Source organism: Rhineura floridana, chromosome 15 (genome assembly GCF_030035675.1).
Source record: "Rhineura floridana isolate rRhiFlo1 chromosome 15, rRhiFlo1.hap2, whole genome shotgun sequence".
Classification (NCBI taxonomy): domain Eukaryota; kingdom Metazoa; phylum Chordata; class Lepidosauria; order Squamata; family Rhineuridae; genus Rhineura; species Rhineura floridana.
Window position 1 is genome coordinate 27930435 of NC_084494.1, and position 128377 is coordinate 28058811.

Genomic DNA, 128377 nt, shown 5'->3' on the forward strand with positions numbered 1-128377 from the left:
GTTCATATACCTCTCTTTTGACTCCTAGGTGTTTGTGCCATGATTGCAATGGCCACCTTCACAGGAGGTGTTCAGGCAATAATGTCTTATGGATGGTCTTTTGGCTTGGGCTGGGCCTCCTTCCCTCTGTTCCTTGTAACTGGTGAGTATTTGCAGAATAGGAAATGCTGGGAACATGCTCCTTTTATTGAAATGGACTGCCTTCCCATAGGAATGCCAATCGTATTATTTCATTACAGAACACCTCATTTTATAGAGGCTTCCTGGCACTGTATTGCTTTCAGGTGCAGAGGAAGGCTACAGCGGGAGGTTCACATTAGGATGGCACTAAAAGTGGAAATGCATCCCTGCTCCCTCTAAGAAGAATCTCTAGGGGTGCTGGTAACACCCTTATCTTCTCAGAGCCCAACGACTCAGCTCTGTGACTCACAGACCTAGCTTATCACCTTGGGCCAGTCACTGTCTCTCAGCCTAAACTACCTCACAGGGTTGTTGTGAGTGTAAAATTGGGAGGAAGAGAACTATGTTTGTATGTTACCTTGAGGTTCTTAGAGGAGAGATGGAATATAAATAAATAAATAAATAAATAATGATATGTACTGCTTGATTGTAACCAAACCTCTAAGCCAGGTGTGGGGAACCTTTGGCCCTCCACAGGTTTGCTGAACTACAACTTCCATCATCCCTGGCCATTGGCCATGCTTGCTAGGGCTTATGGGCGTTGTAGTTCAGGAACTTCTGGAGGGCCAAAGGCTCCCCACTCCCGCTCTAAGCGGTCATATTCTGAACTTCCCCCAATTTAGGCGTTTGTTTCCAGTGTCCAGGCTCTGAGTTCTGTTGCTTTTGTAGCCAAAAGGGTACCACTCATGCTCAAAAGGGAGATATCAGCTCATGTAAATCCCACGGTTTAAAAGAAATGCAAAAAAAGGGGGGAACTTCCTAAAGTGGGGAGAAGCCAAAACAACCTAAGGAGGATTGAGCATGCTTATTGGGCATGGAATGTTGACTGACTATCTTGGAGAGAAGGAATTTTTTTTAAAAAATAGGAGGGGGAACAGAATAGTATGGCAGAATCCTATAGTGTAGCACTCTGCACTGCAACATTTTGTTGCAGTTCCCATATGGAGATCCTATGTCAATTCTCACTACCCCTGCTTCAGAGGACCTGGGACCATAACCTCCTCCACTCGGCATTTTTTTCTTTGTTGCAGAAGTCTGAAAATACCCCAGCCAAACTACTACATTTTGACCATCAGAACGATAGGGCTTTGTGAATGAGTGCGTGCAAAGGAGATAACACTGGGGGGGGGGGGCAGTGGTCCAGATATCTCTGATCGTGTTTTATTCTGATTCACTTTTGTCCTAATCAATCATTTTTCTCTCCTGACAGCTGGCCTTGCTTACGCAATACAAATTGCTGCACTGGAATCACAATGAGCATGGGGGGGCGAAAGATTGCACTGCCTTTTGAAAAGACGCCTGGAGCTATACTGATAGGGTGGGACACAGATAGAGCCTGAACTGGGGCAAGTTGGATCTGGATCAAATACCTATACCTAAAGGCAGCCTGATTAAGAGGGCTGAAGAAGGTATTTGGAGCCCTGGTTCTGCTTCCACAAGCATCTGTGCATCTCTCTTCCGCCTCCCTTTCCTCCCGTTTGCTCTCTAAATCACGTGACTCTGATGAAGAAGGAAGGCTTTCTTGATGAGTTTATTTCTGGCGTTTGAATGAGACCCAAATGCAATTCTTTTTTCCTTTTTTAAAAATTAAATTTGTCTCCAGTTTAACAAATATAACGGCCAGTCCATTTTGTATTATTTGTCTGTCCTTCACTTTACAAGGAACCTGTTTGACTTACTGGGCAAAGAAGTTTGCAACTTAAGGGCCATTTCAGAGCTTGGAAAAGTTACTTTTTAAAACTACAACTCCCATCAGCCCCAGCCAGCATGGGCACTGGATTGGGCTGATGGGAGTTGTAGTTCAAAAAAGTAACTTTTCCAAGCTCTGCACTAACCTTAACATTATTGCCCTCTTCAATTACTTTTCCTTCCTGACAGGTGCTCTTGCTTACAAAGTACAATCTAGTAAACTGATATGAGCCCCAAGGAAAAGACTGTCATCATTTTTTGCTATGCAGTCGAAAGCACTGGGGACAACTGAGGTTGGACTCTGGAGCAAACTTGATTACCTTGAAAAGGCAGTTTGATTACATGGACAATAATGGATTTCTATTTAGAAGGGGCAGTTGCGGGCAAGGAAGGGGCTGGCTTGTGCAGCTGTGGCAAGCTGAGCAGGCCCTAGCCAGCTGGGGAGGACTAGCCTCAGTGGGAGGCAATGGTAAACCCCCTCTGAATACCGCTTACCATGAAATCCCTATTCATAGGGTCACCATAAGTCGGAATCAACTTGAAGGCAGTCCATTTCCATTTATGGGTCCATGCTGTTAGCCCTGCCCTCAGGGTCTCATGAATCCTTGACCCCAGTCCAACAATGGGAATGGGTGTCTTTAAGGGAAAGCCGATGTACAACTGTTTTCCACATCCTCTGGAATTCTAACTGTATGGCAGAGGTTGCCGACGTAGTGCCCATGGACACCAGTATAACTGTCAGTGCCTTCTACTTTGCTCACCAAAGGTCTCAGTAAATGTCACCTCAAAAACCCACAGTGCAGGAGAACCTATTTGCCCTTTCTGCTCAGTTTCTTGTTTGCACTAGCTTACACGCTCCTACATTAAGTGTGTGCCCCTTAAATGTGCTCATACATTGTTGGATGCCACCAGGTTTGGTCACCTATCCTCCAATTCTGAACAAAGGAGAGGTGCACCGAACTTCTGTCTGTGACCCAGCACAGTGGTGGCTAATGTAGGTGCCTTTCCCCCCATTGACTGGGGGGGGCATTCCCACCCCATTTCATGGTCTTTTTTCTGTTCTTTTAGACGGGGCAACCATGTTGTGTTATGCCACACACAGCCACAGCAACCATTTTGTGATTTGCATGCCCCCACAGAGGTTAAGCTCCCTGATGTGTGCCCTTGTACGATCATTATATATGTGTTTGCTTGTCACACTGCTTGTCACATTCACACTTTTAAAACATCAGAGTGATGATAAAAAGGTGTCTTATTGCCTATAAACCTTGGGATAAGTTAAAAGCATATCTCACATCTGCTGATGAGTGCAGCTTCTTTCTCCAATAAAGGTTAACCGATTTTGCACAATGCTGTCACATGTTGGTCTTCTTTTACACCTTGTGTACCCTTAAAGCATAATGGATGTGCACTACAACTGCCATCTGTGAAATGGGCTTAAGATCTCCATATAAATAACAACTGCATCTCAAAACTCTTTCAGGACTCAGAACCAACCATTTCTGAAGTCCTATTCTGGTGTTCAGTGCCCGTGGGTCCCAGACATGTGAAGGGCCTGTCACTGGGCTAACCCTGGCCATTAGACCCTGTTATATGTGCAAATACCCTTCTCCCACCCAAGATGTGACTAGAATCAGTCTGAAGTTGGCTATAAGTACGCACATGCAGAATTCCTTCAGTGGGAATGGGGACCTTGACTGAGCAACGTTGCTACCCCTGGTGGTGGAAGTCCTATGCACATACATCTAGGATAAGCATTGTTAGGTATTTTTATATATATATGTGCTTTTAACGTCTTTTATGCTGTAAACTGCTTTGGGACACTTTTTGTGTAGCCCCCACCTGCAGTATATATTTAAAACAGTATTATACCTTTTAAACAGTCATGGATATCCCCTAAGAATCCTGGGAACTGTACTTTGTTGAAAGCTCTGAGCATTGTTAGGAGATCTCCTATTTCCCTCACAAAGCTACAATTCCCAGAGTTCCCTAGGAAGAGGGATGGATAGTTAAATTACTCTGGGAATTGTGGTTCTGCGAGGGAAATTGGGGCTCTCAGCACTGTTAACAAATGAATTTGAAATCTTTTTAAAACCCAAATTACGCATGGAATTTCTTATTTGATAAATCACCCTGCCACATTGTTCTCTGATTCTGGGAACCAATCGTGGCCTGTGGCATGCTCAAGATGATATTTAGCAAGATGCTTGTGGATAGCTCACCTGCCATCTTATGGGGTGGTCCTTCTATTTGAAACAATGTTCAATTCCCTTCTCTAAGAGCATAAGAACAAACAGGAAGAGCCCAGTTGCTGGATCAGGCCAGTTGTCCATCTAGCCCAGCATCCTGTTCTCACAGTGGCCAACCAGATGCCCGTAGGAAGCCTACAAGCAGGACCTGAGCACAGCAGAATTCTCCCCACTTGGGATTCCCTCCAACTGGTATTCAGAAGCATACTGTCCCTGACAATGGAGGGAGAATATAGCTGTCATTCTCTAAGTGTTTTCTGATTGATTAATTGTACTCAGGAAGACTTGACTTTCTTATGGAAGGTAGCCAGCTTACATCTGAGAGTGACACATTAATGTGATTGTTATGATTTTGAGGGTAGAGCATGGTTTCTTGCAAACATTTCTAACACAGCTCTTTGAGCCAGAAAGGACTTACTAAACATTCTGTCATGATTTACACACACACCCACGCACGTATGCACAGAGAGAGAGAGAGAAGTTGAAACAGGATATGGACTTAATATTGGTTGCATAACTATAGGCATGTACCTGATCAAGGCAGTCCCCTTTCCCTATTGTAAGCTTCCTTAGGTAAACCTGCTTCTGTATTCAAAATGCCAATCAAGTCAATAGGATCTAAACACACCTAATTCTGTGCTGCTGGGAGTGGCCAATGTATTTCCACTGAGCGACTTTCCCAGGTTTATGTAACACAGTTAACTGTTGACTTTTCCCTCGATTCAGAAGCTTTGTTTCAGTCTGACGTACATGCCATGTGTCCCTATGCTGTGCATTCTGATAAGTTTCATAGGCAAATAATTTCAGTGGTTAAACTCTCAGAGTGGGGAGTTCTCTCCAGCCAGAATTACTAGATGACTCATTTCTAAGAGAAGAGAAGTGTTAACGTTTGGGCTTGCCCCTACAATAGGGGTAGCCAATGGGGTGCCCTCCAGATGTAGGTACATAACCACTCCCATCATATCTGACCATTTTTGTGGCAATGACCATTTCCCTCCACAATGCCAAGCCAACTCTTTTTCATGCAGACCATCTAGGGGAAAGAAAATGGCAGCCAGGTCACTGAGAAAGAAGCTGTGCTGGTGTCACTGCTTGTGATGGTGGCAAAATAAAGTTTCAAAGAGATGAAAGATCCTGCCCCCATTGTTAAAGGTGGTGTAGTGGTTAGAGAGTTGGACTAGGACCTGAGAGATCTGGGTTCAAATCCCCATGCAGCCATGAAGCGCACTGGGTGACCAGCGCCAGTCACCAACTATCAGCCTAGCCTACCTCAGTGATTTGCTATGAGAAGAAAATATAGAGGGGAGAGAATAATAAAATAAAATAAAATGGGGCTGCGGGAGGACTGTAGCTGAGTGACAGAGGAACTGGTTTGCATGTAGGAGTTCTCAGGCTTAATCCCCAGCATCACTAGGTAGGGCTGGGAATGTCCCCTGTCTGAAACCCTGGAGAGACACTACCAATCAATGTAGCCAGCACTGAACGAGATGGAACAAGGGTCTGACTCAGTATAAGACCACTTCCTGTGTTCCTAATCATGTGCAGTTCCTTGAACCCCTTGGTATATTATTATTATTATTATTATTGGTAGTAGTAGTAGTAGTAGTACTAATAATAATACCTCTCAATATGTTGATGAATTTCAGCATCAACACAACCTTGAAATTGGAGAAATCTCTCTCCCACCCCTGCAATTTTGCCACCCACAAAGGAAGCTGCAAAATTTAGAGTTATCTGGAACGGCCTAATCTATATAAGGAAAAAAAACATGCATAAGCATCCTCAAGCATAATATGTAGTTAAGCCTCAGTGCTTTCCCTTATGTTAATGAGCTTCTTGCAGCCAACCCAAGCTCCTCTGGGCTGTGGTCAACTGTATCCACCCCCATTGGTGGTTTGAGCCTTGGCTGGAGGAAACTGAGAACAACTGTTGACATTCTAAAACACAGATGAAAAAAGCACCCAACCCCCAAACTTCCAAACCTCCATGGACTGCAAGGGGTGTGTGTCTGAGGGCACCACAGATTCTACTTTGCAAACCCCCAAAACTGAGGATATCTTCAAACAGAGGGTTGTCCTATATCCTATAATCCATAATTCTTGAAAAGGTAGCTGAACCATGGTAAACAGGTAGCCTGAGACAGTTTCATCCAAGCCAACAAACTTGTTTTGCAAAAACCAAAATCAAATACCAGTGTTATTGAAGACTAAAATGTGAAGGGCATCCTACCCTGATTTTCCAGGAACTGCATGCTGAAACTTTAAGGATAGGAAATCATTCAAATTAGAAACTGCCGAATTGTATTGAGGAGATATCAATCTTTACATCAGATATAAGTGGGGAGTTCCCCTGTCAGATGACCATGACCAGTGTTGGGGAACTTTTACAGTATATATACAGTATATATACAGCTCACCATTTGAGAGAGAGTTTGCCGGTGTCGATCAAGGCTGGTCTTTAAACAAAGATCAAATAATAATACAGATTGTTTGACATCCTGAAGTAGTTGAGGAATTTCCTGGAGAAGAACATTTGACTGGCTAAGCAACAAATTCGAAAGAACAGCAAAGTGGAAAAGGAGACCTGTGTGTTAGACCCAGCCGACAAAATGGTAAGGGAAACAGTGGATAGACTTATGGGAAAAATGCTAAACATGCTAATTGAGATTACCCTGGGAAGTGTGAAACAAATGCTATGTATTTCTAATAGGGATGGGGGAGAAATTCAATTCAGTTCTCATTTAAAGCCGAATCTTATCATATTCACTTTCCGAAGCAATATGAGAACTGAAAGACAGCCATCCTTCAAAGTTCGCAATTACCCAAATTTTGCAAGGCAGTTCTCCAACTAATGTTTTGAAAATGCATATATTAGGGGAAGGCGTGCATTACAATGAATACATAGTAGTGAAAATGACATCGGAAAATGCATCACTGGATGAAAAAAAGTTAACTGTAATTGTGTTTTAGAATGTTTTAAACTGTTTTTGGATTGCTTTTCTTTTGGTTGTTGTTTGTTTTGTTGATGTGTTTGCCATCCTGGGCCTGGAGGAAGGATGGAATATAAGTTTAATAACAATAACAATAACACTTGCAAAAATGTGTACATTAGTCAACATTGCATACAAAAATATGTTTATCAGGAGAAATTTGCACTGTAATGCTAAAGTATTTTCATTAGGATTTTTTTTAAAAAAGAAAATTGTTGCAGAAATGTGGAATGTAAGGTTAGAAAAATGAGAAACAGAGAACCGAAATTGTCAGATTTCTCCATCCCTAACAGCGTCCCAGCTCCACATTATTCTTCCTGTGAGTCTGGCTGATGAAAATCCTTGTTCTTTGTAGCCGGCTATTGACTGGTTGCTTTCCGGGGATACTCCAAGAAGTAACAGTTTTGCTTCCTTCTGTTCCTCTTTTTTCCTCCCTCCACCTTTCTAGGTGAAGGAGTACCCCAGTTGCAGACCAAGACCTCTGTCAATGTGGCAGTCTCTTCCTCTCAAGCTCATCAGCCTGATCCTCTTTCTGCTCGGCTCCTCCCTGACAATCTCTGCAGTCTATACCAATCACTGGGTCACAAGACCGACTTTTTTGGGTCCTTCCAATGAAAGCCTGTGGGAAATCTGTGCACCGTGGGGATGCAGATTCCTGCCCCGAGGATGGGGTAAGTGGTTCATTGTTACCCTAACCCCAAACGCCCAGTATAATACCACTCTTTGCTAGGATTGCCAACTGTTTTTACCAGCTTTTGCTCCTCTGTAATTGGTTCTCCTTTCTCTTCTGCAGTCTTCAACATCTTCGTTGTAGGACTCCTAATGGTGGGGGCCGTGTACGGGTTCACCTGTGCTGCTATTTTTATGCTCCTCTTCATCTGCAGGAAAAGCAAAGGGTTACACAAGTGGGTTAGCAGGACATTCCTCCTCCCAGGTATCTCAGACACAATTTATCTCCTCTCCAATTTTCCCAGTTTGCTCTGGACTTCTTTTTTGAGGAGAGGTAGCAAAACTCAGTCTTGGCCAAAAAAAGTCCCCAGAACATCCTATTTTGTCATGGTCTGGCAGATGCAACAGACCCAATTTGATGGATGGCATGGTCAATGGGGAAGGGTCGTAGCTCAGTGGTAGAGGATCTGCTCTGCACGCAGAAAGTCCCAGGTTCAACCGCCATCATCTGCAGGAAGGGTTGGGAGAGACTCCTGCCTGAAAACCCGAAGAACCACTGCCAGTCAGTGCAGACAACACTGAGACGGATGGACCAATGGTCTGACTCTGTATAAGGCAGCTTTCTATGTTCCCATACCTCTTATTATGCCTTGACATTTTTCACAATTTTAGGTAGAAAACATCCATTAGTCTGCATGATCTCATGCCAAAGGTTGATACCTAACCCAGGCTCCAATGGGTTGTATCCAATTTTAGTCATACCCAGAGAAGACCCATTGAAATTCATGAGCATGACTAACTTGGATCCATTAATTTCAGTGGGTCTTCTCTGAGTAAACCTTAGTTGGGTACAACCCAATGAATCCATCACTTCCAATAAAGAGACACAGCCGAAATACTGGCATTCAGAGGTAACCTTCTGTCGACTCTCTGTGCAAGCCAATGCTATGTGTTTTCTCCTTCCGATCAGGAGATGTGTGCAGAACAATGACTCATGAAAAAACAGAGGGAGGTGATCTCTGAGGGCATCTAACTCTGCCTCTTGGATAACGGAAGCACATAAGAAAGACCTTGCTGGATCAGAACAAAGGCTTTAGTCCAGCACCCTCTTTCTCGCAGTGGTCAACCAGGCTGCTTTCACACTACACTTTATTCTGTTATTTCAAAGATTTCTTACCTGGTAATTTGCACATTATTTTTGACCTTTCACATGACACAAAAGCTAGTCCCAGAAATCTAGCAGAATATAGTGGAAATTTAGCACTAATTTTTGTGATAAATAATACCAGAAACAATCTATTTGCAAGCGTGGAATCCTGAAAGATCATGGGAGAATTGCCCTAGCTGCAGCTGCTCACACGCATCCTGGCATGCAGTGAATTCCCACCCTTTAGTTGCACATCAATTCTTTTTGTCTAACAAAAATTGGATCGGTATTCCAGCACAGATGCAATAGTAGCATTCCCTTCCTCCTTTTCTCACCACCCCCCCGTGTTCAGACACTAACTCACACAGTGAATTATGGGGAAACTGCAGTGCGCATATGTATAATGGATGAGGGATAGAAACAAGGCACTGTTTATTGCAGCAGTGTGAAAGACAGTTGCATGAAACGCTGGTATATTGGCCAAAAAAGCCATGGTTCCTTAATGCAACAGGTACTTCACTGTGAAAGGAATTTTAAAAATCGGGACAGAAGTGCTACCATTTTCTGGCACATTTGTAAGGAGCACCTGTACTATTGACATTAGGCAGGCACCACCATCACTGTACTCTTTTAGATGCCTGCTGAAAAATGTTCTGTTTCGACGGGCCTATCTAGACACATGATTTGGTTACATCTGTTTTTACATTTGTTTTTGATGTGTTGTATTGTGTTTAGATTTTTAAATAGTTTATAAATATGCTTTTTATTTTCTTTTAATTGTATTTTTTAATCACAGAAATATTTGCTGCCCCGGACTCCTTTGGGAGGCAAGGAAGGTTATAAATTGAATGAATGAATGAATGAATGAATGAATGAATGAATGAATACCTTGGCTGGGCTGGAACAGAAGGACAGTCATGTACTGCATATAAGGGGCATTAATTCTTGCTCACCTGCTTCTTCCTAGCACTCACTACAATGATTGGAATGTCTGTGTATACAGGGAAATACACTAGTGACGTTCCTCTAGAATTCCGCGGATGGTCCTTCTACTTTGCCTGGTCCAGTTTCCCCCTTTTTCTCAGTGCTGGTGAGTTAAAATCACAGAAAGTGGATTTCTTCCTGGTAACCTGGATAACATCTTCCTGTCAATATTTGGGCTAGATCAGGAATGGGGAACCTGTGGCTCTCCTGATGTTTTTGGACTACAACACCCATCACTCTTGACCATTGGCCATGCTGGCTGGAGATGGTGGGAGTTGGAGTCCAGGGATGGATGGGTCATTCCATGTCAGTTTTGCAGATTTTCATTCTGCGTCACTTTTGCAGTTCTATCGCATTCTTTCCAGATTTTTTTAAAATGCATGAAACAATTGTACACATTCTGAGTGCATTTTGTACACATTCTCCTCATAAAATAAGTGTTTGTATATGCTTTTCAAGAAATTACCCCCAAAAGATGCATTCTGTACATATTTTGGACAGGAGCAATTAAGAGACAAGTGAGACTAATTTCATCTCCAGCACACTCATCCCTGCTGTCCACAGATCCTTATCTCTCCTACCCCTCATGGTACAAATTTGAGAGGTGGGTGGGGTCACCCACCTGTCAATCACTTGACATCACAGTGACATCAGGTGAAGACTGTCGGGACTTCAAAGCACCATGCATGGCTTGTCAGGAGCCCTGTACAGTGCTTTGAAGCCCCACTAATCACCAGACTTGAAATGACTTCCTATCAGCTGATAGGGGGTGATTTCAGTCCTGCTTCCTGCAGGGATTGGCTGTGCAATCAGGTTCCCCATGGGGAACTCAGTCACATAGCCTATCCAGCAAGATTGAAATCACTTCCCATCAGTGGATCCAGCCATGTCTGTACCTGCTACACTCCTGATGTTGCATGAAATATCCAGTGTAGGGCAGGGAGGTTTCAGTCTGGTGAAAACAGACTTGTGGATAAAACTGGGGCCAGCGCTGGGCCAAATTTGGCTTGTGGGCTGGAGGTCCCCTACCACTGGTGTAAATGCTTTCCTATATTTTGGGATAGGCTCTAATCTCCAGCAGGTCCCTGAAATTCTGCTACATTTCATGCATTCATTCTCTCTTTCTCTCCTCCCAGCAATTGTGACAACGTTATACCAGGTATTACACAAAAGTGAAGAAGGAGAGTGAGCCTTGGGGTAAACTCCATCAGAAACCTAGCAGGAACTATTTTGAAATGGATGAGAAGGAACATGATAGAGAACCTGATCTCATGGACTGCAAATGCTTCCCACATTCTCCACATCTGAATTTCTCCACAGATTTTGAAGTTCTAAGTTACTTGGTATTGTTTCCAAAGTGAGATTGAGGCGCTGGGAGCGTTACAGAGAAGAATGTATATGCATATTCAGCCACTTTAGATCATTTGTGTCTTCTCTTGCTTCTGCATTACCACTGTACAAGTTTGCATTGATGAAACACTCTGAAAAATAAATGGTGGATTTATTTCATTGAAGATCTTTCTACTCCACATTTTCTAACGGAGGCCCAAGATGGCTTACAGGGTAATAAGCATTAAAAAATGTAGGGTTGTATCCCATGCTAGTTCTACATAGAGTCTACCTATTGAAATTAATGAACCTAAGTTAGTAATATCCATTAATTTTAATGGATCTGCTCTTAGAAGGACATTGGATATAATCCAGAACATCCATTCATTCATTCACTTTATATACCACTCTTTGCATGTACCACAGGGCAGTTTACAACAAAAACAAGGAGATATATCCCAGCTTTCTATAGAAACGACTTAAGATAGTTTGTAATATAACTCCAACACCAACAATAAAACAATGGGCTGAACTTTCCTTCCAAGCTTCCTCAAACATTTCCCCCTGTAAAAATGCTTTCCCAATTTTTGATCACAGCTTTCTGGAGGTGGGGTGGGGGGTGGGGGGGGAGGGAAAATTCTCCAAAAATGTTGGGAGGGGGTTGCTGCTTACCTTGCTGGATCTTTCTGGCAGGAAGCTGTGGAAACAGCCTTGCACAGCTTCCTGCCACTCATCCTTTCTGGAATACTTCGAGAGTGATGCAGTGTGACATGTTGTAGTGTCTCCCGCAAACCGCACCAGTGAGCGTACATAGGAACATAGGAACCATTGGTCTATCGAGCTCAGTATTGTCTACACTGACTGGCAGAGGCTCTCCAGGGTTTCAAACTAGGGATATTCCCAATCCTACCTGGAGATGCCAGGGATTGAACCTCGGACCTTCTGCACGCAAAGCAGATGTTCTCCCACTGAGCTACAGCCCAGCTTCTAAGGTAGGGCCATAGCTGGTGAGATGATGCTGAGAGAGCCTTGCAATACTTTTGGTTTTTTCTGTGTTAAAAGGGTACAACAACAGTAAAAGGAAACACTCCTTTTAAGTAAGATAAGAGGCAACCCCCCTGCCCAAAGTCACAGATCAGTCCGGAAACCAGATGGCACAGACGTACAAATGAACATTTGCAAAAGTGACCCAGATTGGAAGAGAAACTGATTCCATTTTATTTCTTTATATAGCGATGATTGCCAAAATAGGATTCTAAGCGATTTGCAAAGAACCTATTACACAAACCTTAAAACATAAATATGTAATACACAATAAAACAATCCCATTAAACCTTTAACATATAAGCATCCGTCATTAAAATACACAATAAAATGATTTCATTAAAGCAACACAGCAATTAAAATAGGAGAGTCACACTGAGAAATCAAGGGAATGCCTGTGTAAACAAGGGCATCTTGATGAGACCCTGGTCCAACTGGGCACCTGTCAGTAGTTTTGTAAGAACTGATCTTTTTTAAAAAAGGCATGTACAAATATTCAAAAATATAAGTGAAATAAAAGGACAGAACAACAACAAAGGCATAAAATGCAATGTTTCATTGAAAAAAACAGTAATGCGGCAGAATAACTATGCACATAATTAATATTGTTCCTTGCTTCAGTCGTGGACAATGGTGACAGGTAGCTGGCAAAAATCTTTTTCAACTTAATCCTCTTCATAATTTGTCTATTATTAATACAAACATGAAGAGTATAATCATCCAAAGTTCACGTAGGAAGAAACAATCACAATTTCCACACCAATGGAACAACAGTTATCATTATTTATTTATTAAGCACAATGCCTATATGCCCCTGAACGACAATTTTAAAAAATCTTTAAGCAGTTTACAGAAAATAGTATAAATTATTCATTAAAAAGCAATTAAAACAGCAGACAAAATAAAATGATCAAAATATAGATAAAATCAACATTTTTATCAAGAAATAAACATAATGTAATTGCACATCTGAGTAGGCTTCCATAAACAAAAACGTTTTTGGTAGGCATCGAAAACAGTACAAGGAAGGCAGCTACCTGATATCAACAGGCAAGGAGTTTCAGAGCGTAGGTGATCCCCCACCAGAAGATCAATTTCTCACAAATGCATAATCAGCATTCTGTGAATATACAATTATTTTGTAACATTGTGTTTTTTTCAGTAATAAAAGAATAATTCTGTGTTATCAACCATTATTGTTTCTCACTCTTGGGACTTCTTTCAGTTATATATTACTCTTGCACATTTATAATGGACTTTTCCCCCTCCCACTGGGGTTATTTTCTGTTGTTTGCAAGAGGTCTGTCTCTTACCCTTTTTTTTGTTCTGCATTTAAAAAGTCAAAACATTCAGAGTGAAGCTGGAAAGAGAGGAAACCATTTCAGACATGACAGTGTCTACTTTTGTTATTGTTACGTGCCTTCAAGCCGATTACGACTTGTGGCGACCCTATGAATCAGCAACCTCCAATAGCATTTTGTTGCAAACCATTATTGCCTTTTCTAGTGAATCATGTCTTCTCATGATGCGTCCAAAGAAGAAGGTATTTGTTAAGAGAATCTCTGGAAGATCCAGGGCAAAAAAAAATAAGCAGACTGGTTGCTCACAATATACAACATCTCAGCATTTCTTTCAAGCCTAGCACGCTCCTGAGTCCTTGAGGTGATGACGCAGCAACTAATACTGCTTGGAAACAACGTGTATGTTTCAGAGTCCAGGTTAGAGGTGGAAAGATCTGTCAGTTTTCGTTCCCTCAGCTTCTCATTTTTCCAGTCTTAAATTCAGTGCTCCACATTTCTGCAGCAATTTGCATTTTTTAAAAAAAAATCCTCGTGAAAATTCTGCATTTTAATGTGAATTTCTCCTTATGAACACAATTTAGTAGGCAGTTTTGACTCATGTACACACTTTTGCAAGCAATTTCTCATCATATAATGCATTTTTCTGTTATTTTCACTCATGTTCATTTTTATGCACCCTTTCCCCTAACATATAGATTTTTGTAAACATTTTTTGGTTGGACAACTGCACTGCAAAATTTGGATAAGTGCGAATTTCGAAGGATGGCTGTTTTTCAGTTCACATATTGTTTCAGAAAGTGCTCATTTGATAGATTTGGCTTGACATGTGAACTGAATCAAATTTCTCATCCCTACATTGGATACAACCTTATATATATATATATAAACAGTTTAAAACAACAACTGCCCATACATGAAACCAATTCAAATCCAATACAGGTACCAATGAGACTAAAGATCTACACTTAGAAGGCTTGTTGAAAAAGGAACATCTTTAGCAGGAACTGAAAAGAAAATAGAGAAGGTGTCTGATGTTTAATGGGAGGGAATTCCAAAGGGTAAGGTGCCACCCACTAGAGGCCTGATTCTGACATCATGCAGAACTTTCCATTGCTCACCCACTGTGCCATTGCTCCTTAACCTGGTTAATGAAAACCTTGCACTTTGCACCCAGATAATGGTGGCTTGCTTCCCAGGGCCACTCTTTAATAATACCTTTGCATCTGTCTGAACATTATTTGTCCCTGGGCATTCCTGCATGATCATAACAAAGAGCTTTGCTCAAGATCCCAGCTCAGCTTCCTGAAGATTCAGGTAGAGACTTCTGGCAATGCAGCGGGTCCTTCTCACTGTCATCAGTCTGGGCCTCTCTCTGCTCAGTTCCACGCTGCTCCTCACTGCCATGTGCACCAATAACTGGATCGTTCGGCCCACTGTTTGGGGCAATTACTATGAAGGACTGCAGAAGTTCTGTCTACTGTCGAAATGTGAATCCTTGCAACGAGATTGGGGTGAGTGGGACTTTGGTGATTAGTACGCTAAGCTCCTGAGGTTTTACTGACCATTGATCCTGTGCTTTTGACAGCAACTGGATCTACAGGTACTGGCAGGCATGAATGCTTATCTGCATGCTGTGACAAAACATTGCTTGATAATTCAGGTGTGGGGAACCTGTGGCCCTGCAGTTGTTGTTGGACTCCAATTCCCATCAACCCCAGCCAGCATGGCCAATGGTCAGTGATTATGAGAGTTGGAGTCCATTGACACCTGGAGGGCCACAGGTTCCCCATCCCTGTACAAATTCTTGCACATCAAGCTTCTTTCAAAGCCATAGAAGGAGGCAAAACCAGTTTCTGCCTTGGGAGTTGGCAACTCTACTTGCTAGCCCTCCTCTCAGGCCTGAATAGAAAGTAGTGCCTAATCTTACTGCCCCCATCCAGAGTTATACCTAGAGAAACCTTTCACAACCCAGTGCCTTCCGTATGTTTTGGACTCCAACTCCCATCAGCCACCAGCCACCAGAGTCAGTGGTGAGAAATGGTGGGCGTTATAGTCCAACAATGTCTGGAGGGCACCAGATTGGGGAACATCGAGGTAAATGAAGCATGGGGAACCTCTCACCACCCAAGCACCTCACTCAGAGGGGACACACAAAGAAGGACATATTAAGTGGATTTTCAGTGTTATGGCATTTACCCTTTGGAATTCCCTCCCCTTAAATATTAGACATGCACCATCTCTGTTATCTTTTTGGCTCCTACTGAAGACCTTTCTCTTTCAACAAGCCTTTTAAGTACAGACCTTATCCTAGCCTGCGTCTGTGTTGGAACTGCTTTTAAAGATGTTTTTAAAGTTGTTTTTTTAAAAAATATGTTTTTAAGATGTTTTGTTTTAATATGTTTTAAAGTCTTCTGTTTTTAAGATGTTTTAAAGTACTTTTAGTGTTTTTGTTTGCCGCCCTAGATCTCTTCTGGCAGGAAGGGCGGGATATAAATTTAATAAACAAACAAACAACAGACTTCCTTTTTTTAAATGCCTCATTCCTGAAGAATATGGAGGGGAAGAGGGCCACAGCCACAGAGAACAACAAAAAGCCCAGTTGCTGCTACCTTGTAAAGGGCTGGGCATGAGACAGGTACAGCAGCTGCTGTTGCCATCATCTCCCTCATTACCAGGACCCTGGATCCTGATACCAACTAGGGAGGTCAGAGATTTCAGATGGAAATGGGGATGGACATTGCCGATGTTTGCTTATTTGTTCCATGTCCAGAATGAAAACCAGTCCACTGAATACGAATTTGTTCTTGTTTTCACTCTGCAAATGATGTGTATCCCCCCCCTTCATGTTGCATTGAACCTAAGAACCTATGAAGAGCCTGCTGGATCAGGCCAATGGCCTATCTAGCCCAGCATCCCGATCTCACAAGGGCCAAACAGGTGCCTATTAGTTATGTAGTTAATTATGTAAAATTCCTCCACAGTCGACAAGGTGAATCATGTTTCTTCCAGCAGCTGAAGTGCAGCAGAATGTAAACAGCGCTGCCTGTGACGAACATGGGCTGGAACAGAAATGGATGCTTTCTTACATCCCTAACCCCACCATTTCTCCCCCATCCCTACATAGAAGGCAGTGGTAGAAGGCAAGAAGCCTTTTTCAGTGTTACCAAATAACGCTTTTTTTCTCTTTTGCAGTGTATAATGTGTTTGTTTTAGGATTCCTAAGTTTGGGGGCAGTGGCTGGATTTACGTGCAATATTCTTTCATTGCTCGTACAGATATGCGGAAAGAAGGAGCTGATGCACAGATTTGTGCGCAATGCAGGTTTACTATCAGGTATCACAGACACAGAATATCCCCTCTCCCCAACTCTAGCATGGTGCAACCTCTTCCAGTTCCTCCAATACAGTTCTTTAAGTAGCAAAAATGCCAGCCCTGTGGACTTCAAATGGCCATACAACAAAATCAACATGTAAGAAATAAAAGCAGCAATACAAATACAATTAAAATAATAAGCATCTAGCACAGCGCATTATAATTGCTACAACAGGCAGAAAAATCATTAAGTGGTCCAACAAGAGCCTCAGCAATTTTCAAGTGATCTGGAGGGGAGGAAGGTTTAGGAACCATTGCAATAGGATTTCTTGGACCTTTATATTCTTTCTTTCTTTCTTTCTTTCTTCCTTCCTTTCTTTCTTTCTTTCTTTCTTTCTTCCTTTCTTTCTTTCTTTCTTTCTTTCTTTCTTTCTTTCTTTCTTCCTTTCTTTCTTTCTTTCTTTCTTTCTTTCTTTCTTTCTTTCTTTCTTTCTTTCTTTCTTTCTTTCTTTCATTCATTCATTCATTCATTCATTCATTATAGACATTTTTAGGTCAAGTTGCTTTTAACTTCTGACTTTTATCAATAATTTTAGTGTGTATTTTATATTTCATGTTGACCGCTTCAAGGTTTCTACGATGAAACGGTGTGTTTGTTTCACAGAATTTGTATTCTGCTTAACAGTAAATAAAATCTTTAAGCAGTTTACAAAGAACATAGAATACACATTCAAATGGTAAAAATCAATGTTAAAAATAAGTGTACAAAAAAGTAAAATGAATAAAATCAGCAGTTAAAAAGATCCATTTTAAGCTAATATTGCAAATTAAAATACCCATCAGCAACATTTTTAACAGGTGCTGAAAAGCATACAGGGAAAGTGCCTGACTCATGTCAATGGGAGAAGAGTTCCAGAGGTGTGGAGCTGCCACACCAAAACATTGGTTCCTTACAAGTGTGGAACACGCATGAGGTGGCACTTGTATACAAAGCCTGTTAAATAAATAATTTAAAATAAATATTTCTACCCAACGTTTCTGCCACTTTTGGCTCAACAGGGCCATGGGGCTCTGGTAGGTAAGAATGTGCCTGCTGGCCAGCTCTGGTAGGAGTCACTATTAATACATTTCCACTTGCTCCTTTCTAGTGATGGGTACAATGATTGGCATGAGCGTGTACACAGGGAGATACACTCGCAATTTTCCTCTAGCGTTCCATGGCTGGTCCTTTTTCTTGGCCTGGTGCTGCTTTCCCCTTTCCCTTGCTGCAGGTGAGTGAAAAAGAGGCAGAAATATTCCAAGCAGTCCTTAGGCTTGCATCCATTTTGATAACAAGAGCAGCTTCTTTCAGGATTGCATCTCCTTGCATTTCCTGGAGTGTTTGATCACTATAAACCAGTGTGGCATCCTTCATACAGTTATAGGATTGGGGTGGTGGTGGGTATGGATGATGACTTTGGGTACAGTCCTCCAAGCCTGAAATTCTGTGTCTGTATAGATGGAGTCTGCAGTAAAGGAATCCACTGAACTGGTCACAGTGTCTTTGTTAAGTTGATGGACCCAGGGCCGGCTCCAGGCATGCAGGGGCCCTTGGGCTTCAGCTTGCCCTGGCCTCCCGGTGGGTGGGTGGGTGGGTGTGTGCATACACACGTGTGCGCGCAGCTCCCCCCCCCCGCTCACCCTCCATGGCCCCCCTGCCTGTCTAATCTTTACCATTGCCCTTAATGAAGATGGCAGCCGCGGTTTTCCTAAGGGGAATGAAGCCTCCGCCGCCATCTTTGTTGATGGCACACGTGCGTGCTATGCACACACATCTCTGCCATCAACTAAGATGGTGGCAGCGGCTTCAGTACATTAGGGAAGCAGCGGCCACCATCTTCATTAAGGGCAATGCTAAAAAGCCAGCTGACAGGTAAGTGGGGGCGTGGGGGGGTACGGATCGTGGAAAGGGAGAGGAGGGCCCCTCAGGGGCCCCTCAGGGGCTCCTGTAGCTCTGGGGCCCTCAGGCCAGTGCCCAACCTGGCTGCCCTTTAGAACCAGCCCTGGATGGACCTGTTAAGTACCTGGTTTAACATGTCTAAAGATTGGTCAAGAGGAGATGTGCTGCCATAGGAACATCTGGCAAATGATGCTCTTCTAAGAAGGGTAGGCCTCCCCACCCATCCTGGGGCCAGGAGGTAGCCTGTGTGTGAGTGAATTTGACGTGGGAGTGGGAAAGAGAGACAGTCTTGCTCTCTGTGCTGAATCCAAGGCCATGCCTTTGGGACACCTCCCTGGAAGCGTAATGGGGAAGCAAGATCTGTTGGACTGTTGATGCTGAGAACCCTTCCATCTTGTGCTTAGGTTGCATATATGTGTAAATAAAACCATATATCCTAAAGACACCACAGTATCCAGTATCATTCCAAAGAAACAGAACTCTGGGTAAATGCTGGAACCTCTGGAGGTCTCTTAACACTTGAGGATTGGGATGCACACAACAATATGTTGTGGGCTACAACTCCCATCATCCCTGACCACTGGGGATGCTGGCTGGGGCTGATGAGAGTTGCAGTCCAAACCATCTGAAGGGCACCACATTGGCTAGTTCTGCTATAAGCAATCTTGGTTCTCTTGGTTGGTTGTAATATGGAGTTACTAGAGACACTCTGCAGTGTGAGAAGGAAGCCAGGTCCCCATTCCCCTCACAGAGCTGCAATTCCTGGAGTGGCTTAACAGTCAGTGCCTCTTCTCAGGGAACTCTGGAAACTGTAGCTCTGTGAGGGGGATAGGGCTATACTAACAACTCTCAGCACCCTAAAAAAAATACAGTTCCCAGGGTCTTTGGGGAAAGCCATGATTTTTATAATGGTATTATACTGCTTTAAATGTATAGTGCAGATGGGGCCTGAGTGATGTGCAAAAGACATAGGGCAGAGACACACTTGCAGTTGTGCTGGCATATCCATTTCTGTTTTCTGAAGTCAGAGACACATGATACTAGTCAAACTCTGCCCCTTGTAACTCCAAGCCGCAGGGAAATGCACCTCAAGTGTGTTTCTCCAGGAAATCAGCTTGAAGCTGAAATCAAAACTGTTTGGTAGATCAACTCGCTGCCACTCAGTGATGTGCCTAATGAAAATGCTTTGCTGTAGGTTGGGCAGAGACAATGATTGCCTCAACACTTTGCTGTGGGTGGTCCTAAGTGATCTGAGATCAGCAGCGGGGAAGGGAGATGTGTCCAGCCATGGGCAAATGCATTTTAAACATGTTTTAAACAGAAGGCAGAGAAAACGGTCTGACTACTTCTGAAGCAGCTAATGTGTCTGTAGTGGGGTTGCCAGGTTCACGGCCTGAGACTGATCCTGTATCTTTAGGAGAAGAGAAAGTCAGCCAAGTGCAGGTGTTCTTGCAACTCTGGGCCTGGCAACCAAGAGGTCTTCTGTATCTTTAAAAGTTGTGCAGGGGGAAGGGAGAATTCCACCTTGTGGTTTTTCCCATTACAGTGTTGCAAGAACACCTGCACTTGGCTGACTTTCTGTTCTCCTAAAGATACAGGATCAGTCTCAGGCCAAGAACCTGGCAACCCTGGTCTGTAGCCAGAGAGTTAGAACCAAAGAGAAGGGTATCTCACAGCACATTGTGAACCCAGGAATTTGTTTTTAGTGTCAGCACTGAACCGAGCTCAGTCCTTTCCTACGGAAGTCCCACTCTTGATTAGCATTCTTCATTTCTGCTGCCTAATGTCATCTTGTTGTTGCAAGAAAACTTGCTGATCTAGTGCAGGTCCTTTGGAAGTCCACCAGTAGATCCCAGTCTTCCTTTGCCCTCCCTTAGGGTAGATAAGCCTACTGACCATTGCCTTAATGAACCATCACTGAACCAGGACAGAAAGGCGTTTGAGTGAAGTTTTCAACCAGCTGCCAGAACTTTGCTGAATTCAGGTTGGGGATCATGGGCACTATTTGCATGCCGCATTGAAGGGTTGTCTCCAGCAAACAGGTCTGTGAGGTGCTGATACACTTTCCTGTTCTCTCTTGTCCACAGCTACAATAGCAATGGTTAATGAGATATTCCACAAAAGAGAAGAAGCTTCATGACATCATTGGCAAACTTCATCAGAAACCTAGCAGGAACTCCTCTGAAATGGATGGGAAGGAATGAGATGGAGCCTGAGCTCTTGCAGACGGACTAGGAATCACTGGAGACTGGTCCATCTGGGTGAATGGGGCACTACCCCACCAAGCTTAGTCTACCTTCAGCCCTTCCCTGCCTGCTTTACTTACAACCAGCCCAGGGAGGTGGCCCTGGCTGTCTGCTTCCTCCTCTTTAGTATCCGTTTTGCCCTTGGAGAACTCATCAAGGAAGGGAATGGGGACAAAACTAGAATTAGTTGGCTCTGCCTGTCATTGGCTCTGGCTCTTCCCATTATAGACTCTGGTTCCACTTACAATTGGCCCCCACACTTTCCACCCAACCAGTACCAAATATATATATCTTTGAACTTTGCAAATCCCAGATATATATATATCTGAACTTTGCACAACACATAGTGCATGGGCACCTGACCTTCAGTTCCTTCACATCTTCCCACCCCATATCATTGATGCACATGCTTTCATTGATAAAACCTTATGAAATGAGTCTTGATAGATTGGTTGATTCATTATTTCTACCCACCACCCTGTACAGTACACCTCTAGTTAAGTGTGCTGGTGTCAGGCACTGGCATTTTCAGGCACATGCCAAGGCCCATTCCCCAGCTGGGCCCCACTCTTGTTTACTACAGCCCGACTAGTCCTGTTTCAGCTCCTTTTGCCATTGCCACCATGTCTCTCTGGCCCAGAAAGCAAAGAGAGTGAACACAAATAACAGAAGACACCATTGCATGCCAGCTCATTTGCTTTTCTCTCTTTCTGGAGGGAAACAAATAGGAAATTGCAGGAAGAAAGAGCGGGGCTTATTGGGAGCATCCTGCTGGAGGGTCCCCCAAAGACCTGGAACCAGCCCTGTCAGTTAATAAACTGGCTGCTGTGTTTTACACCTCTTGAAGTTTTTGACACTTTTCAAAGGTTACCACACAATCACACACACACATTACAGTTGTTTCACCTCAACGTTACTAGAAACCAGCTGTTGCCAGGTCATCTCTCTCCAGGAAGAGATTGATTCAGTTGCTTAGGGGGAATGCCTGTGGCTCAGGGTAGAGCCTCTGGTTTGCATGCAGAAGGCACCAGGTTCAATCCCTGGCATCTCTAGGTAGGGCCAGAGATGTCCTCTCTGTGGAACCCTGGAGACCCAGTGCCAGTCAGAGTAGACACGTCTGAGCTAGATGGACCAGCAATCTGAGTCAGTATAAGAGAGCTTCTTATGTTCCTATGCAGTAGTCTGACTGATGTTGGGGAAAGGCATGAGAAGTTATAGGTGGCAACTATGCACCACCCCAGAGCTACGATTGACGCAAGGCACCCCTAAGCTGCAACACTGCTCCTTAAAGAGGAACAGCCCTGTCAAGAGGAAGTTGGAAGAATACCATTCCCTTGCTTTGGGAAGTCATTAATCAAGGGCACCTCAGTCTTATCTAGATGGAGCTTCACTTTCTTCACCATCATCCGGTCCATTTATGACTGCAAGCAGTCAGTTTCTGTGCCTGGATTGGATGAAGAGGAGAGGTGGAGCAAGGGGTCATTGGGATATGGATGCAAACCGACTCAAAACTCTCAGATGACATCTCCCAGCACTTTCTTCTAGATCGGGGATGGGAAACCTTTTTGGGCTGGAGGGCCTCATTACTTTCTGGGCAATGTTCTGGGAGCCACATGCATGCCAGCAATGGGCTGGGCTAGAGGCAAAAGTGGGTGGAGCAACAAATGTTAATTTTACCTTTGTACAGTGGAGCTGTTTCTACTCTCTCTCTCTCTCTCTCTCTCTCTCTCTCTCCAGCCAGGCAAAAAGGAGGGGGCAAACCAGGGCTGGAGAGAGAGGTGACCTGGAGAGATTCCTGATTCATTCTGACCAGAGCAGAGAATTCCATGTGCTGAGCATTTACCAACATCATTTATTTGTCTAATGATGAATATCAGGACCGAAGGGAATAGTGGCATTTGTCAACTTGGAACACAGTTTCATAAATGAGGTCAATGAGATAACGATAGCTATTAACGCCAGACTGAGACAGGTTGTCACTGTTGGCCACACTGAGCAGTGCACAGGTAGTTGCCATTGCAGGTAGGCAGCCTTGCCAAGTAGAGCCAGTTCCATGCTGCAGAGAACTTCAACCTCCAACATGTGAGGGGCGGCAGGAACAGAGACAGGGGTGTGCAGGTGGAGGTGAGGCCAACAGGCTCACCTGGTGCCCATCAAATGCATGTTTGTGTGTGTGGGAGTGGCGAAACAAGTGGACAGGGCATCACAACGGCCTGAAAGCTGTATGTATATTAGTAAATCCAGGTGCTATACACCCTGCAGTCAAACTGTTTGAACTCAGGCTGCGTATACACACCATACATTTAAAGCACATGTTTTTCATTCCAACAATCCTGGGAACTGTAGTTTACCCTTCACAGAGCTACAGTTCCAGCACCCTTAACAAAGTATAGTATCCAGGATTCTTTTAGGGGTGGGAAATATGCGTTAAATGTGTTTCAGATCTATCAAATATATGGTGTGTATGCAGCCTCAGTTATGTTGGCAATACGCATGCTGCCGTAAAACTCTGATACAGGGGTGGGGAACCTTCTCTGGCCAGCAGGCCAGCTCGAACTCCCCCACCCCACCCCTGAAATTTCTCACCCATCCCTAGTCCCACAAGGCAAAATACCTTAACCGTCAAAGGCCAGGGTAAAGAGGTGTGTCTTCAGCAGATGGCGGAAGCTGAATAATGATGGTGTGAGTAGACACCCCTCTGTGAGGAGGGAGTTCCACAATTTAGCCCTCTTCTGGGCTGCCATTCTCCACATGTTGGAGAGTGCCACATCTACCAAGAGAGTCCGCTCTGCAGATTTAAGGTGGGATTCAATGCTACTCCTACTCAGAGTACACCCACAGATGTTATTAGACATGACTAACTTTAGTGTATTGATTTCAATGCGTCTAGTCTGACTTGGTTGGCTACAACCCTTGATAAGGATGGAGACGGTTTTTCAGATATTTGGGGCTTAAGTTGTTTTGGGTTTTAAACAGTCATGTGAGCACCTTGAATTGGCCCTGGAATGGTGACTAGTGTGCTGGAATTCAAGATAGCAGCTGAAAGCTGCAATTCTGGGCTCACCCACTAAGAACAACAGGGTTTACTTTAAATGCAGATATGCTTAGACGTTAGTGGTCATGTCTAAATTCTGCCAGCAGCTCCAGTTTTGTGTGAACCCTTAGCATGTCCCTCATGTCCATGGGCCTCTCCATTATAATGGGTGACCTCAGCTCCTCTCTATTGACCCTCACATACCAGTGTCCTCTAAAACAATCCCATTACTGGCAGGTGAGCGGATGGGTCTCTCTGGATATAACAGGGAAAGAGGAGGCAGTGGTGACAATAGTCATAGTTGATTTTCTACAAAAACATCTCTGCTCAAAGCATTTCACATTTTTAAAGAAGTCTAAATACTAGGGCTGAGTACAGCCCCCTCCCCAACTGAATGGGGCCCTGGATTTTTGCAAAGCAATTTCCCCTAATATAATGTGTTTTGGATGTTATTTTTTACCAATACAAGCCTTTATATGCACAATTTACCCTAATATATGCATTTTTGTACTCATTATTTGTACAGAACTGCATTGCAATATTCAGAGAAGCACACATTTGGAAGGATGAATGGTTGCCAGGATCAGTCAGTCTCAGGCCCTGAACCTGGCAACCCTTTCTGGTAGTCTTCCCTGAAGTCATGCATGCAGAGATCCACTCAAAGTCACAAAACCACATTCTGTGTTTTAAAACCAGAGGATATTTATGAAACACACAGACACAAACAACAAGCACTAAGTTTTTTCTTTTTAAAAGAAGCTGGATATCAACATTTGTGCTCCATGTTGCCTATTATTATTATTATTATTATTATTATTATTATTATTATTTGATTTATATCTTGCCCTTCCTCCCAGCAAGGAGCCCAGGGAGTCAAACAAAAGCACTAAAAACATTAAAACATCATAAAAACAAACTTTAAGACATTAAAACAAAACACCTTCAAAAATGTTACTTAAAAAAAGCTATGAAAACATCTTCTAAGATTAAAAACATTTTTAAAAAAGAAAGTTTAAGAAAATATTAAAAAGCAATTCCAACACAGATGCAGACTGGGATAGGTCTCAAAAGGCTTGTTGAAAGAGGAAAGTCTTCAATAGGCGCCGAAAAGATAACAGAGATGGTGTCAGTCTCATATTTAAGGATGTGTTTGATGAAATAGGAAATCTAGGGTAAAAATAGATTTGGTCAATCTTACAGTTTAACAGTCAGCCCCTCTTCCCAGAGAATTCTGGGGATTGCAGTTCTGTGAGGGGAATAGGGCATCTCCTGGCAACTGTCAGCACCCTTCACAAACTACACTTCCCAGGATTCTTTGAAGAAAGCCAGAAGCCATGACTGATTAAAGTGGAATAAATGTCTGGTGTGGATGTGGCCTAGGCCACACCTCTTACTGTCCTGTTCTGTGTTGTCCTTTAGAGCATTCCGCTGGCTAGAATGTGTCATTGAACTGTGATAATGCCTTTAGCTTGCCTGGATGGGGTGTGTGTGTAAGCTGGAAAGTACCCAGTTATACAAAGGCAAGAGTCACATCCATTGTATTGCCTACCTTTGCCCCACTCACCCATGTTTGCCCATGGAAGAACGTGTCCCTCAGGTTACAAAAGATTCCCCATCCCTGCTATAAAGGAAGCAGTTAAGTCAACAGCATGTTCACTAGCAAACTCTCACACACTCATTCTCTCTGAATGGAAGAGCTGTATAGGTACTTTTGAGTAGACATGGTTAGGATTGCGCTGTAATTTAATGGGACTTTTGAGTGAAAACAGCAAATCCCTTGAAAAATATGCTCCAATGGTTTTGCAATGACCTCCTCTTCGCCCTTGCCTTTAATTCTGTTCCAAGTTCCGTGGCAGTTGGAGTTCTAGAATGAAGGCGGTGACACTTGGCAACGACTGGATATGAATATTCACCTGATGTCTTTCCTGCTCCGAAACTTCCTGCCACCCCTCTCTGTTGTTTTAGGGTGGCGTTAAGGCGAAGCAAGGATTGGGTTAAAAGGAAATAAAGGGAAAGCTGATCCCATCACTGGACCCAATGAATCTCTACAGGGCCATAGGTTGTTTCATTTCCCTCATTAATATCATGCTGCTCATGTTATGTCAGGTATCTTATGGCTGGACAATAGCTACTACTGATTCAGGTGTTTTTAATGCTGGCCTGTGGATTCTCTGTTCGCAAAAATATGGCTGCAGGCCCCTGCGAGTGGATAATGGTATGGTATATAGGGGGGAAATGAAAATCGGTATTATTATTTTACTAACACATGAAATGAGAATTTGAATTTAGTATTGTCTGAAATACTCTTTTTAAAAGAGAGCAACTCATTCTGTTGCAGAGTAGGCAATGATCTACAGCAGGGATGAGGAAGCTTTCACCCTCCAGGTTTTGTTGGACTACAACTCCTATCAGCGCTGACCATTGGCCGTGCTGGCTGGGAGTGATGGTCCAACAATGCCTGAACCTACAGGGCCAGGAGAAAACATTTTGCTGCTCCAACTGGCTGCAGTGCGTGATCCGATAGGCGGGTCTCCTGAAATCCACTGCAATATTGTGGAAGAGGGTGGGGCACCACTCTTTGGATTGGATACCATGGAAGTTCACTGACGTTCCTAAAAGTATTCTTGCCCCAAACAGTCCCTAACAACAATTCCTACTTTATTTTTAAAACTCAGGTAGAAAAATTACCCATGTTTAACTGCAAAGCATATATGTGACAAACGCTAATTGTGAACAGCATATTCAAATAGCATGATTTAATATTATGGTTGAATACCAACCAGTATTCATTTATTCATTCAATCAATGTGCTTGTAAACTGCTTTCCGGGGTCGTGTATGTATAGAGGAAAAGGGGACGGGAGTCCTGCTTTCTTGATCGTCAATTCTGTGTTTAATGCTGGGAAACCTGACTGGCGATGAGACTTCTCTGAATTTCGTGATGAAGTTCTCATATATATATATATATATATATACACGCATTATATTAGGGGAAATTGCTTTCAAAAATGTATACATTACTCAAACCTGTATAGGAAAATGTGCATTTGCATTGAAATGCTGATGAATATTCATGAGGATTTATTTTTTTTAAAAAAATAACTCTGCTGCAGATATGTGGAGAACCAAATTTAGGATTGGAAAAATGAGAAATGAAGAGAAGCGAATCTGACAGTTCGTCTGTCTCAAAATGGGACCCCAAATCTACCTGTACCACTCACCACACGGGTGGTGCCACAATATGCTATTTGCCATTCATAGGCTAATCCTTTTTGGGCCTGAGTTCTAGTCCCCATCTGTACCACACATTTAGAGCAGAATTAAACCATTTTCACAGTCATGGCTTCCCACAAAGGATCATGGGAACTGTAGTTTATTATGGGTTCTTAGTATTTTGGGGGGACCCCTATTCCCCTCACAGAGCTACAGTTCCCTGAATGGCTTAACAATCTATCCCTCTTCCCAGGGAACTCCAGGATCTGTAGCTCTGTGAGGGGAATAGAGGTCTCGTAACAATTTTCAGAACCCTTAACAAACTACAGTTCCCACGATCCTTTGGGAGGAGCAATGACTGTTTAAAGTGGAATAATAGTGGGAAGAGAGATTGACTGTTAAACCACTGTGATGATTGAGCAACTACAGATCTTGGAGATGTATGTTCATTATTTGAACATGGGCATCCAGGGGATTTTTTTTCAGGAGGGGAGGGCAAAGTAAACACTGAAAGACAAGACCAGGCTAATCTCTCTCTCTCTTTCTCTCTCTCTCTCTCTCTCTCTCTCTCACACACACACACACACACGAGAAGAATGTGCCTGTACATTTTGTCTCATATCTTAGGTTCTACAAATGCTAGAAATGTATTCTTTTCTTTAAAGTGAAAGCTGGCAATCTGGAGATGATGATTCATTGGGAAGAGGACAGCTCCCCTTACCCCACTGTGATAGGGTTGCCAGGCTCAGGGCCTGAGAATGATTCTGTATCTTTAAGAGAAGAAAAAATTCAGCCAAGTGCAGGTGTTCTTGCAACACTGTAATGGGAAAAACCACAAGGTGGAATTCTCCCTTCCCCTGCACAACTTTTAAAGATACAGAAGACCTCTTGGTTGCCAGGCCCAGCCTCCAAGGAGATGTCCGTATCTTTAAAAGTTGTGCAGGGGGAAGGAAGAATTTTACCTTGTGGTTTTTCCCATTACAGTGTTGCAAAGAAACCTGCACTTGGCTGAATTTTCTCTTCTCTTAAAGATACAGAATCATTCTCAGGCCCTGAGCTTGACAACCCTAACCTGTGGACACCCATGCATCTAAATCAGTGATTCCCAAATGTTTTTTCCTCCATAGAGCACTTGAAAATTACTGGGTCTTGGTGAATCACTTCATGATTTTTCTGCTATCATTATTAATTAAATTCCTTCCTCCCAGAAGGAGCCCAGGTCAACAAATAAGGGACAAAACACTACAAAAACTTAAAAATAAAACATCTTAAAATATCTTTCTAAAATATTTTAAAACATCTCAAAAAGCAGTGCCAAAACAGATGCAGACTGGGATATGGTCTCTATTTAAAAGGCTTGTAGCAATTGTAATGCACAAGTTTTCTCTTATGTCACATGATTGCAGATTACACCACAGCATGAAAACTGGAATGTTTTAAACCTCATTTTGGGTGCTGCAGTTCTGAATTCAGTAGCAAAGGAAGTTAAAATATAAGCCCCCCCAGGGTTGAATAATATTGGCTTGGTTAAGCTGAGTGATGCCCCTCACCAAATTGGGAAATATCTTGGCTTAATCTGAGCCATTATGAATTAATTCAAGACAGTCACGCCCCCAGATGGGAAGCAATAGGATCTAATCTTTACTGGACCATCTCAGCCTCCCAACTCTTACACTGCTTCCCATTCATGGGAGATGGGAAAGAAGAGTCTATATCTGATAATTTTTACCCCTCTTTCCCCCTTTTAAATGCTTAGAGTTAGCCTTCATTGTTCTGTACAGAACAGGGTCAGATGACTTTTATTTCATCATCACTTTTTTTCTTTCCTATAGTTGATGACTTTCCAAGTGATTTCAGACAGCTATTCGAAACAGAAGAAATTCTAGATTCCTTATCCTTAGGTGTTTTATTAGGATAATTTCTATACTGCTTACATTTAAACAAAATAAGTGGTTTATAACGAAACATCTTAAACTAACAGCAAATTAAAAAATACCAAAGAATTTCTACAGTCTATAAAAGTTGAACAGAACATCCTCTTTAGTATCAAAATAATCATTGCACATAAAAATCAGCTACAACAATACAAGACAAATTCATAATAAACATAGTAAACAACTGAACAAAATACCTTCTGACATCAGAAAACAAAATTACTAATAAAAGTCAAGTAAAAAAACAAATTCAGCATTTTTAAACAACATGATAGATGATTAGACGAAAGAAAATCAACTCACTTCCCAACCAATAAACATCATGTCATTAAACAAAGCAAAGCAATTAAACGGCTAGCCCCTTTTATAGTAATAAACAGAATTTCATCGAACTACAGTTGGAAATAGACAGCATTCAGCTTACTCAAGCATGGTGGTTTATTTTGATTTCATAATACAGTTTAACTTGAGTGAGTAAAGAAGTGAAGGAATTGAAGGTAACAGGACAGTCCTGAGAGTTAAATGGGGCAGAATATGTTATAAGGAGGGATATTATCTGCTGTTTTACTCATTCAGGTGGTTGATAAAAAGAGCCCATCTCTCAATGCACTGATCATTTTTGTTGATTGCTAAGTGCTCTTCTCTGGTAGGTTATTTTAGTCAAAATAGAAACTCCTCGTTTTCTCTGGCCATTCAGTCATAGCTGGAGATCTCCTGCTTTGCCATAACTGGGCAATGTACTTGTAAAGTATGTCCAATAATTTTCAAATTATATATACATATATTTTCTTTTAGCGTATCTGGACACCACTCGAAGCTTCATGGTATTAGCTACCCTTGCATCCATTGTAGCTATGCTATGGTCAGTGGAATGGGATCACGTCATCCATTGCAACTTCATCTTTGTTCCAAAAGCCTTGGCTACTTCCATGTTCAACTTCTTTGCAGGTACCACTGGGAATTTAATAAACATAGGCGGGAATCATTTGGTTGTTTTTAATGCCATATTTCAAAATTGTTGTAACTCGCCCTGGAACTTCGGGGTGAAGGGCAGGTAATAAATGTTAATACAGTAATACCTCAGTTCAGGAATCCTCCAGGAAGGAAGCTCCTTTTATGGAAACTTTTTTGAAGGTGAAACTGACCAGCTTTGCTTTGCTATGGATAAACTTTCAAGTCTGTGCCTTTGCTTGAAGGTGAAACTGACCAGACTGTGCCTTTGCTTTGCTATCAATAGACTGAAAAGCCTGTGCCTTTGCTTTGCTAGGGTGAAACTGTCAAGCCTGTATGTTCACTTTGCATTAAAGAGATATCGAGAGCTTGGAAAAGTTACTTTTTTGAACTACAACTTCCATCAGCCCAATCCAGTGGCCATGCTGGCTGGGGCTGATGGGAGTTGTAGTTCAAAAAAGTAACTTTTCCAAGCTCTGGAGATATCTTGCTTTCTCCCAGGGCTGGGGAGGGAAGAATCCAAGACAATTCAAAGGAGGAGGAGGAGCGGAGTGAGAAGGGGGGAGTGGAGGTGCTGGTTAGCCTGTTGAAGGCCAGGTAGCCTGTTGAAGCGGCCCCCACCATCTATGAGCGGATGTAGGAACCTATCCCTACTTTTTCCATGTTATTCTTACCTCTGGTACCAAAGTTTCTGTTAAAGAATTAATGTCCAGGAATGCATCTACTTTGTTAACTGAGGTATTACTGTAATAATAATGATGATATTAATATTAATAATGATGAAAATAATGTGTGTCATGTTAAGAATGCTGCTGCTGTGGTTATTGTCTTGGTCATTTACTTGAATTCATGTTCATTTTTTATTGTTATATATGACGTTTGTTTAAATTATTTTTAAAAAGAATATTGTCTTAGAAGTATCACCTACAAATGATTTCTGTATTACTTTTTTTTTTTTAAATGGCAGTTAACTTGTGGTTTCCAAATTGGCTCCAAAGGATAAATTGTTAAGATACATTTCTTAAAAAATATATATGTTTAAAAAGAACACTGCAACCTTTCACAGAGAGCGGAAAAACAGGATTGCACACATATGCTTATGTTATCCATCCCTGTAAGAGGAGGAGAGTATTGGGATGGGTGTGAAATCAGGAAGCTGAAGCAGAACTGGGAACCCAAATTGTAAAGAGAGAGGAGACAGTTTCAGGTGAAGCTGAAATCTGCATCTGAAACTGACCAGAATCTCAACAATTGGCCATTTAAAGGGTATTTTGTTATGCATGCACATTACGCTATTCATTATGTTAGGGTATTGTGGCCTGTGTGATGAAGGGTAGTATGCACCCTTAAATAAATACATTTTGTTTCCATAGGAATTTTTGTGCTGATTGCTGTGTTGGTGTTTGAAATCAGGATTAACCAGAAAGCACTATCTGTGCCTCCTTCTAAGAAGTGGGCTTTTTACTTAAGCTGCGTTACCTGTGTCCTTTGCTTCTTGTCAGGTGGGTATGAAGTGGTGAACATCATTCATGAGAGGCTGAAACCTTCAGTGTTGGCCTGTCAGTCCCTGGAGGACCAAAAAAAGAAAGGAAAGGAAAAGCATTTGGGGCCAGGCCTCCTCTGTCGGCTGCCAACTGTCTACCCCCTCTTAAAAGGATTAGAGGAATTCATGGAGGATAAAACTATCCATGGCTACTAGCCTGATGGCTATGCTCTGTCTCTGTAGTGAGAGGCAATGTGCTTCTGAATACCAATTGCTGGAAACCACAGGAAGAGAGAGCGCCCTTTGCACTCAAGTGCTGCTTGCAGGCTTCCCATGGGCATCTGGTTGGACACTGTAAGAACAGGATGCTGGACAAGATGGACCCCTGGCCTGATCCAGCCAGGCTCTTCTTCTGTTCTTACATCAGCTCATTAACTGAAGTGGTAGCCTGTGAACTGTGCAAAGGGCAGGAGGGATCTCCCTCAGCAAGAATGAATTTCAGAAATTTCCCACAAATTAGAAGATTCACAAAACGGATTTGTGTGTGTGTGAGAGAGAGCATTTAACTTCTCTATGAAACTACTGAGTGAGGTCAAATGAGGATTTGGGGCAAGATACCTCCTCATTAGGCAGATAACACCCACCTCTTGATCTTCTATTTGTCAGAGTCAGGACCTAACGAGACGTTTGCTTAATACAGGGGTGGGGAATGTCAGGCCTAGGGCCCAAATGCAGCCCCTCCCCCCAGGCAGTGGAGGCTGGCCCAGGAGAGCAAATGGGGCGCTGCCCCACCAACCTCAGTCTGCCCTCAGCCAATCCCCGCCTGCCGTCCTTCTCACTGACGACCACTCCAGGTGATGGCCCCGGCTGTCAACTTTCTCCTCCTTAGTCTTAGCATTGCCCTTGTAGAACACAGCAGGGAGGAAGATGGGGACAAAACGTTAATTGGTTTTCTCTGCCTGCCGTTGGCTCCGGCTCTGTCACTGGCTCTTTCTCCACTTACCATTAGCCTCCCTGCCTTCTGCCCCACCAGTACCAAATGGGCACCAGGCCCTGCTTTCTCCAGTCTCTCTGTCTGGCCCTTGGGACTCTTCTTAGGCCACACCTCCTCCTCGGCCACACCACTCTCCCATGGCCACACCCTTCACTGGCGCTGCTTTGCACCCCGAGTGTTTTTGCCTAGCTGGCATGTGTCCTTGAACTCTGATCATGCCTCTTGCTCGCCTGGATGGATGACAGGGAGCAGTGTGTATCTGTGTGACACTAGCCTAATTTACAAAAGTAAAATTTACATTAGTTGCCACACCCACTATTGCCTCTGGCCCCACTCACCGCTGGTATGTGGCCCCTGGAAGGTGGCCCAGAAGGAAATGTGGCTCTCTTTCTGAACAACGTTCCCCATCCCTGGTGTAATGTGCAGCAGGGAGCTATGTTGGGGTTCCCCTCTGTCTGGACTCTGCCACCCTTAAGGCACCTCAGGTTGGCCAACAGACAGGGAGCTTCACCATGATGGGGGCTGCCTCTGCTTGCTGGCATGAAACAGCTGCTGAATGTTCCTCACAATTTCTAACTTTTTTCATTGCTTTGTCTGCTAGGCACTTACAACTTCTTGAGCTACAAGTTCTCACTTTGGGGGACAGGAATGTCAACCACTCATGTAGGTCCAGATATCCACTGTACTGAAAAGTTTCCAGAAACAACCAAAGATACGCTACCTTCTCTGCTCTGAACAAACCAGGCTCATAATACCAGAATCTGTTTTAACTGTTGGGCATGCTAACTGGAGCAGACCACCTTCACGCAGGGCAAATTCACTATCTGCATCAGCCTCTTTGAGATGGCTTCCACCACCCAGTTGGGATGACTTTTGGGGTTTTGCAGCACTTTGGGGACTACTGAATAACCCCTGCTTTGCCTCATGCCACTCAGCAATATTGGAGAGCATGTTACTTTGGGAGCGCTTTTCCTGGTTAATAAATATTTGTCTCTTACTGTGATTCTCTTCCCCTTCACTCAATGTATTTCTGTTGACAGCACTTAATATATAGGCATGGCCTCCCCCTCCTCCATTTATTCCTATTAAATATCCTTTTACTGACAAAGATCCTTTGGTCTTGCTGTTTTTATGCCATGGGGATCTCCTCCATTTACCCTCTGTGCAGTTTACTATATGTTTGTGTTGGATGCGGGTGTATATATTTGTATCTATAGATAGCTAGGAAAGCCAGTGTGGTGTAGTGGTTAAGGTGCTGGACTACGACCTGGAAGACCAGGGTTCGAATCCCCACACAGCCATGAAGCTCCCTGGGTGACCTTGGGCCAGTCACTGCCTCTCAGCCTCAGAGGACGGCAATGGTAAACCCCCTCCGAACACCGCTTACCATGCAAACCCTCTTCATAGGGTCGCCATAAGTCAGAATCGACTTGAAGGCAGCCCATTTCCATTTTATAGATAGCTAGACAGATAAATAGATCTCTCCTAACATCAGACTCAGGTGAAGAGTGCTGATAGGTTTGTGGACAAAAAGAGACCACCGAGGAATAAGATGAAGGTTTTGGCAGTAGCAGATGGTGGCTCCATGTTAGTAGAGCAGTGGAATCCGCTCCGGGTTTCAGTCCAAGCTCCGCACCTTGGACAGCTCCTGGAAAGTTTGGACTAAAACTCAGGGTGGATTCTACTGCCCTACTGACATGGAGCCACCCACTGCCACTGGGCGCAGAAGCGTGCATGGGGTAAGGGGGAAGGAACCCTTCAGTTTTCAGAAGCATGAAAAATAATATTCTTGATGTGAATGCAAAACAGCTTGCATAATAAAACATAATTTAAATATTTTAAAATATGTTGTTGCCCAAATTTTGTTGTTTTTACTCTTAACTCGAGTTCTTTGCATGGTTAAGCATTGGGGGAGAGCTGGGCTCTTGTACTTTAACAGCTGTGTAACAGGTAGAAATTAAACAGAAATTAAATTAAGCCTTTTCTAGTATGGAAACACAACGATGAGAAAAGCTTCATCTGTTGACATTCTGTCTGTTAGACATATTGTTATTATTGTCATACAGAGCTTCCTGAGCTGAGTGCTGAACAGGTGGAACACTTAAAGCCAGAGTGTACATGTCCTGGCATTAACCAGGCTCTGTTCATCACTCTGGGTAGTTTACTTTTATCTCCTTCATGCTATTTCTTTCAAAATGTGTTAAAAGTTGTGTATATTGCTATAACCTGCCCTGGGAACGTCTGGTGAAGAGCAGGTAATAAATATCACCATTACCATATTTGTTTTTGTGATGAATAAAAAGTGACATTAATTAAGGCTTCATTATGGTTTTTTTCAGTTAACAGAGACTAAAATTACAACAATCAGCATGTCGGGGGTCATGAAATTTTTTGAAGTTACAGAGGGGTCCCATACTCATAAAGGCTGGAAACCCCTGTATTAGAGGAAATTGCCTGCAAAAATGTGTACATTAGTCAAAACCGCATACAAAAATGTTTTTGTTAGGAGAAATTCACACTAAAATGCTGGTTAATTTTCATGCTTTTTAAAAAAAATAAATCACAAATTGCTATGAAATTTGTGGAGAATGGAATTTAAGATAGGGAAAAAATAAGAAATGGAGAGACCTGGAACTCAGAAGCTTCCATCCATAGGTATAAGGCAGATTCCTTTGTCCCTAAGCAATGGCCTAGCATCTTTTAATGTGGTTTGGTAATAACCTCTCAGGAGTCATTCCTTAAGATTCTGTTTCAGTAGCAGAATGGAAATTCTACGACAGTTGGAGGCCAGAGCGAAGGAAGTCATATGAAACTGCCACCCTTGGCAAGACCTGGACATAGCTGTTCTGCTGGGTCTTCCCTGCTCGAAACGTTCCTCGCTATTCCCTTCTCTCTATTAAGGCTGCTGTTAAGGCAAAGGACAGATTGGCTTAAAAGGACACAGAAGAGATGCCATTCCCATTAATGGTCCCAAGTCGTCTCCACAGGATCATCAGCGTTGTCTTTTCCACCCTTAATTTTCTGCTACTCGCTATTGCCCATGCCTCTCCCATGTGGACTGGGTATAATGCTGATTTAGATAACTTTGTTATGGGTCTCTGGATCCTCTGCTCAGAAAAATATGGATGCCAATTCATAAGTGCTGTTGATGGTATGGTATATGGGGTAAAATGACAGCCAACACTGTGGTTTTATTAATGTTTGAAAAGTAGACTTTGAACTTTGAGTATGCAGTTGAAAAAGTTATTTTTTAAAAAAAGGGATGTTGCTGAACTACACAACTCCCATCAGCCCCAGTCTGCCTGGCCAATGACCAGGGATTATGGGAGTTGTAGTTCAGCAACATCTGAAGGGCCAAATGTTCTCCACACCTGGTCTCGAGATCTGTCCTCAAATATTTTGCCACTCCTCTTGGCTACAGCATAGGATATATAATTAAATTGTCCTCCCAGCATCCTCTGCAGTGTCCCAAAGGAAATGACTCATTTTGTCGATGCACCTAAAAAATATTGCAACCCCAAGCAACCTCTAACAGAGGATTCCTACTTAACTTTTGAAACTCGGGTACAATTTGGGAGCCAAGTTGTTTAGGGCTTTATACATTCATGCAGGGGCAGCCAATGTAGTCCCCTTCAAATGCATGTAAGCACCTTGAAGTGCGCTCAGCAGAGAAGAGGCAACCAGTGTAGATGCTTTAGGACAGGCATAATATGAGTCCTTGCAGCCATCCTTGGCAGCATCCTGGCTGCTGCATTCTGCAACAGTTGCAGCCTCAGAACCATCTTCAAGGGCAGTTCCACATAGACTGCATTGCAACAGTCCAGTCTGGAAGTTACCAGAGTATGGAGTACAGTGACCAAGTCATTTCTGTCCATACATACATTTGAACCATACGCGTCTGTGCAGGGGAAAGATGATCATTATAGCACAGGTATGAAAACTGGACAATTTTTAGGCTCCTTTTTGGGGCTGCAGCCAGGGTCAGAGAGATGACAGGTCTGGAGAAAATGTAATCTTGAGGCCCTTCTCGTATGTGCACGCACGCACACACACACACACTCACACAGATCAAGCAAAGAAATGCTGTCAATAGATAACAGCATACATAGAATATCATAATTATAAACGTATATAGTTGAGCAGGCAGGATTTAACGATGATAAGCTCAGTAATAATTATGAAGAGTGTTTCATAACAGGCAAATGGTTTGCCTGTTGAGTGAATCGGCATTCGCGGTTACTTTATCTAACCCACTTTAATGGAATGCAAATGCAACCTTGACCAGAGAGGAACGGAGACGAAGGAAATGGCCTAGGGAGCTGCCACTCTCTAGCTCCCCGTGTTGGCCCCTCTCTCCGCCTGACTGCCACCACTGGGGCTTCTGAAGATCTAACTGACCCTGACCTCAACAAAGATACTGTAGGGTTGGAAAAGGTTCAGAAAAGGGCAACCAAAACGTTCAAGAGGGTGGAGCGACTCCACTGCGAGGAAAGGTTGCAGCGTTTGGGGCTTTTTAGGTGAGAGAAAAGGTGAGTCAGAGGCAGCATGATAGAAATGTATAAAATTATGCAGGGCATGGAGAAGGCGGAGAGAGAAAAGCCCCCCCCCTCATAACACTAGAACTCTTAGACATTCAGCAAAGCCGAACGTTGGAAGATTCAGGAGTTGGACAGACAAAAGAAAGTACTTCTTCAGGCTGCACATAGTTAAACTATGGGATTCAGTCCCACAAAAGGCAGTGCTGGCTATCAACTTGGTTGGCTTTAAAACAGGATTAGACAAATACATGGAGGATGAGCTATCAATGGCCACTACCCATGATGGCTGTGCTGTGCCACCCTAGTTAGAGGCAGGATGCTTCTGAACATCAGGTGCTGGACACCACAGGAGGGGAGAGTGCTCTTGCATTCAGTGTCTGCTTTTGGGCTTCCTCATAGGTGTGGGGTTGACCACTGCAAGAACAGGGTGCTGGACTGAATGGGCCATTGCCGTGATCCAGCAGGGCTTTCTTTATTCTGTTATGTTCTCACAGTAATTTGTCAATCATTCAATACATTATTTATGTATTTATTATTTGGTTTCTATCCCGCCCTTCCTCCCAGCAGGAGCCCAGAGCGGCAAACGAAAGCACTAAAAACACTTTAAAACATCATAAAAACAGACATTAAAATACATTAAAACAAAACAACCCTAAAAACATTTTTTTTAAAAAAAAAATCCAAAGCAGGCAACTGACCAATTATCTGAACTCGGGAACCACCAACCCACGATGCCTCCGTCTTGCTAGGATTCAGACTTAGTTTATTGGCCCTCATCCAGCCCACCACCTAGTCCAGGCAGCGATCCAGGGTTTGTCTCCTGGCCCAGCTTTTCTTCCATAGCACTAAGCAGAGAGAGACCATATCTTCAACATTTCCCTTTTCCTTTGGAGCCATGGAGACCACAACTGAGTTATTCTATCGTTGCCTTTAAAGAAGAAAAGAATGCTGAGATAGTTTTGATTTTGTCATAACTGGCACTTAGGGTGCACTTGTAGCTATGTACGTTTCTAGCCCTCTTGAAAAAAGGGGGGATTCTGTGTGAAGTTGCTGAACGTCTTCTAATTTAAGAGTGTAGGACTGCAAAAACAAATGCAAAGGCAGAAGGATGGATCTGATTCCATGAATACAAACTGATGAGGCTGTGGATACTGTGGCTTGTGTGTGTGTTTGGCATGGGGAAGAAGAGACTGGGCATTATCCTAATGTTTCATAATATTTCCCTTTTTTCTTATAGCGTCCCTGAAAATCATCCGGATCTTCATGGTATTTGCTCTCATTATATCCTTCTTAGCTATGACATCTTCATTGCCATGGGAGAGGCTCATTTACGACGACTGCCCCTTTCTTCCCAAAGCCCTGCTGATTTCCACCTTCAGCTTCATTACAGGTAAATCTTGGAAAGTTCATAAATCCACGTAGGCATCATTTATATCACCCTGGGGACGCAGCTGCTTCTGGGGAGGAGCCAGGAAACACATTTTTTTTTAAAATCGTGATGTATTTATTTAAGTATTTTTATGTAGCTTTCCCCCCACATATGCACACACTCCTGGACTCAGCTGCAACCTGCCACTTCCAGAGCAGGGCTTTAGCCAGAAGTACTTGCAGACTGTGAATAGGATGTTTCAGCAGGAGTGCTACTGCCTTCCAGCTAACTCCACATTCCCAGAATGGCTTTCATATTGACCAAGGAACAAACCAGAACTATCACTATAGCTGAAGTTTGAGGCTATCATACTTTGGACACATCACAAGAAGACATGATTCACTAGAAAAGACAATAATGCTAGGAAAAACAGAAGGGAGTAGAAAAAGAGGAAGGCCAAACAAGAGATGGATTGATTCCATAAAGGAAGCCACAGACCTGGACTTACAAGATCTGAACAGGGTGGTTCATGACAGATGCTCTTGGAGGTCACTGATTCATAGGGTCGCCGTAAGTCGTAGTCGACTTGAAGGCACGTAACAACAACAAAGGCCCCATCTGAGCTATCCATTTGAAGCAGTGTCATACCACTTTAAACAGTCATGGCTTCCTGGGAGCTGTAGTTTGTGAAGGGTGCTGAGAGTTGTGTAGAGATCCCTGGTTCCCTCCCAGAGCTACACTTTCTAGAGTGGTTTAACAATCAATCCCTGGGTGGGGATGAAATGCAGGGGAAAGGGCCAACGGACGTCTCCCATATTCCACTTGGCTATCAGAGCTGCAGCTTGCTATCTTACCCTGATGCCCAAGATATATTTTCCCCCTTGACCAGGATGGGATGACAAGGAATGGCAATCAAGGATCAGAATGGGATGGCAGGTGGGGAGGGGGGGGATGGAGGGATTGATCGATAGAATGGGCCCCCTCAAGTGTTCTGTTGAATATCAAACTCTCACTGCAGGAGGTTTTGATGGCTGATTGGGGTGTTCAAGCCCTCTCCTCCCACTTCATTCAACCTTACAAATGGCTTCTCCCAGGGTTTTCATGAAACTCATGAGCAGTGGTGTAGTGGCAAATTCAGAAGTGCAGGATCCCTTCATGATTGTCACAACCATGCCTTTCCCTCTTTTTTTGCTGTGGGGTTGAGAATGAGTTCTTTGTTAATACTTTCTCCCACAACAACAGACATCTCTAGGAGCCAATCAGCATGAAAATGGGGTATGTTACTTACTACGAGTCTTCTTAGAGGCTGACTCACCTCCTTTCACTCTGATTGGCTCCATTCAGGAAGAAAGGACAAGAAGTTAGAAGATTCTTCTGTGGCTAACACACTTCCCTTTCATGCTGGCTCATAGGATGATGGAGACATAAGGACCCTGCTGGGACCCTGGTCCCAAGAAAGTAAGGGGTCTAAGATCCCCTGAGACCTTGGACAGCTACACCACTGCTCATAAGGGACAAGACGGAATACTGTGGTATCTAACCCCCAGGGAGTAACAGGAGTGCATCATGCTAGGATAGCATGTATATGTACAGTGCTGTGAGAACATAGGTAATTTGATGAAACCATTATTCAAGACTGAGAGTTTTGAACCTGATGCCTATACCATTATCACCTGAACACCAGTGGTGGGGATCTGCAGCCCTCCAGATGTTGCTGGACTCCAACTCCCACCAGCACTGGCCAGCATGGCAGATGGTTAAGGGATGATGGGAGATGGAGTCCAACAGCCTCTGGAGGGGTGCAGGTTTCCCCATCCCTGATCCAGATGGAATCCCAAGTCTCACCTTTGTGTTTCATAGGAATCTGTTTACTGGTTGCTCTGGTGCTATTTGAAGTCCAAGTTTATCAGAAGTCAGACTCCACACATCCTTCTCAGAAATTTGGTTTTTACTTAACCTGGGTCACCTTGGTTTTCTCCTTCTTGGCAGGTGAGTATGCAAGGGTGAACTTAATTCATAGACAACCCCTTCCCACTTCTCTTCATTGCACCTTGTAGAAATCTGCACTGGTTGCTCTGGTGGTATTTTGATGTCAGAGTGAATGCAGCTACAGAGGCTGTAAAAATCATTCAATGTTGTGGGTTGCCAATACAAGACATTGCAGTTTACTTGCTATCCAGTGAATATGAGTTGCACTGATTATGACTGTGGCGAAGAAAAATTAAGTGAGAGTTTTGAACCAAATGTCAGTGCCTTGTAAAAGTGACATTAATTTGAGCTAAATGTAAGAGTAACCCCAGGAAGTTTTAAGGTTTAGCTTAATTTTGATTGCATTTTAAGATGAGACTGTTTCGTGTCTGTGTTAATAGGCATTTTATTGTTTTTGTGATGGCCTATGCTATAAGCAATAAATATTTATTGGACTAGTAATCATTCTAAGAAATGGGTTGTTGACTTAATCTATGCTATCTCTTCCTTGTGCTTCTGGATTTGTTGACCTCCAGGCAGTAGCTAGCACCCACTGCAAGGCCAGAAAACTGTTGTTTTTGCCTGTTTGTCTGAAAATCTCTAAGTAAATTTATAGCTTTTAGCAGTAGCAAAAGTCTTTTTCTCTTGTGTGCAGGAGTCAAACAAGTTTAAATTTTCCTGGGCTATTGAAGAGGGCAGTGTTTTGAAAACCTTCCCAGTACTAATATTCCATTTTCTGGGAGTAAAGCTGCAATGCTAATCCTACATGCCGAGTAAACCCCATTGAATTCAATAGGACTTACTTTTGAGTAGACATGGTTAAGACTGTGCTGTAAATTAATGGGACTTTTGAATGAACATAGCAAAGGATTGTGTTTGTATTGTAAATCTTTCTCTTCTCCTCCAATCCTATTTTTAATACAATTAGGCAGGGCTTGCTTAGGTATCACTGCTTATATTATGTAGGAAACTTATATTGATTTTATTTCTTAAAAAATGTTCTGCAATGACCAAATGGTTTTGACAATAAACTGTTACATGGGGTGTGTGCATTTTTATTTCTCCAGTATGTGTGTGTGTGTATGGAGTCTTTCCAACAACCCTGTGAGGTATTGCTGATTGGAAACCAAGACAGCTCACAACAAAAATTAAATCCCTTTAAAATCCAATAACCATAAAAACAAGTATAAACAGTTGCAACACAGCTTAAAGAGGCATGATCCTGAATTTTGGGTTGGGTGAGTGAAGTTCTTTTGCACTCGAGGTTGCAGTTCTGTGCACACTTTCCTGTTTCAGTAAGCCCCATTGAATACTTTGGGACTTGCTTCTACGTAAACAAACATAGGATTGCACTATAAATATCTTTAATGGTTGTGTAGATAATAAACATCTTTGACAGTCATGCTTATATAACTATTTCTTCATACTATGTCCCGATATCTGATTTCACATTATGGTTGTACATTATTATTTCCTCTACATTTTAAATGTATTGTTCTTCCTTGGGGTGGTCATGGTTCCCCTCTGTTGTTTTCATCCTGAGGGGCAGATAGGCCAATACACTTTATAGCTCATTTCCATTTTGAAAAAATAATTAAAATTATTTACATGCAAGCAAAGTTTATTAAGTAGATCCACACAATACTCTTAAAGCACATCCAATTCACATGTAAAGAGCATTCCTTTCCCTAAAGAATCCTGGGAAGTATAGTTTTCCCCTCACAGTTATAGTTCTCGTCACCCTTAACAAACTACAGCTCCCATGATTCTGTGGTGGGATTCATGTCCTTCAAATGTGTGTTGAATGTGCTTTAAATGAATGATGTGCATCTGCCCTAGATATGCTGTGCATTCATTAGTGAAATGAAAAGAACACTTTTAAAAGATACTTTTTTAAACAAGGGAAGGGCTGTAGCTCAGTGGTAGGGCATATGCTTTGCATGCAATGGTCCAAAATCCAATTTCTGGAAAAGACTATTGCCCGGAATCCTGGATAGCCAATGCTAGTTCATATCATCAGTACTGAACTAGATGGTACCAAACGGCCTCAGTCAGTATAAGGCAGATTCCTTTGTTCCCAAAAGTGGGAAGAGACTCAAGGGCCACAGTGACTCTAAAATTTATTTATGTATTATATTTATATATACCAAGTTATTGTAAAAAAAATCTCAAAGCGGTTTACAGAAAGAATTAAAACAACAAAATTATTGGCAAAACAGTTAAAGACAGGTATTTAAAACATTCAAAATAATAAAACCAACAATGCGTTAAAAACAGATTAAAAACTCAATAGCTTCTACATGCCTGAGTAGGCTTGACTAAATAAAAATGTTTTTAGCAAGTGCTGAAAAGACTACATCCCTAATATATATATATATATATAATTTGATTTATAACCCACCCTTCCTCCCAGGTGGCGTAGTGGTTAAGGTGTTCGACTACGACCTGGGAGACCAGGATTCGAATTCCCACACAGCCATGAAGCTCACTGGGTGACCTTGGGCCAGTCACTGCCTCTCAGCCTCAGAGGAAGGCTGTGGTAAACCCCCTCTGAATACCGCTTACCAGGAAAACCCTATTCTTAGAGTCTCCATAAGTTGGTATTAACTTGAAGGCAGTCCATTTCCACAGATGCTTTTATTGCTATCTCACCCTTTTGCCACCCTGGATTTATTTTGGGATTTTATGTCTGAGTATAGTGGTGTAGTGGTTAAGGTGTTGGACTATGACATGGGAGACCAGGGTTTAAATCCCCACACAGCCATGAAGCTCACTGGGTGACCCTGAGCCAGTCACTGCCTCTCAGCCTCAGAAGAAGGCAATGGTAAACCCCATCTGAATACCACTTACCATGAAGACCCTATTCATAGGGTCACCATCAGTCGGGATCGACTTGAAGGCAGCCCATTTCCATTTTCCTCCCAGCAGGAGCCTAGGTCAGCAATGTAACCAATGCCACCTAATCTTCCTGCAGAACATCAGGATGAAGGCATAATAAAAAGGTGATCTGAAAGCACCCTGCATGTCTCTCACAAATTTCTAATCTCTTTCTGTCACTTTCTCTTCCAGGTGTTTACAATGCTTTGATCTACAATTTCTCACTCTGGGAGTATGCAAGCTCAGCTTGTGCTGAAGATTCAGAAGAGGGTGGTCCAAAGGAAGGTTCAGCTGTGAAAGGCTAGGAGCTGAGGTCTGCAAGCCCCAATGCTCCCTGAACAGAGTGGTCTCTAAATTCCGGGATCTATTTGTATCATGGTCATGCTAAGTTGCAAAATCATCCAAGCAGAGCAGGTCACAGCAGACTTCCTTAGGATCTCCTCTGCCTGGGGATCCATCTTGGAGTGTCAAGCCATCGGAAGGAGTTTTATGATTTTCACAGCACTTTTGGCACTACTGAATAATCCCTTGTTGTCTTCGTTCTCAATAGAGCTGGAACGAACATTCCTTTGGAACATATTTTCCAGTTCAGTGTAATACCCCACTCCGACCAGAATTCTTTTCATTAAAATGTCCATTCAATCAGTATATTTCTCTTGGCAGAGCTCAGGTGGACAGATGTGATCCCACCACTCTGCACAACTGGTTATTACATATCCCTTTATGAAAGAGGAAGAGTGGTGAATGGTGCTTTGTCTTCCTGTTTCATCAGCTGTATATCTATAGATACATATGTTTAATGCTTACCGTGTATTATATCAATAAAATTTCAATGCATGTGATTTATCACATGGTTTCCATATGTGTAATATTGTTTTTTTATGGTTCATTATTTTGAAATTCACAATAAACATGCAAATTATAACACACCACAAAAGATCAGTCTCATGTAATCATATTCAGATCTAGATCCTTTGCAATGTAACCTTTGCCTGAAATCCTAAATCAGGGATGTATGGATGGACTGCCTTCAAGTCGATCCAGACTTATGGCGACCCTATGAATAGGGATTTCGTGGTAAGCGGTATTCAGAGGGTGAGGGGAGCCTGGCTGGGAGTTCAGAATCTGTGAGTTCAAATCCCTGCTCGTGTCTCCTGGGTGTCAAGGGCCAGCTAAAGATCACCCCCACAGTGAGTGGCTCAGGGGTTACTGTGCCCTGCCACCTGTGCAGCCGTGGGCAAGTTGCATAGTCCCAAGGAGCCCAGTTACCCCCCAGCTGGCAGTTGCAGACAAGGAAGGAGCTGGCTTGCGCAGCTGTGGCAAACTGAGCAGGCACTAGCCAGCTGAGGAGGGCCAGCCTCAGAGGCAGGCAATGGTAAACCCCCTCTGAATACCACTTACCATGAAATCCCTATTCATAGGGTCACCATAAGTCAGGATCAACTTGAAGGCAGTCTATTTCCATCTACAGATACATTGTGCTTTTAAAGGTTTAACTCAAGGGGAACAGTACATGTCCCCCACAAAAAGCAGAGCAACAATTGCATCATAGAAAAACAAAACAAAATGCAAATGAGGCTGCCCAGATGTCTCCAAGTGGAATGTGGAAAATCATCGTGGGAAGCAAAGGTGGCCCAGCTGCACCCCTTGGAAAAAATAATTTCCTACCCCAATCTCTCAATGTAATCAGAACACCAATACATGCTCTCTCCCTTCCCTGACTTCTTTCTAATGCCATTATGGACAAACTAGGGAGGGGTGAGGGGCAAGAGCCCAACTGCTTGAAAAAGGGTAAGGTGGCAGTTAGGGGTGGGGAAGAAATTTGGGTTGGTTCACATGAAACTCCCTAATTTTCATGCCTGACAACAAAACATGACTTGAAATGCAGCTCCCCTTCAAAATCCTCACTTTTCCAAATTTTGTGCTGTTGTTCTCTAAGAAAAAAAGAAAAAAAGTGTACATTGGGGGCAAGTGTCCATAAAATGCATGCATTCATGAAAATAAAAATGCATTACATTTGGGAAATTTGCTTGCAAAGATATGTATATCCAGAGAAATTCGCACTAAAATGCTGATGAATTTTTTCATGAGAGCTTGTCTTTGTAATATTGCAAACTGTTGTGGAATTGTGGAGAACTGAACTTAAGACTGGAAAAATGAGAAATGGAGAGTAATCTGAAATGGACAGATTCTTCCATCCCTAGTGGCAATTTAGCTACTAGTAGGGATGTAAGAAGCCATTGTTTTCTGTTCCACCCTATATATCTCACTTGCAACGCTGTTTCCATTCCTCTACAGTTTACCTTCCAACAGAAACTACTTTTTTCATGTTCCTATCCGCTATGGCAAAATTATGTAAAGTAAGTAATTTAAATAATAATAATAATAATAATAAGTAGTAGTAGTAGTAGTAGTAGTAGTAGTAGTAGTAGTAGTAGTACTGGTAGTACTGGTAGTAGTGGTGGTGGTGGTGGTGGTAGTGGTGGTGGTGGTGGTGGTAGTAATTTGTTTTATTACCTGCCCTTCACCCTAAGGTCCCGGGTGGGTCACAACAATATAAAACAAATTATTAAAAACAGTTTAAAACAAATTTCGCTCTGAAGAGTTCCACAAGCTTGCACAAGAGTAACAGATTTATTAAGGTATTGCACTTACCTGGCAGGGGAGATACCATGATCATGAAGGTGGCTTTCCCAGGGTGAGGCTCATTCATTGCACTCCAGGTGTGTTGACCCCTGCGATTTCCTCCAGTGTGGGAAACTCAGCTGCATAATTTGTGGTAGTAAAATAAAATAAATAAATAAAATGTCATCAGGTTGTCCCACCCCATTTCAATGCAAATGGGGAGGCATAACAAATTACTTATGCCTTGTGGACCAAAAGCAACAACAGCAGTGAATACTGACTGTATTCCCTGGATTAAGTTCCATTCTGAACATGGGATGCATAAGCAAATATTGGCAGTTTCTGCTCCAGTTTCCATCTTCATCAGAATTCTCCAGCATCCCTAGCTAGTAGCCACTCCTGTAGGGTTCTCTTCCACCAAGATCGAAGGTTCTATGTCAGTTGGAGCCCTGGAGTGGAGGAATCCAGTAGAAACCATTTGAGGGGCACTTTGCCAGGCAGCAGCTAGATCTCAATAATTCCCGCAGAAGCCCCCACCCCACCCTCACAGCAACCACTTTAGGCTGCTGCCAGTGCAAAAAATCAGGTCAAAGGAAATAGAGGGAGATCCCCTCCCATCATGCTTCTCTACAGGCTCATATGTTGCGTCCTTTCTTGCCTCAGCTTTGTGCTTCTCTTGGTTGCCCAAGCGTCTTCTGGGTGGGCAATGTATGATGAAGATCCTTTGCAACCCATATACACTGGTTTATGGACCATCTGCTCAGAAGAAGGCTGCAGTTTCTTGAGCATCAGAGAAAGTAGAGTATTCAGGGGCAGGGCAAGGTTAGGTGGGACAAAATCACTGCTGTTGTTTTCCTCCAACTGAATTCAAATTTGGATTCCTCCCCATTCCCATGCACGTGCACACACACACACACACACACACACACTTTGTATTTGATGTAGTATGAAATTGAAGAGTTTTCCTGATGAAAAATAGCTCCTTGGATCGCAAACTAGACAGGGAGGTATCGCTTGTCATGTGCCAATGTGGGCCTCCTCTTCCACAATTCCATGATTCCCAATTTATGCATGTTCACCAAGGGTTGAGTAGGATGATCCGTCCAAATTGCAGCACCTCTTACTGTGAATTGGTTTACTGTGATTTATAAATTGCGTTGTAGAGTTTTAACAAAACAACAACAACAGGATAAGAACGTAGGAACATAGGCAGCTGCCTTATACTGAGTCAGACCCATTGGTCCATTAAGCTCAGTATTGTCCACACTGACTGGCAGCAGCTCTCCAGTGTTTCAAGAAGGGAGTCTTTCCCAGCCTTACCTGGAGATATCAGGGGATGAACCAGGGGCCTTCTGCATGCAAAGCAGTTGCTCTACCACTAAAGCTATGCACCTTCTTTAATGAATAAGCAATTCACAAGTATGGACCCCACACTCTGTGGTGGATTCTATGTTGCTGTCTCCAATGGTTAAAAGAATAAAACTGCACTAGATTTCAGTGGCATGCACACACTCTGCTCTGCTCCACTGAAATCAAGGAAACTTTAAAATGCTAAACTTCAGCTGGATCAAAGGATGGGAGAGATTTCAGTTCTTTGAAGCGAACCTCCACAATTCACATCTGATGGATCGGGCTCAGATTGGAAAGTAGACATCTAGATTGGATTGCATGTCTACGAATGCACGGTCAACTCCTACTTTTTTAAAAAATGAGATGGCTTTCTTCCTGTTTTAAAAAAAACATTTTAGAAGCTTGGAACAGCTAAAAATATGGTGCTTATTGGAGTTTGGTATATATTATAATGGAGTGTAGAAATAAATAGTCTAGTTAAGACTGTTGGATGAAAGAATAAAGAAAAGTAAGGTTTGTTACCACTGGGAAATAAAGTCATTGACATACATGTGGCTATTGTGGAGCCATGAGGCTCCATGGAGCTTACAAAGTGCCTCATGAAGAACTTCCCAAATGCTAGATAGTTGTTTGGAAGCCATTGTGCAAAGTGCTTTGGAAACAATGTTTTCCAAACAGCAAGTGTAGGGTTGGCAAAGCCCCTTGCTCTGCAGTTCTGAAGCACGTGACAACAAGCTGGCTGGCTGGGGAGTGCTGCATAAACCAAGCCCACCTGCCCACCAGGTGAGGATGGGCATTGAAAGGTGCACTTCCATCTACCCATTAGCTGATGGGTCAATCAGAGTTTGTCTCACAGAGATCTGAAGGAGAAGCACAGGGGTGTGTTTGAAGACACACTCCCATCCTTCCTTCAGCTGATGGGCCAATTGGAGTGTGTCTCTAGCCCCCCCCCCACTTCTCCACATGGAGGAGGAACCATTTGAAGGTGCACCCCCATCCTGGGCAGATCAGAGAGCACCTTCAGATTTGCTTTGAAGTCCCAAAATCTGGGTCTTCACAGGGAAGCATCACCTGATGTCACTATGATGCCAGGTAATTTGACAGGTGGACAGCCCCACCCACTTATCAGGGGTTGGGAAACCCCTGCCAGGGGTTAGGAAAATGAAGATCTGGCCCTCCAGCCAGAAAAGGTTCTGCACCCCACCCTTAGATGTTTCATTGCTTAGAGATTTTTGAAACATTAAATGGTATATAATTGCTTTTGAATAATATAAACAAATGAATAAAATCCTACACTTTTCAATGCATTTCCCCATCACTTTCTTAACCTCAAAAAGTGCTTCTTTTTAAAATGGATGTGCTGCTGTATGGCAACAGAGCCCCTGTTTAACTGTCCAAACCCAAAGTTCTGATATGCTCTTGAATTCTTTCTTGAAAATACTGGCAATCTGGGTGCCTGTAAAATTCAAATGCAGTTAATTCCCAATTGCAGAATTTGGGCTTATTAACATAACACAACAAAAGGGCAGAAGACCATATTTGCTCTATGTTTCCTGAGTACCGTTGTTTGGGTAGGGAACAGCAGTCTGGGATGCCCTTGGATGACTTTCACAGACTCTTTTTCTGTTCAGCGAATCTGGACTTCGTCCGGAGCTTCATGTTGGTTGCTGCCTTCTCTAGCTTCATGGCCATATTGTGCTCAGTAGAACTGGAGTACTTGGAGACCCACTTAGAGGACGTTTTCCCAGAAGGTCCCGTTGCTGCCATCTGGAACTTTATCTCAGGTATCGTTTCAAGAGGATTCTTCATGAGGATTAAATAGCCAGCAATCGCTCGTTTCTTATTAGGAAGCTTCTGCTTCTGGGGACAGAGCAGGAAACTGAAGAAGCACAAGAATACTCGAGATCCTTCTCCTTCTGTTTCTGAACAGCGCTTATGCCCCACCCTATAGCGAAAAATACTCTCATCAGTTCAGTTTGGCATTTTCACGTCAGTGTGTGATTTTTCTTTTAAAAAGTCCTCATGAAATTTTATCAGCATGTCAGTGCATATTTTCTCCCAATATGCATGTTGTTGCATGCAACTTTGCCTTACACATACAGTTTTGCAAGCGATTCCTACTGATATGCATTTTCATATGTTATTTTCACCAATACATGCATTTTTATGCATGCTTTCCCCTGATAGGCTCATATTTGTACACATTTTGGAGGGAGCGTGTGGACAACTGCATCGCTGTATTTGGAGAAGTGAGAACATAGGAACACAGGAAGCCGCCTTATACAGAGTCAAACCATTGGTCTGTCTTGCTCAGTTTTGTCTACGCTGACTGGCAGCAGCTCTCTAAGGTTTCCGACAGGGATCACTCCCAGTCCTACCCTGGAGATACCAGGAATTGAAACTGGGGCATCCTGCATGCTAAGCAGATGTGCTGCCACTGAGCTACGGCCTCACCCCAAATTTTTAGTTTGGTTCACATCTAGTTTCGGAAGTGCACATTTAATTTCTCTCCCATTCTGAGCCAAAAGAAGAAAAAGAGCCTGTGGGGAAGGAACTGGATCTGCCACTTATGCCATAACAGTACCCAATGCTAGGAGTGCTCATGTTATCAGCATTCCACCTGACTGCATTGGAGGGATACTGTACTTGATAAAGACCCAAGGCAGCCATCCAGCTGGGACCATTGGCCATTTGGTTCCACCTAGGGTTGCCAGGTTCATGGTCTTAGACCAGCCTTTCCCAACTAGTGGGCCACCAGGTGTTGTTGGACCACATCTCCCATCAGCCTCAGCCAGCATTGCCAATGGCCAGGAAAGATGGGAATTGTGGTCCAACAGCATCTGGTGGCCCACTAGTTGGGAAAGGCTGCCTTGGACTGATCCTGTATCTTTAGGAGAAGAGAAAGTCAGCCACTTGCAGGTGTTCTTGCAATGCTGTAATGGTAAAAACCACAAGGTGGAATTATCCCTTCCCCCTGCACAACTTTTAAAGATACAGAAGACCTCTTGGAGGCTGGGCGAGATTTATGTTGTGTGTGCATTTCAGCCCTCTATCTGGCCTCAGAGGTAGTCCTGTTCATTAGCTGTTCAATAAAGCTACTGTTCTGCTGTTCACTTGGAATCTGATGTGGTGCATGGTCCACAGGAAGGTGTGCAACTATGTGAGCAGATGCGCAGGGTACCCACTTAAGCATATCACATGTTGTGTCTTGAAGGAATCTGTGTGCTGATTGCTGTGGAGCTATTTGACACTTCAGTCAGTGAGGCAGTGGGGCCGGTGTTGCAGAACCTTGCTGATAAATGGGCTTTTTTCCTAAGTTATGCTGTCTGTGTCCTCTGCTTCATCACAGGTAAGTGTGAGTGATCCTCCTTGGTTACAGTATCTAAGGGGAAGTATGTTCCTCCCGGAGTAACCAAGTCTTTTGACACAGTCTTTCAGCATGTCGGGAGGAGATTGTCAGGTTGAAGAGTCAGCAGCTAGGGAAGATTTTCCCTCTGCCATATACTATGGAATTTGCTCCTACTAGAAGTAGCGATGGCCCCACACTTGGATGGATTTTAAAGAGGATTAGACAAATTCATGGAGGAGAAGGCCATCAATGGCAACCAGGCACCATGGCTATGTTCTACCTCCACTGTTGGAGGCAGTAAGCCTCTGAATGCCAGTTGCTGGGAACTGCAAGAGAGGAGAGATGCTATTGTGCTCAGGTCCTCCTTTTGGGCTTTCAATCTAACGTTTAAACTACCCCTTTCTTCTGTAGCAGGACTAGGGAAACTGTGGTTCTCCAGTCGTTATTGGACTCCTGCTCCCATCAGCCCTAAGCATCATGGCTTAAGGCCATGGATGATGGTAGCTGTCGTAAAATGATACCTGGAGGTCCACAGGTTCTCCATTCCTATTCTATATTCTATAGTGTGTGCTAAAACCATGCCACAGGTGAATTCAGAGCTGGCTCCAGCTTACAAAGGACCCCAAGAAAAGTGTCCTGGAATGGCTCCCCTGCCCATGCTGGAGGATCTTCCATAGGTAGGTCTGTCTGTTGACTCACCTGGATGTCCAGATGCCAAACTCTCCCCCAGTCATAGTAACCCAAAGAACTGTAGCCCTGTTTGGGCCTTCATGCTTCCATGTTGGTCAACAGGGGACCCGATGACTGAGACACACCCAGACAATTCACGCTAGCTTTTGCAGGCTGCCCTAGGCTGTGGCTCAGTGGTAGAGCAGACATGCTTTGCATGCAGAAGGTCACAGGTTCAATCCCCAGCATTCTCAGATAGGGCTGGGAATGTCTCCTGTCCTGAAACTCTGGAGAGCTTCTGCCAGTCGACATAAACAATACTGACCTTGATGGACCAATGGCCTGACTTGGTATAAGGCAGCTTCTTATTTTTCATGTAGCTAGAGGAGCAACAGTCATGTCTGCAATGTATTGGGATATAAGGACAGAGAGATAAGTGGGTGGGATAAGACCATGGGGACCATGAAGGTCGGGATGAAGAGCTTGTGTTAGGACAGCCAGGAGCAAACAGGAAACCAGTGAAGTGATTTACAGGGGTTACTTGGTCAGATCTCTCCTGTTTTCCCAATGTCACATGTTGCTGCCGGTACTGGGAGGGGGGAGGGACAAGGCAGCGAATAGCTTGTTGTGATGCAGGCGCAGCATCAGGAGCATTGGATTGGCTCCACTGCTGCACCTGTACTGTGCTGGGGAAATTAAGGCAAGACAAGGGAGAGAGAGGAAATGAAATGATTTCAATGGCTGAGAAATGACCAGGCCGTGAGCCACTGGTTTCAAAGACAGTAGAGAGGAAGAACTCTATTTCTTTTTGTAGTCCATTTGAATATTAAGCCGCTCGCCTGTGGTGATGTCAGAAACAAGGCTGGTACGCCTGTTGGTGAGGATGTCAGGCAAGCTCTAGTTCACTGTTCTTCAACCTTGGGTCCCCAGAGACTGTTGGACTACAACGCCCATCATCCTTGGCCATTGGCTAAGCTGGCTGGGGTTGATGGGAGTTGTAGTCTGACAACCTCTGGGAATTCAAGGTTGAAGAACAGTGCTCTGGTTTACCATCTTGTATCTAGGCTGTAGTGGGGGAGGCATCATCTGGACCTGACCCAATGTGAGCATTAATTCCATAGCAGCAATGCTGCCCATGTTTTCTTTCATACAACTTGTGCTTCCACTCTTTTGAATGAAGTCTTCCTTCATTGCCCTCTGCCCCCTGGATGATCACAAAATCAGGTCCTTCCCAATTTATACCATGATGATTCTGTGCATAGCGGGGCCTCCAAGGGCCTTGCACAGCTTGCGATCCTCCAAGCACAAATGTGGTGTAACCTGTCAGACACTGCAATATGTCCTTCTTTTTGCTGTTTCCAGCATGCAGGAGAAATCAGAAGGGCCACCATACCCTTGGCAGGCTGCCATATAAGGCTGATGGGGTACCTTTGGCTATGGTTTAGCATAGCTTAGGGGATTTGCACACTTCTCTGGGCCAGTGGGAACATCTGCAAACCTGAGTAACTGTTATGGGTACTACATGTGTGCCACAACTCTCCCCTCCCCACCTGTAAGCGCCCTGAAATTGTAGCCACGCTGCAAACAGGCGTGTATCTATTGGCCAAAGGTTTCTTTCGGCAGAGGGAGAGATAAGGGGAAGGGACCCTCTGGGCACCAGGAAGGCCTGTGAGGGTGCATGTGTGCCCATGGGCACCACACCAGAGATCCATAGCCTAGCCTGATCTTCTCTTTCTCTCCCAGGTATATTCAGCCTGGTGCTGTACTGGCTCTCGCTCTGGAAAACAACGGGTTATTGCTCCCAGGTGGCTCCAGAAGAGTAAGCAGGCGACACAGAGGGCCAAATAATAGAGGATCGAAGGCATTGCAAGCCCCTCCCCCACTACCTTGAAGTGGGCCCTGGGTTCTTGGAGTCTACATTGACTGTGTACAATTTAAAATGGGGCCGGTGCCCACGACAGGGGCACAAAGTTCACAATTTGCTGTGGATATCATTCCACTAGCACACTTTTCAAGTACCTACCCACTGGACTTAGTGAATTTGGTCTTTTTGAATAATCTTTTTTCAGCTTAATGCATTTCAGCAATACTGAAGAATACATTGCTATTGGTAGTTGCAGGAGCGATTTTGTTGTCCAGCGAAAGAATCCCCGCTTTTGATGTCTTCTGCTTCCTCCCTCCCATTCAATGGATATTGCTCACAATGGCATTTAGACAGTGATTTCTTTTTCTTCCTCCTTGAGAACCTTTTCCTACTAATAAATTGGTTATTTATGTTAAAGACTGTGTATCACACACTCCCTGTCTCGTGAACACATGATTGCCAAAGCAACATGTTGCAGATGACAACAATGCAAAGCAATTAGCTCTTTTCTTGGGGGGGGCAGCCATCAAGAGAGATGCTGGGCAGTCCATCTAGCTCAATACTGTCCACACTGACTGGCAGCATGTCTGTGGGTCTGCTATAAAATACAGTAGTGCGGGGGGGGAGGAATCCTTGAAATACCAAACAAGAACATAGGAAGCTTCCTGATGCTGAGTCAGACTGTTGGTCCATTTAGCTCAACATTGTCTGCACTGACTGGCAGCATCTCTCCTGAGCTTCAGACAGGGGACATTCCCAGCCCTACGTAGAGATGCCAAGGATGGAAATAGGCCTCTACATGCAAAGCAGATGTTCTACCATGGAATGCTGTTCAGTGCAAGGATGGGAGATCTGGTGCCCTCCCATCAAACCTGACCATCGGCCATAACGAATGGGGCTGATGGGAGTTGGAGTTCAACAACACCTGGAGGGCCACAGCACCTTCTAAGCTATCTGGTGTTCCTGCTGCCCCTGATGCTGGTCTTATGGGGTCTGCGGTGAGCCCAGGAAATATAGTCCCACATAAAGGAAGTGCTTTGCTAGGCAGCACCAGACAGAACTATTGTTAAAAGGTGGGGCTTCTTTCACAAGCCAGCTGGAAAGCAGTCCCTGACTCCTCTCTTGGAGGTGGGGTGACTGAGACAGATGGTGCAAGCCCCTGATGTGCCCACCCAAGACATTTTGCTGTCTGAGGCTGACAAGATGGCGCCCCACCACCACTTCTCCATCTATGGAAGCCAATTTAATCTTACTTCAGCCCTACTGACAGCACAGCATCCTCACCCGCACTTGAGGGCAGCAGTCTAGCTTTGGGGGCACATAGCAGGCCACATTTCACACACAACTCTGCCTTCCACCACCTCACCACTGCTCCCCATCCCTTAGCATCTGCTGACTGAGACAGCCACTTCACTCTTCTCAACGGTAGGGCTGGCCCTGATTCTGAGAGATTCATGAATTTCTGGCAAAGTTAATTAACTCAGAGGCAAAAGTAGAGATGAGACATTTAATAATTGAGTGTTCATCCATAGCCTTGCATCTGACTGAGAAACGTCCAGTCAACAAAAGACTAAAAAAAATTAGATAAATAATAGCACATAGAATTAAATGAGGAGGTTGGAATTTACCTGGAATGCAAGAAGGATATTCTATTTGAGGCAGAAATGATTGCCAAAGAAAAAGTGTCTCAGTAGTGAATGAGGTTGTCTCAGTAGTTCCAACAGGGCAGTCCTGGAAGATGGCTTCTCCAAGGTGACCCTGCAGAGATGAAAATGGGTATCTCTTCCGCAGTCCTGCCACAGCCCAATGGTGCTTGGGTTAAGTGACATCATTGCACAGAATGTCCACTGTCCAATCAGGCTCCAAGGCGCCATGTCTGGCTCAGAAAGGAGAATGTCTGTGGCAGTAGATAGGGCCCATGGACTACACTGGAGGAGACCCCATGGGATCTGACGGTGATGCCTCTGTTTTGGGTAAAAGTTGTGTTTGGGCATGCAACCTTTTGTCTTTTTCCCACAGCAGGTTTTGTGTACCTGGAAAATAAATTGGGAAGCGATTACATCTTGACAATCATGAAACTTTGCTATCCAGGATTCACCATGAGAGACCATCAGAGAAGTTGCCTCTGAGTAGAACAGAAATGATTCAAAACTGTGGTTCCCAAACTTTTTTTTCCCCACGGACCACTTGAAAATTGCCTAGGGTCTTGACAGACCACTTCATTATTTTTTTCTGATGAATGAATGAATGAAAATGAAATACTTTTCCAACTGTATTTTATTGCTTTTATTGCTTATGTTGTATCTTATTGCATGGCCATTTGAATTCCATAGAATGCTGGGAAAGCTAGCATAGCAGCTCCATCCCACCCGGCAACCCACTTTGGGTCATCACCCCATCCCATGTGATGTTCACAACAACTCTATGGGGTTTGGACAGAGGGTTTGGCCCAAGGACTCCCAGTGATTTTCATGGAAGAGGGGGATTAAACCTGGGTCTTCCCACTCCTAGCGTGACAGTCTACACCGCACTGCCTTGGCTTCCATCTTACCCTTTGGATTGCTGACCCCAGTTCATCAAGGTTGCTGCCTCACTCAGCTGAGTGTACTTACCCAACACTAAGCTGAGAAAAAAGGAGGCACAACCTACAAAATAGGCCCAGTCTAGTGCTTGCTGTAAAATGTCTGTGACTATGAGAACACGAAGCTCTAAGTACATAATCATTAGAGAAGAGATGGTGTAAAGTCCTGCAAGCAAAGAAGAGAGTCTTATTAGAAAAACTAAATCAAGAAATGGGAGGACAGGTTTCAGTACAGCACATTTTTCTTAACAAACAGTCAGCATTCCATGCCCACTGAGCATGATCAGTCCTAGTGCCTGGAATGATCTAGAACATAAGAAGAGCCTGATGGATCAGACCAATGGCCCTTCTAGCGTAGCATCCTGTTCTCACGGTGACCAACCAGATACCTATGGGAAGCCCACAAGCCGGACCTGTGTGCAAGAGAACCCTCCCATCCTGCGGTTTCCAGCAACTGGACCACCATATAGGCATGGTGCAAATGCACTGGCAGAGCCATTATCCCTGCTGTCTCACCTCTCCCAGCAAGCCACAGCACTCAACACGCTGGGAAAGCTAACATAGCCACTCCACCCAGGCAGCTAGCAGAAAGTAGGTCCATATATTACGTGAATGGAACGTGAATTAAATTCATTTGGGGGTGGAATTTTGAATGATTTCATCCTCAAGTTCATTTTCCTACTTGTTTTCTTTCTTTCTTTTTTACTCTTTATGCTCTTTGGGCCTTTATGGTTAACAGATCGTCATTGTTGGGAGGGAATTAAATGAAACAATTCATACTCCACTGTGTATGTGTTTAGACGTTTTCTTTGCCTTTGAAAGTCTTATAACATTCTGAATGCTGGGGCAAAAATTGCTGAGGATTATTTGGATGCACTTGAACTGTGCTTGAACTTTTTTGCAGCTCTGCAAACCACAGAGTTCCTCCAAGCATGCTGATATACTGTATCTCCCTCTGGTCCATGCCAGATGCTGTTTTGGCTCTGTGCAGAGCAGCACTCGGAGAACGGATCTGACTGCTATCCTATATCGTGATGTGGCTTACACAATACCTGCGTTGTAGTGAGCGATAGAAGAAACCAGATTTTCGGGAATCTTCCTCTTCAAAATGCGAGTAAACAGATCCTGGGAGGTCAGCAAGGCAATGAAGCTACAGGCCAGGGATATTAGCATAAGCCCTTGGACAGCTTTCAAACTTGCTAGAAGAAATCGGTGAGAACAGTTACTTGTGAAGCTGCCTTAGCCCAGTATAGGCAGTCCATTGTAAGTGCCTTCCTTGTGTTATGCAAGTATTATTTATTTATTTATTGTATTTGTATACCGCCCCGTAGCCGAAGCTCTCTGGGCAGTTTACAGTAACTAAAAACATTAAAAACAAATATACAAATTTAAAACAGATCTTTTAAAAACAATTTAAAACACAATTTAAAAAATTTAAAACAATTTAAAAAACACATGCTAAAATGCCTGGGAGAAGAGGAAAGCCAAAAAGATAACAGTGATAACTACTTGTCAGTAGTTCAAAGAATCAGTATGCTTGGTTGTCAGCTGTATCTCTGCCTCTAATCCCAGTCCTCAGAACCCCCAGGTAGCCTCCTGCACTCAGAGACACACAAACACACACACCCAGTGAGTAACATACTCAGAATCATGGAACAGTAGAGTTGGAAGGGGCCTATAAGGTCATCAAGTCCAACCCCCTGCTCAATGCAGGAATCCAAATCAAAGCATTCCTGACAGATGGCTGTCCAGCTGCCTCTTGAATGCCTCCAGGGTCAGAGAGCCCACTACTTCTCTAGGTAATTGGTTCCATTGTCTTATGGCTCTAACAGGAAGTTTCCCTCATGTTTTGTCGAAATCTGGCTTCCTGTAACTTGACCCCATTATTTTGTGTTCCTGCACTCTGGGACAATGGAGAAGAGATCCCGGCCCTCCTCTGTATGGCAACCTTTCATGTACTTGAAGAGTGCTATCATATCTCCCCTCAGTCTTCCCTTCTCCAGGCCTTGAAGGAAAGCTCCCATTTGGAAATCCATTTTGCCCAAGACTCTTAAAAAAATAGGAAGTAAACAAATTGCTCCTCCTCACCTGTGCTGGTAGGATGTTTAGAACAGACCCCTTCAGAGCAAACAAACCACAAACCCACATGGATATCATTTGCCACACAGTGATGTACCAGCCAGAAGGGAGAGGCTATGGAGATCATGAGTAAGATGATGTTGATGCAGCACACGACAGTGTATATTTTTCTAGTGAAAGGCATTGGTCAGACCTTGGCAAGGGTCTGCAGAAAAAGCAAAGGCCAACATTCAGACATCCAAAGGACAATGCTTGGAATCAAGGTGTGAGGGATGTGCTAGAGGAGATAATTCACCAGGTTGGTTGTATAGTCCAGTGTTCTTCAATCTTGAGTCCCCAGATTTTGATGGACTACAGCTCCCATCATCCCTGACCATTGCCCATTCTGCCTGGGGATGAAGGGAGTTGTGGGGACCAATGGTTGAAGAACAGTGGGTCTACCTCAATGTCATTGTAGTCTCCAACTATATGGGCTTTAATAACAGTGCACTAACTTCATCTATAGAGATCCCCATGGTTGTGCCACAGCCTGAAGACACCCATTTGGCATCAACCAGAAAGAGGGATTTCTCTGTGATGGTGCCTGCTCTCTGGAATCATCTCCCAACAGTGATGCAGTTCTGGCACATGCTGAAAACTTTCTTCCTTACCAAGGAAAATCTCACTGAAATTTTCTCCCTTGTTTCATATTTTTAAAAAGCAATTTCCTCTGTCATAAATTTATTCGGAAAGATTTTGGGGTGGGGGAACACAGGAGAAAGTTTCAGAACAGCATCGCCACCATCCCCTCCCCTTTCTTCCCCAAACGTACATCACAGCACTGACAAGGTCAGCTATCAGTACAGCAGGATTAACACTGAGAAGATGGGCATGCCCAATGCAGCTCCTGCCTAATGATATAGACATGGAGGCTCTGTTTTCAATATCAGCCATGGATTTCCCACCAAGCGTTCTTCAAGCTTTAGGGAGCAACCCAACTCACCCTTCTGCTGGGCTGGGATGAGTTGAATGCCCCTGATTCCCAGCAGCGTCAGGAGGCTCCTGGGTATGCTGGCCTCCGCCAGCAGTAGCCCTCCACCCTGGCAGAGATGTCCACCAGGGACAGCCAGCCCAGCAGATGGAGTTGCTAACCTGGAGATATCTAAATTTTCTGCAGCTCAGAGCCATGCTAAGTGAACGAGGAGAGGCACACGGACCCCACCACCCCTTCCTCTTGCTTTTGGCTTCAACACAATTCAGTCTGAAACAACACAACTCCAACCAATCCATGTTCTAGTCATGTTCCATACCCTTCTCTTTGTTTGCTCACCTCTCTGTCCAAACCACACAATAGAATGGCTAGCCAGCTTCCAAGCACCTGGGTTTCCAACTGTCATGGAATCTTCCCTCCCTGCAAGAACAGAGACTCAGAGAGAGAGACCTGAGCAAGCTCCCTTTCATTAGGATACATCCCCTTCTGTTCCTTGGGATGCATACACAGTAATGCAGTTGCAGAATCTGGATTATGTTTTGCCTTTTTTTCCCCACAAGGGGTGGTCACATGTCCTGCTTTACGAAGTGGATAGTTCTCTATTTGAAGGCATCCTCTATTTGGAAGGCAGTCTGATTAAAATATACAGAAGCACAGATGGGGGGAGCCTTGAAGTTGTCTCCTTCAACAATAAACACCTGTAAGCAAGAATAGATTCTTCCCCACACGCTTCTTTGTTAATTTCAATTAAAATAATAATTGCAATTTGAAAATACAAATCGCATAACATCAAAGAAAAACTCATCACTTATTGAGCAAAACAGTGTCAAGATAAGCAATTGTGCTCACATAACAACACAGTATTTTATAACATATTTAGGCGGTCTAATTCCATAACATTATACAAGGAAAGACAAACCAAATTCTCTGCCACAACCCAACTGTGAGCCCAAACACGTATGTATGCTGTCGGGGGAGAACAACCATGTTGAACATTATTAATGGACACAATAAAATCCTGCCGTATGGTTGCAATAGTGTCTTTTTCAATTTGACCTTGTGCTGCTTTAACTTTTGAGTGAGTTTTTCCAATGGGGCACTTGTTTTTGTCATCTCTAGTTGACAGTTCTTGAGACACCATCCTGGAAAACAATGAAATGGTTCAGGTTGCAGATAGCTGTTCTTCTGCAGTGAACAGAGATGCAAACATGTTATTTAGCTTCTCTGCAATCTCCATGTTCTCCATTGCCACTTCTTTGTCCTCTAAGACAGTGGTTCCCAACCTGGGGTAATGACCCCCAGGGAGGCTGTGAAGTGATCCAGAGGGGTCCGCAAACAGTAAAGAAATGAATTATTTATTATTATTTTTAAAAAGTCTTCACTCCCTGGACACTGTGTGCTCCCCACTGCCGCTGCAGATGACACCTCACCCTTGTTTCAAAAGAGAGGGGAGGACTTTTGCTGAAGCACCAGAGCGTCTTTCAGGTGCACCGAGGACAGGCATCTGCCTATAAAATACATGGCAGACGCCAAAGGAGACTGAGGGTGGAGATATCAAAAGAAGAGGGGATTACTATTACCAACTCCTGTCTCCTCACACTGCCACTGCTGATGATGCCCTTCCTCAGAATGAGAGGAGAGAGCTTTCTGTGAAGCAAAAAGGAGCAGGGCTGCAAGGAAAGGCTGCTTTCCCTCTTCCTTCCTGGCAGCCAGCCTGCCTCCCTGGCAGGAGGGGGGTCACAAAAAAAATTGAGCTTATAAAGCGGGTCCCGTACTCATACAGATTGGGAACCACTTCTCTAAGACAAAGCATGCAGCTAGGTTTTTTCTTATTTATTTACAGGCATAGGTGGTAATCGTGATGGGAGGCAGTACAGGGGGAGGGGTGGCTTATCTCTTCTGCCCCCAGGGTGAACAGAACAAATCCACACACACCACCAACACCAACAACATACATGGCTAGGAGCCTGGTGGGAAAAGTCCCCATTGGTTCCGATTGTTTTCCCCCCTCCAAGAGTCTCTCCAGATGTTCTTTTGTATTGTACATTCATGATGATTTGCATTCATGATGGTATCGGGAAGCTTATGCACAATCCCATACTCTGGTTCATGAACCACCAGTGGCCCATGGGCTTCATTCAGGTGATCTGCGACGTATCTGTAGATTTGCAGCTGAAGGCAGGAGATGTCACATCCATTACATTAAATATCCATATTGATTTTAATGGTATTTTTATTGCTTCTTTGCACCACTCAATTGCTTTTGTGTCTGTGAATGACATAAATTCAGATATATTTGGGTTGAAAAGAAGCACTCAACAGGGATGTCCTCTATTCCCATTACTATTTGTGGAATCTATTAAATTCCTCACAGAAGCCATATGATCCAACAGGCTAATAAAAGGGGTTATAAGAGGTCGAGCAGAATTTAAGATCAACCTTTATATAGATGATGTGATGCTATTTCTTAAAGGAGGCAGTGATGGCCACCAACTAGGATGGCTTTGAAAGAGGATTAGACAGATACATGGAGGATAAGGCTATTAATGGCTATTAGGGATGGAAAGATCTGTCAATTTTGGTTATCTCCGTTCCTTATTTTTCCAGTCTGAAATTTGGCTCTCCACATTTCTGCAGCAATTTGCAGATTTTTCTTTTTAAAAACCTCGTGAAAATTCAGCAGCGTTTCACTGTAAATTTCTAATAAAACACATTTTTGTAGTCAGTTTTGACTAGTGTACACATTTTTGCAAGCAATTTCTCCTAATATGATGCATGCTTCTATGTTATCTTCACCCATATATTCATTTTTATGTACACTTTCCCCTAAATTACACAATTTTTGTAAACATTGTTTGTTTGAAGAACTGCACTGCAAAATTTGGATAAGTGTGCATTTCGAAGGATGGCTGTGTTTCGGTTGTGGAAAGTGTGATTTTGATAGATTTGGCATGAAAGGCAAACTGAATCAACTTTCTCCCCTATCTTTAATGGCTATTCTCTGTCTCCATATTCAGAGATAGTATACTTCTGAATAGCAGTTGCTGGAAAGCACACGAGGGGAGAGCACTGTTGCTCTCAGGTCCTGCTTGTGGGCTTCCCATGGGCATTTGGTTGGCCACCGTGGGAACAGGATGCTAGACTAGATGGACTGTTGGACTGGTCTTATGTTCTTATATTCTTAAAGACCCAGAAAATACATTTGGAGAACTACTAGCTTTGATAAAAGAATCCAACAAGCTATCAGGTTACAAAACCTGTCTTACAAAATCCACAATCCAGTCTGAAACATGAACACTTCAACTATCTCCTGTTCCGGTCATGTTCCATATCTGCCTATTCTTTGGTCTCCTCTCTGTCACAACCCTAACCAAGCAACAAAATGGCCACCCAGCTTCCAACAGTCTAGGCATCCAACTGCCATGGAATTTTCCCACCCTCCAGGAATAGAGGCTCATGGAGGATGACCAGAGCAGCTCCCCTTCATTAGGATACATCCTTGGGAGCCAGATGGCTCTTGGTATCAGTTGCTGGCGAAAGAAGGGAAGAGAGTGCTCTTGTGCTCAGGTCCTGCTTGTTGTCTTCTCAGAAGCAACTGCTTGGCCGCTGTGACTACAGGACGCTGGACTAGATTATTTATCTACCATTGCTCTGATCCAGCAAGGCTCTCCTTAGTCATACTCAATATCACTGAGTGGAGTTTGCTCAGCAAATGATGGAGGCAAATCTTCCCTTGCTGACGGTTGCCAGGCAACAGCTCCCACTGAGGTTCTCTGAGGCAAGGGAGTGGGGCTGAGCAGCTGGCACTTGCTCAGCCCATGACAGAAATATATATTAGCTTCCATCTTCTTCTGAGCAAAGGGACCTCTGTCCCGCTACTCACCAGAGAAGCAAAGCACTTTGCTCCTCAGGAACTGAGGTCCACATTGAAACACACCCAAGAGTTTTTTGGGCATGTTTTGGACCAAGGAAAGGGAACCTGTGGACCTCCAGATGCTTTTGGGACTTGAGCTTCCATCAGCCCCAGCCAGCATGGCCAATGGTCAGGGATGATGGAAGATGGAGTCCAGCAACGTCTGGAGAGCAGCAGGCTCGGTGGTAGAGCATCTGCTACCTATCTGAAATCCTGGATAGTTGCTGCCAGTCAGTGTAGATGATACTAAGCTGGATGGACCAGTGTTCTGCCTCAGTATAAAGCACCCCCCTGCGTTTCCATGTTCCTACCTACCCCTAATTTAAACTTCATACGGAAGAGTTTCCTTCCATGAGCAAGGTTTCCTTTCCTTCCCTCCAGGGTTTTAAAGGGATTCTTTATCAGGGAATTCTGTATACAGCAAGCCTCCTAACAAGACTGGGTAGCATCTCCCTCTATCCCTCTATGTTGGCTTTTCCGTCCTTGAATTTTATTTATTTATTTATTACATTTATATACCGTCCCATAGCCAGAGCTCTCTGGGTGGTTTACAGCCGTTGAGAACCCGCTGAGAGACATACTGCAGCAGTCCGGACCCTAGGGTACTCTTGGTCTTCAGGCCAAATAAAGGTCGGTTAAGAGAGAGATTTTGCCCTGCAAATGTCCAAAGCAAAGCAGGTTTCAGAGAACCTGTTTGCCCACTTGCTGTTAGATAGATGTCATTAGAGACAGGCAAGTGCTCAAGCCCAGATGATGTTCCTGAGGGGGGAAGCTTGACCAGATGTTGGCTAAAAATGAATTAAGGCATGTGGTTTTGCATTGGGTTGGGTCACACTCCTGATCCTGATCTCTCACCCACCAGTATTCTTCCCTAGATCTTTCCCAGATTCTACCACAGTTTTGTGATTGCATCCTTTTCAGCCAATCACAGTCTTCCCCACCAAGTACTAGGACAGCATAGGAGTGTGTATTTCCTGATGTTGTTGGACTACAGCTGCCATCATCCCTCACCATTGGCCATGATGACTGAAGCTGATGGAAAAAGGGGTCCACCAAGAGGGGCACAAGTTCACCACCACTGCGCTGGGAGGTGCCATTGTGTGCGGAGGTGGAAAGGGCAGGGCACTGTGTGGAGGGGAGCTGTCAATGACTGTCTTCTGAAATTGAAAAGGCATGTTTTCTAGCATCTTCCTGCCGAGTTCTCTGATCTTCTGCAGAGTGCCTTCGTGCTACCACAGCCACATCTCTTCAGTGGAACTACAGATGGAAACATCAGTGACTTTCAGTTCTCTCAGTTTCTGGTTCTTCCAGTCTTAAAGTCAGTTCTCCATATATCTGCAGCAATTTGTGGGTTTTTTTTTTTTTTAAAAAAAAACCTCATGAAAATTCTCCAGCATTTTAATGTGAATTTCTCCTAATAAACACATTTTTGAAGGCAGCTTTGACGAACGTATATATTTTTGCAAGCCATTTCTCATCACATAATGCATTTTTCAAGTTATTTGTGCTCATATATTCCTTTCTATGCACACTTTCCCCTAATATATGCATTTTTGTTAACACTGGTTGGCAAACTGCATCACAAAATTCAAATAAGTGTGAATTTTGAAGGATGGCTGTGTTTCAGCTCCCTTATTGTTTTGTTAGATTCGGCTTCAAATGCAAACTGAATCAAAATTCTTACCCATCCCTAAGTGGAACTAACATTTTGTTTTCAGAAAATAATGGGCCTAAGAGTTTAGTATTACATAAAGGAAGCCACAGAGATGAACTTACAAGATCTGAACAGGGTGGTGCTATTGGAGGTCACTGATCCATAGGGTCGTCATAAGTCGCAATCGACTTGAAGGCACATAACAACAGCAAAGAGCATAGTATCTGTTGGGAGGTAACTGGGGGCAGCCATGTCTCACTAGATCCAACACAGCTGGGTATGAACTTGGGTGGGACAGAAGGTTTGTGGCATGGCAGCAGAAACAGCCTGAAGATGCTGACTTAGGCCCCAACTGCATGTAGGCAATGGGTGGGACAAGGGAAGAATGGCAAATGCAGCCACCGCTGCAAATGATAGAGGTTTTGGGGAGAACATACCACAACCTCAAAGTCAGCAAAGGAAACTGAGAAGAGGCAGGCTTACGGTGGGGATGGCTAAAATAGAGAGCTGTGAGTGGGACAATAACACTGTCCTGAGCTCTGGAATACTGGGAGGGGGAGGGAAAGTGAGTATCAAACTTTGGAGGGTGACTAATGCTGTACAATTAAGCCTCATGGGAGTCTTATGATGAGAAGAGTCCTTGACAAAGGAGTGGGTCCACCAAGTCATTTCTCAGAATCTGAGTAGACTTGGGGCTGTTAGGTTGCCTCTTTCTGGGCTATAATTTAGGACAGTACCTCTGAGCGTATACAGAGCACCTTTCCCCATTTTTTAAAAAACAATGACATGATGACAGAATGCTCCTGAGCATGTACAGCATACCTTGGGCCTTTTCTTCTGAAAATGAGCATTTGGAAAAACAAGCCTAGAGATAGGTCAATGGCTCACTTTTCCCCTTCTTTAAATCTCTTCGCTTCGTCACCCCCTGTGCCTGCCAGTTCCTTGACAAGAACAGAATCCTTTTGTTGGTGAAGACAGAGGGTGAAAGAGACCCCTCCTGACCAGCTTGCCTGTCCTTCGCTGCTTGACACCCCTCTTTCTGTAAGCCAGGGTTGAGGAACCTCTTTCAGCCCAGGGCTATATTCAGACATGAGCAACCTTCTGGAGGCCACACAACACTGTGGGGGGGGCAGATGCGAAAACAGAGAGAGCAACGGACGCGACATCTACTTTTGTACAGGAGGTTACATTCCAGCCTTGCAAAAAAAAAAAAAGGTGTACACACATACATCCTCCTCCTTCCAGGCAAGCAAGAAGCATTATTACAGGTCAATGAGATATTTCAGCTAGGCAAAAGCATTCAAGAAGAGTGAGGCCTGGGGAGTTCTGGGAGTCAAATAGGGAGGCTTGGAGGGCTGTACTCTACATACATATTCACACACACTTTCTCCCTCCTTCCAGGCAAGTGAGAGACATTATGAGAGTTTCACGATCACTGGCTTCCCAGGCAAGCCAAAAGCACTCAAGGAGGGTGTGGCCTGCAGGAAGGGGTGTGGCCTGTGGGAGGAGGTGTGACCTGGGCATTCCCCCTTCCCCCCAGGCCTGAGGTTTTTCTCAGCCTCGCTGCGAAGTAAAAATTATTTCTCTGAGAGAGGAGGGACTACAAAAGAAATTCACCAGAGTGAACGTGAACGCGAGCAAAGCTGACCAGAAGCGAATATTCCAAGAAAACTGGTAAACTCTGAGTAGCGCTAGTGAATACAGAGATGCAATTAGCCGTGAGTTATTGAGTAATTAAATGATCATCTGTAATTTCACCTCTGACTGAGAAGCCTCATTTAAAAAGAGATTTTATTTTCATGTTGCTGTGTAAAAGCAATGTGGGGAAGTATTAATTCTCTTGGAAGTAAAGGCAGATACATTCCATTTGGGGCAGGAAAAAATAAAGAGTTCCATTTGGCTGAAAAGAAAGTATTCCGGCAATGTAAGGCAGATAGTTGCATTGAATGACTTCCTGAGGATGACTGTTGACAACTGGCAAGCTGGAAAAGTGCAAATGGATATCTCAGGGAGGCCCTTCCACATCCCTAATGGCTCCTGATAAGTGGCATCACCACTCAGGCTTCGCCCACCTAGTGGCATCCAGATGTTTTGGATGACAACTCCCATCAGTCCCAGCCAGAGTTGCTTGAGGCTGATGGGAGTTGTAGTCCAAAACATCTGGAGGGCACCAGGTTAAAAAAAAGAGGCTTACTTAGAATTACCATTGTCCAATCATGCTCCAGAGCCCCATGTCTGACTCAGACTGAGGATGCCTGTGGTTGTCCATATGACCAGTGGGCTAGACTGGAGGCTTCTTGCAGTGTGATAGTGACACCTCTGCATTCTCTTCTGGCGTTATTTCAGTGCTCAGTTTTTCCTCTGCTGAGATGAAGCCCATGTGCCTCAGCAAGCCCTGTGTGCCTGGAAAAGGGGGAAATAACAGATGATGACGCACCCAGCAATTTTGCTGTGTGGTTTCATAGCTGGTAAAGATGCCCACCAGAGTGTAGCCAAAATGATTATTTGTAATTACATGCATTTTCCCACACAGTCCTGAAGCCCCTCTCCTGGGGCATTTCCTCCTCCTCCCCTTTCTGTATGTTTAATTAGGGTTTTAAAAACCCTAATAAAACATTAGCCCTGGCCCCAAATTGATACAGGGCTAGAACCAGGGAAGGGTGAGCGGCCCCTCAGGACAGCACAGGGTAGGTCTGCCTGACACAGGGACCCTGGATCATGGCCACAGTGAGGATGGGGGGGCAGGTCTCTGCACAGCCTCAATAACTGCACTGTATTACAAAATGCAGAGAAGTGCGAATTTCCAAGAATAGCTGTCTTTCAGTTTGCTTCCTGGTTCAGGAAATGTGAATTAGATAGGCTGGCATTAAAGTGCAAACTGAGGAAATGTAATACATTCATTCATTCATTCATAAAACATTAGAAGGAGTGCTTCTAAAATAAGCTTTTTTTGTGCATTGGTATCCAAATCCAAGATAAAGTATTTGCATCTCGCCGCATCTCACTGGGGAACCTTTTCTAGACCAACTCTGCTTGATTACTCCTCCACCATGGCTTCCAACTTTGCTTACATCCAAAATCTTCCCACCTCTGCCCACCTGCTCCATCATCCCATAGGGCTTATCCACACAGGAGCATTATTTTGTACTAAATGCACTATTTTTACCTCTGTTTTCTATTTGTACCGTCCACAGTAAGGGCTCAGTGTCAGCTGCAAACAAGGTGTTTTCTATTCATACTAAGGGGAAGGATCAATCATGCAGTTTCCTAATGATCATGCCCTCTAAGTTAACATTTCCACTCCCTCTGGTTGCTTGGCAATTGAGCATGCTGCAGTGGGTTCCTTTTAAAAAATACATGGAAGTGCAAATATCTGTGCATTCCCTGGTAGGAGACAGCCAAAATACAGATCTTTGTTTGAGCAGTGTTATGTTTTTGCACACAAGTTAGGGGGGAAAGAAAATAAAGGCACTGTTTGCAGCAACATAAAAAAGGACAGCAGAACGAAGGAGAGCAGCTGGAAGTTGCTCTTCAGCTCACCGGAAATAAAATGAACGAAGGGAGGAGGAGTGAGTAAGCATGGAGAGGGGAAAGACTGACACACCCATCTAAAAGCATTGGAGCAAAGCATCTGCAAGCACTAGAGATACAGAGTGAAGACTTTTTTCCTTCCCTTTTCATATTATCAGAAGATTCGGTTAGTGCAGATTTACAGGAGGGAAACTCCATGATAGCTTCTGTTTGCCAGTAATGTCATGTGAACCATGCAAATTAAAAGGACATGTGAGTAGCACCTGACACACAGTAAACTAGTGTGTAGATGGGCCCATAGTGTGTACTCACCCAAGACAAAGCACAGAACACAGACAAAGCAGCCGAGAAAGAAACCACAAAACAGTTGCAGGCGATTGCCAGATGTATCTATTTGAGTCCTAAGTTGCAAGCTTGTAATCAGTAGACAACACACCAAGATGGTTCCTGCAGGCACAGAAGACACTCAGGAGGGTTATGCATGGTTGTCCTGCTTTGGGGCCCTTATTTCTCATCCTGCCCCCCTGTTCATGACCTTAACTCCTCCCACACACTCCCATCCTGCAGCAGACTTGAGGTCTCCTCCTCCCTTAAATAATCCCACCCATTCTCCCTTGCTGCCCTTTATTTGTGAGGCTCCCTCCTTAAACATGTACATGGTGTCACCTCTCTCCTTTCCTTCAAATCCCTCCTCTAAGCTCATCTTTTCTGTGAGGCTTTTGACTTATTCCTCTAAAACCTCCATCTAATCTTGAGAAAACAATCACATGAAAGGTTTGGGGGGTTATTTTCTACCCAATGAGTTTTCCAATGTATGGTGGGCTGGTAACTTGACCCCAGACAAAAACAATTCTGCGGTATCAGATGAAGCATGCTTGACAACAACTAAACACCCAGAGCCAGAAAACACATGCTCAGAGGCAGTAGAATGTTTCTGTGGAGTTGACTCCAGTGATCATTGTTCTATGAAAAAACAATGGGGCATTTTCCTACCCCAATCCACTAACACTAGCTGGGGTTCTGGGATATTTTACACGCCAGTGAGTTGTGGTTTCCAGAAGGAAAAGGTAAGTGGTAACTGACAGACATTTAGGGATATTATAGAGACAATTTGTGACAATGACTACTCTGTATGTTTACTTGAGTGTAAATTGTGCCAGGGATAGGTTTTCACCCCACAAGTCTCATTTTCAATTACAACCAAGCATAAGTGATGTGCAACTCACTCTGTTGTTTTCCACTTTGTCTGTTGTAGATTGCAAACTGCTTGGTGCAGGGAGTGATCTATTTCTAACCATCCCCCCCACTTGTCCTATTCTCTCTGGATTTGCCAGTTCCTCCTCCCCCCAAGCCCTAACTGCAGGAGTGGGAAACTGGATTTCATCAGTGGGCCAGATCCTTATTCCTCTGGACCCTGTGTACCTGTCAATCACAGGACATCACAAGGACATCACAAGAACATCAGCACCGCACTATGAAGCCCTGACAACCAGATGATTGTTGGGGCTTCAAAGCTCCATGCAGGCCTCTCTGCAAGCACCAACAATTAGCTGATAGAGTTTGCAAAACACTATGCAGGGTGGTGTGCCCAGGGCCTGCAGATGCAGGTGATTGGCAAATCCTTTTGGGGAGGTAGGGGCCACCGCATCTTTACCTGCCTTCCACACCTGATGTCAAGTGTAGAGCAGATGAGAGTGGCTTGCTCAAAACATCTCACAAGCCAAATGGGGAAGTTCCCTGCTGCTGCCTTACTGTAATTAATAGGGCTGTGGACCAGATTCGGCTGATGCCAAAACCAAATTGGGCTGTTTGTGTGTGTGGTGGGGTCTGGCCTTGGGCTGGGTCAGATCAAGACAGTCCTGGATCAGCCCAAGTCAGGTCAGCCTGCCTGGAGTGATCTGGGGCTGTCAGAGGATGCTGCGTCTGGTGGGAAAGCTGCAGGGGTCTGCTTTGCTACTGTGCTAGAATGTCCTGGGAAAGCAGCACCCCACAGGATCAAACCCTGCAGGTTGCAGTCTGCTGCTACACAAGAAGGTTCTTGCAGAGCAGCACCCCACAGGACTGAAGCCTCCTGCTCTCAGTCAGGAGGTGGATGCTGTATCTCCTGCCCCCACCCCTTCCCAACCCTATGTTTAATTCTTCCCCTGTCTAGCTATGAGTCCATTCTCCACTTCCTCTGTTGTTTCCTGACATTTTTTTTTACATCCTAAGCACCTTCGGGTAGAGACCTGTCATGTACATATATACAGATGACACAATAATGATGATGATGATGATGATAGATTTATTATCATTATTGTTATGAACATTGAGCAACATGTACACCAGTGGCACAAACATATTATAATAATGTACTTTATTATCATTATTATTATCATGAACATCAGGCAATATTGAACACTGACAGAATAAAATCAACAATGGGTATGTCTAATTAAAAATAGAATTTTCTGTGCCCAGATGATCCAGATCAAGGACTAAAGTGAACTGTGACTTCTATAGATTATGCCAGTTGAGCAGAATTGCATTTCCCCCCCCAATTTAGTATGTTTTTGTTATATTAGTCACATGAAGGAACAAAATACTATTTGGAGCACTGAACATCTACACACAGTAAAAGGCATTCATCCCCCTCTCTGCCCCCCAACACCCCTTTCGTTTCTGAGGTTTCAGAGGTACTGCCTACGTGCGTTCAAACATACCTGTGCTGAAGTTAGCCAGAGAAGAAATCAGGGTATCACATAGATCCATGGTTGTAAGGCGAGAAAATAGATCCCGTGATGACAGCAAAGCAATTAAACATGCAATAATAGCTACTAACGATAGGATCCGAGCAGCATCCAGATATACTAGAAGAAATTTTAAAAAAGAGCAATTACATATGAAGCTTCCTTAGAGTGGCTCAGACTATGGGTCCACTTGCCTGTTCCTGGGGTGGCTCACCTGTGGCCCTTCAGATGGCATTGGACTTCAAGTCCCATCATCCCCAGCCAGCCTGGACAATGGGCAGGGATGATGGGGGTTGTAGCCCAGCAACATCTGGAAGCCCACGGTTTCCCCATCCTTTGTCTACTCCAACTAGCATTGTCTGTCCAGGGTTTTGATCATCCTTGTTCCTAGCTTTTTGAAGATTTGTTCCAGGCAATATTGCCCATTTGTAAGATTGAAAAGTATTCCTTTCCAGCACCTAATTATAGATTGTCAGTCTTCTTGACCCTCACACTATAGTCCCAAGAGTCCTGAGCCTTTTTCCAAAGGAGTCCAAGTTACACCAGGTAGTCCAAAACATCTGGAGGGCACCAGGTTAGTACAGGCTGGCCTAGATTAAGGCACTTCCTCCCCTAGCACCTCTGCTCCGAGTAGAATTTGAGTCCCCATGGGGGTTGGACCTTCTGCATTTCTGATGGAAAGGAGGAGGCTCTGATCATGAATTTCATTCATTGTGGCTTTTTTTCCATGAGGAGGGAGAGTCTAGTCCTAGGACTGAAACTTGGATTTACAGTATACTCTGCCAATTGGGTTGTGTACTGATGAAATCTCAGACCCCTTTGAAATTGCTACATTTATATACTGCCTTTCCGTATAACATACTGAAAGCACCAAACAAGAAAATGCATAGGAAAAGCTAACCACTCAATCACAATAAGAAATACATGAGCAATATCTCAATGAGAGACTCCCCCCCTCCCCCAATAGGGCATGGAGGTGATTTTTGTTGGGATCATGGCTGGGTGAAAAGGGTGGGGCCTACCCTGCCTGCATGATGCAGTTTCAGTGGGAGTCAGTCTCCCTCCCTCTGCCCCCGCACCACAACTATTTCTATTTATTTATTTAGAATGCTTATAGCCTGTTTTGTTGCCCAAAGAGATTCTCAAGTGACTTACAGATTATTCTCACAGTCAAATCCACATTCAAGTCTGGTATTGGGAACAGAAATAAATTGGTGTCATTGTAGTGCCAGGGTTATTCTGGGGGCATCTCCTGTCCTCTTTGTTGGTTTTCCCTGGTTGTTGACCTTCAGTTTTCACCTACTGAGCAACAGACCCCCCCCCCGTGGATGACCCCTAAGCAGTGGAGACTGGTGGCTCAGGTGTCAGTGGGGCAGTGAATCCGTTCCAAGTTTTAGTCCAAACAAAGGTGCTGAAACCTATTCCTGAAAAAAACAGGTTCAGAACCTTGGACAGCTCCTTGAAAGTTGAAAATCCAGAGCAGTGGAGTGGGGCCAATCAGCTGGAACTCATTCAGTCCATGGTGGAGGCAAGAAATACCTTGTTAGCAGCTAAAGTGTTGAATGGGGAGGGGAGGAAATCCTGGTGTGTTCCTAGATACCTATTTGGCACAATAGTGTCACCCTAAATTGGGCAAAGTAGGAGAAATTTGTGTAATAAGATATACCATTTGAAGTATGCATTAATTAACTCGCACACTTGTTTGTTCTTTTTAAACACAAGTTAACACAACTTCAGCTTAACATACTAAATGGTTTGTTGCCCTGGTGATCAATTACCCAGGACCTGAAAAAAATATTAACCCATCATGTCACTTACCTTCCGTGACAAAAATTTCATCACACCCTAACTGATCACATACAGTCCACCATCCCATCATGAAAAAATGGCCTGGCTCAAAATAATACCACAGCTGTAAGGGAGCTCCTGTGACAATTACGAGCAAAACGAGGTTGACACAGCACCACACAAAGTAAGTCCTTTTTTGGAAATATACCTTGCAGATCTTGATGAGGATCTGCAGAAAAGGGAAAGCCCAGGGTCATCAGATACTCATAGAATAGTAAGACTTGATATTCATACAGTGGAACAGGGGGGAGAACTGTCCTGTTCCCATGGAGGAGCCAAAGGAGGAAGGCAGACTGTTTGTTTCAGTACCATGGCGAGCTTCTACAGAGCAACGTGCTCTAATAAGGGTTGGAAGGAAGCAGAGGCCTTGTGATCATCTCCTCCAGGGCCTTTTAGGCTCCGTCCCCTTTTATTTATCCAGCCTGATGACTGTCACATCTCCTCTCTGTGCCATTGGGCTTGCAAGATACTTTGAACACAAAAATGAAAGCAAGAAGCTGCCTTCTACTGAATGAGACCATTGGTCCATCTCAGTGGAGGCTGGTCTTTGCAGACAAATGGAACGCTGCCTGACCAACCTCAGCTTCCCCTCAGCCAACCCACATGTGCCTGTCTTCTTAGAACTTGCCCGGAGGGTGGCACTATCTCTCAGCTTCCTCCTCCATTGTAAAATTCAGCAGGGAGGAGGATGGGGACAAAACTAGCATGACTTGGCTCTGGCTATCATTGGCTGTGGTAGCATCTGTCATTGGCTCTATCTCCATTTACAGCTGCCTAACAAGAGCGACTTGTCAGTTACTTCATTCACATTGAATTAAAATGCCTTTGTTTAACTGGACGTTGATTATTGCTGTGAAATGCTATTCATTACTGATGGATACCTCTATGGATTTACAAATACCTCTGTGGAGTTATCCATTCACAGCAAAATGATACCTTCATCAAAATCCTCAGATTCTTATTCAATGGAGTTAGAGACGGCTTCCTTCCATAACTACGAGCTCTGTGATCGGCCCTTTCTTGCTCAATGCAATGCATGAACAAAGTATGAATGACCTAACAGTCCAATAACCCCATGAATGTTTACTCTAGGCTGTATAGGAACATAGGAAGCTGTCTTATACAGAGACAGACCATAGGTCCATCTAGCTCAGTATTGTCTACACTGACTGGCAGCAGCACTCCAGGGTTTCAGGCAAGAGTCTCTCCTAGCCCTACCTGGGGGTGCTAGGAATTGAACCTGAGACCTTCTGCATGCAAGGCAGATGCTCTGCCACTGAGCAACAGCCCTTCCCCACTGGTTTCTATGGATTCCACTGGTTTCTGTGGATTCCATTGGTTTCTATGTGCCTTGCTCTGAGGTGGCTGTGCATGGGATTGTAGCATAAGGTTGCATTTAAAATGAGTTTGCATGAAATGAACCAATGTGATGCAGTGGTTAGGGTATTGGGCTAGGACCTGGGAGACCAGGGTTCAAATCCCCTCTCAGTCATGAAGCTCACAGGGTGAGCTTCAGCCAGTCATCAGCTCTCAGTTTAACCTAACAGGGTTGCTATGAAGATAATATGGACTGGGGAGCCATGTGTGCCATGGAGGAAAGGTGGCATATAAATGCAATAAATAGATAAACAAGCCAGCTTTCTGGAGATCAATTTAGGATAGGCCTAAATTTGCTCATTTTAAAATCTGTTGCCACATCCAGCAGCTCGCTCAGTAACATGCTGTTCTGCCATCCTTGTGGCTGAAGACGGGCTTGGGGAACCTTTTCCTGCCAGAGGGCTGCATTGCATTCTGGGGCCACGTGCCAATGATGGGCGGGGCCTGAGGCAAAGGTGGGTGGGACAATGGACCATAGGCTAGTGTCTACACACACTCACACATCCGACTCTATCCTCCATCTAAGGAAGTGAGAGACATTACCAGAGTTCAAGAAGAGTGCAAAGCAGGACCAATAGAGTGTGTGTCTGGGAGAATCTTGAGGGCTAGATAGAGAGGTCTGGAGGTCCACATTCAGCTCCCAGCCCTAAAGTTCCCATTTTAATTTTCCATACAGCCCCTAAAGTGGTATTCTGGTGGCCAGACCCAGCTGCCCAGAGTCCCAGGCTGAGGTGGAGGTATGTGTGTGAGAGAGACAGGGTAGACACCAGCAATGGACCCTGCCAGAGTGATGGAGCCTCAGCATCTGCCCAAGGATGCCAGTTGCTGATGCCACACCTGCACTTCGCAGTTTGTTTTTTAGACGTTTATCCCTATAAGGTCCTAGAAGTAAGAAGGAAAGGGTAAGGAGGAAGGAGAGGGGAAGGAGGGACTTGAAGTTAGAGAGGTGACAACTGTAAGAAGAAAATTTGTGAATCAAGAAGCAACTTGTTAGTGTCCAAATTTTGCCTACTGTGTCCCCTTTACCAGGGGCAAGATACAAAACTATCTGGCAACAAATCCTTGCAGCCAGTGGATTGGGACATACCTTCTTACTCGATATCATCTCTCTGTGGAGTTGGTACCAGCCTTCAGCAACAGGTAATAACTGGTGTCCTGGCTCCTTTTCTCTGTACCACTCATCCACCAACCCCAGCCCTGAGTGGTTTCCATGCCTGCCTTTGTGATAGTTTCAGTGATGTCACACATTACACACACCATCTCTCTTTCTGCCTGCTGCTACCAATCCCCAGCTCCTATGGGTACAATGAAAGTCAGTTTTTAACCACAATGTGCTAGCACTCACTTCATAGTGGAAGAAGCCTCTGATTGTATAAGAATGGTCAGAGGGCCCCTCCAAATGTTGTTGAATTATAACAACATCATCCCTGACCACCGGCCAAGCTGGCTGGGGCTGATGGGAGTTGCAGTTGAAGAACATCCGGAGGGCACTATGTGGGACCTTGCTTGAGACCTTGAAGGCCAGGAGACACTACTTATTTCAGCAGTGGGGAAGCTCCGGCCTACAGGGATATGTGACATCAAGTGTGGAACAGGTAAAGACATGGCTGGAATTAGCTGACCTTCAAAGAGGCTCCCTCTCACTGCCTATCAGCTGATCAGCACTGAGAGGAGATCACCACCTTCAAAGGAGCTCCTCTTAGCACAGATTAGCTGATGAGCACTGGGAGGGGGCCCCTTTGAAAGCCATAACATCTGGTGATTGGCAGTTTGGCAGTGGACCACAAGGTGTTGGGGATGTAAGGATTCCCAATCCTGACTTGTTTGTGCCTTTAAAATATTTGTATCCCGCCTTTCCATAAATGTCTAAGGTGGCTCAGAGTCTATAAACAATAAACAACAGTACTTCTGATTTGCTGCTAGATATCACCATCTCTGATAATGCTATATAGGCCCAGGGTAAACACTGTAATCTACTGTGAAATGTTCTATGAGAACATTTAAAATGTTATCCTCACTGCCAGTTAATTGTTGTCCTGTGTCAATTGATTGCAATTGTTTGTGTTGCTAACTTGACAGATGAGAAGATCAAAGATGTTTGTGTTTGTTTAAAATAGTTCTTACTGCCCTTCACCAAAAGATTCCACGGTGCTGTACAAAAGTGTGAATATGACTAATTCATACAAAAGTGTGAATACAACTAATTCATACAATATATAAATATAATTTTAAACCACCAAACAACAAAATGAGAGAATAAAAACCCACCCATAAAGCTACAGAGCAGAATAGGGCAAAATTCCAAACATCTGATAAAACCAAAGAAACTTGGGCAAAGAGGAAGGACTTCCCTGGCACCAAAAAGCTTGCAATGTCAGTGCCAGATGTGCCTTCTTGGGGAGGGCATTCCAAAGTTGGGGTCCTGCCACAGAAAAAGTCCTGTCCTTTGTGGATGCATATTGTGCCTCACTAAAGAGGATACTTGGAGCAGCACTGTAGAAGATCTGAAGACATGGGCAAGCTGATATGGGGAAAGGTCTCCTGTCTGGAACCCAAGCTATTTAGGGCTTTCAAGGTAAGCACCAGCAACTTGAACTGGATTGCACCCCAGGTAAACAAATAAACAGTCCAATAGAGCCCAAAGGGGGCACGTCTTTACTAAGAAGAAAATAATCAAAGAGGGTTTGAAATGGTTCTGGATTGAAATAGCACTGAACAGCCGTTGCCAACCTGATGCCCTTCTGGTGCTCTTAACCACTGGCCATGCTTGCTGGAACTGATGGGAGCTGGAGTCCACCAACTTTAATTAATTAATTAATTGAGAGCACTCACCAGGGCAGCACTGCCCAGGGCAGCAATCTGGAGGGCACCAGATTGGATTTGGCTGATGAAGGTCGCACTATCTTCTCAAAATCTGACTTAGTGAAAGCCATTTGAGAACCTCTAGAACCAGACAACATGAACAAACGTGAACCCATTCTTGGCATTTGTGGGTATTACTCAAAGCTCATAAAATAATGTGCTACCTAGGTAACTCCCTTGGACCTCCTCCTAAAGAAGAATATAGAATTTGAGTGGTGCGTAGCATGCCCCCCCCCCAAATTTTAAAAATTCACAGAGATTTTGGAGCACAGCTGTGTTTTGGTTCAGGAACTGCAAATCGGGTAAGTTCACATTAAAATTCAGATCGAATCAAACTTCTCTTCCATCCCTAGCTGTCATCTAAAGAGGCCACTTCACTCTGTCTAATGGTAGGCCCAGGCCAGCTGCCCTTTCTCCCTTGAACAGGCACCCAGAACATTTCAAACCTCTCCAGCTCCACCACTGTGTCCAAGATGAAAGACAACTGAATGACTCTGGAATACCAATTAATTGTGTATATTATGTATAGACTTGTAATCTCTGTTCTTATTATTTCAAGCAGCCTGTTAAAAAAATAAAACTGCTCGCTTGTAAATATTCAAAATATGGAGGTTGAAAACATGCCACTTATTCTTGTGATTGAGCATAGGCTCTTATCTGCTATAGTACTGAGTAATGGGGATGAGCCAAGGCTTGTTGGCTTTTCAGCCTTGGTTAGAGTTATGTATCTCCAAAAGAACAGGACTGAAGAGAACCTGAAATGTGTATACATAAAAATTCAGGTGGTCACATTTCCGCATCATGAAAATTTGTTTCTTCATGAAGCATGAAAATAAGGAAAATCCTTGCACAAATATGTTTGTTTCAAAATTACTTCTGTTTCTGAAAGCAATTTTGCCATAACATTTACATTTTTGCCAGCAATGTCCTGCTATATTATTTGTGGTTATTTTCACTAATATAGGCATTTTATGCACACTTTCTTTTAAAATATACACACATTTTTGTACACACTTTGGGGGATTGGAGAGCCACTTTGCAAAATTCAGAGGTGTGAATTCCAAAGGATGACTGTGTATTGTTTTGGGAAGTGTAAATTAGGAACATTCACAAACTGATCCAAATTTCTCTCCCATCTCTAGCCAGAAGAGATATGTGAATTTTGGAATAAAGATAATAAATACACAGACAAAAGTAGCCATGATATATTGAATAATTAAAGGATCATGTATAGCGTCACATATCTTAACTGAGAAACATCCATTCGACAAAACGTGTATTTTCATTGGTGCCGTGTAGAAGGAATAGTGGGGGGAAGTGGAAATGAGAAGTGATATTCCATTTGGGAAAGAAATGATGAGTTGTTCAGTTTTGCTAAAAAGAAAACATGCTTTTAATAGATTATATAGCTCAATGGTTCCATTAGGGCACTTCTGGAAGATGACTTGACAAATGGGATAAATTATGCTGATGCAAATGGATATGTCACAGAGGCCCTTCCACATCCCAAAGTGACATCACCACACAAAATGTTCATTGTCCAGGCTTCAGGGCCTCATATATGGCTCATAGGGAAGAATGCTTATGATTGTAGGCACAACCCATGGACTACACAGGAGTTATCATGTGATCCAATAGTGACGCCTTTTGAACCCGGTGCTGGTATTGTTTGGATGCTCATCTTTTTTTGCTAAGATCGACCTCCTGTGCTCCAGCAGACTGAAAGTTCCTGGGGGTGGGGGAGAGAGAAAAAAGTATAGACCATAGCTAGTTCTGCAAGATTGCTTTACAGAATTCACTATATAATTCAATTTTGTAGCTAGCCGTAGTCCCATAAATAGAGCAGGGTTGTTGTTCTTTCTTAAATTGACAAATGTAAAAATTTTGCAATGTGGATTTTGACAATGACATTTATGCACACTTTCCTCTAATATATATACACACATTTTGTGCACATTGAGGGGGGGGGGTTGGAGAGTCACTCTGTAAAATTCAGAGAAGTGTGAATTTCGAATGCAGTGGTGCCATTGGGGTAAGACTCTGGGGAGCAGTCACCACTCAGCAGGCTGAAGAAGAGGATGGCCCTAAGCTCAGCAGGGGCTTGTCCCATTTTGAAAGAAGTGAAGTAATATGCATTACCATCTAAAGAGCCCCCGCCATAAGACTACTAAGTCCAGAGCCTAAATTGACCCAAGTGTACTATTTATTTATTTATTTTATTTAATTTAATTTATATACCGCCCTAAGCCTGGAGGCTCTCTGGGCGGTGTACAAAAAGATAAAAACCAGCACAATATATAAATACAATAAATACAATAAATCAAGAAACAAAACAAACAAACAACAAAAGAACCAAACAACGTCCAAAATACAGAAATGCTGTTAGAATACACTTTAAAATGCCTGGGAGTATAAAAAGGTTTTCACCTGGCGCCGAAAAGATAGTAGCGTCGGCGCCAGGCGCACCTCATCGAGAGGACTGTTCCACAGTTCGGGGGCCACCACTGAAAAGGCCCTAGCTCTAGTCACCACCCTCCGAGCTTCTCGATGGGATGGTACTTGGAGGAGGGCCTTAGATGTTGAGCGCAGTGTACAGGTAGGTTCATATTGGGAGAGGCGTTCCACCAGGTATTGCGGTCCCATGCCGTGTAGGGCTTTATAGGTCAAAACCAGCACTTTGAATCTAGCCCGGAAACAAATAGGAAGCCAGTGCAGACTTCATCCATACATCATAGACAGTGGAGGCTGGTGGCTCCGTGTCAGTGACGCAGTGGAATCTGCTCCAAGTTTTAGTCCAAACATTCAAGGAGCTGTCCAAGGTGCAGCACTTTGGACAGCTCCTGACACTCTGAAGTTGTAAGATCATAGCCCAGTGGCCAAGCACACAATAGACAGGCTGAATATCCAGCACCCCATACAAAAGTATCCTACTAGCAGGGCAGAGAAAGGCTCCCATTTGTAAAATTACTGCCAGATGTAATAGCCAGTACTGCGCCATATGGTTCAGTGATCTGACGCACCATAAGGCAGCTTGAGAAGTTAATTTGCTCTTAATGTCATCTGTAGTGCCAGAGCCACAAATCCCTTTGCTTCCAAAAGGACATCGTTCCAGTCTATCCTATATTGACCATACTGCTAGCTGTTGGGATGCATTTGCTTTTAAAATCAGAAAAATGCTTTTAAAATAAGCATTTTTTTGCAGTTTTGTAGCGGATATCCACAGTAGTGGCGAGTGGGGTGCTGCCCCTGCAGATTACCTGGATGGGGCTGGGCCAGAGCAGAAGAATGATGAGGATGGGGCTGCACAGACACATTAGTGAAACAAATGCAGTTTTCCCACTGGTACGCTCATGCTGCTCTCTGATAGGGAAGGGCGTAGCTCAGTGGTGGAGCATCTGCCTTGGTTCCCTGGTTCAATCCCTGGCATCTCGAGTCAGGGCTAAGAGAGAATCCTGTCTGAAATCCTGGAGAGCCACCACCAGTCAGTGCAGACAATATTGAGCTAGATGGACCAATGGTCTGACTCAGTATAAGGCAGTTATTTCCCTATGTTCCTATGTTGTTCCTCTCAGCTGATGCTGCCCTGCTTTGCCCTATCCTCCAAGCTGCAGTGATGCCAGGGTGTCCTCCCCATCACATGGCCCACTTCTGTGTATATCTAAGGCCACACCTACCCTATACATTTAAAGCAGTGTCATGCTACTTTAAGCAGTCACGGTTTTCCTCAAAGCACCCTGGGAACTGTTGTTAAAGGAGCTGAGAATTGTTGGGAGACTCTCTATTCCTCCTCGCATAGCTGCATTTCCCAGAGTTTCCTGGGAAGAGGGATGGATTGTTAAACCATTCTGAGAATTGTAGCTCTGTGAGGAGAATAGGAGTCTCCTAACCATGGTCAGTTTCCAGGATTCTTTGGGGGAAGCCATGACTGCTTAAAGTGGTTCAAAAGTGCTTAAAATATATGGTGTGGATGTGGCCTAAGAGTAAGAGTCTGGGCCTTGTCAGTGCGCATTGTGACACCACTTTCTGGACTAGCTCCTCTTGGCTAATCAGCGTTGGGTTCAGTCTTAGCCTCGCTCCTCAATCTCAGTCTCAATCTCATGAGTGTTAGGGTAGCTTACATATGCATCACCAAAGAAAGAAAGAAAGAAAGAAATGCAAGACCAAAAAAGAAGACAAAAGAGAACATGGATTTGCATAAAATGTACATATGGATAGATGCAAATTTAGAAATGATTAATATAATTTAAATAGAAATAGATCTCACTATAGTGGGGAAGACTGGGTGAGCCAGGCGTCTGCTAGAAATGGGCAAATCTGGCCACTTCGGTTTTTTTCAGTTCCTTGTTTTTTAATCTTTAGTTTTCCACATCAGTTTTGGAGTTGGGGGAACAATTTAAGTCTTCATGAAAATTCATCAGCATTTTAGTGAAAATGTCTTCCAATATACACATGTTCATATGCACTTAGCCCAATGTACTTTTGTATATTTTCACCGATATATTCATTTTTATGCACACTTTATCGGAGTATATGCATTTTATCACCCATTACTTGGCTGCATAATTGCATTGCAAAATTTGGAGAAGTGCTAATTTTGAAAGGTGCCTGTGTTTCAGTTTGCATGTTGTTTTGGGAAGTGCAGATGAGGTATGTTTGTCTTTAAATGTGAACTGAATCAAATTTATTCCCCATCCCTAACTCAGCTGTCCAGGTGCTCATCGCTGATGGGCAACTTCAAGCCCTTTGCGCTGTCTCTTCTCATGGTCCCACATCTTTCACAAGGGCTTGGGCCAGACAGCCCTTCAAGTAGAGGATTGTCCTCTGAAGAGTAGGGTATACGGTCACCTTTTGGAGTGTATTTACCTAAAACAAAACACAGGAAGCAGACAAAGCACCCTATGAAGAAACCCCAGTATGGTGTTGCACGATTCCCATCTGAATCTACTTCAATGGTAAGCTTGAAGTATGTGATCCCTAGAGAACAGAGCATGAAGATTCCTATAAAGTTATAGAATAGAGAGAGTTAAGGCTGTGCATCTATCCCATTGTCTTCTCTTGGATTTCTTAATTTTATTTTCAGAATTATCTTGTACAAATGCCTTATATGTATATCCATCAATAATTCATACATCATATTGAATCGCCCAATGTCAAGTTATACACAAGCAGCACTATAATCTTACACACCAGGGATAGGAAACCTTTGGCCCTCCAGTTGTGCTGGACTACCACTCCCATCATTCCTGACCGTTGGCCATGCTGGCTGGGACTGATGGGAGCTGGAGTTCAACACCTTCTGGGGGGGCATAAATTCCCCATCCCTGCTATACACACTTCCTTGGGAGTAAGTCCCACTGAACTCAGTGGGCCTTATTCTCAGTAGACATGAATCCAACTGCTCTGCCAATGTATATATGTATAACGCACAGCTTGGCCCTTTACATCATTTATATAATTAAACTATAATTATAACCCTCCAAAAATCTTACTGCTTTCAAAGTGTCCTTACAGTTAACAACACTTCCAGTAACATGTAAAATTACTATCAGAAATACATTGATAATTTTTCATCGGTCAAACCTCTGTAACCTTATTCAATTAGTTAGAACAATCAAAATGTGTTAGGTGGTCCCTTACAATCTAATACGCTTTATTGTGGCACAAGCTTTTGTGGATTAGAATCCACTTCATTATATGCACTCCAGCCTATAGGGCCAGCCCCAGATATTTTGCTGCCTGATGCGAAGAACAAGATGGTGCCCCCCTGTCCATTCCAAACACACGAGAACGTAGGAAGAGCCCTGCTGAGTCAGAGCAATGGCCCATCTAGTCCAGCATTCTGTTCTCACAGTGGCCAACCGGATGGGAGGGAGACCATAGCCATCATGGCTAGTAGCTGACTAGACTGACAGTTGAATCTTATTTCAACACGGACAATGGAATAGTATCTTCTGCCACACCTGAGGCAACAGGCCAAATATTTTCTGATACAACAATTGATTTTGCATAGCCGTATGTCAGGGGTGCTGTGGTGCCCTAATAAATATTGCTCTAAATATAAGAGTTATTTTGGGGGAATCAAGTCTTGAGATTATTAGAGAGATGGCGGGTGTCTTGGTGCATCTTGAGACCCTTGTATCTCCTGATGCTCCTGACCTCCACTGCTGTCCCATGTCATCACCCTCAGCTCACTGAAGGTCTCCTAGGGTGCAATCAAATACTTCAGTTATGTCAGGGATCGGATCTGGCATTATCTTCAGGTTGACTTGATGGACTGACTTGATGCATAGCCATATGGTATTATTATGGGCTTGCTCAGTCATTCCTTTAAACCAGGGGTAGCCAATATGGTGCTCTCCAGAGGTTGCTGGACTCCAACAAACATCAACCCTGACCATTGGCTATGATGGCTGTGGCTGATGAGAGTTGGAGTCCAACAGCATCTGGAGAGGCTATCCCTGCATTGAATGATTCTTCCCATTGTCCCTTCCCTCCCTCCATGCATAAGCTTCCCTGAACAGGCAGTATGTCATGCCACCTCTCTAACAACAAGCCTGAATCCATATTCTTCCCAAACTCCCTGCTTTGTGATTTTTAGCTAGTCCTCAAAAAAAAGTACTGTTCTATCATCTGTTGCTGCATGGCTTACACAGTACCTGCAGTGAAGTTAGCCACAGAAGAAATCAGGTCTCCAGATACCGTCCTTTTCATGAGGCGACTAAGAGGATCCCATGACAAAGTCAAGGCAGTTAAGCAACTCATTAAGGCCAGTATCAAAAGAAGGCGGACAGCATCCAAATACACTAGAGGAAACGAAAATAAAGGGGGGGGGAGCAAAGCTTTTAAAGATGTTCTTAAAGCTGTTTTTTAAAAAAAATAAATGTTTTAGGATATTTTGCTTTAATGTGTTTTCAAGGTGTTTTGTTTTCATATGTTTTTAATATATTTTTAAACCTTCTTTTTAATGTTTTTAAAGCTTTTTTTAAAATGCTTTTAAAGATATTTTGTTTTAATACATTTGTAATGGTTGTTTTGTTTTAATATATTTTGAAGTCTGTTTTTATGATGTTTTAAAGTGTTTTAGTGCTTTTGTTTGCTGCCCTGGGCTCCTGGGAGAAAGGGTGGGATATAAATGAAATAAATGTTTTATAGATGCTTTGCTTTAATGTTTTAACAACTTTTGTTTTTCATGGAATCACAGAATAGTAGAGTAGGAAGAGGTCTGTAAGGCCACTGAATCCAACCCCCTACTCAGTGCAGGAATCTAAGTGAAAGCAAACGCAACAGGTGGCTGTCCAGCTGCCTCTTGAATGCCACCACTATTGGAGAGCCCACCATCTCCCTAGGTCTTTGGTGCCATTTTGCACTGCTCTAACAGTTAGGAAGCTTTCCTGATGTTCAGTCACAATCTGGCTTCCTGCAACATGAACCCATTATTCCATGTTCTGCCCTCTGGGATGATTGAGAAGAGATCCTGGCCTTCTTCTGTGTGACAACCTTTCAAGGACTTGACAAGTGTTATCATATCTCCCCTCAGTCTTTTCTTCTCAAGGCTAAACATGCCCAGTTCTTCTTTCACTCTCCTCAGAGGGCTTTGTTTCTACTGTTTTAGAGTGCTTTAGTTTTAGTGTTTTTGTTTGCTTGGGCTTCTTTTGGGAGGAAGGGTGGGATAGATAGATAGATAGAGAGAGAGAGAGAGAGAGAGAGAGAGAGAGAGAGAGAGAGAGAGGTAGGTAGGTAGGTAGGTAGGGAGAGAGAGAGAGAGAGAGAGAGAGAGAGAGAGAGAGAGAGAGAGAGAGAGAGAGATGCCCAGTAATGTATTGGTAAATTTTGAAGGGCCACACCTCCAAGGAGGGCCCATAGTCACATCTCTAGAGAGAGTCCATAGCCAAGCCCCCAGGGAGAGTCCATAGACATGCACCCAAGAGTTCATAGCCATGCCTCCAAGAGGAGTCCAAAAATAGAAGTAGCTGTGTTGATCAAGCATTACCACACACACAAACACCAAAGAGCCATAGTACTACATAGCATGGTATCCAGTTTGTTAGGATCAGCATGACTGCAATCTTATTCATAGTTTCCCAGTAGTAAGTTCCATTGAACTCAGTGTGCCTAACGTCTGACAGCATAGGTTCAACTGTTAAAACATATAGAGCTTTAACAAAAGATCTTAGTCAGCTGAAATGCAACCTTTAGCTTTTAATTAGAAATGCAAAGGAAAAAAAAAACCTTTCCAAAAAATGTTGTCCTTCAGACTGGTAGCATGAAGTAAGAATTCCATCAAAGAAAAAAGAACCCAATCTCTGTTTTATGGTTTTTGTATTCTCTGATTTGGTCTATGCTAATCTTTCATAGGCAGGCTTGAAAGCCTCATTATCACCTCATTCACATGTAAAAAGAAAGAAGAACCATCAGATATCCTGGTGCTCCAGCAGGAGACATCATCTCCTGCTATGAAAAAAAAAGTCCTGGAGGTGCACTCTCCATTCTCCTTCCACTATACTATTGTGTCACATATATGTATGTGTATATGTGCTAGGGGTAATGTAAGCTGAGGGGTTAATGTGCATAGCAACTGCAGAAGAAAGTATACCACGTAAAGTATATAAATTTACTTAACTTTCATCCTCTACCCAAATTGCTTAATTTAGCTGTACATGGAACAGAATATATACAGCCCCGATCATTCCTAACCCATTTAGCCAGGGTCTCAGAAAAATGTAAACTAGTTTCTTTATTTATTGTATTTATATACCGCCCCACAGCCGAAGCTCTCTGCGTGGTTCACAGTAACTAGTTGCCTGTCTCTTACCACCAACAGGAAGAAAAATGTCATGACACTGTAACTGTTTGTCACAAATGAACCACAATCCCAAAAGGAAATAACCATCCCCAAAGTCATGTCGGAGCCATAAGGGAGTTGCGATGATGTTCATGAGCAGCATGAAGTTGATAAAACACAAAATACAATGTGTGCTTCTGTAGAAGGCTGTTGAGCAGATCTTGTTGAGGATCTGCAGAAAGAAAAAAGCCCACATCAAGACATCCTAAGAGATGAGTAAGACTTTGGTATTTCTCATGCAGAGCAGCATTTTAGCATGGAATAATATTTATTGCCATTTCCTTTTTTAAAAAACATCAAAGCAGCCACAGGGGCATTCTTATTGCTATCCCCTTATCTAGTCCATATAGCAGGGATGGGAAACGTTTCCCCCTCCAGATGCTGCTGGACTCAAGCTCCCATCATCCCTGACCATTGCGCATGCTGGCAGGGAGCTGATGGGATTTGGATTTCAACACCACCCAGAGGGCTACAGATTCCCCATCCCTGCCATGCCCGGTGCTTGGAAAAATTACTTTTTTTGAACTAAAACTCCCATCAGCCCCAGCCAGCATGGCCACTGGATTGGGCTGATGGGAGTTGTAGTTCAAAAAAGTAACTTTTCCAAGCTCTGGCCATGCCGAGTTTCATACAGTAGCCAACTGCATGCTTAATGCAATTCCTTAGGCAGGACATGAAGGCCGTATCCTCCCCTCCTGTTGCATGTCTTTGCTGTTGCACCTGCTGCTGTTACATCCTTATTACTGAAGTCCCTTCCACGTTTGTTTGTTTTTTCAGACATGTATCCCTTGAAAACCCTAGTACAGGTGTGGGGAACATTTGGTCCTCCAGGTATTCCTGAACTACAACTCCCATCATACCCAGCAAGGATGGCCAATGGCCAGGGATGATAGGGGTTGTAGTGCAGCAGCATCTGGCAGGCCAAAGGTTCCCCACACCTGCCCTACTGGGAAGGAAGAGAGGGCAATGAGGGAAGAAAAATGGAAGCAAGATTGGAAGAAGGCATGAGCTGTAAGAAAAAGTACATGAACGATAAAGCAACAATTTGTTTGTGTTCAGGTCTTGCCCACTGTGTCCTCCTTACCAGGAGCAAGATACAAAGCAATCTGGTGATGGATCTTTGGATCCTAGGTGTTGGTGAGGACTTGTTAGTCAGTATCATCTTCTAGGAGTTGCCACTGTTTATAAGCATCAGATAATATGTGGCATGCTGCTTTCCTCTTCTTAGTTCTGCTGACCCTGCAAACACAACTCTGAGTGGTTTCCATGTCTGCCTTTGTGATACTTTCAGTGATGTCACACATTCCATACCAGGGATAGAAAGATCTGCCCGTTTCACTTCCTTCAATTTCTCATTTTTCCAACTTAAATTCAATTCAAAACACTTGTCGATGACACAGGCAACTTGGCATTGCTGGATGAGCTGTTGGCCCACCTGGCCCACATGAAGTTGCTCTCCTGAAGTCCTGCCTCCCTGCCTGTTAACACCAGCCTTTACACCGAGGGAGGGGAGAAAGCATTTTGATTCAGGCTTGAAGAAATCTGCTTGCTGCTTTCAGCATTGGACATCTCTGAAGAACTTATATTGTTTATATTGTTGTTGATATCTGACTGTGAGAGCCAGTGTGGTGTAGTGGTTAAGGTGCTGGACTACGACCTGGGAGGCCAGGGTTCAAATCCCCACACAGCCATGAAGTTCACTGGGTGACCTTGGGCCTGTCACTGCCTCTCAGCCTCATGAAAACCCTATTCATAGGGTCACCGTAAGTCAGAATCGACTTGAAGGCAGTACACTTACTTTTACTTTATCTGACTGTACTGGAAATGTTTTTCATGTCTGACTCTGGTTCGTATGTCCTTATAGCTTACTTTTTTTTACTGCATTTTAAATGTTATAATATTTATATTATCAAAATAAAGTCTTTGTTTGGATTGTAATATGGTGTGTGAATGGGCATTGGACTGTTATTGTAATGTTATATTGCTATGGGATTTTGTTCCCTTTTGTGTTGCGAGCCGCTTTGGGTGCATTTGTATGGAGCAGTAGCATACAAATTGAATGAAGAAGAAGAAAGCCAATTAACACATATAATCTGCTAAAATTCCTTTGTCTTGGCTCAGTCCACAAGTGATCATACTGAAACTCTTGATGTATTGTCATTCAGCAGTTTCACATTGCGTTTTCTCTTAGAAATTGCAAGATGGTCATCATGTGCAGAGTGTCCTGGGAGGCTGAAATCTCCCCCCACTGGTTTTTGAATATTGCCATTTCTGCTGTCCGATTTGTGTCCATTTATTCTTGTGGTGCAGAGACTCGCCTGCTTGTACTAGAGTGGGGAGGAGAACCCTTTTCAGCCTGAGGGCCACATTTCCTTTCAGACATCCTTCCAGGGGCCACATGCCAGAGGGACCAGAGGCAAACGTGGGCAGAGCAATGGATGCAAATTTGTACAGGAGGCCACTTTCTAACCTACACGCCGCACTCTACCCTCCATACAGGCAAGAAAGAGGCATGATTAGAGTTCAAGGACACATTCCAGCCAGACAAAAACACTCAAGGAGGGTGTGAAGTAAGGCTGGTGAGGGGTGTGGCCTGGAGGGAGAAGGTGTGTCTGGGGAGGAGGTGTGGCCTGGGAAGAGAGGGTGTGTCTGGGGAGGGGGTGTGACCTGGGGAGAGAGGAGGTGGCTGGGGAGGGGGTGTGGCCTGGAGAGAGGGGGTGTGGCCTAAGGAGAGAGGGTGTGGCTGGGGAGGGGTGTGGCCTGGAGAGAGAGGGTGTGGCTGGGGAGGGGTTGCCTGTAAAGAGTCCCAAGGGCCATGTGTGCTCCCCCAGGCCTGAGGTTCCCCCACCCCTGTTCTATGGAGAGTCAGGTGAAGAAGGTTCCATGGCAGTTACAGCCATGTGGAACCTGGCTACAGGATTCCAGAAAACAGCTGAACTGGGAAGGTTCGATATAAGAAAAGGCCTAAAGAAATTGCACATACTCTACTGAGCTGGTAGCTGCAACCAGAGGAATTGCTTATGAGAACGGCTTAAAGCAAGAATCCAATGGACAAGCCTAAGCCAGGTAGCTGGGAAGCAAAAGGAGAGAAAGGCTGCGCTCACACTGCATTATATTCCATTATTCTGATGATTTCTTACTTGGTAATTCGTGCATTTTATTTGATCTTTCATACAGCACCAAAATCTAGTTCCAGAAATCTAGTGGAAGTTTATAGTGGAAGATTAGCACTCATTTTTCTGCTCTTTTAGATGTGGCAGCCATTTCTGTTGTGCCACCCCCCCATGGCCACCATTTTGTGACAGTCTCTCTCTCAAAATTCCAAATGTACCGACTGGCCTGAAAAGTCTGCATGTAGAATTTTGTACCCGCACCCATGCAGCCCCTCCCCTGCTGAAATTAGACCTGAACAAAGCCTTCTTTACCTATGCAATTTTATTTTATGAAGTACTTTTATTTTATGTTGTATGTCTGTTTTAAAACTGCTGGTTTTAATTATATTTTGATATATTTTTGGTGAACCTGTTTCTAAAGTTTGATTTTATTGCTATTTCTTAATTAATGTTTTCTATTGTTGCATGTAAACCACTGAGAGGTTTTTGGTTATCGCCCAAAGAATATAAAATCAGTTAAATAAAAACATTAAAAATTGGAAGGCTCTTTTCACAGGGGAATTGGGGGAGGGGGTTGCAGCTGGAGGGGAGGAGTTGTGGCACACATACAGTGCCCATGACAGTTTCTCCAGTTCACAAATGTACCCACCGGCCCCAAAAGATTGGCAACTCCTGCTTTACTGGCTTAACCTCTGCCTTACATATGCCAGCCCAGAAAGAATAAGAGTGAGATGATGACAACATAATGGTTTAAGAGGTTTATTTCATTTTAAACCTGCCTTTCATCAAACAAGTGATCACATGGCACAGTACCTCAAATATACAAGGAGACTGACAATACGACAGTTCCAGTAAAAAAGTATAATATAAAATCAAGTAGTATAATGACGATTCCTCCTCATACATCAAGGATTCATGCCATTAAAAGCCTGGATAAATAGGTAAGCTTTTAGCTGATCCCGAAAACCAATGAATGTATGCACCAACTGGCTCTCGAGAGGGAGGGCGTTCCATGCTGTGTGCATTCCAATCTCCAAGAGGTGAGAGACTTCATGGGTTCCACCAATTACCCAGGGTTCAGTTTCCTTGGAATGAAGGTCACTGGAGATGTGGTGTCTTTAGGATACATGGTTTTTATTTACACATATATACAACCTGAGCATAAGATGGTAGGACTCACAGCATTAACACTCCAACAGATCTTGCTCCTCACATTAGGGTTCAACCTCTATTTCTTTCCAGCTCCAGAGAAAACTAAGACAAAGGCTAGGCCCTCGCCTATTGTTCTTCTACCTCTAGGACAGCCTTTCCCAACTAGTGGGCCACCAAATGTTGTTGGACCACAACTCCCATCAGCCTCAGCCAGCATTGCCAATGTTCAGGAAAGATGGGAATTGTGGTCCAACAACATCTGGTGGCCCACTAGTTGGGAAAGGCTGCTCTAGGATGACACAGCCTCCAGCCAGGTGAAGAGGGAAGGCCTACCACATCTTTCTGGAAGCATCACCTGATAGTTGTTCTATGGAAATACATCTGTACTTGGCCAACTCTTTAGATATGTAAAATGGGCTCCCTAACAGACTTAGCCAGGCCCATTAACAAAGAGACTTGTTTGACCAGTTCAGCAGTTCCTTCTACTACAGACTCCAGTCTTACAAATACAAAGTCACAGGCTTGGAGGGGACATAATCCAAACCAATTTCCCAATCCCATAATGCTAATCACTGAGGAGACTTGTGCAAAAATGTACCTCCAGGTATGCCACCCAATTAATACTGGAGAAAGAGGAATGCAAGAAAAGGGATAAAGAGGTCATACATTCCCGTTGCTGCGACGATTATTCCCTTCCTATCCTACCCAGAAGACGTCAGAGATGGGGCAGAATGAGCACCTTTGCCCTTACTCTGATTTGGCTTTAAGATGGTGACATCAGAGTGAGGGCAGGAGCAGGAAATACTCACTCTGCTCTCATCTTCTGATTAGGAAGAGGGGGATAGCCCAGCAGTAATGGGAGTGTGATCACTACAGCTGCCTCTAGAGCAACATGACTGAAGCACCATTTTAAAAAATGTAAGGAGTGGGTCTGCTTTTCCGAAGTCTTTTATTCTCCACCCTGAAATGAACATGCATCTGACCCCAAAAAGTTATTGTAAGAGCTTTTGGCTCAACTCTGTTTTTATCCAATGCTAAAATCTCTCTATTGGACACTAACAATGCATTCTTTGGTTGTGTCTTTTGACAGTGCCTTTTCTGTGCTTGTACCTCTTTTCCTTCGCTTAAAGATGCATTTTCTGGGATCAAGTAAGTACAAACAGTACAGAAGATTTCAACAGGGACTTCTCACTTGATTTTCATGGGACTGCTTTGTGTATGACTTACCTGGATATCTGTAGCTAGCTATCTCTACCTGTCTCTATTAATATCTGTCTCTCTGTCTCTCTCTGTCTTCTTGCTATTAGGGAAGGATCTCGTTCTGTTCCTTACTACCTTATATTTAGGGCAGCAGTCACCAACCTTTTTGGACTCATGGGTACATTTGCAAACAGGCACCATATGTTGTGGACATTACATGAGCGCCACAACTCTCCTCTCTTCAGAGTCCTTGAACTGTGATAATACCTCTTGCTTGTCTGGTTAGGAGATATGAAACCAATTGGATGAAACTGATTATCTTGACCCATTTCAATCTGGGTTCAGGCCTGGTTATGGGACTGAATCGTCCTTTGGCACCCTGATGGATGACCTTTATTGGAAGGACAGGGGGAGTGCAACTGTTACTTGATTTCTCGGCACCTTTTAATATTGTTGATCATAGTTCCAGAGTCATTTTCAGAGAATAGCATTAGGTGATTCTCTTTCGGCTTCCTGGTAGTTGTGCTGTGGGGTGCCGCAGGGTACAATCTTGTCCCGCATGCTGTTTAACATCAATTTGAATCCCTGGGGAGCGGTCATCAGGAGATTTGGGGTGAGGTGTCAACAGTACACTGATGATACCCAGCTCTATTTGTCTGTAACATCTGAATCGGGAGAGGCTGTGCAAGCCCTGGATTGGTGCCTGAACTCAGTGGTGGACTGGATGAGGGCCAATAAACTGACTCTGAATCCTAGCAAGATGGAGATGCTGTCGGTTGGTGGTTCCCAAGTTCAGATAATTGGTCAGTTGCCTGCTTTGGATGGGATCGTACTCCCTTTGAGAGAGCAGGTTTGTAGCCTGGGGGTGCTCCTGGATTCATCCTTGTCACTAGAGGCCCAGGTGATCTCAATGGCTAGAAGTGCCTTTTACCAGGTTTGGCTGGTAAGACAGCTGCAGCCATTTTGGGACCAGGGTAGCCGGACCACTGTTGTCCATGCACTGGTAACCTCCAGGCTGGATTACTGTAATGCACTTTTTGTGGGGCTGCCTTTGAAGTTGGTCCAGAAGCTGCAGCTGGTGCAAAATACGGCAGCGTGACTGCTCACTTGGGCAGGGTATCGCTGACATGTCACTGGCTGCCCATTAGCTAATGGGTCAGGTTCAAGGTCCTGGTTTTGATATACAAAGCCCTATACAGCTTTTGACCAGGATACCTGAAAGATCGTCTTACCCCTTATATAACCAGTCAGTCACTGCCCTCTGCAGGTGAGGGCCTGCAGATACCATCTTATCAGGAGGTCCGTTCTGCACAACATAGGAAGCAGACCTTCAGTGTAGTGGTACCTACCCTTTGGAATTCCCTCCCCTTAAATATTAGACAGGCGCCATCTCAGTTATCTTTTTGGCACCTACTGAAGACCTTCCTCTTTCAACAAGACTTTTAAGTAGAGACCTTATCCCAGTCTGCGTCTGTGTTGGAATTGCTTTTTAAGATGTTTTAAAGCTTTTTTTTTTTTAAAGATGTCTTTAAAGGTGATTTGTTTTAATGTATTTTAAAATCTGTTTTAAGATGTTTTAGAGTGCTTTTAGTGTTTTGTTTGCCACCCTGGGCTCCTTCTGTGAGGAAGGGTGGGATATAAATTTAATTAATTAGCTAATTAGTTTGTTAGTTGATGATGGCGATGATGATGTACGAGCTTTGTATATGTGGAAACCTCTGACTTTTGGGTAGCTGGAACGTAGCCTACTGTACAGAGATAAGAACCATCTGTGTGGTTTATCCACTTTTGCCTCTAGCCCTTCCCGCTACTTGCATGTGGCATCTGGAAGGTTGCCTATGGGAAAACGTGGCTCTCAGGCTGAAAGAAGTTCACCACCCCTGATGTATTATTACCTTGAGCTCCTTGGAAGAAAACGGCATTTATCATCATCCAGCCCCCTGCTGCTCTTGGCAGCAGCAAGCAAGGTGGCTGGAGTGTATCTGCCCTGTGCTTGCTTTCCAGGGCAGGGAGATAATAGGCACCCTGGCTGAGGACACCCGAAGCTGACAGCAGGAGATGACAGCCAGAACACTCAGAGTAGGGAGGAACATTAACCATCATCTCATCCACTCCCCTCTCATTAGCTGTGGTCACTCTCCAGCAATGTGGACTAGTCTGAAGCCAGTGGAGAAGAACAGCAATGGACGAGGGTGCAGTAAAGTGAGGCAGCTGGAGTCGACTCATCCTGCACTTGTTTTCGAAGGTGGTGTGATAATAGGCACCTCTGCTGCAGGCGATGAGCTGACCCCAGTAGGGTCAACTCCAAAGAGGCACAACTAAAGGGAATTTCCTCTTTGGTCACCGTGAGAGTGAGGGGGAGATACCCCCTGGTAACTGCAGACAGACACATTGAGAGGAGATATGAAATTGAGGAAGCATCCAAACTAGGAAATGTGGTAGTAATGGGTGACTTCAACTACCCGGACATAGACTGGCTGCATATGTGTTCCAGTCATGACAAAGAAGCAAAGTTTCTAGATATTCTAAATGACTATTCCCTAGATCAGTTGGTCATGGAACCGACCAGAGGGACGGCAACCCTGGACTTAATCCTCAGTGGGGACCGGGACCTGGTGCGAGATGTAAGTGTTGTTGAACCGATTGGGAGCAGTGACCACAGTGCTATTAAATTAAACATACATGTAACTGGCCAATTGCCAAGAAAATCCAACACGGTCACATTTGACTCCAAAAGAGGAAACTTCACAAAAATGAGGGGATTGGTAAAAAGAAAGCTGAAAAACAAAGTCCAGAGGGTCACATCACTCGAAAATGCTTGGAAGTTGTTTAAAAACACTACATTAGAAGCTCAACTGCATACCGCAGATCAGAAAAGGTACCGCCAGGGCCAAGAAGATACCAGCATGGTTAACGAGCAAAGTCAAGGAAGCTCTTAGAGGCAAAAAGTCTTCCTTCAGAAAATGGAAGTCTTGTCCAAATGAAGAAAATAAAAAAGAACACAAACTCTGGCAAAAGAAATGCAAGAAGACAATAAGGGATGCTAAAAAAGAATTTGAGGAGCACATTGCTAAGAACATAAAAACCAACAACAAAAAATTCTATAAATACATTCAAAGCAGGAGACCATCTAGGGAGACAATTGGACCCTTGGATGATAAGGGAGTCAAAGGTGTACTAAAGAACGATAAGGAGATTGCAGAGAAGCTAAATGAATTCTTTGCATCTGTCTTCACAGTGGAAGATATAGGACAGATCCCTGAACCTGAACTAACATTTGCAGGAAGGGATTCTGAGGAACTAAGACAAATAGTGGTAACGAGAGAGGAAGTTCTAAGCTTAATGGATAATATAAAAACTGACAAATCACCGGGCCCAGATGGCATCCACCCGAGAGTTCTCAAAGAACTCAAAGGTGAAATTGCTGATCTGCTAACTAAAATATGTAACTTGTCCCTCGGGTCCTCCTCCGTGCCTGAGGACTGGAAAGTGGCAAATGTAACGCCAATCTTCAAAAAGGGATCCAGAGGGGATCCCAGAAATTACAGGCCAGTTAGCTTAACTTCTGTCCCTGGAAAACTGGTAGAAAGTATTATTAAAGCTAGATTAACTAAGCACATAGAAGAACAAGGCTTGCTGAAGCAGAGCCAGCATGGCTTCTGCAAGGGAAAGTCCTGTCTCAGTAACCTATTAGAATTCTTTGAGAGTGTCAACAAGCATATAGATAGAGCTGCTCCAGTGGACATAGTGTACTTAGACTTTCAAAAAGCGTTTGACAAGGTACCTCACCAAAGGCTTCTGAGGAAGCTTAGCAGTCATGGAATAAGAGGAGAGGTCCTCTTGTGGATAAGGAATTGGTTAAGAAGCAGAAAGCAGAGAGTAGGAATAAACAGACAGTTCTCCCAATGGAGGGCTGTAGAAAGTGGAGTCCCTCAAGGATCGGTATTGGGACCTGTACTTTTCAACTTGTTCATTAATGACCTAGAATTAGGAGTGAGCAGTGAAGTGGCCAAGTTTGCTGACGACACTAAATTGTTCAGGGTTGTTAAAACAAAAAGGGATTGCGAAGAGCTCCAAAAAGACCTCTCCAAACTGAGTGAATGGGCGGAAAAATGGCAAATGCAATTCAATATAAACAAGTGTAAAATTATGCATATTGGAGCAAAAAATCTGAATTTCACATATACGCTCATGGGGTCTGAACTGGCGGTGACCAACCAGGAGAGAGACCTTGGGGTTGTGGTGGACAGCACGATGAAAATGTCGACCCAGTGTGTGGCAGCTGTGAAAAAGGCAAATTCCATGCTAGCAATAATTAGGAAAGGTATTGAAAATAAAACAGCCGATATCATAATGCCGTTGTATAAATCTATGGTGCGACCGCATTTGGAATACTATGTACAGTTCTGGTCGCCTCATCTCAGAAAGGATATTATAGAGTTGGAAAAGGTTCAGAAGAGGGCAACCAGAATGATCAAGGGGATGGAGCGACTCCCTTACGAGGAATGGTTGCAGCATTGGGGGCTTTTTAGTTTAGAGAAAAGGCGGGTCAGAGGAGACATGATAGAAGTGTATAAAATTATGCATGGCATTGAGAAAGTGGATAGAGAAAAGTTCTTCTCCCTCTCTCATAATACTAGAACTCGTGGACATTCAAAGAAGCTGAATGTTGGAAGATTCAGGACAGACAAAAGGAAGTACTTCTTTACTCAGCGCATAGTTAAACTATGGAATTTGATCCCACAAGATGCAGTAATGGCCACCAGCTTGGATGGCTTTAAAAGAAGATTAGACAAATTCATGGAGGACAGGGCTATCAATGGCTACTAGCCATGATGGCTGTGCTCTGCCACCCTAGTCAGAGGCAGCATGCTTCTGAAAACCAGTTGCCGGAAGCCTCAGGAGGGGAGAGTGTTCTTGCACTCGGGTCCTGCTTGCGGGCTCCCCCCAGGCACCTGGTTGGCCACTGTGAGAACAGGATGCTGGACTAGATGGGCCACTGGCCTGATCCAGCAGGCTCTTCTTATGTTCTTATGTTCTTATGTAAGGTCCCTGAGCGTGGGTCAGGATCGATGAGGATCTCAGGGTATGAGATTGGGAAGGTGAATTCCCCGTTCCCAAGAGATTGCTGAGGGGATCTGCAAGAAGGAATGGCAGCTTAAGTGTATAGGCAGGGCATGTATAAAAGTGATATTATGGAAGTACTGTGTTTTGCACAAAGGAAATGAAGGGTGTATATGGCAGGTTGCTTCTGAGTGGGATTGCTGGCCATGGCTTGGGCTATTGGATATGTCGCCTGGAGGGGGACTGTTGTGGTTTTTTACTGTCTAATTTCCCTGCATGATATTTCTATTTCTGCCTAGGACTATATCAAAGCAGTGCATTGTGACATTTTGCCCATTTGGGCTGGTTGCGATAATACGTCTCTGGGCAATTGGAGATGGTGGGTTGAGGGAAGGCAAGAGATGCTGCCATCCCCAGGGTTGTGTTAGGTCTAGAGAGTCAGGACACTGGGGGCAGCTTTTACCATTAGAGAAGATGGGCTAGGCATGTGGTGCCCATTGCTCTCTCCAGCCCATCCTAGAACCAACAAGAGTTGGGCAGCCATGCCGACTTACCCCCTTGTTTCTCATTGACCCCTCGGTAGCTTTCAACACCATTCACCACAGTAACAAAAAATAAATGATGTGAGCCCCAGGCAGTTGAAAGAGCACCTTCCCCAATACCTTCCAACTCAGATTTGGAACTACCTTTTAAAGCTCTTTTGACTAGTGTTTTAAGTATTTTTTTAAAATGATGTATATAGGGTTGCCAGGTCCATGGCATGAGACTGATCCTGTATCTTTAGGAGAACAGAAAGTCAGCCAAGTGCAGGTGTTCTTGCAACTGTGTAATGGGAAAAACCACAAGGTGGAATTCTCCCTTCCCCCTGCACAACCTTTAAAGATACAGAAGACCTCTTGGTTGCCAGGCCCAGCCTCCAAGAGGTCTTCTGTATCTTTCAAAGTTGTGCAGGGAGAAGGGAGAATTCCACCTTGTGGTTTTTCCCATTACAGAGTTGCAAGAACACCTGCACTTGGCTGACTTTCTCTTCTCCTAAAGATACAGGATGAGTCTCAGCCCAACAACCTGGCAACCCTAGATGTATACCATTAGCCTCCACAGGCTCCCTTTTGGGAGGAGGGTATAAAGTTGCCGATAACTCCTAAGGTCCAGTCCTTGATATTCCTGCTCCAAAAGGTCTCAGGAAGCAAGTCAGTCAGCTGATTCAGTATAAAGGCACCGTCATTTGTTCAAAAGTTGTATTTGGTAGATCAGCTTTATGCCTCCCCACACCCACAGCAACGTCGTTGTGTTGTGCTAGGATGGCCTTGGCCAAGAACAACAATAATTGAGGGTAGCAGGTAAATATCACCTCCAAACCTGCTCTTACGAATGTCGACCTCACCCCGCCCTATAGGGCATTCTACAGGCTCCCTTGTGGGAGGATCTGGATGATTTGTTATATTTTAATATTACAATTGTGATTTTCTTAACCTATCTTTTTTCCTTAAGCTACCTTGGAAGGATTTGTATCCTGAAGTGGGGGATGCTCACGATGATGATGATGATGATTGATTGAGCTATTTACTGTATCTATTAGATTCATTTATTATGTCATTCTGAATTTAAAAATGGCAAAGCAGTTTACAAAATAGTCATCATTATCATCACCTTTCTTATTTGCCAAATTAATATTTATTTATTTATTTTATATCCTGCCCTTCCTCCAAGTAGGAGTCCCTATAATATATACATACTGCCCTTAATTAAAAATCCCAGAGCAGTTCAGTAATGACACTGTTAAATCTATAACAGAGCATACTAGTAGTAGTAGTGAAAGGGGAAATAGTGGGAGGAAGGATGATGATGATGATGATGATGATGATGATGATGATGATGATGATAATAATAGCCCTTTCCAGAATGCATGTGTGACTCCTCTTTTCCATAATGAAGGTGCTGGTGGTAGTGGTGGGGACTAGTAGCTTAGGGTGTTGATAAAAAAGGACTTTGGATTTTGCTTCTGTTTATGGTTGTTTGTGGGTGGGTGTTTTAGCTTTTTTCCAAGATGTCTTCATATATTGTGTTTTATGGATGTTGCTGTGAGGTGCTTCAAGCTTGGGAAAGGGGTAACAAAAATGTCTCAACAATGTAGTAAACCCTTCCCCACCTCCCTGCAGGCTTCCGCCATTCTGAAGAGGGCTACTTGACCTTCCGATACAAGTTCTTCGCCAGGATCTTCAGCTGTATGGGTCTTGTCTTTTTGTTTGTCACGCTGGTCTCTCCATTCTGGATTGTGATCATCAGCAAAGATTATACTGTCAACTTGGGTCTCTGGAACATGTGCAAGGCCACAAGCTGCAAAAAAATTACGCTGGACTCCAGTAAGTCCCTTCCCCTCTCCTCCTTGCCTCTCCTCTCCCTCAGCTCCATTACTGCACTTGGGTTGGTCTTTGAACTTTGGCAATCCATGTGACGGAGTGAAGAAATATATTGTATTCAAAAGTATTGTCAGGGCCGGCCCTACCATTGAATGGGGGGGGACAGTAGTGGCAAAGTGTTGGAGGACAGCTGTATGTGCCACACAGCTTGCCCTGTATCCCCTATGATAGCCAGCTGCCCTCAGATATAATGGAGGAAACTGGTTTGTCTGGAAGGGGTAGGGGCACCATCTTGTCCTTTGCCACAGGTAGCAAAATGTCTTGGGTCAGCTCTGTGTATTATCTTACACCATCCTTTCCCATCCTTGTGCCCTGCAAATGTGCCCTACAATTTATGAATGGCATTTGGCTCCTGAAAAAGTGGAGCAGAAGCTTAACATCTGAATAGCCTTGGATGTGTTGGCACTCCAACCACCATCAGCCCCAGCCAGCATGGACAACTGTCGGGGATGATGGGAGATGGAGTTCAAAATGTTTGGAGGCCACCAGGCTGGGCTAAACATTAATGCCCTAGAGAGCTAGATGGATAGACAGGCAGATGCATTGATGAATATATTCACGTCTTCTACACCACTTGTGTTTCAGTTTGTATATTAGGAACACAGGAAGTTGCCTGATACCGAGTCAGACTATTGCTCTATCTAGCTCAGTACTGTCGACACTTGGGGCTTATCCACATGGGAGCATTACTTCATACTAAAGATACTGTTGTTACTTCCGTTTTCTATTTGTACCTTCCACAGTAAGGGCTGAATGCCAGCTGTAAACACTGTGTTTTCTATTCACACTGAAGGGAAGGATCAATCATGCAGTTTCCTAATGACCACACCCTCTAATTTAACATTTCCACTCCCTCTGGTTGCTTGAAACCGAGCATGCTGCAGTGGGTTCCTTTAAAAAAAAAAATCTCAGAGGTGTGAATATCTGTGTTTTCCCTGGTAGGATACAGCTGAAATACAGGTCTTTGTTTGAGCACTGTTATGCTTTTGTGCAGAAGTTAGGGGGAAAAGAAAATAAAGGCACCATTTGCAGGAACATAAAGAAGCCCAGCAGAACAGAGGAGAGCAGCTGGACATGGCTTGTCAGCTTACAGGAAATAAAATGAACAAAGGGAGGAAGAGATAGTGGGCATGTAGGGCCAGCTCCAAAGGGCAGCCAGGTGGGGGCCTGGCTGAGGGCTCCTGGGGCTACAGGGTCCCCTGAGGGGCCCTCTGCTCCCCTTCCATGATTCGCAACAGGATTGCTGCCATGGATCGCATGGCAAGAACTCTGGAGCCCCTGTCATTCCCTTGCTTCAACCTACCTTTCTCGGCTGTTGTGTGGTTGTGCGCACAGCACTGCCCTTAACCAAGATGGCAGCCGAGTTTCCCTAAGGGGCTGAAGCCTCTGCTGCCATCTTGGCTGATGGCACACATGTGTGCTATGCATGCACATCCCTGCTATGAGCCAAGATGGGGAGCGCCGGGGCCCAGGGCAGGCTTGTGCCCAAGGACCCCAGCATGTCTGGGGCTGGCCCTGTGGGCACGGAGAGGGGAATGATTGACACATTCATCTAAAAGCATTGGAGCAAAGTGTCTGCAGGCACTAGAGAAACGGAGTGAAGAGGGTTTTTCTTCTCCTTTAGTATTATCAGCGGATTGGGTTAGTACGGATTTACAGGGGGGAAACTGTGTGATAACTCCTGTTTGCAGGTAATGTCGTGTGAACCATGAGAATTAAAAGGAGATGTGAGTAGCACCAAACACACAGTAAACCACTGTATAGACGAACCCTTAGTGGCAGCAGCTCTCCAGGGTTTCAGGCAGAAGTCTCTCTCAGCCCTACCTGGAGATGCCAGGAATTGAGCCTATTACCTTCTGCATGCAAGGTCCCAAGTTACACTGAGCCAGAGCCCTTCCCCTTCGAGAATTGCAAATTAGGGAGTTTTTTTCATAAAAATGCAAACATTGAATTTCTCCGTGATCCCTGTTTTTGCATAATGCTAAGAACTGATGCTGTCTCCCAGCATCATTCACTTTTGATTCCCCCCAGGAATCCTCATCATCACCAGAATCTTGATGTCCTTCAGCACTGTCAATGGTTTGGTAGCAGCTGCCTGCACATTCCTCTCCAGTTCCACCTTTAAGGTATCCAAGTGGCCAATTATCACCAATTTCTGGACAGGTACAGCTCTCTTTGCAAAGCTCATGAGTCTTCGTTAGCATTTGTGTGGTGCTTCTGAATATCACAAAGTGCTGTATATGCATTGCTTTGTTGTAATGCCTTACAGTGCCCTTGTATGAAAAGGGTATTTTTTAGTGCTGTGTTGACCCAGTTTCACCACCCCATTGTTGTCCTCTCCCCATAGCTGGGCACACTGGGCTACAGAGGGGTGTTGAGCTCATGCACTCATCCCCACACATGTGTGTTTCCCAATTTGTCTAACACATGAGTAAGGCTTTGGAGTTTCATAAACTTCTTCATCAGGCAAGGGCGAGGGAGGAAAAGGTTGCAAACATAACATCTCACACATCTAGCTGGTCTGCAGTGTGACAACAGCCCAGTTAAGTGCAAACTCAGCAAAACCACATGGGCTTCTTAAGAGGAGATGGTGGCTGCTTTGTTCCTGCCCAGTCACTTTGCAGCTGCACAGTGCTGAGTTAAGCAACAGTTTGGCTTAGCATATTGTCCAAACCTAGGCTCGTGGTTTCGCTCTCTCAAGACAAACCACACGTTGTAACCAAGGTTTGTCCTTTGAGCTCATGGTTTGTCTGGGAGAGAGAAACCACGAGCCCAGGATCTAACAATACACTATGCCAAACCACAGTTTAGCTCAGCACAGCAGCGAAATTACTGGGGAGGAACAAAGCTACCATGATCTCCTCTCCAGAAGCCTGCATGTTTGCTCATTTGCACTAAGCCATGGTTTGGCTTAGTGCTGCATGCAAAAGAGGGCAAGAGCTTGCAGCAGAGGAAACAATGAGCCCCCTCCCCTGATTTGCATGAGAGTTTAGGGGTGGGGAACTGCAAGGACCACGTTCTTTTCTTGGCAACCTTCCAGGAGCCACCCGTCAGCGGTAGGCATAGCGAGCGGCAACAGTGAACAGAACAACAAATGTGAATTTTACGTTTGTACAGCAGGCTTGTTTCTACACACACTTACACACCCTTCTCGGTCCTCCCTTCAGGCAAGCAAGAGACATGATCAGAGGTCAAAGACACATTCCAGCCAGTGAGGGGGGTAGTCTCGGGAGAGTCCTGAAAGTCAGTCAGAGAGTCCTAGACAGCCAAATATTGCCCCCAGGCCTGAGATCCTCCACTCCTGTTAAACGCAAATGTTAAAAATGGGCCCAGGATCTCCAGTGCATCAAATGGAGGTCCTTTGCCTGCAATGAGATCTACCATGTTGCAGGGTATAGCAGCTCTCGCCTCTTTGGGGCTGAGACAAGAGAGAGGATTCTGCAGGCTCTGCTCTTGAATGTTATTTTTCTGCACCCATAGGAATCACATCTTTGCTCACCATGCTGTTGTATGGCCTGTCACTAAGGCCTAACAGCCCCTTTGACAGCCCTGTCCCTAGTACAACTGCTCCAAAGTATGTCTCCTGGGCCTTTGTGATGGGCTGCATCGCCTGCTTCCTGTTCCTGCTGACTGGTGAGTGTTTACTGTGCTCCCTGACTGTGTACAGTGGTTGCAGACAGAGGGAGAAGGGAGGACAGGGGACAAGAATGGAGGTGGGGAAATAAGTGGGCGAGTGGACAAAGACAGAAAGACTGGGCTGCTGAGAGTGCATTTAGTTTGTGCAAATAGAGGCAGAGCATGGGATGGGTCATTACTGGCGTGGGGTGAATGTTTGGCTTGGTGACAGCAGCTTCTCGTGTGTCACTTTGCATTCAGCTACAGATAGGGGAAGGGACATAGCTTAGTGGTAGAGCATTTGCTTTTCATCCAGAAGGTCCCAGGTTCAATCCCCAGCATCTCCAGGTAGAGCTGGGAGAGATTCCTTGTCTGAAAACCTGGAGAATAGCTGCCAGTCAGCATAGACGATACTGAGTTAGATGGACCATTGTTCTGACTCATTATAAGGCACCTTTCTATGTTCCTATGTACTAGAGCCAAATGTTCTGAAGTAGGGATGGAAGGATAATACTACTTTAAAAGAACATATTGAAAAACATAAAAAAGTTTCCATTTAATATTTTTCACCCATTATTCAAAATGAAATAATGAAATTGATTGGCGATAAAACTAGAAATGAAATCATATGCAGAATTAAGAAAGTAAAGCACTACACAATTGAAATGAAATGAAAGCCAGAAAAGTGCAATTAAAATAATTATTTTCATTTATGTGAATGATCTTGTATATTTCTTGTGTACACAAAAATTATTTATAAACAATTGTTATATCATATTTGTTTTATTATTATTTCCCCCCCCCAAAAAATTAAGGGGCCCAAAAATAAAACCTGGCACAGGGCACATGAAAAACTAGTTACGGCACTGGAAGGATTTGTCCGTTTCAGTTCTCTCAGTTTCTCATTTTTCCAATCTTCAATTCAGTTCTCCCCATTTCTGCAGCAGTTGGTCATTATTATTTTTTGGGGGAGGGGGGAACCCTCGTGAAAATTCTTCTGCATTTGAGTGTGCATTTCTCTTAATAAACACATTTTGTATGCTGTTTTGAGTAATGCACATGTTTCTGCAGACAATGTATCCATATAATGCATTTTTGTATGATAGTTTCATTAATATCTTCATTTCTATGCACGCTTTCCCCTAATATATGCATTTTTGTAAACATTGGTTGGAGAATTGCATCGTAAAGTTCAGACAAGTGCAAATTCTGAAGGATGTCTTTGTTTTGGTTCTCATATTGTTTCGAAAAATGTGAATTTGAGAGAGTCAGCTTCAAATGCTAACTGAATCAAGTCACACACACACACATCCCTACTGTAAAGTAATGATTTCAGTGGAGTGGTAACACACTCAAGCCATTGATTTCCCACTCTGCTGTGGTTTACTCTTGTTCCTTGAAAGATCCCAGCACATCAGGGATCACACACTTTATGTGTTGATGCCACAGTGCTATAAAGCCCATCCCAGCCTATCAGCGTGTATGTACTGTATGTGTTGATGTCACAATGCTGAATAGCCTATCCAATGAACCTATTGGTTCTATATTCTAAGGGCAAGTAGGTGGATAAATTATTTGTGGGAAGATGGCTGATAGAGGGAGAATGAATGGATTTAGGGCAGAGATGGGGAAGCAGTAGCCCTCCAAATTCATATATTAGAAAACAACATACATTTATATTTGGGGAAATTGCTTTTCAAAAATGTGTATATTAAGGACAATTGAATGCAAATTTGTGTCTATGAGGAGGAATTCACACTAAAGTGCTGATGGATTTTCATATGGACTTTAAAAAAAAGTAAAGAAAAAATTGCAAACTTATGCGGGAATGTGCAGAACTGAACAAAGTTGGGGGGGGGGAAGGAAACGAGAGAAACCAAAATGGAGAGATTTGCCCTTCCCTGCTCATGATAGGGATGACCTTGCATATCTATCAACAGCTTATGTTCTCCTCAATTTCCCCACTACAGGGCTCCTGTTCATCCTGATAAAACTCGAGGAAGTCGCCAGTATACAGGATCACCTCAAGTCTCGTATGAATCCGAAACAGCAAGGTCCAGCCTTGACCACATAGGAGAATGTGCAGAAGTGCCGCAGGCTCACGCCTGTCTGGAAATACTCTGAAAGGAATATACAAAAAAAAAAAAAATCAGCATCCTTACAAATCTGAATATCATGATTTGGGGTTTGGAGAAATATGTTGCACATATATATGTATATGGAAAATCGCCAAGCCATAATAACAATAATCTGCAAGTCGCTTCCAGCACACGCGACATGGATCCACAATGGTGTGACCAGGGCTCTAACATACAGTATTCCAATATAAAGCCAAGCGACAATGTCCACTTTTACATCAACAGGTAAGCATCAGGAGGGGCCAACATGCTTCTTCAAACCCCAAGTCATGAAATCCAGATTTGTAAGGATGCTGATGGTCATGTAGAATGTAACGTTTGCATGGATTTCTTTTACATCCCGACATCTAGCCCCTTCCATCCCCCAGTGGCTATTCTTCTAGGTAGGGGAAAACTTACATCAAGCTACAGTTATCTCTGGGAGAAAGGAAGGGAGAGCAGGACAACTAAGATTGGGGACAGAATGGAGAAAGCACGAACATGACCAAAGTGGTGCACAACATCTGTGATTCTGCAGGCGGGAGGGAGGATGCCTGTTCACTGTCTTTTAAAAGCAGAGTCCTGCGACTCATCTCCTGCCAAAGGGTCTCCCCATCAACAGAGAGGTGAAATGTGGCTGTTTGCCTAGGAGTCATTTGCTACCCTTCTCACACGCTTTTGCCAGAGTTTGCACATTTTCCTCAAACTTTCATATACAGCCGTTAAAGAGTTAAAAGGATGCTCTCTGTCTATTAAAAACAATCTGATTTATTCAGCTTTTCCAAGCCTCGCCTCATCTTTTATTTTTTTAAATTCATTCATCCATTTATTTGTTTATATCTTGCCCTTCCTCCCAAAGAAGCCCAGGGTGGCAATCAGGCAAGCAATAAAACAATTAAAGCATCTAAAAACAATTCTAATACAGATGCAGATTGGGAAAGATCTTTGCTTAAAAGCCTTGTTGAAAGGATTTCAAAGATACACAGCATGGCCTAGTGTGTGCGGGGGGGGGGGTAGGGAATGATGTGGGTAGGATCAGGTATGGAGTACCAGCATAAGGTTTAGTGGTTCGGTAGTACAGTGGAAAATTCAGGGTTCTTTCATGTTAGTCATAGCCATGTCCCTCCCCCATTCTTGTTGCTGTGGAGTTGAGCATGAGATCCTTGTTAATGCCTTCTCACAAAACAATGGATATCCCTAGGAGGCAATAAGCATGAAAGAGGAGAGTTTTAGCTACTGAGAAGAGTCTTCTCAGTGGCCGACTAACCTCCTTTCACTCTGACTGGCTCCAATCAGCAGGAAAGGACAAGGAAGCATATTAGAAGACTCTTCTCAGTGGCTAACACACTCCCCTTTCATGCTGATTGGTTTGTAGGATGCTGGAGACATAGAGACCCTACTGGGACCCTGCTCCCCAAAAAATAAGGGGACTAAGATTCCCCCCCCAGACCTCAGACAACTACACGCTTGGTGGTAATAAAGGGAAAAACCAAAACTGACAGATCCTTCCGTCCCTAAGTACTGCTGTCATTCAAGGTACACAGTTCTGAAACTTTTGCCATTTTGAAACTCTGCTGTGAATGAGAGCAGAATAGTGCATAATTCTTAACCAGAGAAGTACGCCAGAGCAACAGGCCTGATAAAAGACTGTGTTCAGAGATGCTAGATCTGTGTGCAGCCTCCCTGTGTAGTGAAGGACAGAACTGCAGGTAGCAGGTTCTCAGTGAGTCGGGAATGATTTGATTTGGATTCCTGCATTGAGCAGGGGGTTGGATTTGATGGTCTTTTACGCCCCTTCCAACTCTACTATTCTATGATTCTAAGTACCTTTAGGCCCTAGACTGGCTTCGTTAACCCAGGCTGACCAGTAGATCCTCCTGGACAGGAAAGAGTATAAGGAGCTTCCTGTTGCAACTGAGCCGTGCTTGAGCAACAAGGTCTTTGTGCATGTCTTCAGTTATGTCTTGCTAACCCAATCCTGCCACCTGCTCCTAAATTATCCTTTGTTTTGTCTTATCCAACAGTGCAGATTCCCAGCTCCTGACTCACCTCTGACTGCTGCCTTTAACCTAGCCCTGGCTGCCCCCATCTGCTCTGGAAGGAAGACCCATTCCATCATTCTTTGTGTTTGGAATGTGGCATTTCTGTTGTAATGTTTTATTAATTCATACACCACTATCAAGATACACAGCACCATTGAAAGTTACACAGGTTTCTGCCCTGAGGAGTTTACATTCTAAAACAGACAGTAGGGAAAAAACAAAGGGTGGGAGGAGAGAGATGAAGGTAGGGTGGGCATGCCAGGGGACTGGAAACAAAGCCCTATGAGGAGAGACTGAAAGAACTGGGCATGTGTAGCCTTGAAAAGGCTGAAGGGAGATATGATAGCACTCTCTAAGTACAGTAGGGCCCCGCTAATATGGCGGGTTAGGGACCAGGCCTCAGCCGTAAAAAGGAAATCACCGTAAAGCGGAACCCCATAGACTATAATGGGCCACTTCGTGCGAAAATGATGCGAAAGCGTCGCAAAACGGCAAAATCGGCTTTAAAACAGGGGATTTCCCGATTGAACGCCGCCGCATCAGCGGAACGCCGTAAAGCCGGGCCCTACTGTACTTGAAAGGTTGTCACACACAGGAGGGCCAGGATCTCTTCTCGATCATCCCAGAGGGCAGGAAACAGAATATTGGGCTCAAGTTACAGGAAGGCAGATTTCGACTGAACATCAGGAAAAACTTCCTAATTGTTAGAGCAGTATGACAATGGAACTAATTACCTAGGCAAGTGGTGGGCACTCAAGAGGCAGCTGGACCTTTAAGCCCTGAATCCTTTAAGTAGGATTCCTCCATTGAGCTGTGGGTGCACTTGATGGCCTTATAGGCCCCTTCCAGCTCTACTGTTCTATGATTCTATATGGGATGGTGTCAACGGACCTTGTATCAGTGAAGTTGGCGCTATTCACTATCAGGAAGAGAAGGTAGGCTTCTCCCTCACTAGAGCTGTATTCCCAAGACCAGCTCTTTACAATGGTTGCAGCATCAGATTTGGATGTTTTGAAAACCTGGATACATATCCCTACTTATGAAACTCATTAGCAAAGCAGTCCTGCTCAGAAGTGACGCCGACTGAAGTCAGTGAGGCTTACTCCTGGGTCAGTGGGATAGGATTGCACCCTTAGTGACCTTCAGCCAGTCATTTCTCTCTATACCTTGTAATAGAAGTGCTCTTGTGATGTGTCCACTGAAAACAATTTTTAGCCCTTTGCATAGTAGTGAGGGGAAGAGGGGTCCCCTAACAACCCTCAGCACCCTTAACAAACTACAGTTCCCAGGATACTTTGGGGAAAGCCGTGACTGTTTAAAGTGATAGGATACTGCTATAAATGTACAGTACAGATGGGGCCTGTGATCCCTTGGTGGTCAATGATAGCAAAGATAAGTATCAAGAGAGAGGAGATTGTGACCCCTGCAGCCAGGAATTTGCTGCATGAAAACTGGCATGGACCATCAGAAACGGACGTGAACTATCCATCCATTCTTAGTTGAGTAAGGCCTGCATGGTCAACAACATCCATACAGATGGCTGTGGAATGGTAGTCACAGTAACCGAGAAGCAGGAGATGGAACTAGGAATGAGGTGAGAAGTCTGAGAAGTCTGAGGATTCCAGCTTGTGAACTCCTCATAATTCAAAGGGAACCAAGGGTGGATTCCTTGTTTTGGCTGAGTGTAGAGATCTTCCCAGGAAAAGAAGTGTTTGAAATGGATTTCCCTTAGGAAAAGCAAGTACCAAAATAAAGGCAGCCTCCCCCCATCCTACAGGCTGAGGCATGGCGTGGAGTGAATTCCTGGCTACAGGATTCACCATCTTTACTATCTTGATGCTTGTTGTCGCTGTCATGGACCACCATTGGATCTTATTCGAGTCAAGGATGCAGACTTACTACAGTGGCATCTGGAAAGTCTGTATAAAGCTGGTGTGCTCAGGTGTTATTGACATTGCACGTAAGACACTCTTTCCCTCACTTCCCACACCTGTGGACAACCCCAGATCTCTTTTCCCTGAAGTTGGTCATTCAAAGCTTCATTCAAAGTAGGTGTGGGGGAGAAATTCAATTCAGTTTGCATTTAAAGGCAAATGTACCAAATTCTCACTTTCCAGAACAATCCATGAATTGAAATTCAGTTAACCCTTGAAATTCACAGTTCTTCAATTTGTGCAGTTCAGTTGTCCAGCCAAGTAAAGTGCACAACAATGCATATACTAAAGTGTGCATATAAATGGACATATTAGTCCAAAAAACACATTTGACAACTGAGATGTGTGTTGTCAGGACTCACCCTATTTCTGTGATTGTAATTTGTTTTAACTGTTTGTAATACTGACCTTTAAACTATTGTAACCCATCCTGAGCCCTTCTAGTGAAGGGCAAGTAATAAATTTATCATAATAAACAACAACAGCAGGGAGAATTGCGTTCCTAAAATGTATACAGTATATTAGGGAAAATTGCATGCAACAATATACATATTAGGAGAAATTGACACTAAAATGCTGATGAATTTTCATGAGGACTTTTTTCTTTTTTAAGAGTAAATAAACTGTTGTGGAAATGTGGAGAACTGAACTGAAACTGAAATTGAGAGATTCCCCTATCCCTACCAATAAGTCACAAATTAATCCTGAGTTGGGAAGGTGGAAGCAAGGTCACATCTACACCATACATTTAAAGCAGATTTATACCACTTTAACTGACATGGCATCCCCCAGAGCATCCTGGGAATGTAGTTTGTCTCTCACAGTGCTGCAGTTTGCAGCACCCTTAACAAATGATGGTTCCCAGAATTCTTTGGGGAGAAGCCATGACTGTTAAGGAGGTAGAAGAGTGCTTTAAATGTATGGTGTGACATGATATCAGTTTCAGTGACTGCCTCTTCCCATAGCTAGCAATGGATAAATGTATCAATTTTGGTTTTTCTCCATTTCTCATTGTTCTGATCTTCACATTCAGTTCTCCACATTTCCACATCAGTTTGGAATATTTTATATTAAAAAGTTCTCATGAAAATGTGCCATTATTTTATTATTATTTATTATTTATTAAATTTATATACCGCCCGACTAGCAATAGCTCTCTGGGCGGTGAACATAAAACAGCATAAAAATACAATAAATAACAAAACAATACTAAAATACAAGCAACAATCCAACACAATAAACATTTTTAAAATTAAATCAGTGTAACTTAAAATGCTTCAGAGAATAGGAAGGTTTTGACCTGGCGCCGGAAGGAGAGCAGAGTCGGCGCCAGGCGTACTTCCTCAGGGAGACTGTTCCATAGTTCGGGGGCCACCACTGAGAAGGCCCTAGATCTTGTCATCACCCTCCGGGCCTCCCTGTGAGTTGGAACCCAGAGGAGGGCCTTCGTAGCAGAATGTAGTGCACGGGCCGGTTCATATCGGAAGAGGCGTTCCGCAAGGTATCATGGTCCCGCACCGTATAAGGCTTTATAGGTTAATACCAACACTTTGAATCTAGCCCGGAAACATATTGGCAACCAGTGCAAGCTGGCCAGAACAGGTGTTATATGCTCGGACCGCTTGGTCCTTGTCAGCAATCTGGCCGCCGCATTTTGCACTAGTTGTAGCTTCCGAACTGTCTTCAAAGGTAGCCCTACGTAAAGCGCATTACAGTAATCCAAACGTGAGGTTACCAGAGCATGTACCACTGATGTAAGGTCCTCTTTACTCAAATAGGGACGTAGCTGGGCTACCAACCGAAGTTGGTAAAACGCATTCCTAACCACCGAGGCTACTTGAGCCTCAAGTGAGAGGGAAGAGTCTAAAAAGACTCCCAGACTACGAACCCGGTCCTTTAGGGGGAGTGTAACCCCGTCCAGGACAGGGTATATATCCACCATCCGATCAGAGAACCCGTCCACCAACAGCATCTCAGTCTTGTCTGGATTGAGCTTCAGTTTGTTAACTCTCATCCAGTCCATTGTCGAGGCCAGGCAACGGTTCAGCAAATCGACAGCCTCACCTGAAGAAGATGAAAAGGAGAAGTAGAGCTGCGTGTCATCAGCATACTGATGACAACGCACTCCAAAACTCCTGATGACCTCTCCCAACGGCTTCATGTAGATATTAAAAAGCAGGGGGGACAAAACTGACCCCTGCGGGACCCCATATTGGAGAGCCCGCGGTGTCGAGCAATGTTCCCCAAGCACTACCTTCTGGAGACGACTCGCCAAGTAGGAGCGCAACCACTGCCAAGCAGTACCTCCAACTCCCAACTCCGCGAGCCTCTCCAGAAGGATACCATGGTCGATGGTATCAAAAGCCGCTGAGAGATCAAGGAGAATCAACAGAGTTACACTCCCTCTTAATTAATAAAACATATTAATTAATCAATTCGTTTTAATGCACGTTATACACAGACACAAAGAAGAAAGGATATAAATGAGAAGACAAAATCAACAGTAATGGCATAAATAAAAGAAACTCTTCAGTCTGATAAAATGTTCCCCAGATCGGGGGAGCAAATGTGGCACCCTCCAGATGTCACTGGACTACAATTCCCATCATTCCTAACAATTGCTCATTCTGCCTGGCGTTGATGAGGGTTGTAGTCCAATATCATCTGGATGGCACCACGTTGGTTATCCCAGACTTAGACCCAATAGCGTAGTGGCAAATTCAGAAGTGCAAGGTCTCTACATGTTAATCACAGACATGCCCCCTCACGGCTTTTTTTTTTTGCTGTGGGATTGAGAATGGGATCCTTGTTAATGTCTAGGAGACAATCAGCATGAAAGGGGAATGTGTTGGCTACTGAGAAGAGTCTTCTCATTGTTTGACTGACCTCCTTTCACTCTGATTGGTTCTAATGAGCAGGAAAGGACAAAGAAGCATGTTAGAAGACTCTTCTCAGTGGCTACACACTCTTTTTCATGCTGATTGGCTTGTAGGATGCTGGAGACATAGGGACTGGGGAACATTTTGGGACAAGCCGGGCCTGTACAAAAGGGACGGGCTCCACTTGAACCAGAATGGAACCAGACTGCTGGCACTTAAAATTAAAAAGGTAGCAGAGCAGCTTTTAAACTGACTGAGGGGGGAAACCCGACAGGAGCTGAGAAAGGTCCGGTTCGGAATAAACCTCCCCCCTGGGATAAAAACCAAAGAAATGATGAAATTTTAAAAGGGGTAGGCCTAGAAGTAGGCATTGTGAGAGCAGGGGCACAGGATATAAATTCAGAAGAGCAAAATTACCTCAGGCCTAACCACAAGTGCCAAAGACACATGAAGAGAGACACTGCTTACAAATGCCTGTACGCTAATGCTAGGAGCCTCCGAACCAAGATGGGAGAACTGGAGTGCTTGGTCTTAGAGAAGAGCATTGATATAGTGAGCATAACGGAGACCTGGTGGAATGGAGAAAACCAGTGGGATACGGTTATCCCTGGATATAAACTATATCGGAAGGACAGGGAAGGACGTATTGGTGGCGGAGTCGCTCTATACGTGAAAGAAGGCATTGAATCCAGCAAGCTCGAAACCCCAAAAGAGGCAGACTCCTCCACAGAATCGTTGTGGGTGGTGATACCGTGCCCCAGGAGGGACTTAATACTGGGAACGATCTATCGTCCCCCTGATCAAAATGCTCAGGGAGACCTTGAGATGAGATATGAAATTGAGGAAGCATCCAAACTAGGAAATGTGGTAGTAATGGGTGACTTCAACTACCCGGACATAGACTGGCTGCATATGTGTTCCAGTCATGACAAAGAAGCAAAGTTTCTAGATATTCTAAATGACTATTCCCTAGACCAGTTGGTCATGGAACCGACCAGAGGGACGGCAACCCTGGACTTAATCCTCAGTGGGGACCGGGACCTGGTGCGAGATGTAAGTGTTGTTGAACCGATTGGGAGCAGTGACCACAGTGCTATTAAATTAAACATACATGTAACTGGCCAATTGCCAAGAAAATCCAACACGGTCACATTTGACTTCAAAAGAGGAAACTTCACAAAAATGAGGGGATTGGTAAAAAGAAAGCTGAAAAACAAAGTCCAGAGGGTCACATCACTCGAAAATGCTTGGAAGTTGTTTAAAAACACTATATTAGAAGCTCAACTGGAGTGCATACCGCAGATAAGAAAAGGTACTGCCAGGGCGAAGAAGATGCCAGCATGGTTAACGAGCAAAGTCAAGGAAGCTCTTAGAGGCAAAAAGTCTTCCTTCAGAAAATGGAAGTCTTGTCCGAATGAAGGAAATAAAAAAGAACACAAACTCTGGCAAAAGAAATGCAAGAAGACAATAAGGGATGCTAAAAAAGAATTTGAGGAGCACATTGCTAAGAACATAAAAACCAACAACAAAAAATTCTATAAATACATTCAAAGCAGGAGACCATCTAGGGAGACAATTGGACCCTTGGATGATAAGGGAGTCAAAGGTGTCCTAAAGAACGATAAGGAGATTGCAGAGAAGCTAAATAAATTCTTTGCATCTGTCTTCACAGTGGAAGATATAGGGCAGATCCCTGAACCTAAACTAACATTTGCAGGAAGGGATTCTGAGGAACTAAGACAAATAGTGGTAACGAGAGAGGAAGTTCTAAGCTTAATGGACAATATAAAAACTGACAAATCACCGGGCCCGGATGGCATCCACCCGAGAGTTCTCAAAGAACTCAAAGGTGAAATTGCTGATCTGCTAACTAAAATATGTAACTTGTCCCTCGGGTCCTCCTCCGTGCCTGAGGACTGGAAAGTGGGAAATGTAACGCCAATCTTCAAAAAGGGATCCAGAGGGGATCCCGGAAATTACAGGCCAGTTAGCTTAACTTCTGTCCCTGGAAAACTGGTAGAAAGTATTATTAAAGCTAGATTAACTAAGCACATAGAAGAACAAGGCTTGCTGAAGCAGAGCCAGCATGGCTTCTGCAAGGGAAAGTCCTGTCTCAGTAACCTATTAGAATTCTTTGAGAGTGTCAACAAGCATATAGATAGAGGTGATCCAGTGGACATAGTGTACTTAGACTTTCCAAAAGCGTTTGACAAGGTACCTCACCAAAGGCTTCTGAGGAAGCTTAGCAGTCATGGAATAAGAGGAGAGGTCCTCTTGTGGATAAGGAATTGGTTAAGAAGCAGAAAACAGAGAGTAGGAATAAATGGACAGTTCTCCCAATGGAGGGCTGTAGAAAGTGGAGTCCCTCAAGGATCGGTATTGGGACCTGTACTTTTCAACTTGTTCATTAATGACCTAGAATTAGGAGTGAGCAGTGAAGTGGCCAAGTTTGCTGATGACACTAAATTGTTCAGGGTTGTTAAAACAAAAAGGGATTGCGAAGAGCTCCAAAAAGACCTCTCCAAACTGAGTGAATGGGCGGAAAAATGGCAAATGCAATTCAATATAAACAAGTGTAAAATTATGCATATTGGAGCAAAAAATCTGAATTTCACATATACGCTCATGGGGTCTGAACTGGCGGTGACCAACCAGGAGAGAGACCTTGGGGTTGTAGTGGACAGCATGATGAAAATGTCGACCCAGTGTGCGGCAGCTGTGAAAAAGGCAAATTCCATGCTAGCAATAATTAGGAAAGGTATTGAAAATAAAACAGCCGATATCATAATGCTGTTGTATAAATCTATGGTGCGGCCGCATTTGGAATACTGTGTACAGTTCTGGTCACCTCATCTCAAAAAGGATATTATAGAGTTGGAAAAGGTTCAGAAGAGGGCAACCAGAATGATCAAGGGGATGGAGCGACTCCCTTACGAGGAAAGGTTGCAGCATTTGGGGCTTTTTAGTTTAGAGAAAAGGCGGGTCAGAGGAGACATGATAGAAGTGTATAAAATTATGCATGGCATTGAGAAAGTGGATAGAGAAAAGTTCTTCTCCCTCTCTCATAATACTAGAACTCGTGGACATTCAAAGAAGCTGAATGTTGGAAGATTCAGGACAGACAAAAGGAAGTACTTCTTTACTCAGCGCATAGTTAAACTATGGAATTTGCTCCCACAAGATGCAGTAATGGCCACCAGCTTGGATGGCTTTAAAAGAAGATTAGACAAATTCATGGAGGACAGGGCTATCAATGGCTACTAGCTGTGATGGCTGTGCTCTGCCACCCTAGTCAGAGGCAGCATGCTTCTGAAAACCAGTTGCCGGAAGCCTCAGGAGGGGAGAGTGTGCTTGCACTCGGGTCCTGCTTGCGGGCTTCCCCCAGGCACCTGGTTGGCCACTGTGAGAACAGGATGCTGGACTAGATGGGCCACTGGCCTGATCCAGCAGGCTCTTCTTATGTTCTTATGACCCTGCTCCCATAGAAGTAAGGGGTCTAAGACCTCCCAAACCCCTGCACGACTATATCCCTGCTTAGACCACATTCACACCATACAGTTAAAGCACTATTATCCCAGTTTAAACAGTCATGGCTCCTCCCAAAGAATCCTGGGAACTGTAGTCTGTTGCTGAGAGTTGTTAGGAGACCTTTTATTCCCCTCACAGTTGCTAGAGTGCCCTGGGAAGAGAGACTGTTAAATCACTCTGCAAACTGTAGCTCTAACTCTGTAGTGGGGAATGAGGCCCTCTAATCTCTCTATCTGGTCCTGGGCAATCTCCCCAGGCCACACCCCTCGCTGTCCTTGCTTCTAACTTTCCTTGAGTGTTGTTGCCTGGCTGGAATATGTCCTTGAACTCTGATCATGCCCCTTGCTTGCCTAGATGGAGGATAAAGAGGGGTGTAAACGGGTGTCTGTGTCTCATATTGTATATGTAGAAACTAGCCTACTGTAGAAAAGTAGTATTTACATGTGTTGCTCCACCCATTTTTGTCTCTAGCTCCAGAAGGGATGAAAAGATCTGTCAGTTTCAGTTTCTCATTCTTCCAGTCTTCAATTCAGTTCTCCACACTTCTTCAGCAATTTGCATTTAAAAAGAAATATCCTCATGAAAACTCGCCAGCATTGTAGTGTGAATTTCTCCTAATAAACACATTTCTGTACGTGGTTTTGACTAATGTACACATTTTTGCAAGCAATTTCTCATCATATAATGCCTCTTTACATGTTGTTTTTCACTCATATGTTCATTTTTATGCACACTTTCCCTTTACGTATGCGTTTTTGTAAACATAATTTGGTTGGCGAACTGCATCGCAAAATTCAAATAAGTGTGATTTCCAACAGATGGCTGTGTTTCGGTTCTCATATTGTTTCAGAAAGTGTCGACTTGATAGATTTGGCCAGAAATGTGAACTGAATCTAAATACTCACCCATCCCTAGGCTCCACCCATCACTGACATATGGCCCTCAAAAGGCTGCCCAGGAGGAAATGTGGCCCTCGGACTGAAAAAGGTTTGTCACCCCTGCTGTAAAAGGTGCAGTACCTTGAGGCAGAATTTGGATTTGGGAAGAAATGTGCGTGCATGCGTGTGCGTGTGTGTGCTTGCTATCCCCTCCCCTCCCATCTCTAACAAGTCTTCCTTTGTTTTAATCCCCACCACTACAGCCAACGTTCAGGGTGCCCGGACACTATTGGTCATGGCTCTTTTCTGTGGGATTGTCGGTGCCTCATTTATGACATTCAGCTACCGCTATTCCTCCTCTTTTACAATATATCGTTACCTGGTTGCTGCAATGGGATCTTTGATTGCAGGTAAAACAGGTCTTTTGCTTTTGTTTTGGATTTGTGCACATACAGAATGGCCTTATACCATCTCTACCCCAGTAAAGGGGTGGGCCAAATGCTGATCAGGATCTACTGGTAGATCACTGGATCATTTACAGCAGATAGGCAGGAGTTTCTGACTCCCATTTGTTTAACAGTAGTAACTCAAAGGCCCCCCTCCCTCCTACAGACACACTTTTTCTCTAAATAAAGCTGTTATAATCACTGATCAGTAGCAACTCAGATGCAGATACTTACTTGCACTGATGTCAGTGGGGCAGTGATTCCAGTCCGAGTTTAGGCTGAACTGTCAAGGAGCTGTCCATATTTGGGAAGATGTTTCAGCACTTTGCACAGCTCCTTGAGAGTTCAGGCTAAAGCCCGGACCAGATTCACTGCCCCACTGACATCGGAGCCACCAGTCTCCAATGCTTATGTGTATATGCACTTCACCCAGGGGTATGGCTCATGGGATGTAATAGGTAATGCTATTATTTTTGCATCTGGTTCTGCCACCTTGAGCCACTCTTTTGCACCTGATGGCCCTCTGGGTTCTAGTAAAACACCAAGTGGATCTTTCAAGCCTGAAGTCTGCCCATGCCTAGCTTAGTGTGTTCTGTTCAACATTATGTCCCACCAAGCCATGCAGCTAACCAATCATGTACTGTCAGGCCAATGAGGGTTCCTTCTGAGCTCTGAGACCCTCAGTCAGTGCCCAGCCTGGATGACCTCTGGCACTGGGCTTGGGCAGATCAGAAACCTTCAAGTGGTCTCCCTTGTCCACCATTTTTTATTTTGCCTGAGGAACCCCAAATAAGATCTTGAAAAACTTCAGGTTCCTTTGGACAGTTTGAAAAACACAAAGCCAACATGTAGAAGCCAGGCCCTTGTATTTCTGTTGTCTCTCTTAAAATGTTTTGGGAGGCCACACACTGATGGTTTCCTCATGGTTTCCCCAGCTGCCTTGGTGTTTTTAGCTCTGAGCATTTACACCATCCGCATCTCCACGCACATAATCAGCAGAACAGGCAAGGTCAAGTACCTGTGGACTTTCTACGTGGCCTGGACATCCTGCCCTTTCTTCATCTTAAGTGGTGAGACAGAACAATGTTACAGCTTCCTTGTCGTGTGGGGTGGGGCTGGGAGACGAGTTTGGTGGGAAGATGACGATGATCATGATGATGATTTACATTTATTTGTTGCTTACAACAAAAATATCTCAAAGCGACTTACTATTACAAAAGCATGCATAACACAAAGTTTAAAGTACATTCTAAAAAGGAAAAAGTAACTTAAAGCGCTCATCTTGCAGTAGCATAAAAAGCACAAATCCTGCTCTGCCATACTAAAAATGAAAATTGGTAGTGATGGTACCAGATATCTCTCTCTGGGGAGAGCATTCCACAGTCAGGGAGCCATCACTGAAAAGGTCTGTTCTGGTGTTGCCATCCTCTGAACCTCCCTCAGAGGGGGCACACAAAGAAGGACCTCAGATTATGAATGCAAGATCTGAGTAGGTTCCTATGAGGATAGGTGATCCCTCAGGTATTTGGGTCATGAGCCGCATAAGGCTTTATAGGTCAAAACCATAGAGGGCTGCTATGAGACCTATTCAGGTATTTGCGCAAACACTTGAGGGCTCAAATTGGGAAGGGGTGTGCATGCAGGCCCTGTCCCTCATCTCTGCATCCCCAGGAATGCCAGCTCTGCTTCAGAACTTCAAACGCTCAGCATGAAGATGAAGTACATTCAGTTAGAACGTCCTTAGAACCTTCCCATCAGGAACGGTGATGATGATGAATAGTATTACCCGCCCTTCACCCAGAGGTCCCAGGGCAGCTTACAATAATTTTAACACGCATAATTAAAACAACCTAAACATCACAGAAAACAGGGTGGGTCCTAAAAATATACATCTTAGGTGCTGAAGGCTGGGATAAAGAGGTGTGGCTTCAGCACTCACTAAAAGTTGTACAATGAAGTTGCCAGAAGCACCCCGGTGGGGAGGGAGTTGCACAAAGAAGGTGGCCCCCTCTGCTGATCTCAATCCCCAAGAGGATCTGTAGGGAAGGAGGCAGTCTTTCAGATATTTGGGACCTAAGTCATTTAGGGCTTTAAACACTAATGTGAGCACCTTGAACTGGGCCCGGAAACCAACTGGCAACCAATGCAGCTGTTTTAAAACAGGGGTCATGTGAGTTCTAAAGGGAACCCCAGCCAGTAATCTGGCTGCTGCATTTTGGACCAGTTAAAGTTTCCGAGTCATCTTCAAGAGCTGCCCCACATGCAGCACATTGCAATAATCCAGTCCGGAAGTTACCAGAGCATGGGTTCCTGGTCACTAGGATGCTTCTACAAGTATTCAGCCAAACACGTTTAGAAGCCCTCTTCCGACTTTCCCTGCACAACACGGGGAGGTCAGAGGTGGATGTTGGGATGTGGTGTTGCATGTGGGCTCACACCCACCCCCTCCCCAGCCTTCCTGTCTTTGCTCACATGCCTAAATACGGCATTTGTCTTGACAGGAACATGTGCTTCTAGCTAAAATTCCTGCCATATCTCTAAGGGCAACGGAGCTGATGACTAGGACAGGAACTGCCAATCTGTGCAGCTGTCTTTTTATTATTAACGTTATTAAAGACATAAGAAGAGCCCTGCTGGATCAGGCCAGTGGTCTATCTAGTCCATATCCTGTTCTCACAGTGGCCAGCCAGATGCCCATGGGAAGCCCCAAAGCGGGAACTGAGCTCAAGAGTACTTTCCCCTCCTGCGGTTTCCATCACTTGGCATCCAGAGGAATGCTGCCTCTGACCGTGGAAGCAGAGTACAGCCATCGTGGCTAGTAGCCACTGAGAGTCTTGTGTTCCAAGAATTTGTCTAATCCTCTTTTGAAGCCATCCAGGTTGGTGGCCATCATGCCTTCTGGTGGGAGCATTTCCCCCCTCAGCTGTGTTTGATCCCCAGTTGTCCTGCACCAAAGTTCTACACCACGGATGGGGACATTTTTCAGCTCGACGGGCATTTTGTAGAGAGGCAGCATTAGCCTGAAAAGCAGGATCGAGACATAATCACATACATGCTACATTAAATATCTTAAAAATAATGCTAACATGTCACTTGACCATCTCACTCTGCCACCACCACCTGTCTCCCTCTCTCCCTCCCTCTAGGTTTGTTTAGTCTGATGGCACATCAGCGGTTACTGATGCATGGGTCCAGCTTGACAGATGGGGATAGCACAATCACTTCAAGCTCCTCCGAGTGGACAACTGAGTCTTCCAGCTATCTGGAAAATGAAGATGTAGAAAAAAAGGTGTCTGGGCAATATAATCTGAAGCTTCACAGGCCCTCATTGGCATGAGAGAGGCACATGAATGTGCTATGCTTTGTGAAGGGCAGAATGGTTCAAAGCACTCCTTTGGCGTGAGTGAGTGAGTGAGTGAGTGAGTGAGTGAGTGAGTGAGTGAGTGAGAGAGAGAGAGAGAGAGAGAGAGAGAGAGAGAGAGAGAGAGAGAATGTTTCCTTGGATGTAAGCAGAGTTGTCTGTAAGCCTAGGTATAACATTTCCTGTTATGAGTCATTACATGATTAGGGCAATCAGGAGGAGTTTCTTGTACCTTTACTTACAGAGGTAGAGAACCTGTGGCTTTCCAGATTTGCTGCATTCCCTCCCATCATATCTGACCATTGACCATACCTGTTGAGACCAATGGGAGAGTCCAACAAACTTCTGGAAGGCCACAGGCTCTCCATCCCTTCCGTACTAGTTGGAACAGAGAGAGTTTCGCCAGGTGCACGAGAAGTGAGGAACAGCAGCTGTTGAAATTCTCTCCTTTACACAGCTGTGGAAGGTCCAGGAGCCATGCCAATCGATCCATGCTCATCTGGAGCAGGGCGTGTAAGGAACATGGCTGTTTGGTGATGGCACGCGCAGTTTGGTTAGTGGGATGAATGCTGTCTTGCATACATGTGTGTGCTCTTGTGTGTCTGTGTATGGATCTTTTTTTGCTGTATGTAGGTGGCATGAGGGTTGACAACATCTCTTTAGAACTGGGCGACTGTGTCAGCCTTTGGTCTTCTGAGCATGTGTTTGAATGAGCCTGTGTCTCTGTGGGTAAATGTTCCAGCGGAACTGAAGCGAGAAATCCTAAGACTTTTCCTGGCTGATACTGGAATTCTGCCTTTGTTTTCCCTTGAAAACATCCCCTGAATCTGATTTTGAGTGTTGTATTTTGCCTGCAAAGTAATAGACTCTACTGAAATAGATCAGGCAAAAATAAACAATAAGCAACAGATAATAAAAACAAAAATCACTATTTCTAAGTACAAAATATCCTGCGCACCCAACCAGAAACAATCCCCTTGGTCCTAGGCCAGTCCTATTGGTTTGGAGAAAACTGTCCTGTATGCTGAATGAAATTGCTATGTAATAAAGTTTTCTGCACTACACATTATTCAGCAGGTTGGAGGTGTTTAATACAGTCTGCAATTGAGCGCATTGGTAATTTGATAAGAGATAGAGACAGGGGTGCTTCTTTATTTGGAAAATGTATAGCTCAACACATAATAGAATGATTCTGGAATGGAGAATAATAATTATTTCCAAAGCACAAAGAAACGGTCTTAAAACTGTCACAGGGAAGGGTAGTAGTCAGAAAAACTGTACAGCAGCCAATGAGCCAAACCCAAAGGCACATTAATTACAAGAAGATTATCTAAAGGTCAAACTAGGCAGCAAGTTAATTGCTTGAAGGCAATTAATGTGCATATTTCTCTTAGGTAAATAGCTATGGACTGTTTACATCAGGAAAAGCTAATGTGGTGTCCTCTTAATGCAGTGCAACGCTCACCTGCTATCAGCCTTAGCCAGCATGATCAGGGACAGTGGGAGTTGTAGTCCAGCAACACCTGGAGGACACCATGTTGGCTATCCCTGAACTACACTGAGCGGCGATAGCACAGCTTGTCAGGGTTTCAGACAAAAGTCTTTCCCATCCCCATATCAAGATTCCAGGGGTTGAACCCACGGCCCTTTTTCATGCAAAACATGTACTCTGTCACTGAGTCACAGACTCCCCTTAGTTCAGATGGGGGATGGGGACATTTTTGGTTAGGGGGAGAGATTCACAGCTTGATCCAAAGGTCTGCTCTTGGACACAGAAGCACCTTGCCAGGTGGAGGTTGGCACAGTGCAAAGGCACCATTGGAATCAATCTGGCACTCCTGTCAACACATTTGCACTACATCAACCTTCCTGCCACCTCACCACTCCCTCTCTCCATCCTGATAGGCAACAGTGACCCACCTTCCGAAGTGGAAGGTAGCTAGTATAGCAACTCAACCCCCCCCGCACCCCCAGCAAGCCATTTCTCCTTCATCATATTAAAGACTGAATTGCAACCCACCTAATTTCTTCTTGCCATTTCGCTTCATGTACCTTAGAAAAAACAATGTTTCAAGGTGCTTTTATATTGCTATGCTTGCTCCAATTCTTGGAGGTTTGAGAACTCCATCGGCGCATGGCATGTACCCAAATTCTGCTTCCTTGCAAGAAGCTCACTGGAGACTGGTGGGATTTTCTGTGATATATGAATAGGGACGGGGGAGAAATTCAACTCAGTTCACATTTGAAGGGGGACTTCCCTAATTTGCACTTCCTGAAACAACACGCAAACCAAAACACAGCCATCCTTCAAAACTCAAACCTTCTCTGAATTTTGCAATGCAGTTCTCTAACCAAGTAATGTGCACACAAATGCATACTCTAGGATCACATGTGTGTATAAATGCACACATTCGTGAAAACAACATACAAAACAAAAAGCAAAATAACTGGGCAAAATTATTTACAAAAGTGTATATTGGGAGAAATTGGCACTAAGACGCTGTTAAATTTTCATGTGGACTTTAAAAAAATAATCACAAAGTGATGTGGAAATGTGAAGAACTGAACCTCAGCCCACTTTTCAGCCTGAAATGGTTCCTAGAGAGGCTTACAGATCACTAAAAGCCGGGGGTGATGGTGGAGGGGCAGTCCCTGCCTCTAAGGTTAACAATCTACAAAGATACAAACCAAAAGGAAAATGGATTGGGAGAGGGAGGAGGAAATGAGATACAGATACAAGTGGGGCGGGGAACCTCAGCCTGAGAGCTAAAGGTAGCCCTCCAGTCTTCTCTATCTAGCCCTGGAAACTCTCCCCGATCACACCCCTCAGTGGCTCTGCTTCACACCCCGAGTGGTTTTGCCTGATAATGACTCTTGCATGCCTGGATGGAGGATAAACAGAGGAGTGTGTCAATGTGTATAGAAGCTAACCTACTGCACAAAGGTGATATTTTCATTCTTTGCTCTGCCCACCTTTGCCTAGCCCCACCCACCACTGGCACATGGCCTGCCATGCATATGACTCCATCCACTGAGAGCCATTTTGGCATCTATCCTTGCCAAAAGCAGAGTAGCTGAACACTTTGCCAAAGCCATTAGGGCAATCTCCAACAGTCCTGCCATTTCCATCATCCCTTCCCCAACCAAATTTCAGGCCCCATTTGCACTATGCATTTAAAGCAGTATCATACTGCTTTAAAGAGACATGGCTTCCCCCAAAGAATCATGGGAACTGTAGTTTTGTGAAGGGTGATGAAAAGCGTTAGGAGGCCCCCTGTTCCCTTTACAGGGCTTCAATCCCCAGAATTCCCTGGAAAGAGAGATTGATTGTTAAATCACTCTATGAGGGGAATAGGGGTTTATGTTGTATACTGCCTGGATGCTTTTTTTTTATAATGATAATGTGGTTTATAAATATTTAAATAAATAGTACGCCTGCCTGGTCTTAATTATGTGTGTCTGTCTGGACAATTTATATACCTGTTATATTTAAACAAAACTCTAAGCAGTTTGCAACACAGGCTAAAACATCTTAAATAATGAGCAAATACAAGAAAATAGCAGAGACTATCTACATTCTATAAAACACAATTAACAACTGAATAAAGCATTTTCTTTAGTTATCCAAAGAAACATTACACATAAAAATCTACTATAAAAATAAACAAACAAAAGCTGTGAAAAATTCATAGTAAACAACTAAACTAAATATCCTCTAAACTAAACGTCAGGAAGTAAAGTATTAGAAATGAAAATATACTTTAAAAGTATAAATTCCATCTTTTTTTAAAAAAATAACATGATTGACTATTAGGCAAAGGAAAATCAACTCACTCTTTTTTAATTTTATGTACTTATTACAATTATATCCAACCCTTCCTCCCAGAGGCCCAATCAACATGCACAAATCAATCATGCCATTAAACAAATCAATCCAATTCAACTCCCAACAGCTTCACCACCCCCACTCTGCAAGTGAAGGAAGTCAAGATTCCATGGCAGTTGAGACCAGCCAGGACACTGCAACCTTAATAGTTGTGCAGAAACTCTGGGAAAAATACAACACTGTGGAGGGAATAGGTTTCCTGGCTCCCATATGCGTAGAAAGACAAGGCTGTGGTGTACGTGTGTCTCCACCAGTCCTCAGAGGTCTTCAGTGACTGCTTCTCCCTTTTGGCCAAGATGCCTCCAGCCAATGCCTGCCATTGGCTCCGAGTGAGCTTGCCCTATCGAGCCACCACTGCTGCCTCCACTTGCATCAGCTTCTTGCTGCTATCTGTCTCCTTGCTTAGCCCCTCCTGGCTGGAAGTCATCATCCCAGAAACGAGCACAGCTCCTAACCCCATGGTCAACAAACTCTGCAACAACATGGCCTGCAGTCAACTGAAGGGAAGCAGTGGTAAGAAGACCCAACGGGGCCCGTTTGGCTTGTCTTACAGCTCCTAGCTTTCCACACACACCCCACAAGCATCATGCTCTCTTGCTCCATAGCTACAATACTCCAATCCTGAGGGATCTATTGCCCCAGGAGATGCTTGAATTGGTTGTTGAATGTCCTGCATCTCCACTGAGATGTCAGTATGCACTGATGTGTAAACCAACTTGCATTGATGTGTTTTGAGATGTCAACCTTCTTTCATTAATGAATCGCTTCCCATGAAACATCCCACAACGATTAACATTTTAAAAAAATAATCAACAGTACAATCATATGCAAAACCAATTTCAAATCCAATGCAGATATAGACTGGGATAAGTGGATTCTCTGCTGTAAAAGGCTTGCTGAAAAAGGAAGGTCTTTAATAATTTGAAGATTTAATTTGATATATATTTGATATGATTTGAAGATTTAATTTGATTTTTTTTACTGTGCCTTGTGTATTCTATTGTAAACCGCTTTGAGACCTTTTAGACAGTAAGCGGTCTATAAATTGAAATTATTATTATTATTATTGTTATTATAATAATAATAATAATAATAATAATAATAATAGGCGCCAAAAAGACAATGGCTGATATGTAATGGAAATGGACTGCCTTCAAGTCAATCACGACTTATGGTTACCCTATGAATAGGGATTTCATGGTAAGTGGTATTCAGACATCAATTCAACATTGATGGTTTCACACTCTTTCACTTTAAAGTTATAAAGGCAGCTGGGCCTGGCAACCAAGAGGTCTTCTGTATCTTTAAAAGTTGTGCAGTGGGAAGGGAGAACCCCACCTTGTGGTTTTTCCCATTATAGGGTTGCAAGAACACCTGCACTTGGCTGACTTTCTCTTCTTCTAAAGATACAGGAACAGTCTCAGGCCATGGATGTGGCAACCCTAGCTGAGAGTAACGTAGCAAGCTGCCTTATGCTGAGCCAGGCCACTGCTCTGCCTAGCTCAATACTGAGTGGCAGCAACTCTCCAGGGATTCAAGAAGGGGAGTTCTTCCAAGCCCTACCTGGAACTGCCAAGGATTGAACCTGGGATCTTCTGCCTGCAAAGCAGGTGCTCTGCCACTGAGCTATGTCTCCCCCACCCCTTTGAAGCAAAATACATTTTCAAATATACCTGTCCTGTCCTCTCGGGACACACCCAGTGGATTGAAGTACCTTGAATGGGGCACTTACTCAAAGCACCAACAAGCCACATTGTTAATTTTTCTCTGGCAGATATGATGAAAACGTCTAGAATCCTCCTGGCACTCGCTACGATTGCTGGCTTCATCGCCGCCTTCTCCCTCCTTATCTCCTGCCAGTGCTTCCGGCGATGTGGAGGGCCATCCAACATGCTGGTGTCCTCAGCGGCAAGCTTTGTCACAGGTAATGGGGCCTTCCCCTAGTTTCTGAGAAGCACAGCCAAGGGGAAGGGTTGTAGCTCAGTGGTACATCAAACGGTTTGCATGCTGATGGTCCTAGGTCCAATCTCCAGCATCTGGGGCTGCCCTTGAAGATGATTTGGAAACATCAACTGGTCCAAAATGCGGTGGCCAGATTACTGGCTGGGATTGCTTTTAGAACTCATATAACCGCAGTCCTAAAACAGTTGCATTGGTTGGCAGTTTGTTTCCAGGCCCAATTCAAGGTGCTCATGTTAGTCTTCAAAGCCCTAAATGACTAAGGTCCCAAGTGTCTCAGAGAAGATCCCCTTCCTGACAGACCCTCTTGAGCGTTAAGATCAGCAGAGGGGACCTTCTTGGTAGTTCTGCCACCCGACAAGGGAGCTCTTGTGCCATGCACATACCTTGCATACTTGCAAAAATGCAAAATCTGAATGGCAAATTTAAAAGTTCATAATTTGCATTGTCAAACTTTGAAAAAAGCTTGCCTGCATAACAGGGATGGCTATGCTTTAGATGATCGATGATCCTCTGTTAATTTGGTCAAAGGTTACTGCCCTAATTCAAACTCAGTTTTCTGGACTGAATTATGATACTAGTATCCTTAGGAATAGGGATGGGGCAGAACTGCAATTAAGTTTGTATCTATCAAATTCTCACTTTCCAAAACAATTGGAGAACTAAAACACAACAATCTTTTTAAATTCGCACTTATCTGAATTTTGTGCTGCGGTTCTCCAATGAAACAATGTTTACAAAAACGTAAGAGAAAAGTGTTCATAAAAATGACTGCATTGGTGAAAATAACATACAAAAATGCATATTGGGGAAACAGCTTGCAAAAATGTGTACATTACTGCATATAAAAATATGTTTATGGTGAGAAATGAGGATTTTTTTAAAAAAACAAAGTGTTGCAGGAATGTGAAGTGAATTTTAATGCGTAGCTATCTTATTGGCAAAATAATATGTGAACCCAAATGTAGTGCACTTTTTCTGTGCACTTTATTTGGTTATAGAACTGTGTAAGAAAACTGAGGAAGGGCAAATTTTGAAGAATAGCTGTGTTTTAGTTCATAGATTGTTTCAGGAACTGCCAATTAGATAGTCCTACACCAAAATGCCTATCCCTACTCAGAACTGCACCTGCAATCCTGCTGTTAAACCTCAAGGGATGCAGTCAATCCTTCTATCTCCCACCCTTTGTGCAACTGGCATGGTTGATTCTACTCCATCTCCAACCAAGTCACATTGCAAATGCTTTGATGGCATGCAGGATGCTATGAGGCTTATTTTGTCACTGGTCAAGAGCTTTGCAATAAAATCTGAATTGAACTAATTTTTTCCTCCAGCTCTACTCAGGGGACACTCATGATGCTTTTGTCCTGTGTTAGGCACCTTCGGCTTTGCCACCATGGCCTTATACACAGTGGACGTTACCCAGAAAGAGATGAGCTCTGTTGATCACCTTCACTTCACATGGAGCTTCTGCCTCGCTTGGCTGGTGTTCACCCTCTATGTCATGAATGGTGAGTTTTCAGGCCCTCTGTGGCTGCTGTACTGTGAAGCAAGCTGAGCTGGCACTAATAATGTGGCTCATTAAATCACAGTTTCTCGGGACATATGAACCGGGAAACTGTGGTTTAAGCACTGCTTACAGACCAGAATGTTAGAAGAAGCCATCATTCAGGACAGCAAAGTGGAAGATGGATCAGAGCTGAAGGACACAGTCCATGAAGATGTTCTCTTGTACAAATCCAGTTGTAGGGGTTACTAATCTTTTTAGGCCTGTGGCCAGATTTGGATTTTTGAATGAGTGCTGTGGCACACGCAGACATCCTCTGGTCACTTTTCTCCCCACTCCTCCAGATCATCCTCCCTCCTGACAGACAGAAAGAGTGAAAATGCTTAATGTTTGCAAGGGATGCAGGTAAAAGTCAGCTCCAGTAGAATTGATCTGAGCCTTGAAAAACACATAGAGGTGAAAGAGGAAGTGGGAAAGAGTCTCACTCTTTCAACTTCCTCGCTCTGTTCTATGTACTTTTCAAGGGAGAAAAAGGTGAATCACCCTCACTACCACATGACTAAGGAAGCTTCGTGGACATCAGGGGAAGACCTCAAGGATGCTATTGCACCCATGGGCATCACATTGCTGATGTCTGCCCTTCTGGAAAGAGCAGGAACTACACAGGCCGTTTTGCAGAGCTTTCATTCATTTCAGTTTGCCTTGTGCAGGACAACTTCCTTGAGCCCCATGGTATAATAACTGTGTGCGCGTGCACACACAGACACACACACACAGACACACACACAATTTCCATCCTTGGGTACCAAAATGTTTTAAGTGGAGCTTGTATACTGTTACAAGCTGCAAATAATTGGATCAGACATCACAGTTCCTGCTTGACACTTCTGTCCTCCCCTCACATACCTTTCTTTGGCACTGATGTCCTGGCTTGTTAAACCACAGTTTCTTGGGACATCCAAACCAGGAAACTGTGGTTTAAGCACTGCTTATGGACCAGGATATTAAACCAGGAGGGGCGTATGTAGGCACATGGCTCATTCCTAGTCCAATTGGATTGGAATCATGATATTTGAACTGGGCCAATGTGTCTTATAATCAGAGAGTTGGAACTCATTGCTTAGTGCAGGAACTACAATGTAGGATGCAACTGCACCACTCCTGACAAGTGGTTGTCTAGCCTCTGCATAAATACCTCCAGTGAAGAAGAGCTTCCCAATGTAGTCTGTTCTCCTGTTGAACACTTCCTGCTATTATCCAAAATTTACAGTTTCTACCCACTGGTTCTAGTTGTACCTTCTGGAGCAATAGAACAGAAGTCTGTTCCATCTTCTTCAGTTATTTGACGTCAGCTAGCATGTTTCCCCTTAATTTTCTCTTCCCTGGCTAAACTTACCCAGCTCTTTCAACTATTCCTCATAGAACTTTGTGTCTAGGTGCTTCTTTTATAAGGGCACACCTTTTAAGGGGAAGACTACATCCTTTGCATGGATAAAGCCCCAGGTTTGATCTTTAGCATCTAAAAGACAAGACACAAAAGGAAAACAGGATGGGGAGGGAAGAAGAAAAGAAGAAGACTCAGGTGCCAATTCTTA

At 44.0% G+C, this 128377-nt stretch overlaps 2 protein-coding genes and 1 pseudogene across 3 annotated transcripts; all 3 read left to right on the forward strand.

The window, feature by feature from the left end:
• Window positions 1-14857: 14857 nt before the first annotated feature.
• On the forward strand, window positions 14858-21463 carry LOC133370791 (epithelial membrane protein 1-like). Of its 2 annotated transcripts, none has more exons than XM_061597613.1 (4): window positions 14858-15092; window positions 16774-16914; window positions 18042-18164; window positions 20920-21463. In XM_061597613.1, the coding sequence occupies exons 1-4, from the start codon at window positions 14912-14914 to the stop codon at window positions 20970-20972; spliced, it is 498 nt and encodes a 165-aa protein (XP_061453597.1). In that variant the 5' UTR covers window positions 14858-14911; the 3' UTR covers window positions 20973-21463. The 2 variants fall into 2 exon arrangements, with proteins under 2 accessions (XP_061453597.1, XP_061453598.1); XM_061597614.1 differs by having other exon boundaries at window positions 16857-16914.
• Window positions 21464-30112: 8649 nt separating this feature from the next.
• Window positions 30113-119406, forward strand: LOC133370856 (uncharacterized). Its single transcript, XM_061597733.1, has 11 exons — window positions 30113-30206; window positions 31712-31768; window positions 38462-38614; window positions 49045-49197; window positions 50628-50762; window positions 98370-98573; window positions 100662-100793; window positions 102111-102263; window positions 115887-116033; window positions 117005-117139; window positions 119216-119406. Exons 1-11 carry the CDS (start codon window positions 30113-30115, stop codon window positions 119404-119406), a joined length of 1554 nt encoding a protein of 517 aa, XP_061453717.1.
• LOC133371031 (U1 spliceosomal RNA) lies at window positions 46086-46228 on the forward strand (annotated as a pseudogene).
• Window positions 119407-128377: the final 8971 nt, after the last annotated feature.

Excerpts from the sequence above, each read along its gene's own strand:
- LOC133370856 (XM_061597733.1), top strand. The coding sequence starts at position 30,113 with ATGCTATGGTCAGTGGAATGGGATCACGTCATCCATTGCAACTTCATC. Across the intron at positions 31,769-38,461 it reads GAAACCTTCAGTGTTGGCCT|CGTCCCTGAAAATCATCCGG; the intron begins GTCAGTCCCTGG and ends TTTTTCTTATAG. Across the intron at positions 38,615-49,044 it reads CACCTTCAGCTTCATTACAG|CGAATCTGGACTTCGTCCGG; the intron begins GTAAATCTTGGA and ends TTTTCTGTTCAG.
- LOC133370791 (XM_061597613.1), top strand. The coding sequence starts at position 14,912 with ATGCAGCGGGTCCTTCTCACTGTCATCAGTCTGGGCCTCTCTCTGCTC. Across the intron at positions 15,093-16,773 it reads ATCCTTGCAACGAGATTGGG|TGTATAATGTGTTTGTTTTA; the intron begins GTGAGTGGGACT and ends TCTCTTTTGCAG. Across the intron at positions 16,915-18,041 it reads CAATGCAGGTTTACTATCAG|TGATGGGTACAATGATTGGC; the intron begins GTATCACAGACA and ends GCTCCTTTCTAG.